The 115,143-nt window shown below is 39.8% G+C and overlaps 3 protein-coding genes across 21 annotated transcripts; 1 reads left to right on the forward strand and 2 right to left on the reverse strand.

Moving 5' to 3' along the window:
* Positions 1-11,165: 11,165 nt before the first annotated feature.
* On the reverse strand, positions 11,166-25,927 carry RIBC2 (RIB43A domain with coiled-coils 2). Of its 5 annotated transcripts, none has more exons than XM_089524901.1 (7): positions 25,467-25,927; positions 24,137-24,218; positions 21,153-21,497; positions 19,651-19,769; positions 17,868-18,095; positions 16,060-16,226; positions 11,166-11,382 (listed from the first exon to the last, which is right to left on the reverse strand). In XM_089524901.1, the coding sequence occupies exons 1-7, from the start codon at positions 25,584-25,586 to the stop codon at positions 11,244-11,246; spliced, it is 1,200 nt and encodes a 399-aa protein (XP_089381027.1). In that variant the 5' UTR covers positions 25,587-25,927; the 3' UTR covers positions 11,166-11,243. The 5 variants fall into 5 exon arrangements, with proteins under 5 accessions (XP_089381027.1, XP_089381028.1, XP_089381029.1 ...); XM_089524902.1 differs by having other exon boundaries at positions 11,166-11,386; positions 25,467-25,925; XM_089524903.1 differs by lacking the exon at positions 25,467-25,927 and adding an exon at positions 22,404-22,544 and having other exon boundaries at positions 24,137-24,199.
* Positions 25,928-26,005: 78 nt separating this feature from the next.
* Positions 26,006-88,662, forward strand: SMC1B (structural maintenance of chromosomes 1B). 2 transcript variants are annotated; one of them, XM_089524907.1, is made up of 26 exons: positions 26,006-26,094; positions 27,766-27,874; positions 31,140-31,328; positions 34,163-34,275; positions 36,937-37,140; positions 39,827-40,065; positions 41,298-41,556; positions 45,218-45,358; positions 52,398-52,480; positions 57,243-57,450; positions 59,676-59,861; positions 60,923-61,102; positions 63,689-63,835; positions 67,045-67,182; positions 67,823-67,939; positions 70,082-70,188; positions 73,452-73,593; positions 75,227-75,372; positions 76,481-76,634; positions 77,116-77,214; positions 78,278-78,434; positions 81,098-81,252; positions 83,504-83,655; positions 86,701-86,770; positions 87,497-87,607; positions 87,798-88,662. In XM_089524907.1, the coding sequence occupies exons 2-26, from the start codon at positions 27,766-27,768 to the stop codon at positions 87,891-87,893; spliced, it is 3,702 nt and encodes a 1,233-aa protein (XP_089381033.1). In that variant the 5' UTR covers positions 26,006-26,094; the 3' UTR covers positions 87,894-88,662. The 2 variants fall into 2 exon arrangements, with proteins under 2 accessions (XP_089381033.1, XP_089381032.1); XM_089524906.1 differs by lacking the exon at positions 26,006-26,094 and adding an exon at positions 27,337-27,415.
* A 307-nt stretch (positions 88,663-88,969) lies between these two features.
* SIRAL2 (SIR2 antiphage like 2) lies at positions 88,970-108,673 on the reverse strand. 14 transcript variants are annotated; one of them, XM_089524912.1, is made up of 13 exons: positions 108,588-108,633; positions 106,948-107,007; positions 103,694-103,829; positions 103,365-103,496; positions 101,917-102,010; positions 100,245-100,302; positions 99,310-99,562; positions 98,916-99,137; positions 97,563-97,691; positions 96,531-96,816; positions 95,234-95,266; positions 92,998-93,081; positions 88,970-89,618 (listed from the first exon to the last, which is right to left on the reverse strand). In XM_089524912.1, the coding sequence occupies exons 6-13, from the start codon at positions 100,289-100,291 to the stop codon at positions 89,575-89,577; spliced, it is 1,098 nt and encodes a 365-aa protein (XP_089381038.1). In that variant the 5' UTR covers positions 100,292-100,302; positions 101,917-102,010; positions 103,365-103,496; positions 103,694-103,829; positions 106,948-107,007; positions 108,588-108,633; the 3' UTR covers positions 88,970-89,574. The 14 variants fall into 14 exon arrangements, with proteins under 14 accessions (XP_089381038.1, XP_089381035.1, XP_089381040.1 ...); XM_089524909.1 differs by lacking the exon at positions 106,948-107,007 and having other exon boundaries at positions 108,588-108,666; XM_089524914.1 differs by lacking the exons at positions 106,948-107,007; positions 108,588-108,633 and adding an exon at positions 107,182-108,391.
* Positions 108,674-115,143: the final 6,470 nt, after the last annotated feature.

Consider the following 115,143-nt stretch of genomic DNA (forward strand, 5'->3'; position numbering starts at 1 on the left):
ATTTCTGCTCACACAAGATAGGGCATGCTATGTTCCAATATTCCAGAGGGCCCTTTACCACTAACAGCATTTTGCAGGAGATGGAGCTGAAGTGTGTTTGTATGTTGAATCAGAAAAAAAATAATCAGGTGTCCAGCAGTATGTTCATAGAAGTACTGTAATGCAAAGCCATTACAGGATGCAACCTAGTATTTTAACAGATGTACAGTATTGCGTTACTGGAGGTCAGTGAAAAGTTCTTCAAAGTATTCCTGGATATTTTAAGGAGGTTATCCCAGTGTACACCGTTGGGTCCTGTATACCACATTTCCTGATACCTCTACCCATTTAGAGCTAGTGTGGCATAGTGAGTGTTGGACTAGGACTCTGGGAGACCAGGTTTCCAATTCTTTCTCAGCAATGAGATCCCATTAGGTAAAATTGGGCAAGTCATATTCCCTCAGCCTAAGAGGAAGACAATGGCAAACCTCCTCTGAATAAATCTTGCGAAGAAAACCCTATGATAGGATCACCATAAATTGGAGCTTACTGTTGAAGGCACATAACAACCACAACCCCCCTTTTAGCCTGCTTTTTTTTTTTTAAATGTTAATTCTAGCATACAAAGTAAAACTTCAGAAATTTCTTAGAGGCCCTGTATGACACCTGGAAGGATTCCTATCTACATCAAGTTTATTTATTTATTTATTTGCCGAACTCATGCTTCCAGCTCATTCTAACTGTAGTTCTTTAGTTTTGGACATAACAAGATGAACAGTGATATTAGAGAGGGGGCCCAGAGTTCTGCACTATTTCTTTGTTATTCTCAGTTGTTCCTTACTTTGGTTTAAGGGAAAGTGATGTGGTTTAACGCCATGTTTTAATCTGTGAGAAGAAGCTGGGAATTAATAGAGTAGTAATTTCATTAATGTTTAAAGTGTCTGTGCATGGAACATTCAACAGCATGCTTTGATGACTGAGGCAAATGAAACTAGAAGATGAAGCCTCCTTCTTGCTCCACATACAGAAGCCAACAAGATTCACAATTGAATCTATCCGCAACACTATCAAAGTGATTAAAACTCTCACTGCTGTTGAGGGGATTTAGTAAAGGACATACATATTCTGGCATCTTTCTGTCCCCTAGTGTCTGTTGCCTGAGTGGCAACCTCCCTTCAACTGATGGTTGGATTTGTCTTGTTTCACTGAGTCCAAAGTGCCCACTCAAGGGCAGCTGTTGGATCAACTGTTGTGGATAGGTTTATCAGGTCAGACCTGATAAACCTATCCAGGCCTTGGATTTCTAGCCCAAGACTGAGATCTAGAGCCACAACTTGTAACATCACAGGGCAGTGGGCCCTGGCCATGTGATTAAGCCTGGTACATTAAGTATCACCCAAATGCACAGAGTGCCATTCAAATTAAAAAAACAATAACTAATGAGTATCACACATACACACATTTTACAAGGAATTGCTCTCATCCTGAGATTCTTTCGTCTTGTTCTGAAGACAGGAGAAGAGCCAAGCTCTGAGATTTGGCAACCGTAACTGGGGGGGGGGGGGGGGGGTATGAATCTACTCACAATTTTTCTACTGATGTTACTGCAGCACCCTCCCAATGGTAGAACATCTCCCTGTAGACGTTTGGTTCAGTTTGGAGCAGTATTGGCAGGAGTAGTCGTAAAACAAGAGTGGATTTGCCACCTTCACAGCAATGCATCCATTAGCCACCCCTGTTTCCTATTATATCTCTGCACGGCTTATGTTATCTAGGCTTTCTCTCTACACACCATCTGCTGAGAGCCAATAATTCTGACCCATTTCTGCCATAGTTGTAAGAAACAGCAGAATTACCTGTCTTTCCAGCAGCCTGCAGGTTATATGTCTGCACAGTTCTTTAGGCTCACCTGATTCCATATGGGACACGGATGAGCAACACTGGCCTTTCAGGTTGGAGGTAGTATAAGATTACCATTAGTCTTAAACCAGCATAATCCATAATGAAGGATTATGATAGCTGCAGTCCAAAACCATGTGGAGGCCCACAGATGGCCACCCCTTATCTTGGAAATAAGTCCCAGATTAGTCACTTGTGCAGAAACAAGGGGCATGTCATTGTATAATTTCTTTTTTTAAAAAAGTAATTCAACATTGAGTGGATTGTGTGCTTCAGCTATCAGAAAATCTGTAGAAATTAGTTTATTTAGTCCAGACCAGTTACAGTCCTACCCTTCTGTTTTGATTCTTAAGATTTGCTGTAGTTTGAGAATAAAAAATGGCTACATCAAGGTATATTGGTCCTAGTCTAGCATGTCGGATAGATCCATCCATCCAATGCAATGTGATGCTATACTGGTCCTCACTCTGAAGCCACTAAAGCCTTAGACAGCATGGCTCTCCCACCAAGAGCCAGAATCCTGATCTGACCTGACATGATACCTGACAGTAAAGCATATTCAGCCCATTAGTGTGGCTCCATTTTAGCCATAAATAGCAGCTCCTAGACACAACATCAAAATTCTGTTTTTCTAAGCCTCAGTTCTCCTGAACTGAAGCAGCTTTAGGAAACCAAACATTATTTTATTCAACTTGCCAAGAAATGAGAGCACTGTTTAGGACTGAAAACTTTGTTATGTCCGTGCCAAAGTATTAAATGATCTTCCCATTTACTTTAAAAATGTGGATTCTATATAATGGCCAGGTTTCATTGACTGGAGGTCAGCAAGACACAATAGAGTTGCATACTTTTAAGCAAGCTTTGAGAACAGTTTTGTTTCAGAAGCAGTTTTAAAATACTGGACTTTAAATTGCTTCATGCCATTTGTTGTTTTTAAAATAATAGCTGTTTTATAGCTTTTAGATTATTTAACATGAGCCTTCTGTGGTTAATGAAGTTGTGAAGTCGAAATTGCAGAAATAAAAATTTAAAAATAAGAATTGAAGGTGGTATGATAGAAGCAGAAGTCTTATGAAATAATTTCCCTTTGTCGTCCTGACATTTCTAACAAATTTGAAATATATCTATATCTATATCAGTGCTATGAACTTCCTACAAAAGCAGAACCTTTTCTTTTTGTATATAAATGGACATTTTGCCAGCCGCTCTCTTAAGGCAATAATGTGAATCTAGAATGAGTGCTAACTCACAAATTACTCCTTTTTGGAGGGTGTTCATGTAAAGTCTAAATTAGATGTAATGGCAGTAGCTATGTGTGTTTACACACCTGTTTGGCCTATGCGCTCTCTCTCCCACACACACACACACACACACACACACAAGGAAGAAGTGGGGAACTCTGTTTTGAGCATGAAAAGGGATGTATAGTGAGGAGAGCTGAACCAGAGCAGATTTTTCTTAAATGTGTCAAGTGTTCCATGTAGTTTCCCCCCAAATTTATTAACTAGTTGTTACTTTCCATGGCTTGTTACTTTTTTGTTACTTTTTATATTATCTTAAATATATATATAAATGGGTCAGAGTCTCCACAAATGCTTCTTCTTTGGTAACATTTCAGAAGCACCAAGGAAATGCTATTTATTATGGAAAATAATAAACTGCCAATTAGGTTGATTAAGAAATTGTCATTTGTACCTTGTTATGCTAAAACGTAATGTGTTAGAATACTTCTAAAATGTTCCTTTGAAGCTCTGAGCTGAATCATCATCATCATCACAACCACAACCACCAAACTGGGGCACAAGACAGCTTAAAAATACAATCAGCATGAAAACAGAGCTAAACCACTAACAATATTTTAAAACAACTTAAAGCATACAATGACAAACAACTATTTTTTTTAAGTACAATTAAAACAATTAAAGAGTGAGAGAGTGTGTGCATGCGTGCATGCACTGGGATCTAGTAGATGGGGATGATGGCACTTGCCCTACCAACCCTAAACAACGAAGCACATCTGCCTTTTGATGTTAAAAGTAGAATCCCACTGATTTTTATATTTAAACAGGGCAGAGACACTATTTAACAAATATGGCTGCCACTATAACAGTCTGCTTGACTTTAAGATAGTTGCATTGGTGGAAGACATAAAGTGTGAACATGAGCACATGGCTCTAACATTGGCTGTTGCTCCCTGTGAAGTTTAGTTGCTTCTTACCTTTGTGCAATGTCTGAATAGGCGCTGAGATACCAGCACATGAGCAAAGGGAATTCTTATTTCCTTACAGAAAGTAGATTGATGTCAATTCTTAGGTATCTACTTAACTGCTTCCATTTTGATCTGCTCCATAATGGAGCCAGAAGGTTATCATAAGCAGTGATAGATGGTAGTGTTCTGGAACAATAAGCTATTTAATTTATGGTGGTACAAAAACAGCAATTTAAAAACATTCCATCTTCTAACCCTATAATTTTAAGATAAGTATTTAAAAGATCATGGGACACACTGTATTTTTTTTTTAAAAAATCATTCAATAGCTTTGGTGTGAGTTGGCCTCTACAAACATTAAGTAATGACCACCATAGTGGTTTTTTGGAGTGATAAATTTCAGCTACCTGCAAAAGGCTTTGCCAGATTGAAAGCTCAGGTCAAGGGGCCTGAAAAAGGGAAGTTTTTTTAAAAAAATTGCCCATAGAAAGAAAACCCATTTCTGACTTTCTGGAGTTTAATATAAATGTATATTATACATTTCAACTTTTTTTAAAAAAATAAGAGGTTCTCCCTATGAAATCTAAAGCTGGGAAGGTACATTTATGGAAAAGACAGAGCTGATCTACACTGCCAAAACCTCTGTGAATCACCGGTACTGTACAGCCAACTTTCCTTAACACAGATCTTACTATCATTCCTGTCAGTAACGTGGCAGGCAAACTAAATGATGCAAAAAAGTGATCTCAATAGCATCATAATGCAATGTTTCCTAACATTATAGGTTATGTGGCAGTGGATGGGGACACTCACAAGGGCAAATGACAGGGAGAGGTACTTAAGTCTCTCTGATGCCTATTGATTCTCTAATAAATTCTTCTCTTCTCTACAGTTGTTTATTTAAAAAATAAATGGGTTCAACTTCTGGTGTGCAAACCCAGCTGGAAAGCACATTTTTAAACAATTGGCAAGGGGAGAGGAATTGTAGAGGAAACTGCCCTCTGATTCTCTACTAAAAAATCTTCTGTCAACCCACCCCCTCCACTCAGGTTGCAAGGTAAACAGAGCATTGAAAACCCATCCCTTCCACAGAACGTCTGCTTCAGTTTGATACAAGAAGTTGCATGCATAAAGTGATGAAAAATGTTTAAACCTCTTTTGCAGTTTCATAGCACTGGAAAATGTGGCAATCAAATTAGACCTTATTATTATTATTGCAATAATGCTACTTAACACATTCTTCCATTGAACCTGGATGAAGTTGGGGGGGGGGGGGAAGAGGCAGTAGTGATTCAGCCTATAAACTGAGTATTTTATGACACACCTTAATTTTTTTTGGTAAAGCATGAGGTCCAGAAGTCTAAACTTTTATTGCTTTTTATTGTAGATAGGATTTTTGTGGTCATTTCTGTGAAAAAGTAGTATTACTAATATAAGCCATACTTTTAAAGGTTAATAGTCACTATAGTTATTTGAGGCACTGCAGTGTAGTACAGAGATTTCTAACCATAAGGCTTGAAATTCTGGAATTATTCTGTGGTGAATGATGGTATACATCTATTATGCCATGGTGAAACCACAAATTTTAGTTATTGTTTTAGATTGTCAAACCCATCATTATGCATAAGTAGTTGACATGTGGAAAATACATTAATATGATCAAAATCAGGACCTTTTGTAAGGATACTCAGGAAAATTTACCTTGCCAATTTTTAACAAATAATACTCCTGTTATTTCTCCTTTCCTAAAGCATGGATATCAAAGGAGGAGTCTTAACCAAGTCACTAATCTTATTGTCTCTTGATAAATTAGGCTCTTAAGCATCTCTGAATAAGATGTGAAAACAGTAAGGCTGAGACATCTGTCACTAACTGACTCTAGTGTCTTCTATTCCTTTCTGGATAACTCTGGAAGAAAGAGATGGTAGAATTGCCTTCAATATGAAACAAAAATCATAGCAGGTGGTGATTACAAACGTTTCCAGTGGGCAAGATCATGTAAGTAAAAATACTGTGACACTTTCAAGATTTTAAAAGTAATTATAAAGTTGGGAAGAGCCACAATTCAGTAGCAGAGTATATACCAGGCTGCAGCAGCATCCCTACAATAAAAACATCTCATAAAAGCTTGAGCTGGGAAAGAATGGAATTCTGCTCTAGTCACTCCTACTGTACCTGTGTGTGCCTATCTACAACAGCTATCCCTAGCATATTAAAGAAGCATAGAACTAAATCTGGCCACCAAAACTGAATATTGTGTAAAAAAAAAATAGTGGCAGCTGGTGAAAGAAATGAAAAATTCCTGGATACATTTTGGAAAAAAGCTTTCAAGTGCTTTTTAGAAGGTTCAAATTGTTTTTGTTTACTTATGCAAGGCTTACCTGACCTAGGTTTTTTTTTCCATTTCACATGTGCAATTTTATTTTTATATAAATTTATTGAAATACATTGACCTGCTCTTTTTTTGTGGTGCAGGAACATACGTTTTTTGTTCCATGTTATTTCTGTCTCTGGGATCAAATGTTCTGTTAAAGTAGTAATGTGATAGAACACATCTACTTCATTAACTGAGCTATACCTGTAATGTAATGAGGAAGCAAACTGTTACACCTAAATTATATGCAAAGAGATCTTGCAGCACCTTCAAGACTAACTGAAAAATAGAAGTTGGTAGCATGAGCTTTCTTAGACTTCAGCCTACTTCCTCAGGCTCAAGTTTACAAAGCTCATGCTACCAACATCTGTCTTTTAGTCTCAAAGGTGCTGCAGGATCTTGTTGCATACTGATATTCCAGATTAACACAGCTATGTCTTTGAAACCTAAAATTATATGTTTGCTATGATACTACTGAAGAAATGATAAATATGTTTTGCTTTCTAGAGTGAAGATATTTATTCAGTACTATATCTTGCAGAAAGCATTATGCCATCGTGGGACAACTTTGCTGTAACTTGCATCTATATCCTACTCATTGCATTACTGCTCTTATTTGCTGTCTTTGTCTGCATGTTTATTCTTATCTATGCATCCAATCTTCTCTTCAGTGACAAGAATGATGGCTGAAAGACTGCTACATACAAGCTTTAACATTTAAATGACTTCATATCCTTAAGTTTATTTTCTACCCCTAGCATTTAATTGTTCCTCAGAATTAGCTTGGAGGTCCTCTTGGTTTAGTCTAAGCATGAAGCAAAGAAAGGGGGGGGGGGGGGGAAACACTGGATTTCTTTAAACTGGATAGGAAATGTCATTTGTGAATGTATACCTGAATAAAATCTCTCATCCCTTTGCAATACAAGTTCTATATTTTCAAGTATTTTTTTGGATTTATGCTTAGCATGTAAAACCCATTGGATCTCTAATCTACTTGCCTATTGTCTAAAGAGGCAGATTAAGAATTTTACCATTTCACCCTGCTGTATTGTACAGGCCAGACGTGTATGTTTTCCCTCTCTTAAACCACTTGGTTGGTACAGGAGGGAGAGACTATCTGAAACATTAAAAATTTCAGAAAGATAACAGACACTACTGAGGAAGAGCATTTTGTAGATGTTCTGTTTAATTTGTGAGCAAACACATCTTGAGGAATCATATCATTATCATTTTTATATAGTGCCATCAGTGTACATGTTACTTTACAACTGTTAATTTGACAGTCCACTGTTCTCAAGCTTACAATCTACACAGACACAAAAACACAAGGAAAAGGGGATGGGAGTGCGGAAGGGGATTAAGTCCAGAAGATACTGGTTGCTGTTTCCTCTTTCTTTCTCTTTCTCTCACACAGAGGCCATAGAAGTGGCAGCTGGGATGGGAGCAATAAGGAAGAAAATGCTTAAGAAACAATTTGTGGTTTCAAGAAGCCACTTGATAAGAGAGGAAGTCTGGCATATGAACATGGCTCAGGATCATGGGATCATAGAAAATCCATTATGATTTGCTAATAATCTGCCATTTCATCCTCTACATGGTCAAAAACAAAAGCAAAAAGATTACTTGTCTGTATAAAAGACAAGAAAATATTAAACATACAGGTTTGAAATCTCCTTCTGGGCATAGTCAGACAAAACAGGATATTATTATTATTATTATTATTATTATTATTATTATTATTATTATTACCCTGCTCTTCAGCCACAAAGGCTCTCAGAGCGGCTTACAATCCCTGCCCTTGGCCTTATAGCTTAAATAAGGATAAGGAGAAAATAATGTATTAAGATTTAACAAAGCTAGCCCCTCTAAGAAAAGCCACCAGTGAACACTCACCATTTTGGACTTCCCAAGATAATCTCATTTGGGAAGCAAGTTTCTTGAGTTTTCACTGGATGAGAAATGTCTGTGACATTTGTAAAAGCTGTTGTAAAAAACAACAGTTAGGGTCTGCCACGGTTAGACCTTAAATAATCACACTGAAGAAATATCCTGCCTTTGATGCTGTTTGCAATCTATAGAATGGGAGAGAACGCTCTGGAGTTTATCAAACAGGAGGAATTTCTCTTAAATTCGAATGAAAAGAAAGTGGGGCCAAAACGCATTCACTTAAAGTCGCTAGTTTCGCGCAATTACGTGAATACGCATTGCATTCGAACTGGCTCCCCATTGCCTGAAAATAGCATGCCATTGCCCAAATTTGCATGTGGAAGTCTATCACGCAATAACGTGAAACCACATGATTGCATTCGGACTGACTTCCCATTGCCCAAATTTGTGTGTAGTGGGTTATCACACAATAACGTTAAACCCCATGATTGCGTTTAGATTGCCATCGGATTATACTTCCAATTCCCCTTGTCTGATAAACTCCGATGAATTTACAATATTCTGACTGAAATGGTGATTAAGCCAAAATTACTAAACTAACAGTATTGTAATTTGGGCACATTAGGCTATGACACGATTCATGCCTCAGTTACATTCTTTTCGGATTACTGTACTGCACTGTACATGGGGTTACCTTTGAAAAGTGCTCAGAAACTTCAGCTGACTCAGATACCTGCAGCCAGGCTCTTAACTGGAGCTGGCTACAGGGAGAATACAACTCCCTTGTTGCAACAGCTCCATTGGCTGTCAGTCTGTTTCCAGGCACAATTAAAAGTGCTGGTCTTGACCTATAAAACCCTTTATAGCTTGGGTCCAGGTTATTTGAAGGACCATATCTCCCTGTATTGAGATCATCTGGAGAGGCCCTTTTCTCTGTCCCACCACCCTCTCAGGCGCGTTTGGTGGGAACAAGAGAGAGGGCCTTTCCAGTGGTTGCTCCTAAGGAGGCCAGGATGGCGCCATCCCTACTATCCTTCTAATGCCAGGTAAAAACATTTTGTGCAGTCAGGCTTTAAGCTGATAAAGGCTGGGTTTTTAATGCTGTGCTATATACATTTTAATGGTTTGTATTTTAAACATGTTACACTGCATTCTAATTTATAACTATTTTAACTTTAAAATGTTTAATTTGTTTTTAAATTATATTTATACATTTTAATATTATTGTACTCTTTTTAAATTGTATTGTTTTATACTTGTTGTTCACCACCCTGAGTCCCTATATTGGGAGAAAGGCAGGAAATAAGATGATGATGATGATAATAATAATAATAAGTCATTGGAAAAAAACAATAATGTTTGGTAAAGTGGAAGGCAGCAGAAAAAGAGGAAGACTGCATTACAGGTGGGCTGACTCCATCAGTGAAACCATGGCATTAAGTCTGCAAGAAGGGCAGTTGATAACTAGAGCTTTGGAGATTTCTCATTCATATAGCTGCCATAATTGTTGTTGTTATTATTATTGTTATTATTAGGTGAAGTCACTTTGATGGCAAATAACAATGTAATGTCTATGAAAAATAATATGCCTAGATTGAAAATCTCTATATGAAGATGAACTTCCACAAGGAGTATGTAACTGCAGAAGTCGACTGTTTACTTAATACATATGTTAAAGAATTAAAAAGCCACGGTTATTCTTCTGCATAAAATTTTCCAAAAGCTTAAGATATTCTTAAACTGAATGCTGATGTTGACCTGCCTACAGGACAATACTGTTGTCTACAACTTTGGGTAACCAAAATGATGAATTTTAAAGAACTGTAGCTAGATATAGATTGGCAAATATAACACGAAAGTCTTCATCCCTCTAAAGAGGATGAGCATGGGGGTGGGGGTGGGGGGAGAACCACACCTGTTTAAATGGCTCATTGCTCCATTTATGCATGACAGAATTCCTCTGAAATCCAGAATATACAAGTGTGCATAACGGAATCAGTGAAGACAGAATAATTAACATTTGTAAGCATTTATCCATAGCTTGGAAAAATTGCTTTTTAGCTTCTAAAATTCAGCCAGAAAAGCCACTGGCCAAGCTGATGAGGGGATTCTGTTTAACTGTCCAGCAAAGCCATTCAAACTATGCATTAGCCTATACTGCCAGTAATAACACAGATCACACAATTCCTAATTTCTCATCTTAGAATTCATTCATTCAATTAATTTTTTATATGATTCTAATGTATAAATGTCTGTAGACATTTAATAGTACTGTATTACCCAAACTTGTGGAGGGAGTACAGCAACTTCCCAAGAAAATAGAAGCTTTCCAAGTTTCCAAAATGAGAAAGGAAAACCCATGTTCTTGTTCAGATCAGTTATCCATATCAAGATGTCACTTGCTTCTCAATCCCATCCAATAATGTGGAATAGAAGTGGAAAAACATAGTATATAATGGTGTTGGTATATGGGATACATAATATTATATACTATAGTGGATCACTCAACCTAGGAATGCTGTTTGCTGCAGCAACCCTATTTTCCCTGTAATATGTATTTCTGACAGTATTTTTATTGTAAAAAGCCTTTGAGTTATCAAGAAACATTCTGATATGGATGCAATGAACAATACCATTTAACTTACTAAAATCAGAGAACTTCAAAATGATAAAGCAAAGATTAACATTATGCAATAGGAACTATAAATAATACTTTATTGCCCAGTTTATTCCTTCTTTGTAAATTCAATTATACTTTGAATCTATAATTTCTACAGTTCCTCCTGATAATTACAGAAATAAAACTCTACAGCCTGGTTTTCATTACTTCTGTATGTCAAAAAGATCAGTATTTCTTTATTAGATATTTGAAGACATTAATAGAGGACAAACTTTCTAGATATATAGATACAGATATATATAGAGAGATATTTGAAAGTGAATATTTGCTCCAACATCACCGACTAGTGGTGTTAAACTGTGTGTAGTACTGGCCAGAAGGAAAATTTGTATATACTTCTTCATCAAGATATGTCTGCCTGAAAAGAAACATAGTAAATTATTAAGTGTTGTCTTTTTAAGAGGATAAGGTGGCACCATAAATGTGTACTAAATCTATGCTGTTTCTTTCTCATTAATTTTTAATTCCTGATAATTACAGAAACAAAAAGCACCAGGAATATCTTAGTACTCCTGGAGGATGCAGCTGAACTCATGTTGACAAGCCTCCAGTAATTAAATACTGCTAGTTCTGTTTCTAGAATAATACACAATTATGAAGTCTGCCATTTTAAAATATATTTCTTTTTAGTGTATATTGTTATAAACAGTAACTCTAGCTTACAGAAATTTTTCAGAAAAATGTCACTATATTGGCAGATTAACACAACCTGAGATACATTCCTGTCCCAATATTATGGGAGACAAATTTTAAAGAGCATAGCAAGGCATGGTAGGATGGCAGTAGTAGTGAAAGGGCATGATAAAAAGAGTCAGATGATCAGAGGACACTCAGTATCCACTAACCTCATAGGTCAGTGTCAGGTGATGTTCAAAACACAAGAATAAACAATAACACACTATTTAATGTTGCATTTTGAAAAACAGCATCTCACAATGGGAATATATTTGAGAATGTTTAATCTAGCAATAAGCTGCCCACACTGTTGCATGGCTGGTAAAGTTCTCCAGCTTCAGCAGAATGTAAATGTGCTGAATCTTCACTATTTGGGCAATCTCTATTTAGAGTCGAAACAGATGGCCCCAAAGGAGCAGCTTGCCACTGCCCATTTGATTGCTGGGTTGTGGCAATCACACGCCATGCAGAAAGCCGCTCCTTTTTGTGGCGGGAAAAAGGTGTTTTGCCGCAGTGGTGGTGGTTTTTCTGAGTTTTGGCGGAACGCAGTGTCTAAACACTGCGCCACCGAAATGCTGCTGCCGTGTGGTTGCTTGGGACAGCTGCACTACATGTTGCCAGCATCTTGGAAGCATGTGTTGTGCATACACTATGCCCCCAAACTGCCGGGAAGCTGGCTATTTTTGCCGGTCTGTACCGGCTCTAAGTTTAAGTAAAAATGCAAGGAAGGCAGGTTGCTATTTCTGTTCCTCTCTGTCATTTATTTGCTAAAGAACAAGTTTTTGTGCTCTGTGCGGACTGTCCATATTGATTAGAATCCTTAAAAAAACAGGATTCAAAATTGTGTGGAGAGCCTCCACAAATAGACTTTACTCCAGACTGTCCCTTTTCACATGAGGACAGAGGAGCGACCACATCCCACTTCTGCCACATGTTTGTTGTTAACTGCTGTCAAGTTAAAGCCGACTTATGGTAACTATATGAATAAGTGACTTCCAAGACACCCTATCATCAACAGCCCTGCTTGGATCTTGCAGACTCTGCACTGTAGCTTGAGTCTTTCCATCTGGAATGTGATCTTCCCCTTTTCCTGCTGCCTTCCACCTTGCCAAGCATTGTCTTTTCTAGTGAGTCCTGTCTTCCCATAATATGTCCAAAGTATGACGGTCTCAGTTTAGTCCATCCTGGATTCTAAAGTGTTCAGGTCTTATTTGCTCCAGGACCCATTTTTTTGTCTTTCTTTGTCTTTTTAGCAGTTTATGGTATCCATAGAACTCTTTTATGAGTTGACATAAGAGTTTTTCTTTCTACCAGTTTTCTTAACTGGCCTTGGAGGGAGAGAAGGCAGGCACATCTCCACTATGCCTAGCCCCAGATGAAAGGCCCTTCCTCCATTCTAACTGCCACTGCCCTGGCCTTGAAAGGACAGCAGAATTGGCAGCAACTGCTGGATTTGATCCCCTTCCCAGTGACATTCCCTTCTTTTTTATGTCATGTCTTTTTAGATTGTTAGCCTGAGGGCAGGGAACTGTCAAATTAGCAATCTGTGGCTGAAGAGCAGGGTATAAATACCCCTAGATAAATAAAATGCATAGAAATTGGAAATATAATGGCATGGACAATCCTAACCTTAGTATTTTATTATATATCTTGACCTATAAAACCCTTTACGATTTGGGTACAGGAATTCAGGATTTTGTCTAAATCCTTCATAGTTGCCCTTCCAAGCCTAGCCTTCAGGGTCTTGGCTGCAGTTTCCATTCTGATTAATGAATGACCCAAGATACAAAATATTGTGAGCTACTTCCACTGCTTAAAAGTTGTATAAATCATTTGTAATCATTAATTCCTGGTGCTCTCTTTCTTGGGGACTGGAATATACATTGAGCATTTCCAGTCTGTGGGCCACTGTTTTGTTTCTCCTATTTGTTGACAGATTTTAGTTAGAACTAGCATAGATTCTATCTCTGTAGACTGAAGCAGCTCTATCGGCATACCATCTGTTCTTAGAGACTTCATTGTCCCAAGTACCCTGAGTTCAGCTTCCACTTCACTCTCTAAAACTGCAAGTTTGCCATTGTATGGTTCTTCTGCAAATGAATTCGCCATGCACAGAACAAATCTTGAACTGCAAAATTCTCATCAGCCCAAGATTCTTTGACCATTTATGAATATTTTCAAATATTCTTTCCATCTCTAATCCTTATTTGTGCCTGCCCAAGGATTGTGGTCTCTTGGAGGGACTCTCTTCCTTGGTTCATCACTGGAGGCAACACATTGTGGGAAAGGGCCTTCTCTGCTATGTTGTTCCGGTTATGGAATATTCTTAGAGGTCTGAATGGCTTTTTAACTAAAGTTTTTGGGGCCTGGTTGCTTTCTGCTCAAATCTGCCTATGTGCATACTTTTAAATTTTCTAAACTGCTTTAACTGGCTTTAAATTATTTTACTGTAAATTGTCTTCTTCAGTATGCTTTTCATATGTTTAAATTATTTCTATTCTTTTACACTGTTTAAAATTGATTTTATTTTATATTACACTGAGATGCTTCAATATAGGGCAGATTATAAATACTGTATTTTCTGGCGTATTAAGACTACTTTTTAACCCAGGAAAATCTTCTCAAAAGTCGGGTGTCGTCTTATACACCGGGTGTCGTCTTATAGGGCAGGTGCTGAAACTTCTGAGGCAGACTGGAAAATCTGCGGTTGCCACGTATTGGGGGGGGGGGGGGAGCTCAAAAACGGCTGTGGCTGCATCCCCGTCGTATGTGGCAACCATATGAAAGCAGCAAGGGCAGTGCTGTACAAGTACAGTAGAAGAAAATCCACTCACCAAGATTCGTGGAGAGAAGTGACTTAACGTGGTCCCGATGACAAGGTGAGGGGGCGACTCACCAAGAAAGGTGTAAGTGAAGGGCAGAGCAAGTTGCAGGCGCCCGGGACGCCCGGGTTATGGAAAAAAGAACTCTGATAGTCTTGGAGACAGGGAGGGCTGGGCAGGCAGGGAGAGCTGACCAATCCAAGTAGGCTTTGTATACAAGTTTTCCTGCTAAGTACCTGCATGCCATAAGCATTTGAATTAAAATTACCATATTGAAATCAAATCTGATGGTTTTTTTTATTTTTATTTGGTGTGAGTTGGAAGGGGTAGTCTTATATGGTGAGTATATCCCAAACTCTTTATTTTAACGGGGAAAGTTGGGGGTCGTCTTATAGGCCCAGTTGTCTTATCCGCTGGAAAATATGGTATTTTTAAAAAGGCAAAAAGACTGATCTAAAACTGATTTAGCTTTCTGCCTTTTTGGCTGCATCCGCACTGCAGAAATAATCCACTTTAATTGCCATAGCCCAGTGCTATGGAATTCTGAGAATTGTAAGTTTATGAGATATTTAGTCTTCTCTGCCAGAGAGCTCTGGTGCCACAACAAACTACTGTCCCCAAAATTCCATAGCACTGACCATGGCAGTTAAAGCAATGTTAAACTGGATTATTTCTGCAGTACAGATGAAGCCTTTGTCACAGAATAATCAATTGCGGTTAAGTTAATTCCCTATGAGAATACATATATAACTGGATAAATCCAAACAAATTATTATTCAAATGATCTATTTCTAGATCCTTTATATATATGTATCTCAGAATATGTACAAGCCTCTACACATATTTGGAGAAGACAGATGTCAACATTTCAGATTAAAACAGAACATAAATATTTTCTGGCTCCTTGTTAGAGTTAGAAAAAACCATATCAGGTTTTTGATTTAGGGACAGGGGCTTAAGGTCAGGCCTACTGAGATCAGTGATTTAATATGGAGAGACTGGAGTCTGAAGCCTAAACAACAGCAAATAAAAGCAAAAGAACAGACTCCAAATTTTTGTAATAAGGCTAATCTATTTATTTATTTATTTATTTATCCTGCTACACCATTTTTTTAAAAATCCCACAAGTAACCTCAAGAAAGCTAATAAACATTATAAAAAAAAACAAGCTCAAAACAAATTGCACAACAAAACCATTAAAATTATATTTGCTTGTCATCTGTAGGTGATGATGTGGCAAACCCGCTTCCTTTGGAGTTTGAAGAACAGTTTGAGCAGACACACTATATGAGATAACACTGGGCCCAAACAGGCCAAAATAAAGCTGCTTCAGGTCACTTTGGAAGTATGCTGTTTAAATGATGCATGCGTCCTAAGAGGCCAGAAGTCACACCAAAGCCACACTCCAGTCCTTTAGCGCAGCTTCTGGACTCTTAAGATCCGTGTATCATTTAAACAGCATACCTCCAAAGTGACCCGAAGTAGCTTTATTTTGGCCTGTCTGTTTGGGCCTAGAGTTCCTGACACACCTTACCTTGCTTTCTGCTCCTGGGAAAGCTGTGCATTAGCATTATCTAATTCCCTTCGAAGAGCTCGATTCTGACGCTGCTGCTGACGTTCACAAAGTATTTCTGCCCTAGCTGTCTGAATACGCTTTCTGTCCCATTCTGCATTTCTCTGACGTTCCTCTTCGTCCATCCTCTGTGTTAAAGAGAAAATATGTCTTATTTCTCAGTGGCTAGCAACTAAATACAATCTTGGTTGAAAGTGAAAACATGTGACCTAATAACTATAAATGTATTTACAGAACAAGCCAGGGCATTTCTCAGGCATCTGTAGAACCAGAGTGGTATGAGTGGGAACTAAAATCAAAAACATACTGCAGAAACAATCACGTTTGAGACCACTTTAACTGCCCAGGCTCAATGCCAGAGAATTCTGGGAACTGTAGTTTTGTGAGACATTTAGCCTTTTCTCTCAGAGAGCTCCGGTGCCACAATAAGCTACAATTCCCAGGATTCCCTAGCATTGAGCAGTTAAAGCTGTCTCAAACTGGATTATTTCTGTAGTGCGTTTTGGATCTAATAATAATAATAATAATAATAAATTTTATTTTTATCCCGCCTTTCCATAGTTATGATCAAGGCGGCTTACAAAATTTAAAACATTACAATACAAGATAAAAATTCAATATAAAAGTTAAAAGCATTACTACAAGGAACAGGAACAGGAAATCAATAAAATACATATGTGAAGGGCAAAGAGAGAGATTAATTTACAATGGTCCGGGGTCAAAAGGGGAAAAAAAAAAAATAAGGGGCAGGAAAATAAACAATTTAACTAAGGTGGGAAGGCCAACCGAAATAGATACGTTTTCAGATTTTTCTTGAAAATATCTAGTGAGGCAGCGGAGCGAAGCTCTACGGGGAGCTTGTTCCAAAGTGAAGGGGCAGCGATGGCAAAAGCCCTCTGTGAGGTCCGTGCAAAGTTTGACCTAGGGACCTCCAACAAATTTGTCCCGGATGTTCTGAGTGTGCGGGGCGGATTATATGGGGAGAGACAGTCCTCCAAGTACCCTGGGCCCAAGCCATTTAGGGCTTTATAGGTCAAAACCAACACCTTGTATTGAGCTCGGAAGCGAATAGGCAGCCAGTGAAGGTCTTTTAAAATAGGTGTTATATGGTCCGACCTGGAACTGCCAGCGACCAGTCTAGCTGCCATATTCTACACCATTTGCAGCTTCCGGGTTTGGTACAAGGGTTGCCCCATGTAGAGCACATTGCAGAAATCTAATTGAGAGGTTACCAAAGCATGTACAACAGATTCAAGGTCCTTACGATCCAGGTAAGGACGCAACTGTCGTATCAGCCAAAGCTGATAACAAGCAGTCCTGACCGTCGCATCCACCTGAGAAGTCAGCTGGAGTGACGAATCAAGGAGCACTCCCAAGCTGCGCACCGAGTCCTTCAAGGGGAGCGTGACCCCATTCAGGACCGGATGACAGATCTCTCCACCCGAAACCGGGGAACCTATCACCAGTACTTCCGTTTTCCCTGGATTCACACTGAGTTTGTCCTCACTCATCCAGCCCATTACCGATGCCAAGCAGGCATCTAGAGGAGAGATGCCATCCTTAGTTACTGCATCAGTCGGAGACATAGAGAAGACTATCTTGGTTGAAAGTGAAAACATGTGACCTAATAACTATAAATGTATTTACAGAACAAGCCAAGAAGACCTGGAAAAGGAGGGATCTGGAACAAATTTAAGCAATTCAATCTTTTTTCAATGCCACTGGAAAACAAAAGACTTTGCTGTTTCTCAGTGAAAGTAAATGAATACCAGTTTCTCCAGAACTTGTTGCATCTGAATATCATGTATTTCTTTCAGTTGATCTTGATTCATCCCCTTCCATCGGTCAGGAATCACTCGATGTGGGCCAAAAGAGCTGACAGCTTGCTGTGGGTTTTCAGACAACAGGTCCCCTTTAAGCAGGCTTGATATCTCAGCTACATTATCTTCCTTTTCATGCTGTTTCTCCAGAAGTCTTTTTTCTTTAGATTCAGCAGCCTTAAAAATGATGACAGAGATGAAAGCAAAATGAAGAGAAACAGCAGGCCATCATTAGCTATTCCAAAACAAGATTTATCTTATTTTCCTAAGTCATGCCCTTCACCAGCCTAGGAATTTGAGGAGAATGTTCAGAAACAAATGTCTCCTTGTTTTAATTCAATACAAAATGAAAGGGTCAAATCTGTAAAAACCTCTCAGATTTTGACTCTGACATACTGCTAGAATAACAAGATTTCCCAGAGGACCTGAGTGTGCAGGGTGGATTGTATGGAAGGAGGCGTTCCTGCAAGTAGCTTACAGTTTGTAATCTACTTAGACACTGTTAGTTCAGTATGAAACAGTATATAAATGAAGCTATATGTTTTTTGTTTTGTTTGTTCCTGCAAGTAAACTGGACCCAAGCCATGAAGGGCTTTAAAGGTTGTTAGCAGCACCTTCTACTGTGCCCGGAAGTACAAATTGTTATTACCTTTAAAGCCCTATGTACACTCGGCCCTCCTTATCCACAGATTTTTTTATCCATGGTTTCAAGCATCCATGGTTTGAAAATATTCCAAAAAGTATAAATTCTAAATAGCAAACCTTGATTTTCCATTTTATATAAGGGACACCATTTTACTATGCCATTGTATTTAATGGGACCTGAGCATCCACGGATTTTGTTATCCACGGGGGGTCTGACATGTTAGCACATGTTCATCAGAGGAGGGTGAACAAGATGGTAAAAGGTCCAGAAACCAAACCCCACAAGGAAAAGCTTAAGGAGCTAGGTATGTTTAGCCTGAAGAAGAGAAGAGAGGTGACATAATACTCATTTTTAAGTACTGAAGGGATCTCATGCAGAAGATATAAGCTTGTTTTCTAATGTTTCAGAAATGATAACACGAACCACTGAATTCAAATTACAACAGAAGAGATTCAGCCTTAACATAAGGAAGAGCTTCCTGCCAGTAAGAAGTGTTTGACACTGGTATGGACTACCTCAAAAAGTGGTGGATTCTCCTTTAAACCTCTCTCAGGACTGCTTTAGCTATACATTACTCCATGGCATTGGACTAGTTAGCTCTTGGGATCCCTTCCAACTATAAGATTCTATGAATACAAGACAAACACTGTTCATAATCATATGGCCAATTAATAAGATTGTTATACCTTGAAAAGTCATATAAGCAAGCTAATATGTTATATCTCTGAAAACTTCTTATACTAAATATGCATTACAAACTAAAAAAAATATTTGCTGAGTATTACTAAAATCTCAAAAAGGTTAGAAATTTAATAGAGTGCATACACATGGCTCATCAAAGTGCTAGAGGTAACTACTACATTAAGTACCGATACATGTATATACAAGGGAATATAATAAGAGGCTAGAGTATAAAAATATCAACAAAGCGGTGATACACAAATAAAATTCTTAAGATAATGGAATTCACAGCAAATACACTATTATTATAGTTTCTTTCAGTGTACTCTAGACTGTTCTCTAGTATGCTTGGACAATTATAATTCATAGTATTTTTGTTTCCCTCAATAACTAGCATTAATTTACCAGAGCTTTGTTGAATTCATTTGTAGCAACACAAATGGCTCGTCTTGTTTCTTCTTCGATTCTTTGGAGGTTCATAACTTTTTGATCAAGTTCAATTCTGTGTTTGTCATCGAGATCATCTAAACAGTGAAACAGAATTGCATATATATACAGTTATTGCACTGTCAGTCAGGGCTGGAGAAACTGCAACACTTACCTAATTTTTGCAGCCCTAAGCCACAGAGACATAAGATAGTAATAAACTGTAGTACAGGTTGAGTCCAAAATGCTTGGTACCAGAGGCGTTTTGGATTTTTCCAAATTTTAGAATATCTGCATACACATAATTTATTTTTATTTATTAAATTTATATCACATCTTTCTTCCAAATGGGATTCAAGGGAGCTTACCACAATTTAAAAAGCTACAACTAAAACGCTAATGTACAAAAGTGAAAAAGGAATTAAATATTACTATTATTCAAAATATTTTAAAAAACAGTTAAAAGACAAACATGTTTAAGATGTGGTTTTAATAAAAATGAAATAAAATAAAAAGCTTAGAAAACAGCACACTAAAGTTCTATAAAATTCACAATTCAAAAGCCTGCCTAAATAAAAATGTTTTTACCTGCTGACGGACAAAGACCAGGGAGGGAACCAACTGAATCTTCTATGGAAGGAAGTTCCACGGTCTGGGAGCAACCTAGAGCCATGGCCGTGAAGGTGGTGAAACTGGGACAATGTTCTCTGCAGATCTTAAAGCTCATGCTAATTTATACAAGGAGATACAGCCTTTCAGATATCCTGGACCCAAGCTACTTAGGGCTTTAAAGGACAAAACCAGCACTTTGAACAGACTCGTAGACAGTGCAGCTGTTTTAATGGGAGTTACGTGATCCCCGCAGCCAGCCCCAGTCAATAGCTTGGCTGCAGCATTTTGGACCTGCTGAAGTTTCCAAGGCAGCTCCACGTAGAGCTTGTTATAGTAATCCAAACAGGATGTAATCAAGGCATGTGCTACCCTATCCAGATATAGCTTCTCAAGGAACAGGTACAACTGGTGCAATAGCTTTAGCTGTGCAAATGTACTCCTGGCCAGTACTGAAACCTGGGCATCCAGACTCAGAGCTGAGTCCAGGAGAATGGCCAAGCAACATGCCTGAGATTTCAAGGGGAGGGTAAACCCATCCAGCACACGTTAGATGTTACTTCCCTGATCCACCTTCCAACTGCAACTTTGTCTTGCCTGAATTAAGTTTCAATTTGTTCAACCTCATCCAGTCCAATTACTAACAATACACACTGGTTTGGGAAAGAAACAGCCTCCTTGTAATTAGATGGAAAGGAGAAATAAGAATTAAACTCCAAAACTCCAGATAACCTTTCCCAGCAGAAGGGTTCTGATTTTGTATGTTTATGTCTGTCATCATCTGGAAAGACACTTAATATCAGATAAATGTTTGGCCAGCTACTAAATACACAATTTTTAGACAAATGCTTAATTCCAGGTTCATTTCTTACCAGCATGTTTTTTATCTGCTAGTGCATTTTGCCAGTCTTTGTGCTGTTCCAAAAGCCATTCTCTTGTTTGTTCTTTCTGAAATTTCCACCTATTCTCACTATTTAAGTCTTCTCCCATAAACTTCTGCAAGCCAGATATGGTACATCGAGGGTCACTGTCAGCAAGACGAGCAGGAGTATCTTTCTTTAAGCCTTGTGGGTCAGACAAGTCAAATTCACGCCGTGTTTCTTGACGCTGATAATTTTGGCGAAATTCATTAAGAGCTTTGTTTAGGATTTGAATGTCTTTTTTCTGTCGTCTATCTAGCATGCAGAGGATCTTGTCATTCTGTTTCATTTCTGAAGCTAGATTTTTTTTAAAAAATGTATGAGTAATTCAACTTCCACAACGAAATAATTTCAAAAAATTTAAATTGACTTACCAATAAAAGTTACAGACTTAAGAGTGCATACAAAGGAAACTTGTACTACCTTTCAGACTGAAAGAAAGAAACAAATTGGCAGTATAAGCTTTTGTAAACTTAGGTTTATTGCATCTGGGGAAGCAGACTTAAGGACTTGTTCACACAAGGTGAAAGAAACAGCCCATCCTGTTTTGGAACTCACCTGTGCAGATGATGCACGTGGCTGAAACAGAATGGAATTGGTTCCAAGCTATGCTCCAGGACTTAACACAAGAGCAAAATAAATCCTAGATTGCTTTGGTTCAAGCCAGAAAGAGCTAACTAAGCATGCAGCATGCAGACTGTGTGGAGATGGGGGAAGAGGTCCCACTAGCACCATTGATGGCCATAATTTTTTTGTTGCCTGCCTATGTTGCGCATGAGTGGTCAGCTGCACCACTGACCCATTGCACACCTCATGAGACAAAATGAAGATAATCACATCATACTGCCAACAATAAAATAGAATAAAAACATTAACAGACTGGCTGGTCTAATAGGGGGGCCTTGGGGGATATTTTTTTTTATTTATGGTATTTATAGATAGAGGGAGAAAGGTGGGTATGTACAGAGGGGGGAAGTTATGGTTGGAGATGCGCATGCTGTGCCAGTGTATCACTGAGAGCACTGATATGCCATGTGGGCAGTTGATGGATCATGTGGTTGAGCAGACCATTGTACAGGCTATCCAATGGGCTGCCAGCTGTGTAGGGCGAGGTGACTGACTGCTGCTAGCAGAGCATCCATACATTTATGTGCATGCATTTGCAGAAGAAGAGGGGGGAAATAATGGTGTGTTGTGGCTTACTGCAGATCCCTCCACACAGATGGAGGGGGGCAATGTGGATTGTGCATCAATTCTCAGTCCATTGTGGAAGAGCCTCAGAAACTGTAGTGAGTGAGCAGAACGTTCTTTATGGTTGTCTGAATGGCTGTTTACTTCTTAAAACTTAAACAGAGGAAAAACAGTTACCTTTTAACTGAAACAGCTTCTATTGTTGTATTGCCACTAAGGTGTTAACATCTAGAAGCTTGCATAGGTACCACAGTGCTCAGCAGTGCTACAAATCTGTAGCACATTTGTGCCATTTCCATTTTTATAATTACTGTACTTCCCAAGTAACTTTAGAAACCATTTTGTAGGGGCTGCTAAAATTTTCCAATTAGATATTACAGAGATATAGTTCCCACAATTATCAATTAAAAGATAATGAAATATAGTCTTTTAATTCCTTAGGGAGAAGAAATCACAATTAAACCAATTTAGGTTGGTTATGTAAACATGCATTTAGTTCTATTGTGAGTCCAACTAGCTGAAAACTATTTGTCCGGATATGAACTGGATTATTTCTGTCTTATTTTATGTATTTATTTTAAAATGTATGTATCCCAGTGAGGGTTCCCTTCTCCTGCCTGAACTGGATGGGAACCCTTGGGACCACCTTTTATCTAAAGAACTTGCTGCCACCATCTAATTACTGACTTCTCCCACATTAGCATCGCATCGGGACGTTGCTGTTGGACTCCACTAGCATTTCCTTTGCCAACCACAGGGAAGAACTGGGCTAAGCTAAGGGCCTGAACAGACAGGCCAAAATAAAGCTGCTTCAGGTCACTTTGAAGGTATGTTATTTAAATGATCATGCGTCCTAAGAGGCCAGAATGTAAACCATAGCCATGCTCCAGTCCTAAGGACTGGAGCATAGCTTTGGCGCAGCTTCTGGCCTCTTAAGATGCATGTATCATTTAAACAGCATACCTCCAAAGTGACTTGAAGAAGCTTTATTTTGGCCTGTCTGTTCGGGCCCTAAGACATGTGAAAAGAAGTGCAAGAGAGGCAGAGTACTTTGTAAAAGAAAAAGGCTTTATTCTAAGTACGGAAATCCTAAAGCAAAAGGATATCTCTCTACATGAAAAATCTTGTTCTTCAGGCACAGATAGAAGTTGCAAGTTACAGAATCAATCAATTCAGCTAGACCAAGAAAGGAACCAAAATATCCTAACACCACTGACTGGTACATTCTCCTAATCTTACTCACAGATCAGATAGGATTTGCAGTCCTTGATGCTTCCAGATAGCTGGGAGCCTGGACTCCATTTTCCAGCTCCCCCCAGCCTTCCCAATCCAGAGATCTTGGTCAGAAGCTCCTCATGGTCTGGTTAGAGACAGCCAGAGACAAAGGTGGACTTTCCCAGTCCCAGAGGTTTTTAAAAGCCTTAAAGCCCATTCTTAAAATATACGTTTTAATAATGGGCTTTAAGGCTTTTAAAAACCTCTGCTCAGAACCATCTTGAAGGTTTGTTTCTGCCTAACTGGACAGCTGCTGTGCCATCACCTGTAATGCCAAACCCCATGAATATGTAGCTGCGTCACTTCCCACATTTAACTCTTTATTATCGGGGCAGGAGGTTCTGGTAAATGAAGACACTCTCATTTACCACAATGTCATCTCCACAGAAGCAAACCCCTAAACAAATGGTGACAAAGTCAAAAGGTATCAATAGTTTCCAGGCAAATATTAAATATACTTCCTCATATACCAATCGCTTCGTCGCGGGCCCTCTGAGTTGCTTCTTGGATCTTTCTGTCTTTGATTTGGGTGTCCAAAGCTTCCTTGTCAATCTGCAACAAACAGAAACAAAACCAAGTCATGAATCAGATGTTCCAAGACTAATTTTTAAAAGCAATTACTGAAACCACAGAGGGTTAAATGTACTTTAAGTTCTCTTTGTGACAAAGCTGTGATTCAGATGTGCGTCTATGTGCTTTCAAGTTGTCTGTCAATTTACCATAGAATCATAGAATCGTAGAGCTGGAAGAGACCACAAGGGCCATCCAGTCCAACCCCATTTTGCCATGCAGGAAATCCAAATCAAAGCATCCCCGACAGATGGCCATCCAGCTTCCGTTTGAAGACCTCCAAGGAGGGAGACTCCACTATACTCCGAGGGAGTTTGTTCCACTGTCGAACAGCCCTTACTGTCAGGAAGTTCCTCCTAATGTTGAGGTGGAATCTCTTTTCCTGTAGCTTGCATCCATTGTTCCGGGTCCTGTTCTCTGGAGCAGCAGAAAACAAGCTTGCTCCCTCCTCAATATGACATCCCTTCAAATATTTAAAGAGGGCTGTCATATCACCTCTTAACCTTCTTTTCTCCGGGCTAAACATCCCCAGCTCCCTAAGCTGTTCCTCATAGGGCATGGTTTCCAGACCTTTCACTATTTTAGTCGCCCTCCTTTGGACACATGGCTCCAGTTTCTCAATGTCTTTTTTGAATTGTGGCGCCCAGAACTGGACACAATATTCCAGGTGGGGCCTGACCAGAGCAGAATAGAGTGGCACTGCTACTTCCCTTGATCTAGACACTATACTTTTATTGATGCAGCCTAAAATCGCATTGGCCTTGTTAGCTGCCACATTGCACTGTTGACTCATGTTCAACTTGTGGTCTACTTGGACTCCCAGATCCAGCCCCATTAATTTCACAGGGTTTTCTCAGACAAGGAATACTCAGAGGTGGTCTTATCTCTTATCTATATCTCATGCAGAGAACACACATTTGGAAGACATCTGCCCTTAAAGACGGCTGCAGAGCAAGTTTAAACCAAAGGAATTAATGCTTAAAGGCACTCTCTCTCGACGCTGGGATTTGTTTCTTCCTCCGCATCACCCTCACTCCTCTCTCCCACAGTGTGCATCTACGCTGCAGGAATAACGCTTTCATTGTAATAATGCAGCTATAACTGCTGTGGCCCAGTGCTATGGAATCCTGGGAAATGTAGTTTTGTGAGAGATGTTTAGCCTTCTCTGTCAGAGAGAGAGAGAGAGAGCGAGCTCTGGGGCCTCGGAGGGCAGAGCGGTGCCTTCCTTACTCCGATGGTGCGGGCCCTGGCGTCGAAGACCCGGCTTTGCCTCTGCAGCTCCTCATGGCGCCTCCGCTGGAGCCGGTTCGCTTCCGCCAGGTCTTGGCGGTTATAGTCCAGCTTATACATGGCCAAGGCCTGCCTGCGAGAAAGGGGCGGCCGCCCTTCGATAGCACAGGCTCCAAATGGCTCCGCCGCCACGGACACAACAATACTGGGTTGCTAAGACACGCTAGCCACGCCCCTTCCGACGAACTGCCCCGCCCACGTTCCAAAACTCTCGCAGACTCTCGCGAGGCTTCAACTCGGTCTGGCTCAAGTGCGATGGAATTGTGGGAGTTGGAGTTTTTCCGCTCTGGGCCCACAACTAATCCCACAGCACTCAGCCACGACACTGAAACCGGTGTCAAAACGGTTTATTTCTGCAGCGTGGCTACACTTCCAGGCTGGCTCTTTCACACTACAGCCACCAAAAGGAGCCCCACTTTCAAAATGGCCGCCTCTCAGGATTCCACCCTGTTGCCGCCTTTTTCCCTTCGCGTCCAGATCTCGCGAGATTTGTTATTTTCCTCAGGCCCTGCTGCACGCGACCGGTGGAGTGGGCGGGGCTTGAGTGGGTTGCTTGAGATAGAAGAAGGTGAGGAGAATGGTGTCTCCTCTCTGGAGCCCTTGAAGGGGAAAGACAGGGTCACTTTTGGACCTCTTCCTTTTAAAAGTGGTGCCACTGAAAGCTGGTTTTTGTCATAATTTAGCTTGAAATATATATATATATATATATATATATATATATATATACACACACACACACACACACACAGTTACTATATCTTTACTATGCAGTTACTATAGCTTTACTATACAGTTACTATAGCTTTACTATACAGTTACTATAGCTTTACTAAGTAATTACTATGTTCAATAGTGATGAGTTTTGTGTAGGTTTGGATAATAATCAATCAATCAATGGCCAGGGGAATTAAACACCAAATCCAGGTGGCCCTATATACATATATATATGTGTGTGTGTGTGTAGGGCCACCTGGATTTGGTGTTTTATTCCCATGGCCATTGATTGATTGATTATTGTCCAAACATACATAAAACTCATCACTATTGAACGTAGTAATTACTTAGTAAAGCTATAGTACCTGTTGAGGAACTGTTAGGAGCTGTCATGATGGAATGAAAACAAGATCTCTGATATATATGATAGAGGACTATTAGACAATTTAATATCACTTATTTCACTGAGGGAATGGCTATTTAGGAATTAAGGGAAGCAGAGAATCACAAGTAATAAACTGTATATACTAAGTAATTACTATGTTCAATAGTGATGAGTTTTATGTAGGTTTGGATAATAATCAGTGGCCAAGGGAATTAAACACCAAATCCAGGTGGCCCTATATACGTACACACACACACACACACACACACATATATATATATATGAAGTAATGTAGATAAGAGGTTAAAGAACTGCGCATTAGTAGTATAATGTATAAGGAATTATTATTAGATGAAGAATCTATTGTGTTTCATAATATGTTTTATTTTATGCCTTTGTTAAAACCAATAAAGAATATTTAAAGAAAAGAAAATAATAATTACTGGAATGCTATTTATTTGGTGCCTATTTTATTGTCCAGTTTCATTTTAAGATTATTATTTCTTTTACTTGACTAAAAATACAAAGAGTCTTCATGTTCGCAGGGCTTATTCTCCTGTCTGCAAAGCAATTTGAGGGCCATTAAATGTATTTTGTATTTTAACCTGCTGACAAAGCAGTTCATGGCGAGAAAAGGAAAGGATCTATCGCGATGAGAAACAGAGAGCAAAAAATGAGAAAATAAATAAATGGGGGCAAATATATGCCTTTTAAAAAGGGCCCGTGTGGAGAAGCACCAAAAACCTGTCTGGTCCAGCGTTGCTACATATTCAGATCCATCATCTATAGTGTATTTATTGTGGCTTTAATATTTGTAGTTTTTTTATTGTTTGTAGCTGATGTTTTAATAATAATAATAATAATAATAATTAACTGTTTTTATTGCAATATGTATTTAGAATTTTTATTTGCAAGCCGCCATTGATCCCTTCAGGAGAAAGATGGGGTAGAAACTGAATAAACAAATTACAGACTTTGATTATTAGTTACAACTTATTAGCTTTTACTTGGTTAATATTTCAATTATTAGGTTCTGCTTAATGGTGAGAAGGGAGCTCTGCGTTCTGTGTCCCCAAATTCCTCCCTTTTCCCTCCTCCTCCCACTTTCCTATTAATGATGGCCCTGTCCTTCCTCCGCAGATGGGATACTTGAAGCTTTTGGTTGTGGAGAATTTCAAATCGTGGCGAGGGAAGCAATGCATTGGACCATTCAAGAAATTCACTTGCGTCATTGGTCCCAATGGTTCAGGTAACACACATGAACACAATTATTCTTACTATTCCACAATCGGGGCACCTTACAACATTAAACGTACATTCAGTAGCATAACCCCCAAGCCCACCGCCCCTTAAAATACAACTAAACCATTTATAATTTAAAACATACTTTAAACTATAACAATAATAACAAATAAACAGTGACTATAGGCAACTCAGAGGCCAACGAGTAAAGCTTTCTTTTGGTGGCTGGGCATCTATTCAAGAAAGGCCTGCCAAAAGAGATCTGTCTTAACAGCTTTCTTAAAGCTGTTTAAGGTGGTAATATGGTGCATCTCATCCAGCAGGCCGTTCCATAATCTGGGAGCGATAGCCGAAAAGGTCCTCTGGGCTGTTGCAGACAGCCTAGCTTTTAAAGGTTGCAGCAAATTCCTCCCAAAGACCTGAGTCTGGATTGTATGGAAGGAGGCAGTCCCAGAGATAGATTGGACACAAGCCATTTAGGGCTTTAAACACTCGAAGAGAGGAGGCCTTTCATGGTGGTGCTTCTCTCCTTTTCTCTAAAGACAGTTGCTAGCATTTTTCATCCTCGTGGATATTCAATATTTTATACTTAAACCAAGATACTATCAGCTACTCTATACATGATTCAGGGTAGTCATTTGTTACTGTTTGCTGTTCAGGTGCAAAAGGCAACTAGCAATAAGCAAAATGTACTGTATTTTTTTAAAATCCCTTGGGTGGTATGTAATGTCACCTATCTGAAATGATTATATAAGCATTGCTTCTCAAAGCAATCAAAATTAAATTGTGAAAAATTTCACATATTAGGGGCCCACTTGTTGTTTTGGGGAGAGCAACCCCATCTTGGATGGATATCTGTGATTTAACCACGAAGAGCTTTGCTGACAGGAGGGCGATGTCTTCACTCAGAGGGTCTGTTATGTCTGTAGAGAGTTTGGAGGATGTAAATCTACCAGTAGCATTCTTGCCAAATGCTTTTTGAGAAAATGTTGGAGGTGGCTTTAGATTCAGAACCTTTCTGCTCCACCAATAGTAGGCCTTCGATACACCTGGAAGTGAAGTAGCTAATTTAATTACCTATGTATTGGATTATCTTACAGTTGTAAACCACTTAGACACTGCTTAGTTCAGTATGAAGCGGTATATAAATGAAGCTGCTGCTATTGCTAATATTCTGCCTTTCCCCAAGCAACAGTTGCAGTGCTTCATTGTTTGCTTTTCAGACAGGTGTATCCCACTTTCATCTTTTGAGTTGGGACTTTTCCCTATTTACAGGGACTTTTCCACTGCTACATTGAGCCAACACACAACTGTTGTTGTACACTGCGCCCATGTCATATGCGGCTTTCAGCATACGCTGAAATCCGCGCAGGGAGAAGGGGTGGCGTGTCCCATAGGGAACAATGGGGCATACCCCCATGGCGCACGCACACCGCCACATGCATGAACCCCATTCATTTAAATGGGGCTTGAACATAGGTGGAATTTGCTTTACGCGAGGGAGCCTGGAACGGATCCCCCGTGTAAAGAAAGGGCACACTGTATTTCCTCTGATTTACTAAGTAGCTTAGTATTTTCTTTAAATATATCCTATATTTTGTATAAAATTTTATTAAGATTATGTTTTTATTTAAAATGTTACCTCACTTTTTTGTCCTTTAATCTCAACAATTTTCTTTAATGTAAATTAAACAACAGCCCTATGAACGCCCTTGTTTTTTTTTAAAAAGGCGTTACCTGCCCTCATGACGTAACGGAAAGCCATTCATGGGGCTTGCTCTGGCATCTGTTTGTATATCAAATAAAAATGAAAGAGGATGTGATCTTTTATTCCAAAAATATTATCTTTGGCCTGTTACAGACTGCCAAAATAAAGCTGCTTCGGGTCTCTTTGGAGGTATGCTGTTTAAATGATGCATGCATCCTAAGAATCCGGAAGCTGCAGCAAAGCTGCACTCCAGTGCTTAGGAATGGAGTGTGGCTTTGCCACGACCTCCGGACTCTTAGGACCCATGCATCATTTAAATAGCATACCTCCAAAGAGACCCAAAGCAGCTTTATTTTGGCAGTCTGTAACAGGCCTTTGTTTTATGCATAATTAGTTTGGGTTGAAGCTAATACAGTTAATGGAAGATATTTTAATTGACTCAAAACCGTATAAATGATCAACACAGATACAGTTGGCTCTTCTTATACATCGATTTTTTATACACGAATTCAAGCACCCATGGTTTGAAAATGTTAAAAAAAAGTATCAAGTTCAAATATCAAACCTTGATTTTCCATTTTTATAAGGGACACCATTTTGCTATGTCATTATGTTTAATGGGACTTGAGCTTACACGGATTTTGTTATACATGGGGGATCTTGGAACCAAACCCCAGCGTATAACAAGGGTCCACTGTAATAGGATTCGACAGTTTACAAGGGATGATGTCTGGGCAGTATTAGAAACAGTGGGTGAGTTCTATCTTCCCTTTATCCTAGCATGGTGTTCAAGGCTACTTAAAACCAGTAGTTAGGGTTAACTATAGTTCATTAAGATTCTAATGTTACAGCAAACTGAGATTTATCTGAAATGGAAGTGAACATTTCTAGCCTTCCCTTTGAGTCCACTTTGGAAGAGAATGAGGAGCATGCAAGCCTTGGGAAAGGCTAATCTTATTTTTATCATGCTAAACTATGGTTTAATAGTTTAGTCTAGAAATGATCAAAACAGTTCCAGTGAATAAGGATATCTAAATTTAGGACAAGGATGGGGAAAGTATTACCATTTTTGTAGCTGCAAAGTCCCCTAGACCTAGGGTTGCCATAATTGTCCACTATTACCAGGGACAAAATGTGGAACAAATTCTAGACCAAACTGTAGGACAACTGCAGGACAAAACTCAGCCCAAAATGTAGGAGATTTAAGAAAAACGGAGGACCTTAAATTTTAATTTTTTTTTCTGGCAAGAGCCTAGGACATGCCCAAACCACCTGCCAATTTGGCAGTTAACTTTTCCTTTTACAGAAGTTCCCAGTACCACAGGAATCATGGGGGGAAAATGGCTCACATGGCCCAAAAATTATAGACAGAAGTGACATCATGCACCATGGAAGGCACAAGGGGGCAAGAGCTGGCTCCTGCCCTTGTCTACTCCAGATGTAGAAGAAAATTGTTTAATGAAAGGACTTTAAGGGCCAGATGTGAAAGAAAATCTCAGTCCTTGTAATTATCTAATCCATATTTGGGGAAAAAAAGTAACATTACTACTTTGTATTATTGAAGGGAAATCAAATGTAATGGATGCCCTTAGTTTTGTAATGGGCGAGAAGATATCTAATTTAAGAGTGAAACACATTCAAGAGCTGATCTATGGGGCACATGTTGGAAAACCTGTTTCATCAACTGGAAGTGTAAGAATGGTGTATAGCGAGGCGAATGGGGAAGAGAAAACATTTTCAAGAACTATTCGAGGTGAGGTTTTTTTCTAAGTATGAAATAGGTAGCATATATGAAAATGTAAATAATTGAGTACATAATGCTTTTAATGCTGATTTATGCAGTTATATAAAATAAACCTACTTCTGTTGCATAAATTACTGGGTCAAGGGCAAATAGTGGATTTAACCACAGGAAGCAAATTTTTCATAGAGATTAAGACTTTGCAAAATGTGATCTCATAGTTTCAATTTTCATCTTACAGGTTGAGTAGGTCTTACCTGGAATTCTGAAATCCAAAGTATGCCAAAATCCAAAACCTTCTGAGCTACAATACAAATAGTGCAATATGTACCTGTACTTTATTTGCAAAGCTAAAAGAGCTAGGACCTGTGAAATGGCTAGAATCCATACCTCCTGCCAATTCACAAATCCTCAATCTTTCTCCAGCTTCATTATCTCTGATTATATATATATATATATAGTATTCTAACATCCACAAACATCTCATCTAGAAAACATATCAGTTCCCAGGCATTTCAGATAAGGGATACTCTACCTGTATTTTGTTTGCACCTAATTTTGTTAGAAGTGATACACCATTATTTAAATAGGTTAGATTCCCCCCCCCCCAATATATGTGTACACAGTCAGTGTGGCGTAGTGATTTAAGCATTGCATAATGACTTTGGAGACCAGGGTTCAAATCCCCACTTAAACATGAAAACCAACTGTGTGACCTTGGACAAGTTACAGCCTGTCAGCCACGGAGGGTAGCTATGGCAAATTTCCTCTGAAAAAACCCTACCAATAAAACCCTGAGATAGGTTCATCTTTAGGTCTCCATAAGTCAAAAACAACTAGGAGACACACAAAAACAAATGACAACTGAAATTGAATGTATAGAGTTAGTGAGATACTTTGATATACATAAGAGGAACATGTAATTTTTGAAGACAAGGTATATACTTATCAAATGCTGAAGACACTCCCTAGAGACTCTTTTCTTGCCCTCTTGGAAGTATTCATCACTGCCTCTGAGGTGATGGGAAACACTCAAGAATTCAGACCTCCAATATGACACCCCTTAGAGTACTGTAGAGTTTTTGCTTCATATTAGGGTTTCTTTGGGCCTGAACAGACAGGCCAAAATAAAGCTGCTTTGGGTCACTTTGCAGTTATGCTGTTTAAATGATGTAAGAGGCCGGAAATCGCGCCAAAGCCATGCTCCAGTCCTAAGGACTAGAACACAGCTTTGGCGCAGCTTCTGGCCTCTTAAGATGTGTGCATCATTTAAACAGCATACTTCCAATGTGACCCAAAGCAGCTTTATTTTGGCCTGTCTGTTCGGGCCCTTAATTCCTCTGTCCAAATAAATCAAGTTTGATCAAGTCCATGGTGCCACCTGTGTGAAGCTTGACAGTTCTGCTCTGCATTACTGCTATTAAACTTTCAGAATTTTCTTCCATTTCAAATGCCTTGGAATGTGATTTTAAACAGCAAAGTTTGTACACAGACAGAGATGCACAGAGGTGCTGTAGATGTGCTTACTATGCATGCAAATTACATTCAAACCATATTGTGCAGCTCATTCTGCCCCAGAAAAATTTCATTTAAGTGCCCTGGCTACGAAGTATTCTTCTGTTTAGTGTGAAGTGGAGCACACAGATTGTCTCATACTCAGTGAGGTTCCTCTAACTAAGGTCCAAAACACACTGCAGAAATAATCCAATTTGAGACCGCTTTAACTGCCCTGGCTCAGTGCTAGGGAATCCTGGGAATTGTAGTTTATTGTGGTCCCAGAGCTCTGACAGAGAAGGCTATAAATGTCTCACAAAACTACAGTTCCCAGAATTCCCTAGCATTGAGCCAGGACAGTTAAAGCAGTCTCAAACTGGATTATTTCTGCAGTGTGTTTTGGATCTAAGTTAGGATGAGAATCTTGCAGCCTTCCAGGTATGGATGGACCGCAAGTCTCAGCATTGGCTGTGCTAGTTAGGGCAGCTGGGAGTTGCATTTCAGCAACATCTGGATTGTCACATTTTAAATAAATACACATGCTGCATATTTTCTTTGTGTGGATACCCAGTAATTGGATTCCTTTCATCTGCCCTTATAAGTTTTTTTCTACCTCCTCTCCCCCCAATTTTGCCATGACATATTCTGAAATTTAGGAGACCCTCCCACTAGTTGCTAATGTCAAGGCTTGAGCCTGAGAGACGTGTTGGTATCTGGGCAGGTGACTTGAATTGTTTTGTAAGCTCTTCTGTTTGGAAGAAAGGCCTAACCCTTTGCTATCTGCCTCACTCCCCATAGTTTAGAACAGTAGTTCCCAAACTTTGGTCCTTCAAATTATTTGGACTTCATTTCACAGAAGACCCAACCAGCTTGGCCAAAACTAAGGAATTATGGGAGCTGAAGTCCAAAAAATCTGCAGGACCAAAGTCTGGGAACCATTGTTTTAGAAGAATGATTTACAGTACATCCAATTTTGTTTTTTGCTGGGGTGGAATAGTTTATACTATGTGTATAGAAGCATCTAGCAGCTATACTAATTGCTGTAGATCACATCAGGACATAATGTGTGTAAAAGACAGATGTTTTAATCTGTCAACTTATAAAAATATATGGAGAAAATTGTGTTCAATGCCAAGTCTCTTAGAATCATAGAGTTGGAAGAGACCACGAGGGCCATCCAGTCCAACCCCTGCCATGCAGGAACTCTCAATCAAAAAAGATGGCCATCCGGTCTCTGTTTAAAGACTTCCAAGGTGGGAGACTCCACCACCCTCCAATTGCATGTAAGAGTTGAACACTATTATCTCTCAAAATGCATGAACTGTGTATTCTGTTCATTCTTTCAAAATTAGGCAATGGATCAGAATTTCGTATCAATGACTCTGTGGTCAGCCGATCTGTGTATACAAAAGAACTTGGAGAAATTGGCATAATTACTAGAGCAAGGAATTGCCTGGTTTTTCAGGTAAATATATGTATTATTAAAAAATTATAGATCAGAAAGTCAGAGCATACTTTGCCAAAGGTCTCATTAGAGGGTGCTGGTATCACTAAGCAGTGTCACTGCAGAGAATTAGGGGTAGGTTGGCAAAATGGCCTAGAATTATTATTTTTTAAAACAGAACCCGGCTGAACAATGAGTTTATGTTGCACTGCGTGCTGGTTTATCATGTATCCTCTTATATTCAAATAATGAAGATGTAATCATGTGAGATGTGACTTAACATGAAATGGGACGCAGCTAAGGGCCTAGAGAACAGCTATGTGTTTCTTTTCACCATCTCTATTCCAGAAGACCTGGATAATGTACATCTCTTAAAATAAAAGCTTGTTCTTGTGCAGCGTATCCTGTGAATCCTGGAAGAAATACAGCTGAGCTCACATGTAGCATTATGTATACATATATACTGTACATGCATCAGTTTGAATGGATCCAGTTCCGCATGGGTTGCCTAGACCCAGTCCTGTACCTTAGCAGAGGCTTACTGTCAATTAAACTAATGTGGCATCTCTCAACCAACTGGTGCCACATTGCTGGTTGATTGCCTCTTTCTTAATTCCTGTGCACCCTAAGGGATGTTTGTGACATCACTACTCTCCAAACGCCTGCCTTTTGGCAGAAATGGGCTGTGGTGTTTGCTTGTGTTGAAGAGATGGTGTGAGTGGGGTAAGGCTTGGTGGAGAGAGAGAGGAGAGGCCACACGTTTTTGAAAAACTTACATTTAAAAATCTAAAAAAATTAGAAAAAAGTTTTACTGCTTTTAAAATTTATATTAAAACATGACAGCTTACCAAATGTACATATAAATACATTTAGGCTGTGCATAAGATATTGTAATTTAAAGATATAACTTTAATTTTGCTAGTTGTTTATGTCACAGCTTTTGCCATTACATTCAGTGATGTATGGGAATTACGATTTATGAGTAACATTAGTATGAAAAACATACTAAGGATTCTGTATGATGTGATACAGGAGGATGTCAGTTGGGAGGGTGACACCATGATTACCGCACTGGATGATGCCAACCCTAGTGATACTAGATGTCTGACATAGTTACGCCTTTGCTTCTTGGTGGTTCAGTGTACCCAAACTTTGTTTCATACATAAAATTATTTAAAAAATAGTATGTATAAAATTTCCTTCTGGCTATGTTTCTAAGGTGTATATGAAACATAAATGAATTCTGTGTTTGGTCCCTTCTCTAAGATACCTCATTAAGTATATGAAAATATTCCAGAATCTGAAAAAATCCAAAATTCTTCTGGTCCCAAGTATTTCAAACAAGGGAAACTCAACTTGTAGAACAGTGGACTTGATATGGAAATGAGGAAACTTTTTCTAACTCCAAAACCATGTGCCAGCTACACTCTCTCCCTCCAAACCTAAAGGCCTTTCCAAGCTGTTAATATACAGAACTGCCGCAGTTGAGTTGTCCCATGATGTTTTTTTTATCTATTTAACGCCATACTATGAATTTCTTCAGTGGCCTTGAAATTATTCCATAATTTTTTTTCTCTGATTCATTATTGGGATGGCATGACTAGCATGATTTGTCACATGGGGATTTACCCAGCCGTGGTTAATTGCCATCATAGAATGATTATTCATGGTAAGTACAACTTCTTATTTCCGCTGTATAATTCAAAGGATCATAGCAATAAAGTGTAATAGTCGTAGTGTGACTATTCCAAACATGTTTCTTCAGAATTCCTTCTAGTACTGATTCTCTACAACATAGAGTGTTAACAGGTGTAAGGCATTTAGTAATGCTAAAACGTTTACTCATTCCTAGAGCTAGCCTTGATACCTAGCTTCAAAAATAGTAGTAAATTTTTGTTTAAAGGCCTATTTAGACTGACATTGCATCATCTTATGGCTTGTGTTAACTTTGGAATGGTTCTAAATATGAGTTGGGCCTCCAAGTCTACTGACAAACAGTGCTTTAGAGCTGTTTGCTTTTGTTTCCGCCTTCTCAGGAGTCACTTCTATAAGGTGACATCATCTGAAGATAAAGCAATAGCCATTATAATTGTTAACTAAATTCAGACATCACTCCTAACTAAGGTTTTCAAAGCCATTTCCTATTAAACATCTTTCTGATTTTGTTTTAGGCAGTAGCTAGTTACTTGGTTAAACTTATTTAACAATTGTTTAGCATCCTGTCTGAGGGCTTGATGCTACCCCTTTGAACGCTGGGTTGGGGCCGCTGCAACTGCATGCTGCAGCCCCAACCCAGCTTTTTGCTGGCACAAAAAGAAGTGGTAAATTGCTACTCCTTTTTGAGCCAGTAAAAAGCTGGGTTTTCCAGTGCCGCACCGGTTTTGCAGCGCTCCTGTGGTGTAAGGCATGTAAACGCTGTGCTGCTGGAGTGCCCCAAAACTGCCTCCCTATGGTTGGGCGGGTGGCGTGACACCGGATTCAGGGCAGTGTCAGAGCATGCAGCGTCTAAACGCTGCGCTCTGGCATCACCCCCAAGCCAGCACAAATGGTCAGTCTGTTTCACCTCTGAGTTAAATGTAAGAAGGCCTTTTGTTTTTCTAATGATTATTCATCTCACCTTTGATAACTGTTTTGCTTTTGTTCAATGATTTGTCATTCTGTAGTTTTACTATCTTATTTTAGGGTGAAGTTGAAACAATTGCAATGAAGAAACCAAAGGAGAGAACGCAGCTCTTTGAGCAAATTAGTAATTCAGGGGAGCTTGCTGCTGAATATGCAGAAAATAAGAAGAAAATGCAACGAGCAGAGGAAGATGCACAGTTCAGTTACAACAAGAAAAAAAATGTTGCAGCTGAGCGCAAACGTGCAAAATTAGAGAAAGAAGAGGTAATACAAACAAAACAGAACATTTTTTTTAAAATTAGCCTCTTTTTACCAAGAGTGTTTTAGGATTATGTGTGAGATATAATATGTAAATGATTTTTTTCTATTTCTTTAATGAAAAGTCATAGTTGAGGTCAGGGTTTTCTAACTAGGTTTTTATTATAGAAGTGCAACTAATATGTTGTGATATGCATATTATCATAAATCTAAACACCAGAAATATCCCACCATAAGTAAGGTCCAAGACACACTGCAGAAATAATTCAGTTTGGGACCGCTTTAAGTGCCTTGGCTCAATGCTAGGGAATTCTGGGAACTGTAGTGTTTGTGAGCCTTCACTGGCAGAGAGCTCTGGAGCCACAATAAACAACAATTCCCAGGATCCCCTAGCATTGAGCCTAGCAGTTAAAGCAATCTCAAACTGGATTATTTCTTCAGTGTGTTTTGGCTTTGTGTTACTGTATATTTGATTCCTCTTCCTTAACTAGCTTAAAAAGTTGCTTTTCTGTAATTCTTAAACTTTTTGACTGGTAGATAGTTTTGATTTAAGTAGCTATTTACTGATGTTGGTGATGATTTATGTATTTTTATACAATGGTTTAAAGTCTGCAGCTCAAATTTCCAGTGTTGAGAGTGTGGACTTGCAGTGGTGACATCCTGATTTAGTGCATTGTTTCACTGAAATACTAAGTTTGTTGTTGTTGTTGTTGTTAATCACCTTTGAGTGATCCAGTCTCTCATGGCAACCTGTGGATGAGACATCTCCAAGTCTCCCTATCCTCCACTGCTCTGCTTAGGTCCTGAAAATTCACACCTGTGACCTCCTTGATAGAATCCATCCATGTAGTGTGCGGTCTTCCTCTGTTTCTATATCCCTCTACCTTTCCTAGACTTATTGTCTTTTCCAATGAGTTGTGCCTTCTCAGGATGTTGCCATAGTACAGTAGCCTCGACTGAATCATCTTGGCTTCTGGGGCGTGCGGGGGGACCCATTTGTTTGACTTTTTGTTTGTCTACAGTATATTCAGCACTCTTCTCCAGCACATCACCTCAAAAGAATCGATTTTCTGCTTATGTGCTTTCTTCACTGTCCAGCTCTTTCATTTGTATGTGATAATAGAGAATACAATGGCTTGTACAATTCTAACTTTTGTGTTTAGTTGTATGTCTTTACTCTTTAGGATCTTTTCTAGTGCTTTCATAGTTCTTTCCCAGTCTTCTTTTGATTTCTTGACTGCAGTCCCAGTTGTGACCTCTGTTTGATCCAAGGTATGAGAACGCTTCTACTATTTCTATTTCCTCATTGTCTAGGTTGAATTTGCCCAAATTCCCTGTGGTTGTTATCTTTGTTTTTTGTTTTTATGTTGAGCAGTAAGCCTACCTTTGCACTTTCTTTCTTGGTCTTCCTTAGTAGTTGTTCCAAGTCTGATGTTTTCTGATAGTTGTATGGTGTCGTCTGCATATCATAGATTGTTCATATTTTTTCCTCCTATTTTCATTCCTCCTTCTTCTGTGTCCAAGCCTGCTCTTTGTATAATATTTTCTGCATACAAATTGAACAGATAGGGTGAGAGGATGCAGCCTTGCCTGACCTCTTTGCCAATTGGGAACCATTCTATTACTGTAACATTAAAGAAGATAATCTCCTTGCATCAACTTAGTTTCCTCTGTGACTTTGTGTCTGGAAATCCTTAGAACTGAATTGTAGTTGATATCCCCTGCTTTCCATAGTTCAAAAATAGAGACCTTACTGCTCTGGTATTTCTGGAGCCAGGCTGCTGACAATAGGATAGCTTAGAGGTCTCTAATTAATGGGGTTGGCATAGATCAAAGTGGACCTGAAGGCAGATACAAACAAATGTATTGATTCTTAGTTGAATAACTCTCCCTCACTATTCTCCAAGATACGCAGTTATGTAGAAATCACTAATGCTGACCAGATTGTAACTCATGAAAAAGTAATTCTTGCTGTGTTTTTGTTGTGTTCTTTCAAGTCATTTCCAACTTATGGCAACCGTAAGGCAAACCTATTATGTGGTTTTCTTGGCAAGATTTGTTCAGAGGAAGTTTGCCATTGCCTTCCGCTGAGGCTGAGAGCATGTAACTTGCACAGGGTCACCCACTACATGGCTGAGTGAGGATTGAAGCCTGGTTTCTAGAGTTGTAGTCCAACACTCACACTACTACTTTGTCACACTGGCTCTTGTTAGTTTCTTGTTAATTCTAGTTTCTTGCTAGTAATGTTTAATTGCGGTGGAGACAAATGAATATACTTTTACTGTCATTTTATGCATTTATATCCCACGTTCCCCCCTGAACCTGGAACTCTAGCCAGTTTATATGAATTAAAACAAATACCTATACAGGTTGAGTGTCCCTTATCCAAAAATCCAAAATACTCCAAAATCGTCCAGTTGGGTGGCTGAAATAGTGACTTTTTGATAGTCCAGTATACACAAACTTTCCTTCATGCACAACATTATTACAAAGTTAATATATAACATTACCTTCAGGTTACGTGTATAGGTGTTTATGAAACATAAACAAATTTCATGTTTAGACTTTGGTCCCAACTCCCAGAAGTTTCTCCCTTGGATGTAAAAGCAAAACATCCCTCATTATGTAAAAGCAAATATTCAAGGTTTTGGTGTTGCAGATCAGTTAACAGCTATAATTTGACTGTTTACAGGCAGAACGTTACCAGATGCTCTTTGAAGAGTTGAAAGAGAAGAAGAGTCAGCTGCAGCTTTTCCAGCTATATCACAATAAACGAAAAATTGACGTCCTTAATAATAAATTGTCAGCAAAAAATAAAAATATTGATGCTAAGAAAAAGGATGTGTGTCATGCTGAAGATACAGTGAAAGCTAAGAAAAAGGACCTTGGGATGTTAAATAGAAACAATCAATATATTGAAAAAGAAATAAAGTAAGTGCCTAGATCAGGGGTAGGCAACCTTTTTGAGCCGGGGGCCGGGTTACTGTCCCTCAGACAACTGGGGGGCCAAAGCCAAAAAATAAATAATTAAATTTTTTTAAAAAATAAATAAATAAATAAATAAATAAACCGGGACAAATGTAGGACAAAATTTTCAAATGGAGGACACTTTTTAAAAAATGGAGGACACGCTAAAAAATTGACTGCTTTTTTTAAAAATGTTAATATAAATGCATGTTTCTGAGGCTTCTATAGACAATTGCCCCCCTTGCCCGCCGCTTGCCCCCCTTGCCTGCTGCTTGCCCCCCCTTGCCCGCCTCCTCCTGATACACCAAAGGCCCCACACCCTCACTCGAGAGGCCAAAGGCTCCGGAGGCAATCGGCAGCAGGACTGGGCGGGGGCCGGTCCCAAGGCCTTGCTGGGCCGCATTCGGCCCGCGGGCCGCAGGTTGCCTACCCCTGGCCTAGATCCTCATAACTAATGAAAAGCCTGCTTTAGTTTACCACTTTGTATGTTGGGAGGTTATACTACATATGGTAGGCAAAATCTATGGTTGGAGGATTTTAATTCCTTACCTTCATAATGCACTAGAAAATTATTAACTTTGTATCTGCTGGATCAGCCTTTATAAGGGTCTTGCTTTAAAGAACACTAGTTTAGTAACCTTATATTCTGTGCATGTTTACTCAGAAGAAAGTCTCAGGATGTTTGTTCACTTTACTGGAAGGATTACAGCTTTAACCTGCAAGTATGTGTTTGATAGCTTCAGCAAATAACTATTCTTTTGCTTGGTTTTGGATTGAGACTGGGGTACACTTCAGGGTCTTGTTCTGCTGGTCATTGGCAATGGAGAAAAATCGATACTTTGGCATCAATTCATTTGCTCATAGAGTAAACTCATTAGTTCCATGGCAGTTACAGAAGTGTCACTTAGTATCAGGAGTTGGGTTTAAGGACTTTGAACTCTTTTGTGGTGGAGACCTTGTTTGTTTATGAGTTCCAGAGTTCCTTGAATCACATGTTGGAAGAAAGGTGGGATCTAAATCCCATAAATAAATAAATATTCACTGTGTTTTGGGGTGGTTTACTGTCATGGTACTTGAATTGATTCTACATAAGTAGATTTTAGCATTAAGCTGATGGTAACTGGAGTCTTCAAAATATTATTTAAATTTTCTTAGAACAATTTTGGTGGACATTGACAAATGTGTCCTCTTTTTAGGCCTCTGGAAGTTATGTTGAAGCAAAAGAGACCTCAATATATTAAAGCAAAGGAAAGAACCACTTACCAAATTAAAAAAGTAGATATTGCTAAGAAAGTACTAGGAAATCATATGAAAGAGCAAGCTAAACAAGAAGATAACAAGAATGAACTGCAGGATGAACTAAATGACATTGATAGAGCACAGAAAATGTTTGAAGAAAAGATTGCAGAGGAGAGACTCCATGGAATGAGAGATGTTTTGCTGGAAGAGAATCAGGTAAATTTCAAGACAAAGTACAGTGGTACCCCGGGTTACGAAATTAATTCGTTCCGCCGCCGCTTTCGTAACCCGGAAACTTTCGCTAGCCGAAATGCCCTTAGGCGCTAATAGCGAAAGCCGCGATTCCGTGTGAAATCGCGCCGAAAAGCACCAAATTTTTTTTCGTAACCCGAAATAACCTTCGTAACCCGGAAAAATATTTTTAAATGGATTTTTTTCGTAACCCGGAAATTTCGTAAGGCGGCGCATTCGTATCCCGGGGTACCACTGTATGTCTAGATTGTAAAACAGTGAATTTAAATTTTAATGTACAGTATTTGCCACTAATACAACAGAAGCTGATTTGATGGCCTACATTCAGTTGTTAGTCACACTAGAATAGACACATTGAATTAGTGGGATTTATATTAGTGTTGATTTGATCTGCTCTACTTAAATTGGGATCAGCAGTTGGTTTTAGGGCTGAGAGTTTTTTGAATACCCCTCTTATTTCTGTTGTTCTTATAAGTTTGGTTGCTCAATAAAAGCAAGTTTTAGCCATAAGGTTTTTCCAATATAATATATGCTAGTTATTGCTGCAACCCGCCCAGATTCCTTGTGATTGGGCATGCTATAAATAAATAATTTATTATTATTATTATTATTATTATTATGCTAGATTTATTCATATATTTAATATATGGGTTTATGTACATTTTTTGGCTCAAGAAAAGAACCAATGCAGGTTATAGGCAGAAAAAAAACCCACAAAAGCAAGTAGTAATAAAATTTATAAAATCTTCAGAAACATTCAGAGTGATGTTAGATCTTCATAGCTAAAAACTAACATTGTACTGTAAATTAGTTTCAGGTACAAACTAAATACCTCAGCAGTTGATATAAGACCTGCCAGAACATGTGTGTCTGGAGCACAAGCCAAAACCAGGCAAAAGTACTTCCTGGCAAAAGCAAGCCAGATACCTGTATATCCAACAGCAATGACCGATCTAGAATAACTCTCCAACTTCAAGTCTGATCTTTCAGAGTGCAGCCTCATCTAGAATAGCTTGTGCTCCCTAAGCTTTAATAGTTTGTATAATGACTAAGAGCACATCAACTTGTTAGCACATATCCATTCCTTTATTGCATTCAGCCAGTTATTGAGAACTTCCACATCATTTTTTGACATTGATCGAAAGAAGAACCTGAACTGGGTATGATCAGCTTGAGAATACTGCTGAATCTAAACTCCAGATGACTTCTCCCTGCAGCTCATACAAGTCTTAAAAACCATAAGAGATAAAATAGAGCCCCTAGAAACCACATAGGGTAATGGGTATAGGACCTGAGGAATAATCCAACAGTATTCCTAAATCCCATATGAGCTAAACATTTCAGCAGAATAGCATTGTAGATGGTAGTTAATCTCACTGAAAGATTGAACAGATGCACAAAACATTTTTGAAAGGTAACACATTGACATAACCCCATTGCATTTGGGAAACTGTTGCCAATTGCAGATTAAGTAAAGCCTTTATATTTGGATGTAGTCCTCATTGTCACATATGAGTAGACATGAAATTGCTAGAATCTTTAAATGTTCCATCAGAGAAGGAGCCAAGCATCCTAACATTGGGTAGCTTCGCCCACATGGCTCCTGATAGGCAGGGAGAGAAAAAACAAAGGCTAGGGGCCTGATCCCGTCCCCCATAGGCGGAGCAACCCCTAGCAGCCTCACTCTTCTTCCTGCCTAGCTCCTGGTAGGACATGTGCTTGGTTGTTCCAACCAAATTCTCTTCTTTGGATTTCATCGATCCTTCGATTTAGCTTTCCGGACTCGCCCGTCTTACTCCTTTTTTCCCCCTTCTTGTTCTTTCCTTTTTAAAAAAAGTCCCCTTCCCTTTTTTTTCTCCTCCTGCCTTTCCTTCCTTCTTTCTCCCTCCACTTTTGGTGATGGCAGGTGATGGAGAGGCCAGGTCAACCGATAAAGCCTTTATATTTGGATGTAGTCCTCAGCCTGGGCCAGCCCCAGCTTTGCCCCACCACTATGTCCCAGCCAGGGAGTGGAAGCGTGGCCATAGCCAGCGGAGGGAATCCCCCTCCCACCTGCTGCCAAGGCCAGGGCCTCCTGATCGACCCAGTCAGGGTCGGAGGAGGGAGAGCCTTCATCAGAGACCCTGGATCACGTCGGAGGGGAGGACATAAGTAATCCCCCCCCACCGGAGATTGTGCGCTTAATCAGGTCCCTTTTGGCCCAGGAAGCCCCAGCCATTGTTAGGGCTTTCCATGGGGAGGGAGATCACACTGGACCACGGTCCTTTGGGCCCAGCAGTACGCCATCCTTTAAAAACTCTTTGTGTTTAAATTGAAAAGGAAATACCTCTAAGCTACTTGATTTCGTGCTGCATTAGTATGCATATTATTATGTAGGATTGTGCACAGCTTTCTATATGTAAATGTTTACTCTATATACTCATGTATAAATCTAGAATTTTTAGTCAAAAAAGTGACAAAAAACTCAAGTTGACTTATCTATGATGCGCTACAAACGCGTGCATAGTACGTGCTCCGCGCATACTAGAGTTAGGAAGAGCCGTCTCTTCCTCACGGCCCTCAACCCTAGTACGCGTGGAACGCGTAAGAGATGGTGCTGCCTGTCCACATGGGGGCCGCCATCTTTAAGTAGCGGATGCTCTGCATCCGCACGTCGTGCCCCGGATATGACGCTGCGAGTGCGCGACTAGCGCCTCGCGGCGTCACATCCGGGACCCAGGAAGGAGCGCGATTTTCGCACTCCTTCTTTGCTGCATCCGGGAACCGCGCCGTTTGGCTGCTGCGGTTCCCGGACGCAGCAACTGGCGGCGGCGGCAGACTGCTGCTTCTTGGCAGTCTGTAACCCACCTCAGGGTCATTGTAAATACTGTATCTTAACTCTTATCAAAAAGGAACCATCCCATGGTAAACGGCAAGAGTGTAATCTGTCCTGGAAGCATTGATCCCTCCTCTACTCTCTCATCCATCCAACCTTTAGTGTGACCACAGACAGTTATAACTGCTGAAATGTAGGGTTTTGGGCATTTTTTCCTTTTGCTTCATTATTTAGATCATTGGCCCCAAAATTGTGCTCTTTAAAGGATTTTGGACTTCAGCTCCCAGAATCCTGAACTGTAGGCCAACATTTAGATCTTTGTTGCATACCCCTAAACTTTGCCCTTGACTTATCCATGGGTCAAATCAAAATCCATAATTTCAGCCCCCAAACCTGCCCTTGACTTATACATGAGGTCGACTTACAGTCAAGTATATACGGTAATATGTTTTTATTTCTTGTGTTACTAATGTAATAAAGGTAAAGGTTTTCCTTTGACATGCGTATTTAGTTGTAACTGACTGTAGGGGGAGTGCTCATCTCCGTTACTAAGCTGTAGAGCCAGCGTTGTCCAAAACCAATTCTGGTCACTGGCCAGCATAACTGTACAGAACACTTTATCAGTTCAAATCAGAAATAAAATGTTATAATAAAGGCAGTGATTTGGAAGATTCATACTCTACCATTAAATCTACAATCTTAGACATAACTACTTTGAGCAAACATCATTGAAGACTTTTTAGTAGACATACTTTTATGGAAGGAGTGATCAGTTGGTTTATTTGGTAAAGTTTTTATGCTTTTATCCAGATAAATAAATATAAGGAGTTGAAGGAACTGGTAAGAAAAAGAGTAGCTATATTGACTCAACAACTGGAAAAATTGCAATGGGAGCAAAAGGCAGATCGAGAAAAGATATCATTTGATCAGCGGAGACAAAAAGAAACTGAGGTACTTATAACTGACTCTTTGCTTTTTTCTTACATGTATTAATGTAGCTTTAGGAGTTTTTGAACAGTTTTGTCTAATTGAGTTCACACAGCCTCCTTTACAGATGGAAACTTTCCTTTTAACACCATCATTCTTCCCATGAGAGCCAGAATTGAGAGGTAGGCTGCTTGCCTCCTCACATACAGTGGGACCTTGGTATCACCTGAGGTTTAGTTACAGGACACCCTATAGATACCAAAATCTATGGACGCTGAAGTCCTATTCTGTACAGTTGGGTAGTAAAATGATGTCCATTATTAAAAATGGCAAAATCAACATTTTCTTGTTCTTGGAATATTTTGAAGTTGTGAATGGTGGAATCTGGATGCAGAATCCATGTTTAGGGAGGGTCAACTGTATTTCCTTAATCTGTATTACAGAATGCCTAAATAGGATTTAGCAGACAACATCAAGAGAGTTCTTTTCACTCCCCAAGTTTCCACTCTGATCTATAACCCAATGGCAGCCACACCTGGGTCTCCAGATGCTGGATTTCAGTTTCCCAAATCCTTTACCTTAACTATGCTGGCTGAAGCTTCTAGATGTAAAGCAGCATCTTGAGACCAAAGTTTGGAACCATTAATCTAGACAGTAATGGACAAGGTGAACCAGTGAAGACTTCATGAGGACATGAGCCCTTGATCATCGCATATATATATAAATGTGTCAGGAAGCTGGCTGATGAGATGAGTTTCCTGAAAATTATAGTCAACTTCTTCCAGGAATAGGCTGCTTTTCTTTGGTTTGTAGGCAGGATTCTAACTGGCTTGATGCTTGTCTCTTCAGTGACAGAAATCTTTGCCAGTAATATCTGCATGGATGTATACAGTTCTGCACTGTTCTTGTCATGTTAGCAGCTGAATTTCACATTCATTTTTTCGATATGATGGAGAAAATGTCTGTCTTCTATCAGTCCTATGAAGAAGAAAGTAAGACTTGATGTAAAGGGAATAGAGGTCTACTCCTCTTTGAGCTAGTCCTGCCAAGCAACCTCAGGCAGGGAATATCTTGTTTTCTTCTGCAGAAGGACTGACCATTCTTTTTCAACCTATTGTTGTTATTGTTAAAAAGTATGAAGAAAACAATATGCAGAGCCCCCCCCCCCCCCCCCGTGTTTGTTTGCAAGGACCGACTTTTGTAAAGAAAAGGGGCTTTTTCAAAATACCTCCAAAAATACCAAGAAGCATTCCTGACTGCTGTGCTAAATCATAAAGGGTCTTTAGCTTAATTTCTTGGACATCCCAGCTTGAAATGATTGCTCAGTTAACCTCTTTGCTGAACCATTTGATTGCTCCCAGATGTCCTGTATGGAATCGGCACAAGATTCTTCAGGATTTTATAAGATTCTTTTTAATGTAATAGGTCACACTGTCCTTTTAAGACTCTAGGTTTTAAGGTTTTGTTGTGATTTCCCCTTACCTTAGAGGGGGAGGGGGATTATACACCAGGTTACTCAGTTATATTGAAGACACTTTGCCATTATCAAGATTTTACTCCATAGAATCTGTGTTGCATTTTTGTCTTAAATGTAAATTAAGAAGTTTTAGGTATGTTAGGTACCATTTGGATATCCTTTAAAATGTATATTAAACAGATTTTTCATAAATATGTGACTCCCTAGCATATAAGGCATTTACTCTGTAGAATCCTCTCCTGCCTCACAGCTCAAGGGAAGAGCTGCTTTCAGCCACCTCAAGGGTTAACTTTAAAGACTCCTGTAAAATAGTAAGATTCTCCTGTTCTTCTATTCTGTAGACCAGATGTATTCATCTCTCCTGATGCTTCTTTTGTGAATTAGGTGTTCGTACATTGAGAAATTTTCTGTAAACTTTTATGAAGAAGCATTTCACCTAAGATGGCCATATTGCTGCTTTGCATTTCACTGTTCAGTAACCTGCATTTCTGAAGGGGAAAGGAGACTTAACATGAGTGTTTATTTTCTTCAATGGATCCAGAGCAACCTAAAGGTTGTATTGCTACTGTAGTGTTGATCAGGTGTAGAGATGTAAATAATGCTCACATGTTTTCTTGCTCTCACTGAGGAAGCAAGACAACTCATTGAGAAAATAGTGAATCATCATGAGGTGTTTGTAAACTGAGGTTTCTTTGAAGAAGAAGAAATCCAGTTGTGCAAAACATCTCTGGGTTTGTGGGAAGAGGAATCCACACATCCTGGTCTCTTATCATTGCCCAAAGATAGGCAGGAGATATTAAGAAGTCTTGCAAGACTCCACATATGCTGGTGAATCATTCACAAATGTGCTTATTTGCAGATTATTGCAAATGCCCTTTGCTTGGTCACTCATGTGCATGGGTGAGCGGAGCAATAGGGGAGCATGAAAAGGAAAGGTACATGTGTTTCCTCACTTGCTCACTCACTTGTGTGGGCACACTGGGAGAAGGAGATGGGACAAAAGACAAATGGGAGGGATTACTGTACAAGCCCATTACAAGTATAAGATAGATAAAAATAGAAATAGGACCAACTTATTCTGCTGTGGGACATCCATGTTACAGTTCATATTGGACAACTAACAAACTACCTTCACTGGATGTGCCCACATTCATTGCTATACCTTCTATGCTGCTATAACAGCATTTTAGACCACTGAAGAAGACTTAATGTTGAAATGCATTTGGTCCTATTTCTGTTTTTATCTATCTTATACTTGTAATGGGCTTGTACGGTAATCCCTCCCATTTGTCTTTTTGGAATTGTTGAACACTTTACTTGAACCTTCATTTTGTATGTTAAACATCTCCCTTCACTTTGTTCATTGGTTGAGATTTATAGTTTTTTAGTCTTGTACATATTGGTTTTATTAGCATTTGTATGTATTGGTTTGAGTACCATTATACTCTATCTTTGGGCTCTGTACACAGATCCTACTATTCCTGCCTTTCTAATTGATTGGCAACATTTTTAACCCACCTCTTTTTTCCATTTTGTTCTTAAAACTGAGCCATCTTTTGAAGCATTTGCTCTTTTTTCCCCCCTAGACTTTTCTCTTTTGCAGCAAACTTCCTTATTAACTGTTGTGATTCCCAAATGTCTTCTGCTAATATTATGGTGTCGTTTGCATATCTTAGGTTGGTAATGTTGCTTCCTTCTATCTTCACTCCTCCTTTTTCTGATTCCAATTCTGCTTTTCTTATGCTGTTTTCAGCATATAAGTTAAGCATCATAGAATCTCTCAATTTCCTCTTCATCTGCATCTATGGTTGGTGCATATACCTGGATTATTGTGAAGTTTATAGATTTACCATGAAGCTTTATTGATAATATACAGTCTGATTTCGAGTTGTATCCTTTGAGTGCTCTAGCTATATCTTTCCTTTGAATGAAAGCCACCCCATTTCTTCTTGTTTTTTTCATTTCCTGAATAGATTACTGTATAGTTGTCTGAGTCGAAGTGACCCATTCTTGTCCATTTTAACTCACTCACACACTCCTAGTATTGCTATATTCATGTGTTCCATTTCCTTTACTATGTCTAGTTTTCTCTGGCTCATGCTTCTTATGTTCCATGTTCCAATTACATGTGTAGTGTTGCTTCTAACTATGCTTGTTTTATTGGACATATTTTCTCTCTGGCCTCCCCATAAGAGGGCAGAATTGAGCGAGATTTTGGTTTCTGAGTTATGCGCAACATAAAATTTGACATTTCAAACCAAGACCCGAGCTTCTACTTTATTGTCAGCCAGACCTTCACAATCTCACCACCTGTAAAACCCTCCATCCCCCTACTCCTCAGAGGCCTCTGTGAGTGAGTTGGATATTGATTTCCCAATCCTACAAGTGGATTCTCAGGTACCTTTAGGTAATGATGGCATTTCTGATAAGGACGCGGGGAAATGGCCATATTTTAGTTCCACTCAAGAGGAATCCCCTGATCTGTTGTTTCATTTAGAAGATTTTGTACTTCTTCTGTCCAAGATCTTTGCAGCTTTGGTATTGTCATCCCCAAGAACACGTATGTCTGTCAGCCTGAACTGATATCAGAACTGGATAAAAGAAGTGCCACAGTCTTGCAGCAACCAAAATCAGTGAGGGAAAATCCTTTTCATTACGTTTTGCTTCATTAGGTCTGAATAGGCTACCCCCTTACAAATTAGAAAGGGTGCTGGTGCTGTAGCAGCGCAAAGGTGTTATAGTCCAAGTAAACAGGTTATGGAAGAACTAAAAATTTCCCATCATTGACTCTGCCATGGCTGCTCTAGTTTCAGGAGTCTTGGCCCTAAGGAGGGCTCCTTCAAGAAAGCACACAAAGCATTATGTGTTATTCAGGCATCTGCAGATAACTGGTTACCTTCATTTCCCTCCTGTGTATGGAAGACTACCGTAGAACAATGAGGTAGACCATAGAACCCTACATAAATCATAGAATCATAGAATCATAGAATTGGAAGAGACTGCAAGGGCTATCCAGTCCAACCCCCTGCCATGCAGGAAATCCAGATCAAAGCATCCCCGACAGATGGCCATCCAGCCTCCGTTTGAAGACCTCCAAGGAGGGAGACTCCACTCCGAGGAAGTGTGTTCCACTGTCGAACAGCCCTTACTGTCAGGAAGTTCCTCCTAATGTTGAGGTGGAATCTCTTTTCCTGCAGCTTGCTGCATCCATTGCTCCGGGTCCTAGTCTCTGGAGCAGCAGAAAACAAAAGGTCTCCTGAAAATCTGTTGAGCAATGCTGTTTGTAGCTGATGCTACCCAGGACTCATGCTCCTTTGCAGCTACATCCATAGGGGCTATTACTGTAACCAGAAAGTCCACCTGTCTCAAGTATTGGGATGTAGGTAACCACTCTAGGGCAATCTTTCCATGTTGCCATTCAGAGGTTTCAAATTTTTGGGCATGAGGACTTAAGGGATATTTTGGTTAACACTGTGGATAACAAATAGGCTATGCCATCTACCACTAAAAGGTTTGACAAAAAGTAGGCTAACAGATCCTCTCAGACTTACTCCCTTGGTTCTTCCTGTTGTTTGGTGGGATCAAGAAATTTCAGATCCTTCAGACTTTCTTTTCAGACTTTCTTGGCCTAAGTCTTCCTTTCCCTTCCATCAGCTCAACATTCTCAGCTCTTCACCCAATTGACAGGGATGATCTCAGGCACCAAGGGGAATGGGGCAGACAACCTTTCTGATGCCGTTCCTTTTCTGGTAGGTAACAGATTTCTGTTCCAGGAGATTTGAGCTCAGCTACCACAGGCAAGTGGGTTTTCTACATTATGTCCCTTGGTTATTCAATTACATTTGCTGAGGCTTCCTTCAGTATGTTATTCCTTTCTCCTGTCTTGAAATATGCTCAGAAAAGACTAATCTATATTCAGACCATCATGCATCTTCCCCACAATGGTGTGTACATGCGTCACCGCGAGCATGAGCCTCATTACTTTTAATGGGGCTCGAGCATACAAGCTTTTTTTTTTCATGGGGGGTCCTGAACGGATCCCCTGCGTAAAACAAGGGCACACTGTAACACCACAAAGGGCATGTTCCTGTCAGAGAAGAGGCAGGCCAGTTTACTTTCAGATGCAATCTGTGGACCTAATGTCTGGCTTTTAGGTTTAATGATCTTGGTAAGACAGATAGTTCCTTGGGCCGGAAATCTGAAGAGAAGATCCCTTTCATAGAAGCTTACTGCACTAAAGTAACCTTAAATTCCAGCCTTCTCAGATGGGGAGAGTAACCCAAAGGACTTGAAGGCCCACAGCATGGCAGGAAGTTGTCAGAGATTAAGAGATAGTCATGCTTCCCCCACCAACATTTTCATGTGGAGGGCTTTGACATGTCCCAGGATTTGTGGATTCCTCCTCACCAACTTAGAATGGCACATTGGTTACTTACTGTGAAGATGCATTTTAGATTGTTGAGAGGAGAAATCCACCTGACTCCCTTGTGACTGCTGGCTTTGTGATCAGGTTGCAATTGTCTTTTTGGCTTCTTTCTTTCCTATTCTTTGCTGAATGAATTTCTTTTAGTGACATCTCTACAGGCTTGGCTAGTGAGTATACTGATTAATTCAGCTGACAGGAGTCAGTTGTGTTTTATTGAATCATTGTGAGCTCCTTTGGTACTTCCTGCCTATCTCTGGGTGGTGATAGGAGAAACCCAGGATGAATTCATTCCTCCTCTCAGCAACCCAGATTACATCCTCATTGCTATGGCATATTGTGCACAAAACAATAACCAGTGTGGCATTTTGTGCAAAAAAAATTGTCAGTCCGAAAATGGTATTCTGTGCAAAATGCAATGCTTTTTTGCAGACGATCCAAGGATTTTTGCATAAACACATTTTTCATGTAAAAGTCATATGGTATTTTCAAAAGTACAAAAATATGTGTAGTCTCACTTAATGAGGGTGAACCTCTGAATTACTCATTTGTGCATACATTCTTGCGTACAAGAATGAACTAAATTAAGATTTACATTTCTAAAATTCAGAAGACATTTGATTCCACGTGATTTGTTTGAAGTAGTTTTGAGTCTTAGAAATTGCTTTTTGTATTATTGTCTGTTTAGAGAGAATTAACAGATCCTAAATTATATTTCTAATTTAACCTTACTGAACCTAACAGTCATTTAGATTCCATTTTGCTCGTCCTGAAAATGAGAGAGGGTCTTTCCACTTCAGGAGGCAGAACCAGAATGCTGTAGTAGTTTGAATATTGTACTAGTTCTCCAGAAGTGAACTCCTACTCAGCCATGAAAGCCCACTAGTGACCTTGTGTGAGTTATACTCTCTCAGCTTCAAAGAAAAGCAGTGAAAACCCCCTCTGAATATATTTTGCTAAGCAAACCCACCTATAGGCTCCGCATAAGTCAGAGTTGATTTCAAGGCACATAACAAACAAAAAGGAATTCCTCTACATAACTTGGATTCAGAAGCAAATGAGTAGTCCACAACCTTAATCATCTAAAGAGAATGAATTCTTGGGGGTATGCTCAGTGTTCCTTTTTGAAAATGTGGCATCTTACAACATTTCTATGTTTTTAGGAAAATATAAAACAAATTAGGGAACAGATAGAAGATCGCGAAAAACGGATAGAGATGCTGATGGAATACAGTAGGACGTGCACGTATGTATTTTTAAAAAGTTGGTAAAAATTCACATTTGTTACTTTCAGTACTAGAGCAAACTTTTGGGTGAAAGTCTATTCCTAATATTTTACTTGTTTTTTCACCATGTTTATAGAGAGAGGTGGCAATCAAAATGGATTATTAAAGGGAAACATTGGGTTATTATCGTACATGGCCTTCTGCTTGTTTTCAAGATGATAACCATAGAGAAAGTTCTTTGCACATTCAAATATTTTGAATGGCCTTCTGCATGTACAATGGCCAGAATTTGGGAATAATACAGGTCAATTCTTACTTGGCTTTTCACCATTATTATTTTAATCACCTTGTGCATGATGATAATACTGTCATTTTTACCTCTTGTTTTTTGGGTGATGAGGAGCAACAATGTTACTCTTTAATGATAAAGTAATTAGCCAATGTGGTGTAGTGGTTAAAACATAGGACTTGGACTCTAGAAATTGGGGTTTGATTCCCAGCTCAGCCATGGAAACCCACCAGGTACCCTTTGGCGAGTCACACTCTCTCACCCCTAGAAAATCCTGTGATAGGATTTAGGATTGCCATAAGTCGGAAATGACCTGAAGTCACACAACAATTATTGTATAGCATTCTATGGTTTTAACACAAGAAGAAATGTTTAGTCAACAATATTTATTGAGAATCAGTGTGTTATAGTAGTTTGTGTTAAAGATTAAAAGCCAGCTAACACTAAATGTTTATATGTGTGGTGACCATGAGCATTCAGCACAAGGAGGACGAAGCTAAGAAGCTACAGCTGTTACTCACAGGTACAAGGTCCTTCTGCTGCCTGTGTGCAGCAAGCTTGAAGATGAACACGTGTCTGTTTAGACAAGGGGATAATTTTCTGTGTGGGACAGGAAGAGGCTGAGTTTGTGGGACCACATGGTTTGGTGTCTATATAAACTCAGGGACTTCCTGTTAATTGTTGTGGGTTTTTGAAAGAAGAGTTGATTGTGAGTTCTGTATAGTCGCATTGGTTGTTTGGTTGCACTTTGTAAATAAAGATAAGCACTTTTGGGAGCTTGGCCTGTCTGGTCGTTAATCAGCAGAAGCCTTGCAGTGAGTGCTGGAGAGTTCCCGTCGGTACCTGTATTCCATCATTTCTGGAAGACATCCGTCTGCTGTTATCTTCGCTGAGGGCTGTGAACACGTTTCTAAAATTGTCAGCTACTCTGCTATACTCTGACAATTTGAGCATTGGACTACACCTCTGTAGTCCTGGTGGCATAGTGGTTAAATGCCTGTGCTGCAGCCACTCACTCAAAACCAGTTGTTGTGAGTTCAATGCCAGCAAATAAGCGCTCAAGCTTGACTCAGGCTTGCATCCTTCCGAGGTCGCTAAAATCAGTACCCAGATTGTTGGGGGCAATTAGCCTACAGTTGTAAACTGCTTAGACACTGCTAGTTTGGTAAGAAGTCTTATATAAATGAAGCTGTTTGTTTTGTTCGATTCATATCCCCACGCAGCCATGGAAACCTACTGGGTGACTTTGGGCAAATCACACTGGTTCTTAGCCTCAGATGAAGGCACTGGCAAACCAGAGGGCAATAAATCTTGCCAAAAAAACCCAGTGAGAAGTTCAGTTTAGGATTGTAATAAGTTGGAAACATAGAATGAAATGACAGGACACACCATTTAGATGGGGAAAGCTTGAGTGGACCTTGAGTGTTTATATATTTTTAATATATAAACAAAGACAACAAGTCCTGAATGATGTTACAAAGGCCAAAGAATTTTTTTTTAGGAAATATAGAAATGATGTAGAAGAACTGGCACCAGATAAGGATGAAGAAGATGAATGTTCTGATTCTACGAGACAAGATCTGGAAAGGGGTATGGCCAAAGAAAAAGAAGATGAGACAACTGGAAAAGGATCAACAACTATGGACTTTGATAATCCTTTTGGGTAGATATGGACATAAAGTGTATTTCCTGGACATTTCTGTTTCATGTCCATCCCTTCAGCCTTTTCATAGGACCAGGAGTATGGCTATGGTGGCAGCTTGGCTGGGGCAGAAAGGCATAGTTGTCTTCCCTTACATCAACAATTGGCTTCTGGTTTCTCCTTTTAGACAACAGCTAATACAACATACTGTATACACCTTGGATCTACTTGACTCATTGAGTCTGATTGTCAATCGTGAGAAGATGTGTCTCATCCATTTATAAAATATAGAGTTTATAGGAGCTGTTCTCAACTTCATTATGGCAGCAGCTTATTTTCCATGTAGTATTCAGTACTATAATCAGAAACATCCTGAAATGACGTTGGTTTTGAAAACTTCACTCCAAGCAGATTCAAGTCTTGTTCAGTCTTATAGCTTCTGCCATCACAGTCACTCCACCGGCCAAGCTCCGGTTTTGACTGCTTCAGTCTTGGTGCCTGAATGTTTTTGATCCTCTCTAAGATTTGCCTTACAAAAAGTTCAGTAGGATGCCCTTTCTTCCTTCACAACCTTGGCTAATGTTCATCTCAGATTCATCTCTTAAGGGCTGGGGTGCACATGCAGTTGGGCTTTCAGTGAAAGGGAAATGTTCGAAAGAGGAGGCTGTCCTCCATCAACGTTAACCATAGAGAAAGTTCTTTGCACATTCAAATATTTTCTGATGGAACGTATTGTATAGATTATTATCAACAGGACCATTGTAATGTAATACATAAACAATCAGGGAAGAACAAAATCAGAGACTACTTTATCTAACTATGGATATGGGACTGGTGCATAGAGAGGAATATCCTCCTCCAAGTGATCCAGTTGCCAGGAGAGGACAGTGTTCTTGCAGAACGCGTAAGGAAAGTTCACTGGGTGACACCCCTTTTTAACCTCATGAGACCTGTCCTGTATAGCTTCCCAACTTTTCCACAGATCACCAGGGTAGTAACCAACCTCTGGACCAACAAGTCAAACATAATGCCATGGTAGCCAAGGCAGACGTAGTTCTTTACCTATCCTGGAGAATTTACCTTCAACTGCCAACATGCCCGGATCTCTTCACCATCCACAATGGTTGGGTTCGGCATCCAGATCTCAAGACCCATGGTTGACTGCATGAAAGATCTGGCCATACCAGTATTGTTGGATTTCATTCAGCAGGTCCTAGAGGCAGCTCACAAACCAGCTGAGAACTCATAGTCTAACAAGCAGGCTAGATTCTTATCCTTTCTCACATCAAAGGGACTTGCTCCATCCCAAATCATGATAAATTATGGAGTTTCTTATGCTCCTCTTGGATTCTGGACTCTCTTTGTCATCATTGCAGTGCTACCTCTCAGTAATCTCCTTTCATCTCCAATTGAAGGGCCATCCCTCATGTTTCCATGACCCATTGATAAACAGGTTTCCAAAGGGATATATGCTGTTAAACCCACCCACCCCTGGTATTGGGATTGACCTTTGCAAATTCACATGAATTTACCAATCCTCTCACATTGTGTGTCCTGCATCTTTCAGTCCTAGGGATGCTGCTGTGTGGTATCCTTGGAAACTGAGGTAAAATGAGCAGGAACAGAGAAAGAGGGAATGGAAGGTGGGTGGTGCTATTGCCAAAAAGTTTATGTAAACATTCTAGAAGGTTCCAAAGACACGCTGCGAAGGCGCAGAATGCTCAGTAGTGTGGCTTCACAGATGGCCACTCGAAGAACCACAGTTACAGGCTAGCAACCTGTCCTTCTTTGACCTGTTCATCTTCCATTTCCAGCCTCAACAGTAATTTATAAATTTTGGCAATTAAATGCTTGATAAAACAGAATTGAATTTCAAATTATGATTTTGTTACTTCTAAACTGTATGAATCCTTGTCCATTTTAAATTTCTCAAACATGCTAAAAGTAGCTTTGAAATTTATATCCCTCCGACTCCAGTTCTTCCACTTGTTTTCATTCTGTAGTGGACCTCCTCCAACATTAAAAGATTTCAATGTTATCCTTTTATTTGTACCATTTCTCTTCTGTATAAAGCTTCATGGGGCCAAACCTATAAAGGCACTTTAAAACATAATCTTGTTTTGTATTTTATATTTTTAACAGAGATTTTCTGGTATAATGATTATTAAAATCTGCATTTACCTTAATTTTATCATACCAGCAGAGACCAATCCTTGGCAAAAATGCCAGTTAAACTTGTAGGAAATTTTGTTAAGAGACCTGAAGCAGTGATACAGATCCAGTAGTCATTGAGTGTAGAGTAGACTATTAATGTAGGACTATTACCCTTGCCAGGACTGAGTAGCCATTAAAGCACATTTTTGAAGAAAATAAATTTGGAAGTTCAAATATAATTTTTCTAGCTCCATTCCTGTTCATTCACCATTTCCCCCTGAAGCAATAAGAACAATCAAGGCAAGTGTAGATCCTGCCACATGTTTTGGGCTAGATATTATTTGAGACAAGCCTATGTCTCTGCAAGTCTCTAACCTTAGTTATCAAGAAGGAAGATAAGGGAAAGAATTAAATTCTATAATTCAGTCACTCTTCTCTATTGTGTACTTCTGATGCTGCTGCTATTCTGTGTTAAATGTAACTAGCAGGATTGATTGCCATATGAACTGAATTATAGTATTAAAATGATATGAAAGCATTAAAATAATGTAGATTTGTCTTATACAAATTGTAATTTTATCTTATACAAATAATATATAATATTTTAACATCACTACACGTTATCCTACAGGCTCTAGCCTACAGAATTTCTGGTAATATTTCTTAATTGACATTACCTTTTTGTTTTGGTTTAAAGTGAATCATTAGCAGAAAAAAAACAGGAAGAAGAAGTGCTGACAAATCAAATAGAAAGTTCAAAAAGACGGATTGTCGAAGTAAATGAAGAACTGAATAAAATTGTCAGTGACTTGCACAATGCTAAAATCGATGTCCATGAAGGGAAACGCCAGCAAATGAAAGCAGAAACCTTGGAGAGCCTCAAACGACTGTATCCTGATTATGTGGTAACCATAGACTCAATAATATTATGCCTTTTAACTAGGCATTCCTTTATCATACCTTATGTTTCCATTCTACCTCAGTGGCATCTTTAGCCCAGAACAGACAGTAGTGAAGGAGCAGCCCAAGGATTATCCCAGCTCCTTTTTGCTCCAGGCCAAAGGACCAGAGCATGGCATCAGAGCGGCTTTGGGGGCATGCACCATGTAAATATCATGACCTCAAAGTGGCCAGAAGCCACTTTTTGGGGGCTTGTCTGTTCAGGGCCCTTGTCAGTGCAATTGCAGTGACTGCAGATAACTTGTTCTTTCTTTCAGAAAGAACAAGCAGTTACCCACCCTAGACCGGGAGGGTACTTCTAGTAACAGAAGCTTAGTTAAGATAAAGGAAATTTGGAGTGCTGGGGGAGGGAGCTCATTATGTAACAGTGCGGCAGTCTGCAAAACAGCATGCCACCATCTAGTACCTCTTTGCTCTTTGGTACATCACTTTTCCCAATAGCTCTTTCCTACAGAAAGATTGAAGCATTGGTCACTTATCAGGAATGTTCATACTTGTGTATGGAGAAGGAAACTCCCAGCCACACCAGAAGTGGCTGGCATGCCCTTTTTTCCACTTTGGGCATCCCCCCCTTTGGTAATTATTTCTCGCATTTCCTGTGTTCTTGTCTCTACTTTTCTGTGGAAAGTACTGGTGTAGGCACTAAGGGGTTCTGTATAAAAACCTAGTCCACATATCATATAAGTCCTGCCTTGCTTGGATGGCAGGGGAATCCATTCCTGTATATATTCTCCACAAATAAGAACTAACATTCATGTTCAGTGTTCATTGCGTCATTCTAAATGTCTCATTTTGTTGTTGTTTATACTTTGGCTTCTCTTCAGTTGGTGAATATTTTTACTGTCTACGGACCTTATCTGTTTCAGTGTTAAAAGCAAATCATATTTCTTGAGAGAGACTGTAAGGATGTCACATAGTGTTACTGATGAAATAGAATGTGGTAATGGTGCACAAGTGTAGAGTTTGCAGATGACTCTATCCATGTTCCAGATACGTGTCTTTTTAGGAATATTGGCACGAGTTTTCTTGGAAACAGCTAGTAAAATAAGGTTGTATTAGATGCTTTTTACCTTTTTGAAAATTAATTCTGATTACAGTAGAAAGGTGACTTCATTATTCACAAAAGGGCTGGATGAGAAATGCTGGGCAAATCCAGCTTCTCCTATAAACCAGAAAAATAGTTTTCCCATGACTTTAAATCTGTGGACAAGATGGTGCTTATAATCTAGAAATGATTCAAATGCTTGTGCATTGGGCTCAATATTAACAAATAATATGATCTGTAGATTCACTGAGAGACAAAGAAAATGGTATTAACATATTTTTTTTCTGGCTGACAATCAGTTGTAAACATTTAGAAATGAAATTTCATATTTACTTAGTAATGATATGCTTCTGTGCTTCACGAGCCTGAAAATTCTGTCACTGTAATTGGAGGTGAAACACAAAGGGAGCCAGAATATATCTGAATTCTTTCTTTCAATATTGTCTTTCATTTGGAGTGAAGATATAGTGTTACATAACAAAGAAGAAAGTTCATGGCGTGTCCCCCAGCCAGACTGTCTGGCTTCCTTTGGCTTTACAGCTGAAATGGGTGTTATGTATACCACAGTGCTTACAGTTTGCTTACATTCATAGAATGCAAAACTGCCCCAGAGATTAGATGAAGATTTCTTGGTGACATTACTAACACTAATCAAGGCAATCTATACACACTGTGCACAGCCATTTGCTACTGAATACTCACTTGGGAAGAAAGACATCAAGACATTAAGATTAACTGCAGTGCAGACCCCTTCTGGTTGGACCTGCTGATTACAGTGGTGCCCCGGGTTACGAAATTAATTCGTTCCGCTGTCAATTTCGTAACCCGAAAGGCTTTCGCAAGCCGAATTGCCATAGGCGCTAATGGGGGAAAGCCGCGATTCCGTGTGAAATCGCGCCGAAAAGCACCAAAAGTTTTTTCGTAACCCGAAAAAACTTTCGTAACCCGGAACAATGTTTTCCAATGGGATTTTTTCGTATCCCGAAAATTTCGTAACCTGGGTATTTCGTATCCCGAGGTACCACTGTATATTTTTCTTTCCCGGGGAAACCAATATTGAAATCTGGGACATTGTACAGATTTACATTTCATTTTATGTGTGTATATTTTATCTCTGCTTTTTAGTTTGGAAGACTGGTTGATTTGTGTCATCCTATCCATAAAAAATATCAACTTGCTGTCACTAAAGTATTTGGCAAGTATATGACTGCCATTGTTGTGTTTTCGGAAAAAGTAGCTAGAGATTGCATCCGTTTCCTCAAGGCAGAAAGAGCTGAGCCTGAAACATTCCTTCCTTTGGACTATCTTGAGGTAATTTGTTTTAGAAGCGTATTTATCTGGACCATATTCAGTAGTTTCGTTTTACTATAGTGATTCCCAACTTTCGGTCATCCAGATGCTTGGACTTCAGCTCCATAATTCCTGACTGTTGGCATAGTTGGCTGGGGCTTCTGGGATCTGAAGTCCAAAACAAATGGAGGACAAAGTTTAAGAACCATTGTGCTAGCAGAAGTAATATTGCACTTATTGACAACTAGTTCCACTGTACAGTGAAGGAATGCAGTGCATTTCTGAACTCCACCACTAGCAATGTTTCTAGGACTGTGAAAATAAATTCTACTACTGTTTTCTCTCACAGTTGTTATGTTGGATTTAGTCTTAGACGCTATGCAGACTGCCCCTAAAGAGGTGGCCTGCATCCACCACCAACTTCACCAGATTGGGCCTACGGCAACTGCATGCCACAGCCCCAATCCTGCCTTTCCGAGGCGCAAAAAGAAGCTGCAAAAAGCCATAGCCGCCAGTACTGAAGCTTTACAGTTCTCCTTTGGCATTGCATCATGTAGATGCCATGCCAGAGGAGCACCGGGACACCATACGTCGTGTGGTGCAGCGTGTGGCATCATGGCAGTCTGGGAGCGGAGAGGGGGTGTGTGTCATGTGGACACCATATCCCGATTCTACCTCTAGGCTGGCCTTTGCAGCCGGACTGCACAGCCCCTCAGTTTACTCCCAAAGCTAATTTAGGGTTATTCCCACTACAGAGCATTCTTCGGGAAAGGCCATGTTACCTTAACTTTCATAAAATATTTATATTGTGAGTCACAACTCAGGAAATTCTGTACTTCTTTAGCAATTAAAGCCATCTTTGCATATCTTTTTTGCAACTCTGTATCTATGCTTCTTTGTGATTCCTGATCTCCAGTGTGTATTGCTTTCACCATTGTTTTGTGTTTGGAATAATGGTTCATTTGATAGAAAACGTTTTCCTTGATTTTTAAAAAATTATGATCTTGTTTCTTTGCATGAGTTCTTAAGTGCCTCTTGTGCATTTTGTAACCTAACTTTTCTAAACATTGTCCTTGTATTAGGTAGAACCGATCAATGAACAGTTAAGAGAAATAAAAGGATGTAAAATGATGATTGATGTCATACAGACCTCTTTTCCTCCACTGAAGAAAATTATTCAGTTTGTTTGTGGGAATGGTCTAGTCTGCGAAACAATAAAAGAAGCAAGGCAGTTAGCATTTGATGGTCCACATCGCCTTAAAGTAAGCTCTAAGCAGCTGAATTGTAAAATAAAATTTTCATCTCATCTTTGAAGACAACTTATCAAGGCCATCCTAAAATTGTAGCACTTCAAAATGCAGAAAATACATCCTGTGTCTGAATGCTAGCAAGTTGTGCAAACTAAGTATATAGCTATTATAGGGGCTAAACAGACAGGCAAAAAGAGGTGCTTTCAAGCTGACTTCAAGGTGTGGCATTTAGATGACACATGCCTTGAAGCCAGCAGGAAAGTGCCCTCTAGGCACCTTAGGGAGAGAAAAGCCGTTTCAAAAAGAAGCAGCTTTTTTCCATTTCTTCCTGGCTTGAAGCCATATCATGTGGTCATGACATGAGCACTCCCGCTGCCTTGGGATCTGGTGGTGCGGTTGGTGGGGTTTCAATGTGGCTTCAGAAAAGGCAGCTTCAAGATGCTTTTTCCTGCCCATCTGTTTCACCCCATAGAAAGTTATCCATGATATCAGTTTTTCATTCAAGGCAGGACTGGGCCAAGTAATCTTCCATCTGTATTTTAAAGTTCTACAGTTGAGGGAAGGCAGATAACATTTACCTGAAGATTATGATCAACACTTAGGTTGTAATGCTGAAAACTCTAATCTTTTTGTAGCAGATGGTTTCTGATGAAAATATATTGAGTTTTATTAACATACATTAGTCCTGTCATATGAAGTATTCTGGCTTATGTAAATGAAGATGTGTAACAGTGACGTGTATTATGTATCCTCTTATACCTACTACATCTTCTAATGCCTAATGCATTCTGCAGATATCCATTTTGAAACTTTATCTAAATCACAGACTTCATGCCTATAACATCTCTCCAAATGTTTGGACATTTTTGTTTCATTCACTTTTCTTTGTTCCACTTAACTTAATGAAATGTTTTGAAGAACTGAGAAGCTTTCTGACATATAGTTTGATTGTTATGGATACTGTCAACATATTTACTTACTGTGCTACTTTCTGTCCTGCTTGTAAGTTCTTTATTTTGTGTTTCAAGGGGGGTGGGCATAGGTTGGCAAAACTCAACTTAATATAGATTTTTATTTGTGGATAAATACTGTATATACTCTTTTATAAGTCTAGAAATTTTAGTCAAAAAATTGACCCCAAAATCCTGGGTTGACTTATCCATGGGCCAGTATAAGTACAGTTGGCCCTTCTTATACACCGATTTTTTTATACACGGATTCAAGCATACACTGTTTGGAAATGTTTTTAAAAAGTATAAATTTCAAATATTAAACCTTGATTTTCCATTTTTATAAGGGACACCATTTTGCTATGTCATTATATTTAATGGGACTTGAGCATACACAGATTTTGTTATACATGGGGGATCTTCGAGCCAAACCCCAGCGTATAACAAAGGTCCATTGTACTGTTCTTTACCTCTTATCATAAAAGAAACCATCTCCTCTGAGTAGAGTGGCAAAAGCTTATTCTATCCTAGGAACACCTAAAAGAAGCACGAACCCCTCTTTCTGCCACAGCATCATTTCTGACCTTTTTGAAATCCTGAGTGGGAAATGGAAGTGGTGTCAGCTCTTTGGCATTTGCCCTCAAATTTGCATGTTTTATGTAATTTTATACTGTTTTTAGCTAGAATATTTTAAATTGATTTAAAAATTTTATCATAAAGTTTTTAAACTATTTTATTTGTGAGACACCTCGGGTCCTTTCCTAGGAGAAAAGTATCATAGAAATTACATAAATTAGGAGTATAGGAAGGAATTGGGCTTTGAAGGATCTGAACCATACATTTATCTATGTTTGCCAGTTTTTCTGGATTAAAATCAAGCAGAGTTATCACATTGAAGTTAAAGGCTATAATCACTGTTAGCGTAGGCCCAAAACAGACAGGCCAAAAGAAGTAGCTTCCGGCTACTCTGGGGACATAGCGTGCAGATGACATACAACCCAAAGTGGCCGGAAGCTGCTCCAAGGCTGCCAAAAGTAGCATGAAGTCTCCCGGGAAAGAAGCAGCAAAAGATCACTCCTGCCAGCATCTCTTTTGGGACCGCAGTGTCAGCCCACTTTGAGAGTGGATTGTGTGGTCACCATGGTCCTGGGCTGATCACAGCTGGAGCAGCCAGAGGCTGCTCCTAACTACCTGTCTGTTTCACCCAGTAGTTGCCATTTTCTTAGTTTTGTTTTTTCATCCTTTTTGACATTTCTGCAGTTTCTTAGCCCTGACTGTGCCTAGTCACCTCACCTACACATCCACCATTTACTGTAGTTTCCTCCTCACCCATCCAAACTTTAAGGCAAGGACAGTTATGCCTGCCAGAAATGTGTATTTTCATTGTCGTCATTTACTTTGGTTGGTTCATTACATCATTTGTTACATTACCCTGAGCTCTACCCTCATCTTATCCTTGGGTCATATCAAAATCCATAAGTGGCCCCAAAACATGTTCTGGATTTATACATGAGGTCAACTTATAGTTGTGTATATACAGTAATTGCATTTGCCTACTTGTTTTCTCCTCAGTCTAGATAATGTAGGTGGGCTAATTGTCCCTTATATAAACAATTTTAGAAAAAAAGAAAATGTCTTAAATTTTCAGACAGTGGCTCTTGATGGAACTTTATTTTTGAAATCTGGAATAATCTCTGGAGGCTCGAGTTCTTTGAAAAAGAAAGCCAGATACTGGGATGAAAAAGAGGTGAATGAACTTAAAGACCAGAGAGAGAAACTGATGAATGAATTAAAGGTAAAGCTAATGAAAAGGAAATTACACCTAATATTAATATATTTATTATAATTCTGTGAAGAACAATTCAAATTTTGATGTGTGTCAAAATATAATATACCTGAGATGCTTAAATCCAGGAGTAAAACTTGGTTGTGAAATGTGACATAAGGAACAATAATCTTAGTATCAGTCAGAAAGGAGGCAGGATAGTTGCTCGATATACGGAGAACTAGTAAAGTATACTGATGAGACTGTATTGAACTCTCATCTCAGTTGTGAATGCACTACTAGGTTGTTGTTGTTTTTTAGTGGGGGGAGGCAAGTCATTGTTCTCTGTATTTCCCATCTATGATGTGGGGATCTGCTGTGTAAGATTCTTGGCAAGATCACATCAGTAAAGATAGGAAACACTAACCACTCAGAAAGTACACTGTATAAATGTTGTTGCTGTTGGTGGTTATTACTGTTATTACAAGTGTTGTGAAGTCTCTTTGGGTATAGATTGTTACACTGAAATTTCTGGCAATATCCTATCTTTGTCAAGTGGGGCAAATTACTGAGAATCTTCTGCCTGAGAGTTCTTGCATGGCAGGAGGTTGGATTGGATGGCCCTTGTGGTCTCTTCCAACTCTACAATTATATGATTCTATGATGACAAGCTGATGGGTAATGCGTATGTATTCCAGGCATTTTGCAAAGCAAGCAGCACTTCTGAATCCTATAGTAATAGTTGTGGGGCATGAACAATCATGCAAAAACATAATTTGGGTAATAGTCAAAATAATCTAATGATTTAAATAATTCAAAACAGAAATGTTTGGGAATTTCTCAAGGCCAGAAGTTTATTCCTGGTTCTAGTGGCAAAAGTAACTTGAGCAAGAGGAAATAATCTGGAAGGTAAAAGATTAATATCCACTTTCTTGTCCTCTGCTTCTGATTGAGGTTTCCTCCAGTACTGTCATGTTTAAAATGGTAATGTCTACAAAGACCTGCATCACACAAGCAAAATGTCATGGCTTCACACCGCATTGGGGCTTTGGCATTTACATGATACACCCTGAACATAAGCAGAGGCTGCACTGAGGCTAAAGAACTGGGCCAAAAAGGAGTGGATATAATCTGCTCTTCCAGTAGTCTGGTTTAGGGCTGTGGCCACCACTGTCTAAATTGAGAAATGCAGTCGCCACAGTCTCATTGCCAATGGCGCCAGCACGGTCCTTTTGGCCCATCTGCTTGAGGCCTTAAACTCTTAATCTAAACTTTTTAATATAATTTTTTCCATTAAATCTCAGTTACATTGATCTGAATTCTTCCGTGCCAGTTTTTTTTAACTGGGATGTAGTTAATTTGATCTAGTGAATGCAACAATGCATAAAATCGGGATCCTCAGCCAGAAGTCGGTTTTGGCTTTCCAGGCTTCCCTCTCCAGTCCTCTACCTCCATCTCTGAGGCATCATGCCCTTTCCTGTTTCATTTTTGTAGTTGTCCATCAACCGGTTTCTTTCAGAATGGTTAGACTGATGTATTCTGCTTCCTAACATGTTGACAAAAGGTGTTCAAATTTAATTGGTCTCTCTCTTTCTTTTTTCTCTCTCTAAAAAACCATGATGCATGTATTTTTTTTTTCAAAAGTGGTGCATTTAAAAGTGATGTGTGTAAATTTTTGGTCCTGGCACTTTAACCTTCCCCATTATCTGGCAGCTCAACTACCATGATATATATACCATTTAGGAATTTAACATCTACAGACAAATGATTATTGGCGGTTGCACCAAACTGTCTGACTCTAAAGGCTGTGAGCCTTTCAGGATGTAGTTCTGCATTTATGGAACAGTGCTTCTTTGCACCTCTGACTAGAAGAGGAGCTTACCTACTTTCATAAAGGGCTGAATACCTTTGTCTTCAATTCACTGGATTAAGTTGCTGAGTGCGCCTAAGGTGGCTGAGATGGGTAGCAGCTGATAAGGATTTTATTGTTTATTTATTTATTTTATTATTTGTTTCTAGTATATTAGTATAGCGTTTTAGCATTTTATAGTGTTGTGTTTTATCATCAGTTTTTAATGATATGTGTATATGTCTGATGTTCCGCTCTTCTGTGAAATGAGTGTTACAAATATAGGTGCTTTACAGAGCACCCAAAAAGGGCGCTCTGCCAGCACCCATGTTTGCTGTGCGAGGGAGCCGTAGCGGACAAACCGCGTGGCTCCCCCACGCATCAAAAAGAACCTGCAAAAAGTGGGTACTTCTTGCGGCGCAGTTGTGACGCCACAAGGCACCAATGGCGCACTTGCGGCATCACAACCATGATGTGACATGCGGACGCTAAGCGTCCATCACGCCTAAATGGCGGCGCCCATGTATATAGGGTGCCACCATTTTTACGCCCCCAGTACATACTGTGGGTGAGGCCTGATTGGACGCTGCGTCCTCGGCCAACCCCTAGTACGTACTGGGGGCAGAGCAAAGGCCTGTCTGTAAGGGCCAGAAATAAACATTTTATTTTATTATTATTATAAATAAACATTATTTTTATTTTGCTCTGTATAATTTCTAATTTTATTTAATGGCAACATTTTTGAATTCCTCGTTTTGCTGGAGGAACCAAATGAAATAGAACATTACAGCAAAGAATGATCTGTTTCCCTCCAAAAACCACTTCCTTAGTGTGGCAGCTGATATGCTGATATTAGTAATGTATTTTTTATAAAAAATCTTGATTTGGGAATTATCTATCCAGAAAATTTCAGTCTTCTGTTTAAAGCTTAGTTCATCTACTGACAAAATTGCTTCCTTTTAGAAAATTTTGGAAAGTAGGGAATGGGGGTGGGGATCAAGGGATCTCTAGTAGAAAATTTTCAGTACCCTCTTCAAACTGCAGTCCCTGTGTGTAAAAATGAAACTAGTTTAAAACTGATAACACGTTTGTAGTACATATATACTTTAGACAGGTGGTGAGCAAAATGTGGCCCTTCCAGTATTTTTGAACTACAACCTATATGGTCTAGCCTACATAACCAAAGGAGCAGAATACAGGGGGTTACTGTCCAATAACCCCTGGAAAGCTACATTTTGCATACCCCTGCTGTAAGAAAAAAAACCAGTTATGTTTACCTTGTATATATGATTTTATACTGGTATAAATATACCAAACATTGTACAGTATCTGCAAGTTTAAATCAATGTTTTAATTAAAATTTATATATTATGCAACTCCCTTTCTTTAGGACTTACTGAAAATTAAAAGGAAGGAAACTGATTTAAAGTATCTGCAGGCTCAATGCCAAGGAATTCAAACACGATACAAATATTCACAAAATGAATTAGACGTTCTTAGAAAAAAACAACTTGCTAATTTCAGTAAGGTAGTATCAGACATGCAAATGATTATTTCTCTTGTTTTGTGGTTTGTCTAACTTGTGGCTAAGTAGATTACTAAATAGATAACAGCCATCCCATTTATCTTCACCTATTCAGAACATAGTTTTTATTCAAAGAAAATGTTACATATGTCGTTATTTGAGGAGGTGAGGGTTTCATTCAAAACCTCAGTTTTATTCTTGTCGCTCCAAACAGTATTACAGCTGGCCCTTCTTATACACGGATTTTTTATACACGGATTTAAGCATACACGGTTTGAAAATGTTCCCAAAAAGTATAAATTTACCTTGATTTTCCATTTTTTATAAGGGACACGATTTTGCTATTTCATTATATGTAATGGGACTTGAGCATACACGGATTTTGTTATACACGGGAGATCTTGGAACCAAACCCCAGCGTATAACAAGGGTCCACTGTAGTACATTTAACTGATCCAGTAAACTATAATATTATGGGGGATGTTATTGTATATTCTGAAATACCATTGCACCTATTAATTACAGAGTAACTGGCTGGTTTCAGAATAAGATATTCTCAATATATAAGTAAATTAAACAATAAGATAAGACCACCATTCTATATCAGATAGCTTAAAAACTGCTAATGTGTACTTGTATTTAGGAAAAATCTAAGCTGGAAAGTGAAGTAGTAAATATTCAATCACAGTGTTCCATGCTGAATGAAGGAGTGTTACAAAGAACTGCCAAAATCGATGAGCTCCAGAAGAAAATTAATGAGGTAAACTTTTTTACCCATAACAGCATAATAATAACTGGGTTGTGACCATGTGTTTTAGGTGTGGTTATCTGTGAAGCTTTTTGTTTGACAACATACTTATATGATGGTTAAAAGCCAAACTAGATGTAATGTAATAATAGTCACACAATTAGCAATTGAATTGTTTTAAATCATAGAATCATAGAGTTGGAAGAGACCAATCTGCCACGCAAGAAATCTCAATCAAAGCATGCCCAACAGATGGCCATCCAGCCTCTGTTTAAAGACCTCCAAAGAAGGAGATTCCACTACACTCCAAGGGAGTGTGTTCCACTGTTGAACAGCCCTTACTGTCAGGAAGCTCCTCCTAATGTTGAGGTGGAATCTCTTTTTCTGGAGCTTGCATCCATTGTTCTGGGTCCTGTTCTCTGGAGCAGCAGAAAACAAACTTGCTCCCTCCTCAATATGCCATCCCTTCAAATACTTAAACAGGGATATCATATCACATCTTACCCTTCTCTTCTCCAGGCAAAACATCCCTAGCTCCCTAAGTTGTTCCTCATAGGTTTGGTTTCCAGAACTTTCACCATTTTAGTCGTCTTCCTTTGGACATGTTCCAGTTTCTCCACATCCTTTTTAAATTGTGGTGCCCAGAACTGGACACAGTATTCCAGGTGGGGCCTGACCAAAGCAGAATAGAATGGCACTATTACTTCTCTTGATCTAGACACTATACTTTTATTGATGCTACCTAAAATCACATTGGTCTTGTTAGCTGCCGCATAGCACTGCTATGCTCAACTTGTCAACTTGTCAACATGGTCAACTTGTGGTCTACTTGGACTCCTAGATCCCTTTCACATGTAGTCTCCTTAAGCCAGGTGTCCCCCATCCTATATCTGTGCATTTCATTTTTCTGCCCTAAGTGTGATACATTACATTTTTCTGTGCTGAAATTCATTTTGTTAGCTTTGACCCAGCTTTCTAGTCTATTCAGGTCATTTTGAATTTTGATCCTGTCTACTGGGGTATTAGCTACTCCTCCTAAATTGGTGTCATCTGCAAATTTGATAAGTATGCCCCCAATTCTGTCATCCAAGTCATTGATAAAGATGTTGAATAGCAGTGGGCCCAGGACAGATCCCTGTGGGACCCACTGGTCATTTCTCTCCAGAATGAAATGGAACCCTTTGTGTTCAGCCAGATAACCAATTACAAATCTATGTAACAGTTGCCTGTGGATATGGAAAATATTAGACACGATACTGAGATTTAGTTAGAATTCTCACATGAGTTTCCAGGTCTTGATCCAGTTATTCTGTAAAAGAAGTTAGCAAGAACTAGCTTCTCCATGTCTCTGTGAATCACACAAGTGGGTTATTCTGTGCCTGTGCAGTAAAGCTTGGAAACTTCTAGAATCTTCTAGGCAAAACCTAGTTTGTAACTTTTTGCTGATAGCTCTGCCCATCCCGATATAAGCCCCATATCGGTCCTGCACCTTTCCAGTTCCTTTCATCTGCCGCGTGAGTAGCTTGAGGGAACTGTTTGTGGAATCGCTGTTCTCCAAACAACCTGGATTGTTATTGAGTATTGATTACTGGATTTGACTTGGAACATTGACTACTCTATTAGCTATCTCGCTTGGTGACTGGCACAAATCGGATTGACCTTGAATCTCTTGACCAACTCTTCTTCTTTAATGGATTGGATTGTCGACCATGGCCTCCCACTCGACTTCATTTAAATATTGTGCCGCCTGTAGAGGTAAAATCCACTGAAACTGCTCACACAGTGGACAAAAGGAACTGGAGAGGCGCAGGACCCATAGGCGACTTATATCTGGATAGGTGGAGCTACTGCCAAAAAGTTGCAAACTAAATTTTGCCTAGTGATTCTAGAAGTTTCTGAGCTTTACTGCACAGGCGCAGAATAACCCATTCATGTGAATTTGCAAATGACCACTCGAAGAACTACAGTTACAGGCAAGCAACCTGTCCCTGTGTATCCAGACAACATCACTAAAATGAGGTATCATTGGTGTAGGAATAAAATCATTGATACATCTTAATTCTTAAAATCTTTCCAACATTATACTGAGGCAGAAATCCTTTTAGAAATCATATTTAACTCTTCCTTTTGTGTCTGTGGTACATATTGCAACAGGTGGAAGACAATATTTTCCGTGAATTCTGTGAAGAGATTGGTGTAGAGAATATTCGTGTATATGAAAAAGAGCACATACAACTGCAGGAAGAAATAGACAAGAAGAGGTAACTGTCCAGAACTCAGAAGCATCGGTAACTGATAACTTGTTGGTGGTATCTGTTTGGTTTCATGTAATCTAATGTGAGAGGACAGAGGATTGAATGTTCATAGGCGAGTACATGGGAGCAACAGGAAAAGAGTGGGAATGCATGATGTGCTGATGTTTTTAAGGCTGTTCAGTGCATTAAAGTTTCTAACTATCAGGGGCAGTACCTTCCAGAGGAGAAACCTTTAGCTCAGTGCTTCTTCGTGTGGGAACACTGGCAATTCCCTCTCCCCCTCCTCCATTTTCCAGGGGCCAGTACCATATTTGTGACCATTGCTACATTTTTTTTCTTTCTTGGAAACTCTAAAGCCTGGCAACAGGTGGCTTGGAGACTGGCATTGGCCCATAGACCACCACTTTAAATGCTATTGCTCTAGCATTTCCACAAATGGCTAAAGATAAGATTGTTCCAATTGCTTTAGTGTCTCCCAAGCCTCAAGGAGTCAAATGTTTGGCTAGTGCAGGGCTAATTTTTTTCCAGTGATGCTGAAATCCATCCCACCCCCCTCCACATCATTTAAAAAGATCAGCTTATTTTTGTTTATTTGAAAAGCCTGTATATGGAAAGATCAGCTATTTCAACAAATTGAGCAGTACTTTCAGGTTTTCAGACCAGTTTCTATAGTAAAATGGGAGCAGACAAGAGGAATTGTCCTGAGATTACTCACACTGCTTCGCCGCCAGTTTTTTAAAGTCCTTCTCAAAGTCTAGAGACTGGAGGTTATCGTTTTCAATTTATAGGGACTTATACCAAGTCACATTTAATTTTAAAAGCGGGTGTTATCATACATAGCTGTGGCTGGGCAAGTACAACCTGTCTGCAGCCCAGATCCCAGCTGTGCTTATGCAGAAGCTTTTCAAAAGTGACAAGCTCCTGTTTTTGAAAAGCTATAGGTTAAGCATGGCTGGGATCTGGGCTGCAGACAGGTTGCGCTCACCCGGCCGCATCTGAGGGCGATAACACCTGCTTTTAAAATTAAACGTGACTTTATCCCATCAGGGATAAATTTAAACTGAATGCAGTAATCTCCATTGTCTTTAAATCTCCTGACCTTTTTTGCTACCATCAAGCAGAATGTTTTTATAGTTGTTGCCATACTTGATTCAGGCTAGTTATCAGTGCACTAATAGCCAAAACTATTGTAAGGGAATCTATTTAGCACTGCCACTGAGATGTAGATGCTGCCTCCTACTCCTAAGTTAATCTTGATCTCCTTTATGGGATGAACATGATAGGTGCTGATGGTGGCAGACATTGGGACCAAGGCCTCAGTGGTTTTGTTCTTAAAAGCTGTTCACAGTTTCAGGGCCTTAGTAGACGTATACCTCATTTAAGAAAGTGGATGTGTTCCTGGGCATTTAACAGAAACCTTGGTACCAGAGGCAGAAATAACATGGATACAATAGGGATATGTTCCTATACAATAAAAACAGAAAGGAGGTCAACATGTTGGCAAACGTTTACTCCAAAACCAACAATATGCACATGCGAAATGAAAGAACCAGGTCATTAAGCCTTGCAAAAGTAACAAAAAGCATTTAGAACCTTCTAGAGACCACTCGAAGGCTTCTTCCAAACTGTATCCAGGGATCATTGTTTATTGCCTTTCTGAGGCTGAGAAACTGAGTTTCCATGGCTGAGCAGGGTTTTGATCCCTGGTCTTCCAGTGTCCTCAAACGACTACACCATGCTGGCTCATTTAACAGCTCATGAAATTGGAGGTGGGAGAGAATATCTCCTAAGTGAGCAATTATAACCTATGCAGGGACACCACAATTCAGAAAAGATGTTGACAAAGAGAGCATGTCCAAAGAAGGGTGACCAAAATGGTGAAGGGTCTGGGAACCATGCCTTATGAGGAAAGAGGGAGCTGGGTATGTTTAGCCTGGAGAAGAGATGGTTAAGGGGTGATATGATAACCTTGTTTAAGTATTTGAAGGGGTGTCACATTAAGCATGGAGCAAGCTTGTTTTCTGCTGCTCCAGAGACTAGAATACGGAACAGTGGATGCAAGCTGCAGAAAAATATATTCCAGCTCAATATTAGGAGGAACTTTCTGATAGTAAGAGCTGTTTGACAGTGGAACACACTATCTCAGAGTGTGGTTCAGTCTCCTTCTTTGGAGGTCTTTAAACAGAGGTTGGATGACCATCTATCATGGATGCCTTGATTGTGATTTCCTGCATGTCAGGGGGTTGGTCTTGTTGGCCCTTGTAGTCTCTTCCAACTATGATTCCCCTGAGGCTGAGAGCATGTGACATGCCCAAGGTCATTCAGTGGGCTATTATCTCAGTAGTAGTTGCTGGGCAGCAAGGCTGGGGGTGGGGAACTATGTCACTCATGACCTTATGGGTCTCCCGTAGGCAACTGGTTTGCCATTGTGACTACAGAATGTGCAAAGGGATAGAGCTCATTCAGCATGGTGGTGCATGGCCTTTGTGTGTCCTAGTATGTACTTTTTCATTTATTTTTGGAGAGTTGCTCTCCTGTGTAATGAAAAGCAGTTAGAAATGCTACCACACAGCACTGTTAAGTCAAAAATGCCTCTAAAGAGGGCAGTAGATAGCTGGAGTGCCTTAAATTATCCTTGCCTCTTGTCTCTCTGTTCTGACCCCTCTGTGATATAAATTGATAGTCTCAGGAATTTAAAAAAATCTCTCTCGGATAGATTAGATTAGAACCTCACGTACATTTTCTATCTTTGAATAGAATTCCTGTAATAATGCATTTACTTTGATTCTGTAACCAGGTATTAGCTCTGCTCCTTCAGCAGGTTCTCTGTCTGCAGTCTTTATTTGAAGGTTCTTCTGAGGATTCACCTAGCTTTATGAAGCAGCATCGGATAAATTCACAGACTTTGCTATTTGCTCAAAACAAAGACATTTGAAAGCTCTGTTGCTTGCATAACTGCATTTTGAACTCCATTTTAAATGTTAGATGTCTTGATGTTTACAGTAAATATTTTATATAATTTGGGAAACAATAAAAGTGTACTTTCTTCTTGATCACACCTGGTGTTCACAGTGCCTTGTGGTGTGATCGTTTTAGAGCTAGTCTTCAGATTTGAGAAATGTTCATTTTCTGATTGTCTTCAAATTTCAAAAATGTTTCTTAGGAGAAAAAAACATTTTTAATTAACCACCCTGTTATACTTACTCGTATATTGGAGACATAATTATTTTTCATTTTTTAATATCTTTTGCTGTCTTATGTTTGTCTAGATTTGAATTTGAAAACCAGAAAACACGACTGAATATTCAGCTTGAATATATTTGCAGCCTCTTAGAAAAGGAGATGAAGAAGAACAGAGTGCTAGAGGAGAGTATTCGCAAAGATGAAGCTGATATCATTCACCTGAAAAAGGTAATCATCATTGTTAAAATTTTGTGAAATAGAATACAGGCTGAACCTGCTGGAAGATACATTCCTACTTTTTCCTTTAAACCATGTGTGGGTTGCTCACGGGCTACATGTGGCCCTCAAAGCCCTGCCAGTGTTTTCCCCACCACTCAGGTGGCCCCTGGCAAATAGTTGTTTCTGAACTGCTAGTAGTAATTGGGAACAGTGATTCAAGATTATTGTAAGTCTACACAACTGCTATCTTTCCACTGTATGATTTTCCTTCTTTTTGTTATTCTAGTTGACTAGATAAAATTTTCAGAGGTTAAAGCTTCTGTTACTTTATGAATTGAATTATTTCTGTTTCTTTCCTTCTTGATGCATGCTGCCTTTATTGTGCATACTGTTTTAAATTGTGTATTTCAATACATTGACTAAAATTCAAATCTAAGATGCTTTCCTCTGTCCAATGGGCACTGCCAACATGAAATGAGCATACTGGGGACTTTCATTGCTTGTGATATATCATACAATATTGATGGGTTTGCTCTTTTAATAACTTGGGCCCGTTACAAACGGGCATAAAGTACGGACTGGGTCCGTATTAGGATTGGAAAGGGGCATCACTTCCAGACGCCCCTAACCCTAATACGAACCGAGTCCATATAAAATGGCAGCGCCCGTTCCACATGGGGGCTGCCATGTTTACGTAGCGGATGCAGTGCGTCCGCACATTGCACACCGTATATGATGAGTGTGCCATTGGCACCTCGCGGCGTGATACCTGCACTGCAAAGAGAAGCGCGCTTCTTATTTGCAGCGCGGAGGAGCCTCACGGTTTGGATGCTGGGGCTCCTCCGCGCTGCAAATGAAGGCGGTGGCAGACTGCCCCTTCTGGGCGGTCTGTAACATGCCTGAGTAAAACTTTATATCTAATATTATGATTGTGACTCTTTCTGTTAACATAATGCATTTTATTTTGTCTGTTGCAAAATTTATTGGTTTTTGTTTTATTTGTTCCCCTACATTTCAGAAAGGAAATACCTAAGATACACATGCTCAGGCAGTGTAGGATGCAGCAGTTTGCAGTTTCCTCTTTAGTATGGGATATAGTCCCAGTTTTGCTTGTACAAATTTTTGTATTTTCATAAAAATAACAGTGTAATTTCACATGCTAGCAGAGCTTTGAATGAAGCAGCTTATGTTACAAAGCAGAAAAATAAGCTTGGGTTTGATATGAAATTAAATAATGCATATATTTTTATTTTTTTCAAAAGTCCTAGGGGGTGTGGGGGAATGTGGACATAACATTTTGCCCTATGGTTTCAAATTTTTCCAGAAATTGTATTTCTCTACCCACTGCTAATATTAGGAATTCATCAGCTCGTCATAATAACTGTCAGTTCCAGTACATGAGAGGTATTTCTGGAAATTATGGTTCAATATTTGCTGAACAGAAATTTGTGTATAGGACCTAGAGCTAGCAAAAGAATAACTGTTAGCGTGAATGAAGTAAAATAGACAGCTGTCAAAATCACTTCAGAAATGTTACTACTAAAAGGTATCTGAAATCCTTGACTGCTTAATCTTGTTATGAGGCTGTTCTGTTTCTAAACTGCACATTTTTAATTTAAAAAATCACTTTTATTTTACGTAGGATGAGCAGAATTGTCTACAAATGGTAGATGAAATTATGGCAGAACTCCAGCAACTTAGGAACAGACAGAATGATAATAAAAATGAAGTTGCAGCAGCACAGAGTCAAGTTGAGGAATCAAGGAAGATATTACTAACTCTAAATAGGTAATTGATGCTACACTTAGAATACTTAACTGATTTGAAAAACTGAAATACAAGTACTTGAAACTCTTCACAAGTTGGAGGAAATGTTTTCTTTATTACAGAAGCATTTAAATTGAACACTTCATATTTGTTAATTAAGTTTCACAGTGCTATACAAGTGATAGCGAAGGTCAGGATCGAAAGTCAGTTACAGTAGAAAATGTCTGCATGCACAGGAGCTTGTCATAAGGTTCGACCTCTTGAGTCACTGTAATGGCACTTCTGGAGGTCTAGTACAGAGTAATGGGAAGGTTTGGATGTTACGTGTCAGAAGCAGATATATGTATGACTCCATGTGTGTCAGCAGTGCCTGCATCTGGTATTTAAACTCTTCACTTTGCAAGTTCTACTATTGACATGGAAGAGAGAAAAGCATATGTACGCTGCACTGCATGCACGCACCCCATTGTTTTCAATGGGGCTCCGGGTATAAAACAGGAGATTTTGCTTTGTTACAATATGTTACCAAATAAACACTCTTCTCGTACCAAGGACTTCTTCATGTTTATTTAAATAAAAATATATTAATTCCAATACATGAGCTGAGATCCTGTTCAACCCCAGTAGAACAGAAAGCCCACCATTGTAGCAGCAGCCTTCAAGCAGAGACTAGTTAAAGATGGTCATCATCCCCACTGCCTTTCTGCTTATGAGCTGAGCTGGTGAATACCTTGATGCAAAAGCTGCAAAAATGTGAAATCACTCACATTACAATCACTTGTATGAACAGTTTGACATAGTAAATGCCATTATACTGAATGTCCTTTTTGTTCTCACCTTGTGTTCTCACATAGTCTGTTCCAGGCTTGTGTAGTGAGTACTGTAATAAATACTAAAGGAAAGTGCTTAAGTTCTAGAATTAATTGAGCTGCCTGTAAATAATTTGTACTAAAAGCACATTTCAAATTACTTTGACCTTACGTCTGTCTCATAAGGGAAAGGGGTTGTCAACCTAAGGATTAAACCTGAATGAGAATAAATGGTAAAATTGTCATATTTTTTCTGCTTTGGTAATTGAAATATCGGTGTTAAGCTTTGTATTTTTGTTGTTTGTTTGTTTTGCTGACAGAGAGTTGGCAACTCTACAAAAGGAAGCTGTAGCAATTGAGACCTCGCTGGAACAGAAAAAAATGGAAAGGCATAATAGGCTTCTTGAATGCAAGGTTCAAGACTTAAGGATAAACCTTATTTTGGGATCTTTTGATGACATTAGTGAAATTGAGGTATATGAGCATGCTTTGTGGTATAGTACATACTGATGGCAGTGATTGAGTTTGTGCATAAATATATAAGCCCCTTCTTATAGCTGATCAAACAAAAGTTTCATCCTAACACATTTTTAGAAGAACCACTGCTACAATTAAATACTGAGAGCACCCACTGACAAAAATTATCACAGATTAAATGTAAGCCCAGTAGGTGGCTTCTCCTACCTTCCTCCTTCCTCCATTGGTCTTGTTTTCAAATTGAGAAATGTATATACTTAAGAGTCCTGTTCCTCAGAAGGGAAGAGACAGCAGAAAGGTACTCAAATAAGACTGTGATAGTTTTTATGGCAAAAAGGAAAAATAAGAAAGAAATTGAACATAAATAGAAGAATGAGATTGGGAAAGAAGAGGAAAAAAATCAAAAATAAAGTAATACATTCTGTTAATTTTGCTTATTACTGTATTTCATATATTTAAATTGGACTGTTTGTTACAGTTAGGACCCGATACTGAAAGTAGTGAAAGGACAGCTGATATCTATGAAAGAGAGCACTTAATTCGGATAGACTATAGCAACCTTGCAGACGAGTTAAAGGTAAGAACATCTATTGCACTCTCTATTTATAATATTACTTTCCTAAGCATTTTTTCCTTGGCTTAATTTTTCAGAAAATTTGACCTGATGATATGATTGTAGGTTAACATCTGCCACCTTTCCAGGTGTATTGTTGCAGCAGAAATTGTTTTCTTGATTTTTCTGCTACACAAACACCCGTACTTAGATGTTCTTTACCATTTGTTGCAGTTAATAAGCATGAAGGGTGTTAACTATTTCATCCCATGCCATCCAGTGGAGTTTCTCCCAGAACCATCTTGCTATGTAAGGAAATCTTTCAGTGATGTCACTGAGAGCTTCCAGTAACAGCTTCAGGGAGGATAGTGTATTCACCAGGATTGCAGCATGTAGACTATGGTGAGTATCTAGCATGTCACAAGTCTGACTGGGATGCCCTAGCATGGGTATTGAAAAATTTAAAACAAGTAATTAATTTGCAATTCCAGTGTGAAAAATGGATAGTAAATGAAGCTAAGGATGGAATTTATCGCACTGGGGAAAAAGACAAGAGTATCGCGGGATGCTCCCGTCTTTTTCCCCAGTGTGATAAACTCCAGTGCCCTGCTTTTCAGATACCCACAAAATATGAAGCCTAATGACAAAGCAGTTTTGCTTCCTTCATGAAAAGCATGTTGCAGTGCATGTCCAGTGAAGCTGACATACAGAGGATTTGTGCGTGCAAATACAGTGTACGGGTTATGCAGTCCATATTTTATAGCACAGCAGCAGTTGTAGTTAGTGCTTCTTTTCCAGATGTTGGCTGAGAAAGTTCTACATTAATTTTGTGTTACTAATATGGCATACTATATTAATTCTGCTAAGTTTGTACAAAAGCTATAAATCTGAATTGATAAACCAAAGCTGAGTACATATACACATGCAACAGGACAGGGACAAATCAATATGTTATATGGTGATCTAGTATGCACTTTACCTAATCCCTACCTCTTCTTACCTTCATGTTTGGGTTTCAGGTGGTCTTTAATGTCCCAGAAACATTTCTCCAATGTTGTTATGTTTCTTTACTTTGTTTTACAACTAGGACTTGGAGTCGAACAAAGAGATTGAGACTCAACTAGAACAACTTCAGCAGGAAATAGCATCTAAAGAAGATGTTTTATTAAAAACAGCTGCACCAAATATGAAAGCACTAGAGAGATTACATATTGTTAGCGACAGATTTCAAGAATCAGTTGACGGTAATACTAGCCTTTATTATTCATAGTAGTAAGTTTGTAAGATGTAGATATTACTTTGCTGCCAACAGTTCATATGATCTTTCCTGTCAAATCTAGGTTTTTGGAAGTCAGCAAATAGTTTCAGTGTGCCCTTTTATTCGTATGTGTGTGATTATTTTTTAAAAAAACTCATAAAACTTGAACTTGTAGCTGTGTGAACACTCTATCATGCACCCAGATTCCAAAATATCAGTGCAGTATTATGGTACTGCAAATGCTTCAGAAAAATTGCTGATAGTGGCATAGTGAATCATCATTTGTGCAGATTTTGGAACATGCAACTGGCTACTTCACTGTGTAGCCATTCCATGCTTCAGTTGCATTGATTGCAAAGGAATCCTTCCTTTTTTACTTGTCGCATTGTTGTTGTTAGCTGCCTTAAAGTCAACCTCTGCTCACGGCCACCCTGTGAATTAGACTTCTCCAAGCCTCCCATCCTCTACCTCTCTGCTCAGGTCCTGCAGGCTCAGGCACAAGGTCTCCCTAATTGAGTCTTTTCATCTGGCATGTGGTCTTCCTCTCTTTCTACTTCCCTCTAGCTTCCCTGGCATCTTTTCTAATGAGCCATGCCTTCTCATGATGTGGCCAAAATATGATAGCCTCAATTTAGTCATCTTGACTTCCAGGGAGAGTTCAGGCTTGGTTTGTCCTAGGACCCGACTGTTTGTTACACAGTATCTCGGCACTCTTCTCCTGCACCACATTTCGAATGAGTTAATTTTTTTTCCCTGTCTGCTTTCTTCACTGTCCAGCTCTCAGATATGTATATGGTAGAGAGATCTTGTAGCATAAGCTTTCGTAGACTTCAGTCTACTTCATCAGATGTACATGGTAGTGGGGAATACGGTGGACAATTCTAACGTTAGAGTTCAGTTATATATCTTTACTCTTTATAGTTCTTTCATAGCTACCCTCCCCATTCCTAATCTGATTTCTTAAAAGCTGTCTCTGTTCTGATCAATATTTGATCCAAGGTATGGGAAATCTTACTGTTTCAATTTCCTCGTTATATAAGTTGGATTTATGTAAATCCTCCAGGGTCATTATTTTTGTTTTCTTTAAGTTTAACATTAGGCTTGCCTTTGTTCTTTATTCTTTGACTTTCTTTAATTTTTGCAAATTTGTGATGCTTTCTGCTAGTAGTATGGTGTTCTCTGCATATCTTAATTGTTGATGTTCCTTTCTCCCTATCTTCACTCCTCCCCTTTCCATGTCTAAACCTCCCCTATGTATGATATTTTTATATACAAGTTGAACAGATAGGGTGATAAAATGCAGCCTTGCCTGACCCCTTTACCAGCTGGGAACCATTCTGTTTCTCCATATTCTGTTTTTACAGTAGCCTCTTCTTCTAAGTACAGATTCCTCTTCAGGACTATCAGATGTAGTAGCAATCCCGTTTCTTTCAGAGCATTCCAAAGCGTTCCATGATTTATGCAGTCAAAGGCCTTGCTATAGTCTATAAATCACATGCTGATTTTTTTCTGGAATTCTTTGGCTCTTTTCATTATCCATAGTATGTTTGCAAGTGCTTCCTCCTTTCCTGAATCCCAGTTGGACATCTGGCAACTCTCTCTCCATTTATGATTGGACTGTGTATTGCAGGAGTTTGAGCAGAATTTTGCTTGTGTGGCGAGTTATGGCTGTTCTGTAATTGCTGCAGTCTTTTGTGTCTCCTTTTTTGTGGGTGGGGATGTATAGAGATCGTTTCCCATCTGTAGATCACTGTTTTATTTTCCATATTTGTTGGCATGTTTTAGTTAAGCCTAGAATTGATTCTTTTAGTGTGGTTTGAAACAGTTAAGTTGGGGTATCATCTTCTGGTGATTTATTCTTTACATTTTCTTGTTGAGTGCCTTGGGAGAAGCTTTTCCACTTCACTTGTCACATTAGACTTAGATTAATACACAGTAAAGGGAATAGGTGTAATACTGCTATATAAAGACAAATGCAAAGGATGGATGGATATTTGTAAGTATTTTTCTGTTATCTTGGAAGAAGCAGGAATCCCTGGGAGACAAGTCAAAGTATTGCCAGCTGGTTTTCTTACTTTTCCTCCATAAAAATAACAAGCAGTTTCTTTTCCCGGTTTAACCCATTGGGTGACCTTGCTCTCAGCCTCAGGGGAAAGCAATGGCACCCTTCCTCTGAACAAATCTTTCCAAGAAAACTCCATGATAGGGTTGCCTCAGGGTTGCCATAAGTTGGAAATGACTTGAAGGCACACAACAACAAACAACAACAAGCCCTATATCGATGTCCTTGTAAGGATGGGTAAATCTTAACAGTTTTCCTCTCTTCCATATTGGGATTTTGTGAATTTTGGTAAATTGCAAATGTAAGTGGCATTCCCACCATTCCTGTACATAAGCTAAAACTAGTGTTTCATTACAGCATGTAAAGTTCTGTCCAAACCTTGTGACATTGTAGGAGGAACTTGTCTTTGTTATAGAGGCAAAGTATATGCTGCTTAAGTGTATGCACTTCTGTTGTAATGGGTCATTTTGACAAATACATACAATTTTGGTGTTTTCAGGCTGATTTAAGGTATGACATTATAACATTAGTTCAAGTATGTAACAATTTAGTGTTGTATTAAATCCAGCTGAATAATCCTTTTGTAGCATTTGAAGCTCGTAGAAGGGAAGCCAGATTATGTAGGCAAGAATTTGAGAAAGTGAAAAAAAGGAGGTACGAGCTGTTCAGCCAGTGTTTTGAGCATGTGTCTGTAGCTATTGATCAGACCTACAAGAAACTCTGCAGAAACAATAGTGCTCAGGTGTGTAATTTTTTTAAGATACTTCTTTAGAATTCATAAATATCAAAAGTTCTCAGTATATCTGTTTCCACTGTGTATTTATGTACAGCATTTCTGTGTTATCCAATAACCACTATTCTCTGATTGTCCTACATTTTTTAAAAATGGATAAAATCAATAACCATGATGGTTGAGGACTTCAGATGTTGTCAGAAGCAATCTTTCCAAGCTCTGGTTAAAATACAACAAGTTCAATAAAAATACAATCATAGTATAAAATGCATAACAGAGAGTTTACACAATAAAATGAAAGAGAGGCAGGAGTTAAAATTCAAAACCAACAAGTCTCAAAATCCATTAAAAAGCCCTTTGAGGCCTAACAAGACTTGGGAGTTTTAGCTTATTGTTTTAAAGGATTTATACCCGACACTGGGAAGAAAATGGTACAGTGGACCCTTGTTAGACGCTGGGGTTTGGTTCCAAGATCCCCCGTGTATAACAACATCCGTGTATGCTCAAGTCCCATTAAATATAATGTCATAGCAAAATGGTGTCCCTTATAAAAATGGAAAATCAAGGTTTGACATTTGCAATTTATACTTTTTGTGAACATTTTCAAACCGTGTATGCTTGAATCCATGTATAAAAAATCAGTGTATAAGAAGGGCCGACTGTAACTTATTTCCCTGCGCAAGCAGGTCTCTGCAGCTGTCAAAGTCTGTTTGAAGTCCAGGATGTATTCTGTGAAAACTATGTGTTTTTGTACAGTAAACACTCTGCGTAATAAACAGTATTTTCTGTGCAGAAATTCACTTATATGTGAATTTGGTGCAGAATAATTCACAAAATCAAAAAATTCTTATCAGTCCCTAATGCTCTTTCAGGGTTTCGCTATACTCAAGAAATAAAAGTTTTCTACCATTTTAAATCATTTCCCCCATTTCTGTTGTTGTTTGTCAGATCACATGGGCAGTGGTTTTTGTAAACAACCCCTCCAGCAATTACCTTAGAGTCCAAGTTGGAATATGTAGAAGCAGACAATTCAGTTCATTAAAAAGTGTAATTTTTCAAGAAATTGCTCATAATCAAATAAAGCATACATCACATTCACAATTAAAGTAATCCAAACATATCAATATAGGATGCAAACTTTTAATTCCCAATATATAGAAAGTCAGTTTTTTCAGGGCCTGTGAAAACTGGCAGATATGAAAAATTGATGTGCAAGTCTTGTCCTGTGGAGCTATACATTAGATGGCTTGTTTTCTTTGATGAATGTAAGTATCTAGGAAATTATTTTGTAAGATGTAAAATAAAGCATAGTATTTCAACACCAAAAATCCAGAAAAGTCCATAGTCATCACTACCATAAATGTTGGTTGTCGTCCTTCACATCCATCAGTTCAGCTGCTGAAAAGTCTCTCGGGCTAAAACAGTTAAGTTCCCTTCTTCCCACCAACACTTTTCCTCACAAAATCATGCTTTCTTAGGCCCAGTATATACCTTTAGGAATGTCCAGGCTGGCGGCAGCCTATTTCCCTTTGGAGGGAAACCGCAGCCACCAAACTGCATGGTGTCTCTCTGGAGTAAAAAGAACCCGGTGTTTCCGGGTTCTTTTTAAGGCGCCAGAGTGACGTTGCAAGTGCACCACTGGCACACTCGCGACGTAAGCAATGGCGGCGCCGTGCGGATGCTGCGCACCTTTAACATCACAAAGGCGGTGGCGCCTGTATACACGGAACACCGCCATTAGTACGCCACCACTCTGTACTAGGGTTAGGGACCGTGTGGTCGGTGTGCAGTCCCTGACCCTAATAGCGCTGCTGCCCCGCCCCTTTCAGCCTGTCTGTCTCGGGCCTTAGGTTGCTTGACATAAGACCATTGCCCAGGTTTTCAGAATGATTGGGTTGGAGAATTATGACAGAAAGATTACAGTAGGTAGACTAGTATGCCGAACTGGCATGTTCCTAGGCTTCATATTGATGAAAGGAATTCTCATGTACAAAACAGCTTTGAAAGTGTCATCTGTGGAAATTTTCTTTGTTAATACTGTTTAGGAAAATTCATTTGACATCTTGGTTACTTCTGTCCTAATTATTTTGAAGAATGTCACGTTGTTTGATTTCATCCAGAATTTAGCTGTTTTTGCAGTCCTTGTTTGATAATAAATTTAAGTTGTACTTTACGTTCTTGAAAACCAGTTGTCATTCATTAAGGTTTGCAGTTGGAAAGTGTTTTACTAGAACTGAATAAGGGCCCATATGTGTTTTAGGCATTTCTTAGTCCTGAGAATCCTGAGGAACCTTACTTGGAAGGTATTGGTTTTAACTGTGTCGCTCCAGGGAAACGATTTATGCCAATGGACAATCTGTCAGGTGGTGAAAAATCTTTAGCAGCTTTGGCTCTTGTGTTTGCAATACACAGGTAAGAAGGATACAGTTTTGCTGATAGACTATGCTCAATGCTTTTTGAAAATATGAAATGTTTCACTTATATTTTTGTTAATGTAACTATTATTTCTCTTTACCATGTATGCAGTCTTCATCATTACATCAAGAACATTCCTGTAACCTTGTCAGTCAGTCTTCATTCAGACTGCAGGTGCCAATCACTAGGACCTACAATAACATACATATTTTCATACCCATTTTAAGAAAATGCATGGCATAATCCTATCTCTCTTCCTCAACTAGTGTGTTCATGTAAGGCAAGAGTGGGAAAAGCTCGGTGACTGATTGCTGGAATTGGTCTTGACCAGATTATTACATTATGAAGTAAGAACTCAAGACTGCAATTAGCCTCTTCTCTGCCAGCAGAGGAGGAGCCATCTAGGAATGGGTTAACCTCTTCTGTCCCTGGCAAGGCAAAGGATAATGGGATTTAAATTAAGCCTTAATTTAAATCTCTAGTTCTTCCCTTCAGTTCTTTCACCTTGCCTTACACCAGAAGAAGTTGTACCAGAACTCCTCTGTTGTTTCTTGATTTCTTCTGTCTTTATTCTACTCTGGTTGCGACCAACAAAATAATTTTCTTTTCCTTCAGTCTTTCAATGGGCCCATACAGACAAGCCAAAATAAAGCTGCTTCAGGTCACTTTGGAGGGATGCTGTTTCAATGATGCATGTGTCCTAAGAGGCCAGAAGGTGCACCAAAGCTGTGCTCCAGTTCTTAGGATTAGAGCGTGGCTTTGACATGGCTTCTGGCCTCTTAGGACACATGCATCATTGAAACAGCATCCCTCCAAAATGGCCCAAAACAGCTTTATTTTGGCCTGTCTGTAGAGGCCCAATATTTCTCAAACTGTGTTGCCTTTTACATCACATTTTTTCTTGATTAGTATGGGGAAGGTTTCTGGGTCTTCAAGAAAACCTTACATCCCCTTCTGTGGCCCTAAATTAATACTCAAATACTTCCAGGTTACAAAGCATGTAGGTGCCCTCTTAACTGCCTTCCGTGGGAGCTGTAGAGAGGAGCACTCCTTTTTCCTGTCCAACCACTGTGACTGACTTTTCTGCAGTCGTCTGCACTGGCGACGTGGCAGATTAATTATTTTAAAAGTGGGCGGATTTCCCACTCACTGCCCAGACTATCTCTACCGGAGCCACTAGTACAGGTATGGCTGAGAAACCCGCACATGTAGTGCCTGATCTCATCTTGGTCTCTGATCCTGAAGCATTTGAGGGTGATGAAATTGGAACTGAAGTCTCCCAAAAACAGTCAGGGAGAATTTTCAGAGGTGAGTGAGACAGGTCAAAAGGGAGCCACTACCAGTGACTGCCTCTGGCAGATCCATCATATTTTCTCTTTCTCAGAGTAGCTCCAACTAGCCACCTGGCTTCTGCATTGGAGTATTACAAGAAATTAGGCAATTCAAACAGGGCTGTTCACACCCTCCTTTCTTCCCATTACAGCTCCATCATTAGGATCTACTGTATGATCTTAACAAGAGAGTTTTCTACAGGCAAGCTCTCAGAAAATATTTGGATATGCAGCCCTCCATTTTACCATTTATCAGTAAAGCTCCAATATCTTCTCACCCACCCATATAGCATTTTTTGCGAGACACCCTTGATTTTTCCTCCAGTAGTCCCATCGGTTTCCATCATAGAAGCTCCATATGGTCCTCAAGCCCCTTATGAAGGCACTAGTTGAGCCATTCCATTCAATGTCCCTACAGACTCTCTCTCTTTTGGTTCTTTTTCTAATGGCTGTTATCTTGGCCAGAAGGTTACTCAGCTGGCCACTCCTTCAGTCGCCTCTTCTTTTTGTGGGTTTGACACAAATTCCATATCTCTCTGGTTGGATGTGATGTTTTCTACAAAGGTGAACTCTTCCTTTCACCTTTCCCAGCCATTGCTGCTTCCTTCCTTTTGTTCTCCTCCTCCTCATGCTCTGCAGAGGTAATGGCACAAACTGAACATCCGGAAAGCCTTAAAAATTTACATCAGGTGCACTAAATAATTCAATCAAGGGCTCCCTTTGTCTCTGTCCACTTTGTTGGGGGGGGGGGAGGCCTCAGCCTCTATGATCACTAGATAACTTAAGGCATGCATCTTCATCAAATATGAATAACTTGACTTCTAAGCCACCGGAGGTTACAGCACACTAAACCACATTTTTTGCCATTTCTGCAGCACTTTCAAACACGCTCCCTTGAAGGAAATTTACAGAGCTGCTACCTGAGCAAATCTTTCCTCCTTTACCAAATATTACATGTTGGCTAGTTTCTGACTGTGAGGGTCTTTTGGGGCAGGAGGATCTTCCAGCAGGTGGTCCCACTTTAATATCACTTATTATTTCTTCCTTGCCCCGTTTTCTCCTACCAACTCAGGTAGAAGTTTAGATAGGTCCCATTCTTGGATGTCTCCTTCTCCACTGGCAGTCACTGGCACATTGGAAACTTATTATGAAGGTTCATTCTTGTCAAGGAGGAGGAGACATCCAGCATCACTCTTTTAATGGGAAAGGCTTCATTATTCTGGTTGCATTCTTTATATTCGATCTCTGGCTTTTGTATGGAACTAAAGGGAGGAGCTAGGGATTCATTGAAAAAGACTTATGGTAATTGAAATCCCATGATCCCTTGTTTTGCCTGTGTGGCAGGAGAGCCTAACCATTCCTGGATGGCTCGTTGTAGGCAAGAATGGACCTTCAGGGTAACTTCCAATATACCATTTTCTGGTATCATCCTCATTTTACAGCCTGAAACATGAAAATCGTTTTCTCTTCTAGTGGAAAATTAAAGGGGTGGCTGATATACAAACAAAAACAATAATTTAATTTTGTTCTTTCTACCATTTCATGAACTTGGCACACTTTCAGTGAAATGGATGCCATTTTTATAATACTGTTCTTACAAAGCATCCAGAAATACACAGAACATACCAAAACATGTTCCTTAGATAAACACAAAGTTAAAAATACTAGCTTCATTTTGACAAATCAGTCTGTATTTATCTTCCCCTCCAAGTTTTAGGCCTGCTCCCTTTTTCATTTTGGATGAAGTTGATGCAGCACTAGATAACACAAACATTGGCAAAGTAAGTTCTCCATCTCTTCTTTATCTTAAAGAGAAATAAATGAGTTATAACATTCTTCTCTACAGAAAGGGGGGCTTTTTTGTGTCATTATTTATGTCTTGCTTTCTTGTTAAAATCCCGGGGGGGGGGGTAGGCATTAAATCAAAAGGAAAATCAAATAAACAGCAGTTGTAAGACATCAGTAATAAAATATCATTTGTACAGGAGCCGTAACCTGTGAGTTAAGGTACTAACATATTTCCCATTCTGATTTTCTGCATTTCACAGAATCACCTCTTCAAACACGAAGGGACTAGGCCAAATCATATTTACATAAGCTCTATTAATGAAGTGAGCAGGGGGAGGTAATCCGCTGGAAGATTACCTCTCTCCTGTCGTTTATTGAAAAAGAATGAACATGTCATATTCTTTTGCCTAGCAACATTTTGACAGAAATGGTTTATGCATTGTAGGCAGATTTTTACTGTGTATTTTGAGGCTCCGACCCATAAATTCTTATTCTGGCCTTTTGCAGGAAATTAAACAATCTCACATCTCATATTTGCATATTGGGTTTTTTTTTTTCAGTTGGTGTACAGTAATGCATGACTAAATAAACCCTCTAAATTCATGAAAATAGCATTGATGTACTTTATGATTAAGACATCTTGTCAGCAGTGTGTTTAATATTCTGTTTCCTTTCCCATCTAATAAACGCTATTTTAAAATCTTTTTTTCACTCCCCAGGTATCAGACTTCATTAGGCAACACTCCCAAGAGCAGTTCCAGATCATAGTTATCTCTCTAAAGGAAGAGTTTTATTCTAAAGCAGATGCTCTAATTGGAGTCTGTCCTCAGGTATAAATAACTTAGGAAGATTAATCCCCACAAACTCTTTATATGAGATAAAACAGAATATGATTCTGAGGTACTGAATCTCTAATGACATTGTGGGTTTCAAGTGTTAGAAATAGGGCGAAACACCTAAATAACTACACCTATTATAGCAAGATGTTCTTTACTAACTGTTGATCATTTCTCTCCTCAGCAAGATGATATTATGTTTAGTCAAGTTCTGACCCTGGATCTTACAAAGTACCCAGATCCTGAGAATGAAAGACGACAGAAACGCAAAAAGAAATAAAATTTGTAGTAGTTGGGGAATGTTTAACTGCTACTTTAACTGATTTGAATGTTGCTAATGAGTTGGTAAACTCAGGTTGCTAAAGCATTGGCTTTAAGTTTAAAACTAAGTTGAGAACTTGAAACATTTGATGTAAGACTGGTTGTTCAGCATTATGCTGTGTAAGTATAGTTGTTCTATTTGAAAGTTAATAGCTAAAACATGTAGTTTAAACTGGACAGTAAACACATGTATGTGTAGTAGTCCATGATGTTCTTATTTTAAGAAGGAAAATGGTGGAGAAACAAGATTGGCGAAATAGCAAGCAAATATAGTGAGGTCCTCCTCTTACAACTTTACCACCATCAAAAAATAAATATTTGTAAAACAGGCATGCACAAAAGTTCACAGGAGAGCCATTAGCCAGGCGAAGGGCAGCTTGAAAGGGGAGCTGGCACTATGGGGAAGGGTTAAGCACACCCATTTGATTGTATGTACACCAGGTTATAGGAATACTGTCACACAAATCTGCAAGCAATTTCTGGTTTTGGCCTGGGTCTTTATAGTACAAGTTGTGTCATTTTTGGTGGTTTTCAACTGTATGTTCACCTTGATGACTTAAGTATTAGGGCAGTGTCCTGTATTGACAAAAACTTTAAAGCTAACAAATAACATTTACACTGTGTTCATTTATTGTGTTTCTAATTTATGTTTTAGAGTGTGTTGAAAAAATGTCTGAAATGCCTATTCTGTATTTGGAATTGGTGAAATAAACTTGGTTCAATTCTGGTTCCTTATAGTTTCCTATGTTTTGCAAATTTTCTCTATGCAGAGGAGTACTATAGTTATACAGTCTACTATAATCTGCAACCACTACTTCTAGGTTTGAGTGATATATTGTAGAAATAGTTGGACTATCCAGTCTGCTGTCTGTGTGATGCATGCTTGACACAATTCTAACAGTTCATCTCCACTAATTAATGACATTAACCAGAAACACTAACTGTATGGAAACAATCTTTTTAGATGTTATGAGTTTTTCTCCTCAGGCACTTAGTTCATTAAGCCTAACAGATACACTGAGAAAAGTGAAAATATTTAGTGCTTAATTTGAAATATCTTTATTACAATATGCTTGAATTGCATTCGAGGTTTGTTCTCTTTAAAAATCATACAAAAATACAAAACCATACTGCATTAGTATGAGAAGGAAAATAAGCATTCCTGTTATTCCACAAGTTCATTTAAGAATTGGAGGTGGTATGCTAGGTAAATTTTCTCATGCCATGGAAGAAAATCTTTGGATTTAATTCTACTCTTGTCATGCAGTACGGTACTGGAAGATGTTAAACAAACGTTCTGTTTGAAGAAATATGCCTTCCTCTATTTAATTTATGCCAAGTGAAAATGAGTCAAGGAATTTAAAAGCAAAATGCTGTTTTCAAACCCTTTTTTGCAATGTTTTATCCCTGAGATAATTGCACGTCAGTCTTGGTTAAAAGACACCTCTGCGGGTAACATATTCTGAATACATAGGAGTGTTAGATGTGATTAGCTTATTCTCAACCTACCCACCCATTTTTCATAAGGGACATAACTTCAGTACATAATTAAACCTTAAAAGGTTTCTTCTCTCCTCTAAATGACTTTTCCTCATGATTTAAGCAGATGGCACAATCACAGTAGGCAGATGTTTTTGAGGTTACGTTCTCTCAACTTCACAGGGAGCAGATTCTTCAGCATTATCTGTTTTTAAAAAACAAAAGTTTTTTAATAATGGAAAAATAAGATTCAAGTCAATGTAAGTTATAACTGCAGTAAAAATGCACCATGATTTTCTGCATCATAGGCCCGTTACAGACGGGCTAAAAAGTACGCGCAGAGCGCGTACTAGGGTTATGACGGGGCGGTGCTTCTGCACCGCCCTAACCCTAGTGCGCGCACAAAATGGTGGCGGCCGTTCCGCACAGCCGCCGCCATCAATACGTGATGACCGCACCGCCTCCAAACAAGGCGGCGTGGTTGTGACGTACTGGGGTCACGGCAGGGCGCCTAGGGCGCCCTTTCCGCGACCCCGGAAGGAGCTCCGTTTCGGAGCTCCTTCCTGGTTTGGTCCGCTGGGCGCAGCCTTCAGACGGCTGCGCCCAGCGGACCAAAGGAGAAAAGGGCCAAACTGCCCCTTTCTCCTTCTCCCCGCCGCCGCGGGGTGTCCTTGGGGCTTGAAGCCCCAAGGACACCCCTTTCCAGGCTGCGGGGAAGAGGCCTTTTGCCGCTTCCCCACAGCCCGGAAAGCAGCGGATTGGGGCCTCAGCGGCTGCCGCTCTGAATGCTGAGGCCCCGATCCGGCGGGGAAAGGTGCACCTACAGGCCGCCCCAAAGGGGCGGTCTGTAACGCGCCATAGTTTTGAAAACAGCTGTTTCTTTTAAAGTCATTTTTGTATGACTGGAACTACTGGAATTTCTGAGAGCATTTTTTTTTTGTTTGTTTCACACACTGATAGCCCCAGACATAGATGAATTGTGATATTCACCACCCATTGATTGGGAAACTACATACACTGCTGACCCATATCCTGACAGCGAGAAAAGGACTAGCGACCATCTCAGTGCAAACAGGGATGCTAGTGTTCCCAGTAGTTTCACCATACAATGTGAAAGCTTCAATTATAGGCTTATATAATGAAGATTTAACAGTGTGGTCACCAGCTGTCCCTTTTTCCTTCCAAGACCATTACAAAGTCATCTGGAATCTGTGCTTTAGCTCAGTATATTTGACCTCTATATATTGTAAGATGTTTTAGGAAAACAAAAATACCTCAGTAATATAATATATCATCGCCAACTGTGGAGAGCTCTGTGCAACTGGAACAGGAAACTATCAGTGGCAAAAATCACAGCTGAAAATGAGCCTCTTGGTATAGTACCCAGAGTGTTTATGCCAAAACAAAGAGTTGGTCTATTGTTTACTTTGTTTAACTCATAACTCAAAACTAACCTTTTACAATACTGTTACCTCACATTTTCTGTTTTCTATTTTTAGTTTTGTACGATGTGGCCATGCTATTCTATTCAGCAAATAGTTCACATTCCTATTAACATAGTTTAAAACATAATTAGTTCTTAACTTGTTAATTGCATATGCGTGCATAAGTCTCTTTTTGGACATAGTGCAGGGAGCTATTTTACCTCATCCACACCTTCTTATCCCTGACTGCTGTCAAGCCTTGGGAATTGCTGCTGCTGCTGAACATAGGGGAGGGAGGGTGCAAACAATCCAGACAAGATGCAGCTGGTCTCAGAACCAAGGGGAAGAGAGTGCATTTCTTCCCTTCTGACTTGAGGCCAGCTGCCTATTCATCATTTTATCTGCCTGCTCCTTTTATTGCCTCTACCAATAAGCAGCATCAGGAGTCCCTGCCGGGGTGGTGGTGGTGGAGAGGGACACAGAACTATAAGATTTCAACTGAAGTTCACTGTTTCCCAAAACAAACGAGTTCACTGTTACTGTCCATTAAAATAATATAAAACCTATTTTATTTTTGTTGTAAAGTTTTTGAACATACCACTCCTTGATTATGTCTGATCAGTCAAATCCTATTTTTTGAGATAATCTGTCACAGTTTGATACTTTCAACACCACTGTAAGTCACTTGAAGTGTAGCTTAACCATAGAGAACGTTAATGCAGTTGCCCCTCCTTGAATATTTACAGAGGGGTGACCTCCATTAAATTTAATGCAGCATACCCTATGCAAGCCTATGGGGCTTGAATATAGTCGGTCTCCGTTTTCGTGGGGGGGGGCAGAACGGATCCCCCGCAAAAACGGAGGGCTGATTATATTCTGGGAAATCAAGAGCTATACAGTGGGCCCTCAACATCCCTGGATTTAGTATCCACAAATTTAGTATCCACCCTGGATTGAAATGAAGAATTGGCTTGAAATTTTTTTTACCTGCAATCAATTGCAGGCCAAGAAGTTGTCCCAGGGCAGTAGTGGAGGCTTAAAACAGCAAGGCCTGGGCACCAAGCATGCATTCTTCCTACTTTGGTTGCAATGATTCTGCTCTTTCCTTCCAAAAGCAGAAGTAGTGGTTGGCACTCAGGGCTTGCCCAACTTTGGCTGATGGAAATCCCTGGAAGGAGTTTTCAGGGGAGGGAGAAGCAGCTAGCACATGGCACTCGAAATTTGCCACCACATCTTCCACTGATGAAATTCATTCCTTGGAATATGCTCACCAATACTGTATCTGCTGTGCCAAAGTTTTCAAAAACCTGCCCACAACAGGCTTTTTTTTTTTGGGGGGGGGGGGGGGTTAGGCCTCAGCAAGCCCCAAGTGCCAGGCAGTTGCCACTTTTGCCTCCTTGGAATTGACTTACATCAGCTGAGGGAGCGGCAGCAACAGCATGCCCTGAGTGTCAGGAGCACAGTCTTTCTGCTTCATGGTAGAAGCACTCCAGCTGTTGCTTCTACCTTTTGAAGGAAACAGCAGAATTGCCTGGTGCCTGGCCCTTGCACCTGCAGCCTCTGTTACTGCCCTGAGACTGCTTCTTGGCCTGGCTGAGTCAATCATTACCTGTCAATCTCACGTAATTTTAAATTGAAAATTTTAATACTGACTTGAGTGTTCATGGTTTTTTTTAGGATCTATGGGGAATCAAAACCCTGCAGATATCGGGGATCTACTGTATAATTTAACCATGAAATGAGCGGGAAATCAAACTTGCTAAAAGGAATTTAATTATTCTGAAAGTTAGTAATTGGTGGTGAAGATAAAACTCATGTTTCCTGGAAACATGTAAATTACACCGCATTCTAAAGACAAAAGAAAAGGCTTTTTAAAAAGAAGACAAAAACTCCCATTTTATTTTCAATTGCACAGTACATCAATGTAAAGCACAAATTGCAGGGGGTTTCCTCTAGAACATTCTCCACTTTGTCTTCCTGTCTCACTAAAGAATGCTTGGCATTTAGACTAATCAAATCATTTCCCATTCTTGTGAGGTTTTTTCCTCAGCAACACACCAGCATGATGCTTGGTGTGGGCATGTCAGTGTGAACAATGTACAATGAAATACACCTTGGATATTTCCATATAAAGTGAAAATAATTGGCAATAAAAATTACCATTATTATGTTGCCTTGGTCTCTTAGTTTGGTCACTGCCACTTTCCCCTAGCTTTCGCTTTGCACAGTCCAAACAAGATGCCCCTGCAAGGACAAATCATGTTACAAACTGCACACATGCAATAAAACTAAAGACTTCCAGGACTTTGGTTGAAATTGTTCCCTTTCACTTTAAAGATTTACACAATAACCATGTCATAACCAATTACCATCCACTTAAGGTGTGCACATCATGCCCCAATTTACCCTGACACCACCCCAGATAGGAGCAGAAAAGATCCGTTCAGGCAGCCTGCTGCAACCCCGGGGTGGCTTCAAGTCGCTCCGGGGGCACGTGGCATCAAAACACTACATCCCCAGGTCACCCGGAAGCCGTTTTTTCTGGGCTATCTGTTCAGCCCAGTAGTCACGAGAAAAAATTCATTTTAAGTGATTTCCCTGACATGGTATCTTTAATTGTACTGTTGCACCTCGTGATCCAAACAAAGATTTGAAGCAAGATAAGCACATGGCTATCAACAGGTATAAACCAATGAGTTTCGGAACTCAATAAATGAAGTCTCCAAAGTCACTTTCTACTTTTAACCATAACTCTGTGGTCACTATTTGGAGACAAAGTACAAGATTTTAAAGTAAAATATTATTTCTATACATAATAGATTAGATGAAGTTTAAGTCATACTTTATTCACACTAGAAAACTAGTCATGATTAAATCCCCCAATTTCATGGGTGTTGTGTTGGTCTGGGTTCAACCGACTGGCCTAAATCCAACAACTATTCCTAACAAGAGTAGGCCAGTGAGAACAAAATCTTAGGTAAAACAAACAGAGCAGAAAAACAAATGTTCTTGGGTAGGATTGCAGGCTTGTGGCACAGGGACGATGAAGGTGGTCAACCCTGTTAGTGCCAACAGCTGTTCCAGCACTCATCTGGAATCTTCCTAGTGCGCTCTGTAGGGCAGGGGTGGGAAACTGATGGAAGGTGGGGGTGCAACACCCCTCAGGAGGTGCAATCTTGGTAGATTGCACCTCAAATAGTCCCAAACACCCCCTAAAGGAAGTGGAGGCTATTCATTTGTGTTTTGGTCCTATGGGCCATTTTAAGACTACAAGAATCCTTTATTTTTAACAGGAAGTAGCGTGGGCATCAATGTACAGGTCATTCCCTATTGGAAAAAATGGCTTCTTAGGCCTGTGGTGGCAAACCTAAGGCATGTGAAGCCATTTTTCAGGGCACATGGAGGGTGGAGAATGGGTGCATGCCTGTTTCTCCTCTTTCCAGCCACAGGGCCTTCAGCTCTCTCCGGAGAGGCAACTGAAGGCTTAGGAGGGAGCACAGGGAGAAGGACCAGGAACAGGCATGCACCTATTCCTCCTCTTCCCTAGCCTTCAACTGCTTCCAGAGAGATAGCTAACTCCCCCCCCCCGGGGGGGACAAGGAACAGGCACATGTTCCTCCCTCACCCCCAGGCCCTATAGCTGTCTTTGCAGGCAGCTGAAGGACCAGGAGGGCAAGGGCAAGACAACCTGCCCTGGAAATCCCATCCCCCCCGGAAGTCCTGCCCCCAGCACCGAGTAACACCCGGTGCAGGAAAGCCTTTTAGTTCAGGCACTCAGTCCCTAAAAGGTTCACCAACACTGTCCTAGCATAAGATGGCCTGAAGGAATCAAACAGTGGAGGACATGCCCCCATGTTGTATCTGGACATTTGAAGCACCAGACTAGCTGGTAAGGGGCCGTTGCACCACCACACAGAGGGAAATACTTGAATAATGAGGTAATAGTAGATATTCCCCTTCACACAAGCTTGAAACTACTACTAGTACAGTCCCGTTTCACTAGCAGACTGCCCCAACAGAAATCTAGCCTCAATCAAATACAGTCCGCCCTTGCTTTACACGGGGGATCTGTTCCAGACTCTCCCGCGTAAAGCAAATACTGCGCATGCTCAAGCCCCATTTAACTGAATGGGCTTGTGCATGCGGCGGCACGCGTGCACCACAAGCACATGCCCCATTAGTCACAATGGGACATGGCACCCCGTGCGGCTTTCAGCATATGCTGAAATCGCGTATAGCACACCTGCGTATGATGCGGGCGCACTGTACTGAGTGGTATTTGATTCATTTTATAAACAGGAATGACTTGTGAATGGAAAACTGGCACACAACAACAATTTCTCCCAGGAATAGCCTAATATTACAAGAAATAGATGCAAACAAAAATATACTTAACCTAAAAGTGTTGTGCTATCCACTTGATGTGTATCTGGGGAAAAGAATGAAAACTTAAGTCACCAATCAGATTGGATATCCTTGATTTGATGATACTTTTATTATTAATATGACTATTTAAACTGCACATTAACTCATTATTAATAAACCAAACTTTGCAAACTAATTTAAATGCACAAAGCCAACAAATGCTTCCCTTTCATACTACATGCACTGTTCCTTATCATACAGGAATGGGATCGTCTACCTATGGCATCAGAAGTCCAAAATCAATAAATGATTGAAATTATTCCAACTCATCCCCCTTGGATATCTAGGTCAGGGTGAGCAAAGTGTAGCTCATGGACTGCATGTGTTCCCACCATGCTGCCATTGAGGGCCCCACAAGCTACCTTTTTTCTTTGTTTTGGAAAGAAGGCCCATACAACCCAAAGAGATGAAGGCGGCCAAAAATGTGGCAGAATGCCCAACTGTGTCCCCCAGAGGCTTCAGAGGCTACTATTGGCCATAATAGAGGAGAAAGTGTGGACAGAATATTATTCAATGTGGCCTTCCAACTCCTAGCAGATGCCCACCCCAGTCTAGACTATGCTCCTTTTAGAACACCTTCTTCACATTTTCTAAGCACAAAAGGGCAGTGTGAACATTTAAATAAGCCTGAATAATTATGCAGCCTGATTTTTTCTTATTTTGCCCCACACATCAAGGTGTATCAAAACAAGTGAAAGTACTTCCTAGTGTTTTTCAATAATACATTTTTCTTTCTCTCCCCACTCATGAAATGATGTTCCTTAGGGAGACAGAACTGACCACCGCTGAAATTTTATAGGTATCAAAAATTAAAGAAAGGTGGGTGGGTCTTGAGATTTGGATATTTGCTAGTTGACAATGCCCATTAAGATAAACCTTTTGCTTCATCCCATTCCTCATCAGTACAGCACAGCAAGAACCATCTTAGCTGGATACTGTCATTACATGTCTCAGAGCTGATACTCAAGTCTGAGGGAATTAAAAAGGAAAATTATTTTTCATTTATCATTTCTTCTGAATAGTCTTGTGGATAGAGATGAAATTACAAATGTTGTTAGTAACTGGTAGCACAGAATCAAGAGATGATAATTGCTACAGCTAATTCGACAGAATAAACAAAACTGCAAAACTTGCAATATGTGACATCAGAAGCACAGAGCATTTAATTGCATTTAAAGCAATTATCTTTATTCCTGAAAGATGTGAAACCAAAAATACAGGTAAATGGAGAACAGAAAAGGTTTAGACACAATAGATTGTTATACTACCTGGACTTTTCTGCTTGCAGATTTGATTGGTGAGATCCTGAACGTACTCCGGGAAACTTTCAAAGCCATCCCCATAGGAGACTACTTTTATGCCATGCAAAAGCATTTCTGCCTGAAGTTTAAAAAACTGGTCCTCATTTTCTTTAAGCACCAACATGTAATGTTCAAGATCCACTTTGTTTTTGACAGTATATAGAAAGAGGGCTTGAAATATCTGATCACGCAAGGTTTCTCCACAGCCCAAAAACAGAAATGATTTTGTCCGGTACAAGTTTTGCAGAGCTTCCTATAAATGGAAAATGGCAAGTGAAAATAAAAGTATTCAGGCCACAGATATTATAAAGCAGAGGTGAGGAACATGAAGCCCTGTAGAGTCTGCTGGGCTACAGCACCATGCTCCCATCAGCCTGGGGCTAACGGAAGCTGAAACCAACAACTCAGCACCTAGTTTGCTACCCCCATTGTAAGGTATTCATTGTATACAGCCTACATACACTGTGTATGTATGCAAATATACCTATCATTAGTGTTACTTTAGTTACATAAGAGAAAGAAAAACTAAAAATGGAACAAAGATCTTAAATGTAATATGACCAGTTTTTAGAGTGAAGCCAAACATATGTTATTTTCTCTTCCAAACAAGAAATGGCATAAGCCACTCACTAGGGGACTTCATGTGTCTATTACTAATGTGAGCAGGGCTTAGCATTCAAGACACAGAGGTCTGCTTCCTTCTACCTGTACAGCAAAACCCTGCTCATGTCTTTCGACTGTAAACGAAGTGTGGTAAAAATAAACAACACATACCAAACTCCCATCTGCAACCATTATGTTACAACTATGGTTTAATATCTGCCAAGCCACACCTTGGCTCATCAAGCTTTAAGTTATTAACCACACTATAATATTATATATCTACCATATCTGATCCTACCATTCCAGTTTCAGCTACAGAGTACATTCAAAGCATTGCTAATTTACAGCCTGTGTAGCTTGCAAGAAAATACTTTTCTGATCTCATGGTGTACATACCATCACCTCGGGGTCTTGAGTAACATCTTTATATCCTGAGGGATCCAACACCATTCCACAGGGGTCAGTATATAAACCATGAATGTGAAGAACTCCATACTGGACATGTCCCTTTGCCCACTGGAGAACCTGAAGAAGGCCAAATAGTTTGTTAATAATGCCAAGTATTGTGCAGAAAGAAGTCAAGCCCCTAAAGAATGAATGACCTATTTATTTTGGCAACAGTGCTATCTGCTCCTCCCATGTTTGAAAGTCACATAAATCTAAACAAAAATATCCAAACTTGAGCTTGCACCACACAAGGTTATTTGCTACATGTTGCAGGCTTGCTAATTTTCTAAAAGCAGGCTCATAAAGGTTTAAATGTAAAACAACATCCTACAATAGGCATTTTCTTGTAAGCATTGTACAGTTTTGTTCCAAATGTAATGGAAAAAACCCTCAAAATAATCCAGCGCTACAGCGTGGCCACCGGTATCCACTGGGATTTTGTTCCAGGGCCGCACTCCATGGATTCCACAATCTGTGGCTCTCAGGTTCCATTACAAACAATGGTGAAGTAAAATGGTGTCTCTTATATTAAATGAAAAAATCAAGTTTGTATGTCTTTTGGGGGGTTGGTACAGAGGTTGGAACTATCTTCTTCCTTCACACAATGACCAAAACTTCCCCCCAAACCTATCTTTTGCATGATACACCCTCCCAACATGTCAATTTACTAGAGGGTAGGGACAGGTAGGCAGAGAATTACCCAGCTCTGTGCTTGTAGCAAGACACACAGCAACAAGGCATTCTCTGGATGACTTCCAGAAGTCCTGGAAGATGATGTTGTCACTCTGCATCTAGGTACTGGCACATAATTAGACACTTCTTCACCCTCATCCCCCATCTTGCCACTCTCAATTAACCAGTAAATGGCTGAGGGTGGGGAGGTTACAGCATGTAAAGGGTAGTGTTGTTGTTTTCAGGATGAGAGAAGACACAGGGCATAGGTTTGCAAGATCTCAGCCAATATTTTTTTCAAGTCACTTTTCAATCTAAAAAGGGCATCCAAAAACAACTATAAAAAGTATATATAAAGAAAATTTTAAAACTGTACCACCATTATAAGAGTGGAATTTTTAAAACAAATGAAAAACTGACCTGGGCCCAGAGAATTAGCTACTTCTTCCCCCATAAGTCCATCAGAAATGGATTTTTAATTCTTCTACCATCCATTTTTATTAAGGTTGTGTGGGAGAGTTTGGGAGGCATTATGCCCTTCTGATATTAGTGTTAAACATTTTATGTTTTCTAAAAACCCAGAATGGAGATGGACAGATTTCCAAAGAAAATTTATCAGTCTTATCATACCTGGTCCTTATCTTTCAAGTCAAGAGATACCATGGGCTTATTCTGTTGCTGACCAAAAATTTCAAGTAAGTTATCATAGTTGGTGGTAAGCACCATTGTGCCTCTCTCCATGAGACGGAGGATTGATTGCAGAACAACTGGATTCTGAATGTGTTGCTCCAAGTTATCAAAGACTTCCATTAGACAATCCTGGAAAAAGTTGGGCTTGGCATCTCCTGTGCGCTAGAATAAAAAGAGAATACCATCACACAGAAAGAAAAACATGTATGAAAAGGCTTTAGTAATAAGTATACTGAACCCTGAAGCCATCCAAATCTTCAGTGCATGTCCTGAATTCAAGTATTATGAGAATGGGGAATGGAGAATCACTGTAAAGTAATATGTAGATACTCACCGGTGACATCTTTCGGATGAGGTCATGAGCAACCACAAGCAAATCTCGGTCTTTGACCACCTTTTTTCGGAATTCAGCCACATCCCCTGGATGCAACACCTCCAGCTGGTCAGCTGCTTCAATGACAGCTTCGATGCAGCTGCGCCAGGAGCAAAGAGCTGGAATTCCTGGCGCCACAGCAGCACTTACTCCTGTTCCAATTACTAGCAGAAGCTCCCGGGGCTGCCTCCGTATGAGACTTTTTAAAATTTTCCTAGAGAGCAGAAGGCAAACATAAAATCTATCTTTGACCAAGATAAGCATACCTATACAGTATTTAGTCATTTAATTGTTTTACTAGAATAGCAAGTTGAAATCCTTTTGGTCAATGGCAGAGACAGGTATAGACAGTTTTAATGGAGTGGTTTTGAAAACAGCAAGCATTTAATTAACTTTGAAAAGGAGTTTTGCTGAACAGGACTCAGTAAATTGCCAAGATACTGATAATAGAAAAAAGTCATTGCTAGTTGTGCTGTACAGAATCACCATTTTAATTATACACTAACTGATTGCAGAAAGTGGTACAAACTGCACCAAAGGGTTGTACTATTGAACTCCCACTATCTCTCAGGCTAACTCACAGGGTTAATGTAGGGATAAAATAGCAGTGAGGTATACACACTTGCTTTGGACTCCTTTGAAGAGTGCACAAGAAAACTATGATAATCATGGTAGAGTGACACAGTTTGTCATTTGTTAACTTTTTCCCATGGAATGCTCATTTTTAATGTCAAGCAAATAGCTACAAAATGGACTTCGGTGCCTATGAAATGGCAACAGAAGTGAACCACACAGAGTTGTTAAGATATAAATAAGATACTTTGTACATTAAAATGTCATTTAAAATCATCTTGAACAACAATCCACATATATGACAGTGAACAACTTGCTTTCACCTTGATTTTTGTTCACTTTTATTTGTTGTCCTCTCTGTTGAATCCATGTCTCCTGCTCCTGTGAAGTAAGAACACAAAGATTCCATAGGTTTTAAACAGGGATGAAGCAAAGATCAACAAACAAGTCAATTTAAAAAAATCTGGGCAATAAACTGGCCTAATCCCATGTATGTAGACCATGTTTGTGTAGACTCAGAGCTATCTCTGAAGAGGTTCTACTGTAATCAGCAAGATGAACATGATGGATGTTCTTTGCAAAAAGACTGCTGAAGCTATAGCAAATTTAAAGAACAAAACGAGGTTTTGCTTGTTGTGTGGCCAAATACAAAGCTGCTACAATGTACAACTATTTTCCCTTTTATTTTATATTACTAGAATCATAGAATCTTAGAGTTGAAAGAGACCACAAGGGCCATCTAGTCCAACCCCTTGCCATGCAGGAAATCTCAATCAAAGCATCTCTGACAGATGGCCATCCAGCCTCTGCTTTAAGACCTCCAAAGACAGAGACTCCACCACTACTCCTCTGACTCCTATTATTACTAGCAAGGCTTTGGTCTTAAGTGGGAGGTCATAAAGGGAAGGCATTGCATCCCAGAATGCTTTCAGAGTGGGGACTCGTAGCATTCACAGCCAGAAGGCACTGGGCAGCTGTCAAGGATTGCCTCTGGCTGTTGCCGAGAACATGGTGCAGTATCTTGAAAGTTTGGAGCCTACAAGATTGTTCTTATATCACTGACTTTAAGTTCCTCTTGTGTGAAAATATCTTCTCTACTTGTTACAGGGTTCACATTTTGCTCCACTAATGGGACTTACTCCAGTCTCTTAACCCCTCCAGTGAAATGGTTCCACAAAGATCTCAAATAGTGGGGGCTGAGAAGGATCTGGGTAACTTGTAGCCCTCTGGCAGGTGATAAAATGCCTGATTTTATTTCTCTTGTGGGGGGAGTGCCACAAGACATAGAGAATGACTGTAAGATGGGGAAGAGGCAGAGGTCAGCTGCCCTCATCACTGTGGCCCTTCAGATGTAAAAATGGGGTGAGGGCGGAAATCAGACACAAAACCACTTTATTTGCATGAATGGCACCAACAACCCTGTTTTCTACAGGTACGTTTAATTTGCTCCAGAAATTCTCCAGATGCTGAATTTAGGGAAAGGAGAAAGAAAGTGGGAATAGAATGAGGAAGGAAGAGAAAGAAAGGCAGAGAGAAGGGGGCAGAGAGAGAGAGAGAAGAAGAGAGAAAATCAGCTCCTGCACTTTTTCGTACAATGAGAAAAAAGTATTCACAGAAACTAGCCAAGCTTATTTCCATCATTTATGAAATACATCAAAAGCTACAGAACAGAGATATCTAAAGATAGCTCAGCTAGTGCTATTCTGTATCATATGCATCCAATACTGCCTAAATGTCCAGATCCATATTTGCAACCAAAACAACTGTTTATGCATTGCTCCAGATGCTTTATGCAGACTTCTTCAAGGAGACCTCTCCCTGTTGTTTAAAGATGGCACCATTGTTTGTGTACAATAATGTAAAAACTTACACCACTGTGTGACCTTGGGCAAGTCTCTCAGCCTCAGAGGAAAGGAAACCTCCTCTGAACAAATCTTGCAACAAAAAAAGCCCCACAACAGGTTGCCATATGTCAGAAACAACTTGAAGACTTACTAATAGTTTAAAAAGTAAACAATGATTCCCAAGATAGTTATTCCTCATATCAATGGCCCTTGTGGTCCCTTCCAAGATTCTCAGATCCTATGTGCTGCAGGATATAAAGGAAGAATTATATAGATTATGAAATGCAATGCAATGCATCTTCATACAGGTAAAGTGTAACGCAGGGATCATGTGTGGCCTAAAAGGCTATTTTTGTGGTCTTCCTTTCTAACCCTATTGGAACATATTAATTTGTTTTAGACAAATTGATGTCTGAAAGCAGCTGCATATAACACACAAGAGTTTAATTTTTTGTCATTCTTATAATGTAAAACAGCTCCTCTCTGTCCACCAACCTGGCACACTCCAGATCTATACAGCTCCCACAATCCCCACCAATCAAGGCAATGATGTGAGTTGTAGTCCCACAGATCTGGTAGCTGATAGGTTGGGAGAAGGCTGATGTAAAATGTTAGGGTCAGAAAGATGATGTATAATGTAAAGTATTTCTAAATCAATTCAATTTTTTAACACAAGAGGTTCAAAGGCTTAGTAATTAACATCAAATCATATTGATAAACAAGCTTGTTTCTCTAATTCTCAATCCATCTGGACAGCTAGGATTGTTTTACAATAAACAAGATGCTCTTTGAACATGCTCAAGGGTTCCCTTCAACATTATTGTCGTGACACACCACTCTGTCAACAAAGTTCTCTGATATAGTAAAAAGATCTGAGACTATGCAACAACTTTCCTTATGAGTGTGTTAGTAAAACATGTGGCAAGCAATAAGGAATCACTGTGTGAAAGACCTTTGTTGTCACTTTTTCAGACTGCAAAGAGATGATCCAGATGTTTGAATGTCCATGCTTGTACAAATTTAGCACATCAGGGACAGGACTAGCCTTCTTGAGATGCTACATGTTGCTAGACTTGACAATTGAAACAAATGACAGGGATCCAGTATCTGTAACAGTTGTGTAGAAGAGGGAATTTCAGCAGGCACTGGTTGTTCCTGGCTTTAATGAGTGAAGGCCATATGAAATAACACAAAACATAGCTGCCCACTGGAAACTCTGAAGGGATGTAACTAGATTGACCTCCCTTGGGAGAGAATTATATAGTGCTGCTACAGAGAAAACCCTGTCAATGTACCCACCAACCTGGCCTTTTAGGTGGTGGCACACATCAGGCCCTCCACTGTGAGTCTTAAGTTCTGTGTGGGGTCATATGGTAGAGGGACTTTCAAATATACTGGCCCCAAGTTCTTTAGGGTTTTGTAAGTCAAAATTAACACCTTGAACTGAACCAGTGGGCAAATTCAAAAACAGTAAACTATTTCAACCACTGAAATTACAGAGAGAGAGAGAGAGAGAGAGAGAGAGAGAGAGAGAGAGAGAAACTACTATAAAAATTTTTGCAGGCAAGATTGGTGATATATTCTCTTTAGAGAGCATACCTGATAACAGTCTATCCAACATACATTGGGTCCTTGGTATCCAGTGGGGTTTGATTCCAGGACCCCCGTGGATACCCAAATCCATGAATTCTCAAGTCCCATTAAATACAATGGCATAGTAAATTGGTGTCCCTTATATAAAATGACAAAAAACAAGGTTTGCTGTTTGGGTGTGTTATATATTCAAGCTGTGGATGATTGAATTAGTAGATAAAGAATCTGGGGACATGGAGGGCTAACTGTATTTTATGCTAGCTTCAGCTTCTGAACACTTTTCAAGGACAGACCCATGTAAAGCACATTGTATGTGTACCTTCAAGTCATCTTACGGCAACCCCATGAATTTCATGGATTGAGAATTCTTAGGCAAGGAATACTCAGAAGTGGTTTTGTCCGTCAGCAGCTCTCAGACTGTGGAATGACCTTCCAGAAGACCTTCCAGCTCTCACTGTGATGGACCAGGACCTAGGAGTAGAGCACAGGTTGAACATGGGTCAACAGTGTGATACAGCAGCTAAAAAAGGCAGTGCGATTCTAGGCTGCATCAATAGAAGTATATAACCGTTCTAGATCAAGGGGAATAATAATGCCACTCTATTCTGCTTCAGTCAGGCCTCACCTGGAATACTATGTCCAGTTCTGGGCACCACAAGTCAAAAAGGATGTTGAGAACCTGGAGCGTGTCCAGAGAGCAACCAAAATGGTGAAGGGTCTGGAAATCATGCCCTATGTGGAAAGACTTAGGGAGCTGGGCATGTTCAGCCTGGAGAAGGGAAGGCTATGAGGTGATATGATAGCCCTGTTTAAATATTTGAAGGGGTGTCATATTGAGGATAGAGCAAGCTTGTTTTCTGCTGCTCCAAAGAATAGGACCCAGAACAATGGATGCAAGCTACAGGAAAAGAGATTCCACCTCAACATTAGAAGGAACTTCCTAACAGTAAGAGCTGTTCAACAGTGGAAGACACTCCCTCAGAGAGTAGTAGAATCTCCTTCTTTGGAGATCTTTAAACAGAGGCTGCATGGACATCTGTCAGGGATGCTTTCATTGTGAATTCCTGCATGGCAGGGGATTGGACTTGATAGACCTTGAGGTCTCCTCAAGTTCTATGATTCTATCATTTCCATATTATAATTTAATTTTTATTTTTATTTGTATTTTATTATCCAGACTGAGTGCCACAGGTGAAACAGCAGGATATAAATTGAATAAGCTAATAAGATAAATAAAAATGTTAATGGCTCAAAGTATGGTCTGATAGTTTTACGACAGACCAGGCCATGCTTCTGAGGTGAAATGTACATGTTTGGCAATATAATCATATCTAAGAAATGATCAAATAGATTCTTCATTAACATTGGGAAATAATACCTTTAACTTAATGTACAGTATAATGGTTGAAGTAATGACTTAATTTAGGCCCTCTCTAGATGGGCCTTTTAGCATGTACCGAGTACGTGCTAGAGTTGCCTCAGAGCCTCCGTACGTAAAAATGGCGGCGCCCTGTACACATGGGCACCGCCATTTTGACAGGACGGCCACACCACATCCAAACGGCGTGGCTCGGCCATATTGTACTCACACTGCCACAGGGTGCATAGGGTGCCCTATTTGCAGCGCCGGAAGGAGCTCCGAAACGGAGCTCCTTCCTGGGGAGCGCCTCGTTCCCTCAGCCACCAAACGGATGCGGGAACAAAGACGGGTGGAAAGGGGCCAAGTGGCCCCTTTCTCTCCCGGCAATGGCTCCCTGGGGTGTCCTGGGGCATGAAGCCCCAAGGACACCCCTTTCCAGGCCAGGAGGAAGCAGCGTTTTGCTGCTTCCCCGAGGCCCGGAAAAGCGGCAGATCAGGGCCTCCGGAGCTGCGGCTGTGGCTGTTTAGGCCCCGATCCTGCAGGGAAAGGGGCAGTTGCAGGCCGCCCCGAATCAGCGGTCTGTATCCCGCCTTAGTTAACTTCAGGGATAGACATGCTGTTACACACCTCATTTAACATTGAAGTAGTATTTTTTTCAAGAAATAAACTTGCATTGTATAAATCTCATGTTTATTCTTTTTATTTTATTCTGAATGAATTTTATGAACATGTTAGCCTAAGAAAGGCAAACCAAGCTAAAAGACATAGCAAATTTACCGTCACTAGCACACCTCCTAATATTATATATCAATGCATATCATATAAGGTTACTAATTAGGACTCCTTGTGATTCATGATAGAAAATTTGCACTAAATCTTTCCCTACCATGGATATGCATCACTTGCCATATTTGTGATTGTTGTACTAGTATTCAGGGGGGAAAAATTTGCACCGATAGTATCACAGAATATATCTCAGCATACAGCTTGCAAATAGACAACTAAACTCAAGTTAAACCACATCCTATTTAAGTAATGTTAGGCTCCAGTCCTAAGCAAATGCATCTGAATGAAATTAAATAGGAAAGGAAAATTATTTCCTGTGAAGGCTGCAGCCCTTGCAACATTTATGGTATGTGACAATTTAGTACCTCTGAAATTAATTAATTAGCAAACAGCCCAAAAATAAGAATGCAAATGTGTTTAGCACTGAGATGCAAGTTTGTGACTGTTCTGTTGCTGCTCCCCTCATTATACATTTTCCTCCTTAATAAACACACCTCACAGATGAATAACTATATAATCTACATACATGTTATCAGACTGATTCTTATTGTACTGGTGTTTAATAAAATTCAATAATAAAATAGATAATAAAACCCCAGCTCAGCCATGTAGACCTTGGGCAAGTCACACTCTCTCAGCCTCAGAGGATGGCAATGGCAAAGAATCTCATTCGAGGAAACATGCCAAGAAAACCCTATGATGATAATAATAGATTTTATTTATATCCTGCCTTTTCAGAAGGATCAATGATAGCGTCACCATAAGTCAGAGGCAACTTGAAGGCACACAACTACAACAAATCTAATAAAATGCAAGCCGATATGCCAGTCTTAAATACTAAATATGAACCCAAACCAAAACTGTACGTTCACCTTTTTGTCAGCTGAACTACTGGCAGCCACTTGAAAACAGTACTCAGTTTTAAGCAATTTAAGTTGCAGAAAAACTGGCAGAGATGCTTTAAGCCCTCTTGCTTAAGAAGGGGCATGACACCAGGGCTACTGTCTGAGAGCGACTAAAAATAGAAGACATTAGTGGTGCTATTTTGAACAATGATGTCCGTGCATTATTTGCCCCTTTTGGTATCTTGATGCCCAGTTGTACTGTTACAGCTAATGCGGCAAAGGAAAAACTAGAAAGCTAAAGAAAGAATGAATATATTAGCAGCCACATGCAGACAACGCCAGTGCGTTACATCCCAACTGAACAGATGGAATTTATGGCTCGAGACCAAAATTTTCCATGATTCCAGGGATCCATAAGAATAAAGAATAACAAAAAGAGTACTAATACTTAAACAGAAGATTAGCTATCCAGCTCTGGAGAGAGGCAGACCTGATCCACGGTCCCCATGCTGAAGAGACCAACCTAAAAGAGGGAAAGGCAAATAAAAGACAGCTTGGAAATAGGAAGAGTGGCTCAAACAACAAGACTGTGACCTACTTTCGTGTTTTCAAGACTCAATTCCAGAAAGAGGGCAGCAAAACGCCAGGTGCAAAAACCCTCCGCAGCGTTGAAGTCAAAGGCAAGGTACGGATTAAGATGGGGAGGGAGATGTACAGAGAGGATAAAGGCAAAGTAACAGGTGCGCAACAGACCCATGACACACATAAACAATTTACTGAGAATGATTTTTCTTATTCACCCAGCAAAACATTCTTCCAACAAACTACGCACCCAGCTTCACTCTCCAACACGTGGCACGTTTCTCCCTTTGGTAGGGCTAAGTTGCCATTTTGGTGGAAATTCAACAGGTGCAGCTGCTGCAAAAGGCCCTTCGCTGCTTACATTTCAGCAAGGGATCCTCACTGCGGAAATAACCAGGTTTGAAACAAACTACAATCCCCAGAATTCCCCAACATGGAGCCATGGCGGTTAAAGCAGTGTCAAACCCGACTATTTCTGCACTGCGCATCCAGCTTTAAACATTGGCAGAGAGGCACTAGAATTAGAGAAGCCGTTTGCTTTTGTGGTTGTTGCTCATTCACAGGCCTAGATTTTAGCTTTGAGGAAGATTGTCATAGGAGTTTATCACACTGGGGTTAATTTTGGCATTAAAGAGAGATTAAAGCACATTTAAAGCATCCTGAAAATGGTGAGTAACTGAGCGAATGATTATCACAACTAAAGCAATGCTGGAAACGCATTGTCACCAAAATCCTGAAAATGAAAAGATATGCGTTAATGCTTCTTTGTGACCACTTTAACGTCGGGTTTTGTGCAATGTTGTGTGGAATTGTTTTGCATAATTACATGATTTCCCCCCCCCCCCCGGGATAAACACCCGATCTACTTAGTGTGATAATCTCCATAGCCAACACAAAACAAAGGCCTCCCCCATTCCCAAAATTATGGGGGGATTTCGCCCCCATTGATTTCACACAGGCTTTGCCTGGGAGAGGGAATGATGACCCACTTCAGAAGTAACTAGAAAAGGGACTTTCTGAGTCCAAAGGAAGGCAGTCTTCCTTCACAAGGAGGGAAAACAAGTGGGGTAACCTCAGCATATACTGAGCATAAGTTGTAGTTGTTGTTGTGGCGTGCCTTCAAGTCCTTTCTGACCTATGGTGTCCCTATCACAGGGTTTTCCTGTCATGTTTCTTAAGAGACGGTTCACCATGGCTGTCCTCTGAGGCTGAGAGAGTGTGACTTGATGCTTCTTCTTCTTCTCATGTATCATATTATTATGCATATATACATGATGGAATTATAGAGTTGGAAGAGACCACAAGAATGGCCATCCAGTCCAACCCCATTCTGCCATGCAGGAACTCTCAATCAAAGCATCCCCATTGACAGATGGCCCTCTGCTTTAAGACCTCCAAGGAAGGAGGCTCCCCTACACTCAGAGGGAGTGTGTTCCACTGTTTATCTTTATCATCATCATCATCATCATCATCATATTCTGTCCTGATATATATTCTGTACTTCTTTGTCTGGCTCAAGTGCTATGGAATTCTGGGAGTGCCCACAACAAACTCCAACTCCCAGAATTCCATAGCCTTGAGCCAAAGAGGGTTAAAGCGCTCTCAAACCGGGTTATCTCTCCAGTGTGGAGGCCCTGAGCCTGGGGTCTGCCTTACCTCCTGGGCGCGACCTCCCTGCCTCCTTCCCTCCGCTGGCTTCGTCTCCTTCTCCAGGCGCCAGAGGAGGAGCCAAGGGAGGCCCACCGCCACAACAGCAACGCCTCCATCCCCCTCCTCCTCCTTCTCATCTTCCTCTCTCCCCCCATTTTCTCTTCCTCAGAGGGAGAAAGAAAGACAACTAACTCCCCTGCTCTCATAGGAGGAGGAGGCCATGGGAGCACAAAGCCCAGTCCATGGGGAAGAGAGAGCCTGCTTCCAAACAAAAGCCAGGGGCCTCGAATAACAACAAGTTCAATAACAACACAGGGAACAAAACTAAACCATTATATGCCTACATACTGTATATATAAGTATGTAATAATCATATATATATATATATATGTGTGTGTGTGTGTGTGTGTATATATATGTGTGTGTGTATATACACATACACACACATATAGGTATGTAATCGTATATATGTGTGTGTGTGTAATAACATATATAGGTATGTGTGTATATATATATATATATATGCATGTAATAATATATACACACACGTGTAATAAATATATGTATATATATATATGTAATATATATATATATATATACACACACATGTATGTAATAACTATAGGTATGTAATTATATATATATATATATATACTGTATATATATATACACACACACTATATGTATATATAGACATATATAGGTAAGTAATAATTATATGTAAGTAATATAGGTATGTAATAATTATATACATATATATATATATATACACACACTGTATATGTATATATAGACATATATAGGTATGTAATATATATATATATACACACACACACACACACACTGTATATGTATATATAGACATATATAGGTAAGTAATAATTATATGTAAGTAATATAGTTATGTAATAATTATATACACACACACATATATATATATATATACACACACACTGTATATGTATATATAGACATATATAGGTATGTAATATATATATATATATATATATATATATATACACACACACACACACACACACACACTGTATATGTATATATAGACATATATAGGTATGTAATAATTATATTCATACGTATACCATATAGTCGGCCCTCTATTTTCACGGGGGATCTGTTCCATTCCCCCTCCCCCCATGAAAACTATACTTCTATTGATGCAGTCTAGAATTGCATTGGCTTTTTTAGCTGCTGCATCACAATGTTGACCCATGTTCAATTTGTGGTCTGCTAGGACACCTAGATTATGGTCCATCACAGTGAGAGCTGGAAAGTCTTCTGGAAGGTCATTCCACAGTATGGGAGCTGCTGACAGAAAGGTTATCTGAGTAATAGTTGCCCCGCTGCTCCTGGTTGGCTAAAGTAAGTGTCCACCAGAAATCCTGAGGATAGATTATATGGGAGAAGTCGAGCCTATAGGTAACCTGGATCCAAACCATGTAGGGCTTTAAAGTAACAGCTAAGACTTTGTACGTTGTCCAGAAACTAATTGGCAGCCAGTGGAATGATTTTAATGTGTGTGTAATGTGATAACGCCTAGATGTACCAGTACCAATCATGGCTGCCATTTTAAAAAAACACTAATAGAAGTTTCCAAACTTCATGTTTTGCCATGTATTGAACGAATGGAAGTTTCCAAACTTGGTACAGCACATTGAAGAAGTCCAGGGAGTTTATCAGACAATGGAAATTGGAAGTATAATCCAATGGCAATCCGAACGCAATCATGGGTTTTAGCGTTATTGCGTGATAACCCACCACATGCAATTTCGGGCAATGGGAAGCCAGTTCAAAGTTCGAACGCAATTCGCATTCACAAAAATTAGCTGAACTAGCGAATTCACATGAATGTGTTCTGGCCCCACTTTCTTTTCATTCGAAATTAAGAGAAATTCCTCCCGTGTGATAACTCCCAGGTTTGAGGTTACCAGTACACACACTACCATCTTTAGATCCTCCAGCTCTTAGAAGGAGTGCAGCTGGCATAAGAGCTGAAGATGATAGTAAGCACTCCTAGTCATCACATCTGTTTGGGCTGCCTTTTGAAGCAACTGACCAAGAAGCACTCCCTAAGCTGCAAACACAGGCTTTTGGGGGTAATGTAACCCCATGGAAGACTGGTTGACACACATCCAAACCCCAGTTAGAACCCTTGACAGTAAACACCTCCATCTTGTCTAGAATTTAGCGTTACCTTCCCTGCCCAACTCATTTCCACCTTAAGGCATTAATTTAGAGGACATTATCCTTAGCTGAGGGTGAGGGTATGATTGAAGGCATAGCACAAAAAGCACAAACAGAAAAAGAGAGACAAGAAGGAGAACAGTTAAGCATCACCAGCTACCCAGCATGTTAAAAAAGCACAAATCTATAAATTTGGCCACTAAATGGAAATTATTAGGTAAGTGGAGGCTGGTAAAAGTGGGGGGGGGGGGGGGAATCATCCTAGGGTACATTTTAGAAGAATCCTTGAAGTTGTGTCTAGAAGATTCCAGATGCTTTTGTTTACTCATGCAATGCTCCTTTATTTTTATTTTTTGTAGGAGCCTATCCTTATTCTTTCCATGTTATTACTACTTCTGGTACCTAAGTTTTTGTTCACGGAGTCATAGAATCATAGAGCTGGAAGAGACCACAAGGGCCATCCAGTCCAACCCCCTGCCATGCAGGAACTCTCAATCAAAGCATCCCCAACAGGTGCCCATCCAGCCTCTGTGTAAAGGTAAAGGTATTGCCTGTTGCAAAGTGTCTGACCATAGGAGGTGGTGCTCATCTCTGTTATTAAGCCGAAGAGCCAGGATTGTCAGAGACTACTATGTGATCATGTGGCCAGCATGATTGCACAAAAACTATTTACCTTCCCACTGGAGTGGTACCTATTTAGCTACTTTCAAACTGCATGCTTTCGAACTGCTAGGATAGCAGAAGCTGGGACTAGTGATGGGAGCTCATCCCAACCTCCAAAGAAGGAGTCCCCACTACTCTCCGATGAAGAATGTTCCACTGTCGAACAGCCCTTACTGTCAGGAAGTTCCTCCTAATGTTGGGGTAGAATCTCTTTTCCTGCAGCTTGCACCCATTGTTCCAGGTTCTATTCTCTGGAGCAGCAGAAACCAAGCTTGCTCCCTCCTCAATATGACACCCCTTCAAATATTTAAACAGGGCTATCATGCTTCCTCTTAGCCTTCTCCAGGTTAAACATACCCAGCTTCCTTAACCGCTCCTCGTAGGGCATGGTTTCCAGATCTTTCACCATTTGAGTCACCCTCCTCTGTACACACTCCAGCTTCTCATCCTTTTTGAATTGTGGTACCCAGAACAGTATTCCAGGTGAGGCCTGACCAAAGCAGATTAGGAAGCGCTATTCCCTTCGTTTGGACACAATACTTCAATTGATGCAGTCCTGTTAAAGGACTAATGCCCAGGAACACATATATTTCATTAACTGAGGTATACCTGTACATGCCTGCACTATCACACTTGCAAGTTAACTCCTTTAATATGACACAAAACTAAGCAAGTTCAGTGCAGACAGGTGGAAAACACATGCTATGACAAATGATTTCCACCACTTGAGGGAGCAGCTCTTCTAAATACATGCTATGTATTGAGATTTAGTCCAACTTTCAATGGGACTCACAGCAGAGTATACAGGGCAAAAAGTCTTCTTTCACTATTGGGCAACTGAGGACAAAGCTCCAGCAACACCCACATTTTTGGAAACAGTTTTGTATTTGGTTTCCCATAAATAAATAAGCATATTAATATTACAGGAGGATTCTGTGTTATTTTTAATGAACAATATCCTAATGTCTCCTGTTGGTGTGATTGTCTAGCTGTGTCCGACTGTAGGGGACACTGCTCATCTCCGTTATGAAGCTGAGGGAACCAGTGTTGTCAAACATGACTCCATAGTCATGTGGCAGCATGACTGCATGGAACGCTGTTATCTTCTTACCAAAGTGGTACCTATTTATCTACTTGCACTTTTACATGCTTTTGAACTGCTAGGTTGGCGGAAGCTGGGACTACTGATGGGAACTCACTCCGTCACACATGGCACTTGGGTCTCAGCTTGCTGATCTGCTGACCTCGTGATTGCTAGATTCAGTGTTATTTCCGTTTTTTGCCTATACAGTTGTCCCTCCACATTTGTGGCTCTGAGTTTTGCAGATTTGATTACTGTATATACTCGTGTAAAGGTAAAGGTAAATTTATTCCCCACTGACAAGGTTGTCGAGTTGTGTCCGCCTTTAGGGAGTGGTGCTCATCTCCGAAGAGCCAGTGTTGTCAGAGATTACCCTGTGATCATGTGGCCAGCATGATTGCGCAGAAAGCTGTTTACCTTCCCGCCAGAGTGGTACCTGTCTACTTCCATTTGCATGTTTTTGAACTGCTAGGTTGGCAGAAGCTGGGACTAGTGATGGGAGCTCACCCCATCATGCAGCACCCGGGCCTTGAACTGCCAACCTGCCAATCTTGCAGTCAACAGAGTCAGCGACTTAACCGCTTGAGCCATCTCATCCCTATATACTCATGTATAAGTCTGGAAATTTTAGTCCCAAAATTTGGACAAAAATTGTCCCAAAAAACCTGAGTCAACTTATCCACAAGTCAATCTAAGTACTGCACTTTAACTCTCATAAAAAAGGAGCCATCCCCTTGGTGAAAGGCAAAAGTGTAATCTGTCCTGAAAGCATTGACCCCCCCCCCCCCCCCCCCGCTCTCTCATCCATCCAGCCTTTTTAGTGGAAGCACAAACAGCTATGTCTGCTGGAATTTTGTTAAGTTCTTTGGCATTATTTTCCTTTGCTTATCAATCCTTTGTCACATGCCCCTAAATTTTACCCTTCACTTATACATAGGTCATATCAAAATTCATAATTCTAGCCCCCAAACCCGTCTTCAACTTATACATGAGGTCGACTTATAGTTGAGTATATACGGTATTCACGAAATTGATTAATATGTTGTCTCTAGGAATCTCTAGGTCCTCCACAGTAACTCTGCCAGAAGTTAACCATGGAGTCACACTGGAGGACCTAGAGATTCCTAGCGAGGTGTTCTCTCAACTAAAAAAAAAGTGTTTTTTATTTGTGGTTTTTCCACTTTCATAGGGATCCTGTGCTCCTAACCCCAGTGAATGTGAAAAGCCCACTACATTTCAGGTTTAACTGTGAGTTTTCTCTAGGTGGTGCTATTTTCCACTTTTCTCCATATCTTCAGTAATAGTAAGAATAAACATGTTGGCAATGACACAACAAAATACGTAATGTTATTACTAACATACATATATTATCTGTCTTTCAAATTCAACATATATCTGTATTTAGTTTGTTTGTATTTCTGATGTCAGTTGCTGGGATTCTAGGAGACAGGAGACCTAATCCTCTTCTGCCATTTTCTGGAATGCAGAGTTTACAGTTTTGACTCTTATGGTGAGCAGTCTGGGAAGAGGAGATTTTAACAGAGCAAATTGCATAGGTAGGAAGGACTACAGATCGTTTCCCACCTCCACAGTTCTGATCGCACCCTTTGCGATCAGATATTGTTTTGTAAAATAATAAAAACAGGAGGGATCACATTTAGTTTGACCGTAATTCACTGACAGTACAATTCTGTTTCTCTCTACACCAGCACAGGTCCCACTGAGTTCAGTAGGACTTCATGCCAAGTACGTCAATATAACGCTGTAGCTTAGATAAATGCTAATGTACCCATGCTAATGTACCCATGTACTGTTGAACAGGTGGGATTTTTCATCTGCATTCCAGCAAGGATTTTAGTGTAAAATATAGTATAAATGTAAACAGCAGTGTAGAATCCATGTAATTAAAATAAACATTCCCCTTTCAACATAAATAGTCACTGTAAGTGTGGCTGGCATGGGGCTCAAGGCTTTCTAGTGTAAATAGAAAGTGTAGTGGCATTTCTTCATTACATTTCAGATCTGATTTGGTGAGGCCCAACCAGCGCTTCCCCCACCAGTGAGCAGGGCTATGGACATACGTTAAAATTATAACATACTTGATTGAGGTGGGGGGGGGGATCCAAACATTAGAGTGTGACTAAATCCAGTTTATTCCTTTTACTATGATGGTATAATATTTAAGTCTAAAATAATATATTTAGATGAAACATGCAAAATACGCCCATAGCATGATGAGAAACTAAAAAATGAAAGTTAAAAAACACTAAGAGGACCAACTGTTCAGTTCTTTAATTCAGATACTATCAGGATAGAATTATATTTTGTAACTTTATACAAGCAGCACTTTATATGATTACATTATAGAAACTTTTCCCTAATATAACAAAGCAAGTAATGAGAGGCTTTACTTTATAAAAACACAACAATATCTAGTGACAAAACCAAAACCATTCAAAGTTAAACTTGGAAACGTCTCATTGCATGAAGATTTATCCACCTTTGAGCTTGCATGAAGTCTGCACAGTTTCCACAGCAGAAGATGGTCCAATTCAAGGGGCCACTTGTAAGTATTTTCTTTCTTATAATTCTCTGGAATGTCCAATGCCCACACAA

This window comes from Sceloporus occidentalis, unplaced genomic scaffold (genome assembly GCF_023333645.1).
Source record: "Sceloporus occidentalis isolate IW3139 unplaced genomic scaffold, rSceOcc1.0.p SCAF_5, whole genome shotgun sequence".
NCBI lineage: Eukaryota > Metazoa > Chordata > Lepidosauria > Squamata > Phrynosomatidae > Sceloporus > Sceloporus occidentalis.

Coding starts and splice junctions, on each gene's coding strand:
- RIBC2 (XM_089524901.1), bottom strand. CDS start 25,586: ATGTATAAGCTGGACTATAACCGCCAAGACCTGGCGGAAGCGAACCGG. Junction 21,498..24,136: donor GGCCCGCGACGAAGCGATTG/GTATATGAGGAA, acceptor AAAAAAATCTAG/CTTCAGAAATGAAACAGAAT. Junction 19,770..21,152: donor AGCAGATAAAAAACATGCTG/GTAAGAAATGAA, acceptor TTCACTGTTTAG/ATGATCTCGATGACAAACAC.
- SMC1B (XM_089524907.1), top strand. CDS start 27,766: ATGGGATACTTGAAGCTTTTGGTTGTGGAGAATTTCAAATCGTGGCGA. Junction 45,359..52,397: donor GGAGACAAAAAGAAACTGAG/GTACTTATAACT, acceptor CTATGTTTTTAG/GAAAATATAAAACAAATTAG. Junction 61,103..63,688: donor ATGGTCCACATCGCCTTAAA/GTAAGCTCTAAG, acceptor TTAAATTTTCAG/ACAGTGGCTCTTGATGGAAC.
- SIRAL2 (XM_089524923.1), bottom strand. CDS start 100,291: ATGGATTCAACAGAGAGGACAACAAATAAAAGTGAACAAAAATCAAG. Junction 99,563..100,244: donor AAAAGTGAACAAAAATCAAG/GTGAAAGCAAGT, acceptor TCTGCTCTCTAG/GAAAATTTTAAAAAGTCTCA. Junction 89,619..92,997: donor ACCAAGGCAACATAATAATG/GTAATTTTTATT, acceptor TTTTAAAAACAG/ATAATGCTGAAGAATCTGCT.